At 39.3% G+C, this 138,009-nt stretch overlaps 3 protein-coding genes across 6 annotated transcripts; 1 reads left to right on the forward strand and 2 right to left on the reverse strand.

Moving 5' to 3' along the window:
* Positions 1-7,325: 7,325 nt before the first annotated feature.
* Positions 7,326-15,194, forward strand: PLGRKT (plasminogen receptor with a C-terminal lysine). 2 transcript variants are annotated; one of them, XM_032214269.1, is made up of 5 exons: positions 7,326-7,575; positions 8,319-8,405; positions 13,733-13,863; positions 14,611-14,720; positions 14,805-15,194. In XM_032214269.1, the coding sequence occupies exons 2-5, from the start codon at positions 8,325-8,327 to the stop codon at positions 14,924-14,926; spliced, it is 444 nt and encodes a 147-aa protein (XP_032070160.1). In that variant the 5' UTR covers positions 7,326-7,575; positions 8,319-8,324; the 3' UTR covers positions 14,927-15,194. The 2 variants fall into 2 exon arrangements, with proteins under 2 accessions (XP_032070160.1, XP_032070162.1); XM_032214271.1 differs by lacking the exon at positions 7,326-7,575 and adding an exon at positions 7,882-7,979.
* A 4,889-nt stretch (positions 15,195-20,083) lies between these two features.
* Positions 20,084-96,181, reverse strand: JAK2 (Janus kinase 2). 2 transcript variants are annotated; one of them, XM_032212938.1, is made up of 25 exons: positions 95,869-96,181; positions 72,759-72,903; positions 71,309-71,559; positions 63,295-63,418; positions 55,202-55,319; positions 54,830-54,975; positions 53,597-53,918; positions 52,509-52,628; positions 49,678-49,835; positions 47,663-47,774; positions 46,244-46,430; positions 43,871-43,998; positions 42,984-43,118; positions 41,413-41,500; positions 38,798-38,925; positions 37,043-37,181; positions 36,041-36,192; positions 34,695-34,845; positions 33,934-34,070; positions 31,723-31,912; positions 30,216-30,340; positions 27,837-28,009; positions 27,510-27,627; positions 25,849-25,962; positions 20,084-23,765 (listed from the first exon to the last, which is right to left on the reverse strand). In XM_032212938.1, the coding sequence occupies exons 3-25, from the start codon at positions 71,526-71,528 to the stop codon at positions 23,658-23,660; spliced, it is 3,393 nt and encodes a 1,130-aa protein (XP_032068829.1). In that variant the 5' UTR covers positions 71,529-71,559; positions 72,759-72,903; positions 95,869-96,181; the 3' UTR covers positions 20,084-23,657. The 2 variants fall into 2 exon arrangements, with proteins under 2 accessions (XP_032068829.1, XP_032068830.1); XM_032212939.1 differs by lacking the exon at positions 72,759-72,903.
* A 12,031-nt stretch (positions 96,182-108,212) lies between these two features.
* RCL1 (RNA terminal phosphate cyclase like 1) lies at positions 108,213-129,184 on the reverse strand. Of its 2 annotated transcripts, XM_032214415.1 has the most exons (9): positions 128,843-129,184; positions 120,898-120,969; positions 119,361-119,536; positions 117,294-117,368; positions 116,975-117,099; positions 115,296-115,421; positions 113,363-113,519; positions 111,337-111,440; positions 108,213-109,456 (listed from the first exon to the last, which is right to left on the reverse strand). In XM_032214415.1, exons 1-9 carry the CDS (start codon positions 128,976-128,978, stop codon positions 109,306-109,308), a joined length of 1,122 nt encoding a protein of 373 aa, XP_032070306.1. In that variant the 5' UTR covers positions 128,979-129,184; the 3' UTR covers positions 108,213-109,305. The 2 variants fall into 2 exon arrangements, with proteins under 2 accessions (XP_032070306.1, XP_032070308.1); XM_032214417.1 differs by lacking the exons at positions 120,898-120,969; positions 128,843-129,184 and having other exon boundaries at positions 119,390-119,475.
* Positions 129,185-138,009: the final 8,825 nt, after the last annotated feature.

A 138,009-nucleotide genomic window follows, 5' to 3' on the forward strand; every position in this document is an offset into this window, starting at 1 on the left:
TGAAACTAAGAACATGCCAATTGATCATCTGGCATTCTTAGAGCTCCACTATTGATTAGCTTAGCATGAGCAAGGAATAGCTAGCAGCAATTTCAATAAGCTCTCTCCATGCCAGAAGTCTTCAAACTTGGCAACTTTAAGATTTGTGGACTTCAAATCCCAGAATTCTCCAGCCAGCAGAACTGAATTCTGGGAGTTGGAGTCCATATGTTTTAAAGTTGTCACGTTTGCAGACCTCTGCTCCATGCACCTGGGGATCCCCAAACAGTGAGGATTTCTTTCTTTCTTTTTCCCTTGAAAAATGGCTGCCCCGCAGCCCATTTTTGCTCCTAGGGGGCTGCAGGGAGGCTTGCTAGTCATCCCCCGCACCCTATTTTGGGCCTGGCAGGCCTCCCTGAAGCCCCTGGAAGCAAAAATGGGCTTGGGGCCATCACCTCCATGCCCTGTTTTGGGACTAACAGGCCTCCCTGAAGCCCCCTGAGAGCCATAGTGGGGCTTGTGGGGACTCCTGGAAGGGGTGGAGGAAGGAAAGGTTGCAAGCCCGGTGGGGATGGGGGAGGGGGGTGCAGCAAGTTCCAGGGGAGGCTACCAAGACTTACCCATAGGCAGGAGGAGACAGCTCAGTTGGGGTGCAGGACAGGCACCATGTGGCAGCTTAGGCAGGCAAACCACCTGGGAAGTGAGGAATAACTGTATGAGTGACTGGGGAACTGGTTTGGGGGTGTGGCAGGCCTGGGTCGCTGCCAGTTCCAGTGACCCAGGCTGCCAACCCACTACCGGTTCATCCGAACTGGTCCAAACTGGTAGGAATCCATCACTGGGAAGGATACTGTAAAATCTCCATTCTCTCCCCACTCCAGGGGAAGGTTACTACAAAAATTTCCATTTCTTCCCAATCAGCTGGGACTCAGGAGGCAAATAATAGATGGGGGTAGTGCGAGTCAGAGGTGGTATTTACTGGTTCTCCAAGCTACTCAAAGTTTCCGCTACCGGTTCTTCAGAACTGATCAGAACCTGCTGAATACCACCTCTGTCCTGATCCAGTAGGGATCTCTCTTTGTTCCATAGTCTTAGGTAGTCACAAAGTCACTTGCTCTGATGGGGAAAGGAGAATGAAAGTTTCATACACAAGAATTAAAATTAAAGGTGTTAAAATGAGAAGCTGGTGCTTTTCTGATAGTCTGAATGTTTAGAGCAGAGTCTGTCAACCTTAGCAACTTTAAGAGGTGTGGATTTCAACTTCCAGAATTCCCCAGCGAATTGCTGTGTGCCAAGTCTGCACATCTTAAAATTGCCAAGGTTGAGAAACACTGACTTAGGGTCAAGGTTAGTACCTTGAACTGAATTAGGAAGCAAATTGATAGTTAGTGCAGATTGGCAAGTAAAAATTCTGAATCTGAATCATCTGCACTTCAGAACTACCTTAAAAGTAGCCCCATCTATAACAATAATCCTTCTTGCAAAGACTTAGGCTCAAAGTTTGCTTTCTTCTAGAATAGGACTATGATTGTGTGAGAGGATGGCCAAAGTCCACCTGTGTCCATTCCAGACTGAATGGTCTACATGCCATTGTTGAGCCTCATCATCTTCCAGACCAAGCCAATTGCCTTGATGGAAGGGTAACTACCAACTCAATGGAATTGGCTGGTGCTGGACCAATGGTGATGGTATTGCTAGATGAATAGTCTATGCCCGCTGCATTTCCATCAATACTACTGTTGTCTTAGTTCTGGAGCGATCAAGATATTTCTTCTTGAGTTGTAAGCAGCAGACAACCTTCTGAGGGGTTATTGACCTGACAGGAGATCGCTCTCCTCCTTCCTACTCAAGCAATAACTCCATGGGACAACGGGTCTCATTTCTCTCCTGACGTGGTGAGCTCTGGCAGGCTGGAAGCGAGGGCTTTGCTCAGTTGAAGGCTTTGTTCCTGCCCTCAAACAGTAGGGCCCACGCACATGAGTGAGCAGCAGCCCACCTGGGCCACAAACAGCATTGGTTCCTGCACCCTGCCCTTAGATATAACCCATCCTGGAGTCAGTGAGAGACACTGCCCTGCCACCTTGAGCCCACCCCCTGTGCAGGAAGCAGCAAGCATGCAAGCACTGGTATCCTGGGTGAATAGCACTCAGAATGCAGTCAGGCTGTGGGGCGAGATGGGGACATGAAGCCCCGCACGCACTGGCTGTCTCCTGTGAGTGTGCCCAGGGGGCAGGGCAAGGGTGTCCCCCTCACCAGCTCCAGAGTGGCACTGTGAATCTAAGGGTGACCACTTTCCGACCCAGATGGCCACCACCAGGTTGTAGATTGGCGCCCAGTTGGCCTGGGGCGGACTGAGGCGCCGCCGGGCAGTCCTTCACTATTTCCAGGGGAGCCCCATGGGCCAGATCTAAACATTTCATGGGTCGGATGTGGCCTGCGGGCCTTGAGTTTGACACCCCTTCACTAAACAATGTTCATCGAACAACAACTTAATGATGTGTAGACACAACCGGCTGGCGAATTCTGGGAGCTGATGTCCAAACATCTTAAGGTTGCCAAATTTGAAAAAACACTGTATTAAATATATATCTCTCTTACAAACTAGCAGCTATCTAGGTTTTCCAATTCAGTTACAGTAGTTTTGTTCTAGTTTATACAGGTATATAGCAATAGCAATAGTACTAAGACTTACATATTGCCTCTGGTGCTTTACAGATCTCTCTGGACAGTTTACAATGTCGACCTATTGCCCCATCAATCTGGGTTATCATTTTACTAACTTGGAAGGATGAGTCAACCATGAGCCTGTCAGGATCAAACTCCAGGCTGTGGGCAGAGTAAACCTCCAATACCACACTCTAACCACTGTGCCACCATTAATCTTAATTTTTTTTAAACAGGAAGCAGTCCTACTTTATTTTGCATTAAACAGGTCTTCAATCAAATTAGGATGTTTCCTGCTTATCTAAATTGCTGGTCCACAAAAGTTGGTCAAAGATGGATAATTTTCACAAAGCACCGATCCATTTGAGAGTTTCACACAATGTTGTTGCGCTACCCTGTGCTTTAGTATTATGACTAAGAGAAGAAATATGAATATAGGAGCAAAGGTAGGATATTTAACTGAGGCATGCCAGTAATTGCTGGATTAACAAACAGTGCAGGTATAACCACAACTATATGCAAACTTCAGCTGCCCTAATAGGTACAGGATGCTGTACTCTAGAAAAGCAATAGCGCCGCCTGGTGTGCAATAGATATAAAGCATCTCACAAAGGCCAATCAAAGTTGTCTTGCACAGATCATATTTACATAGAATCATGGGATTAAAAGGATCCCTGGAGGTCTTTTAGTCCTACCCTCAAATAATAATCTGTGAGGGGCTGCTAATCAATAGAGACAGGGCAAATGGTGAGTGGAGCTTGTTTTTCCTCCCCCTGTCTTCCTCCTTACCAACGATAGTTTCCTTGGGCTTTCTGCTTTGACATAATGTCACAATTTATGTCATAATTTGTAGAGGGAAACATTGCAATCTATGTACACCTTTGAACTCATTGTTATACCCTCTGGCCCAAACTTAAATGAAATTAGATGTATGAATAAATTTTGAATGTGGGCCAAATTAATGTGGGTCAATGAGATTTTTACTTAGATATCAATGTTGCCCTGGTTATCCAAAATTGTAAGAATCAGATCTCAGTTTTTAATATGTTATAACAGAGACAATATGGGTCTTTCTTGAATCGTCTGCTCTTTCAGACAGAAAACTGTTGTCCTACAATCTGGGGGACAAGGCTCTTTTTTGGGCCTGCAATTTAAATTGGCAAAAATAGAGCCAGTCAACTCTAAAACACAGCCAGCCAGACAACTGGATAGAGAGGCCCTTTGCTTAGTCACTCAGATCCTGGTCATCTTCTGTCTAGACTACTACAATGTGATCTACATAGGACTATCCTTGAAAAGTATCTGGAAGCTTCAGCTGATACAGAATGCAGCCATGCTAGCAATCTTGGGCGCCCCAAGGATAATGTATGTAACATCTCTACTGTATGAACTCATTGGGTGCCAATTTGCATCTGGATCCAATTCAAGATGTTGGTTATAACCTTTAAAACCTTACATGGTATGAGCTAGGCCTGAGATGGCGAACCTATGGCATGCGTGCCACAGGTGGCACGCGGAGCCATTTGTCAGTGTAAGCGAGGCATTGCCCTGTCAGCTGGCCAGCGCGCATGCACGCTCTGGCCAGTTGAGTCCAGCCTTTTTTAAAGCCATTTTTCACCCTCCCCAGGCTCCAGAGACTTTATAGGAGCCTGGGGAGGGCGAAAAGAGCCTCCCACGGAGGCCCTCTGGAAGCTTCAGGAGCTTCCCTAAAGCCTCCGGAGTGCAAAAAACCGGCTCTATGGGCAAACTAGAAGTTCGGAAATGAACTTCCGGTTTACTCTTACAGTCGGTTTAAGCTCTCTGGAGGTTTCAGAGACCTTCAGGAGGCTTCCCTGAAGCCTCAGGACTAAAAAGGACCTTACGAGCAAACCAAAAGTCACTGAAGCCTCCTGAAGGTCCTTGAAGCCTCCGGAGGGCTTAAGCCGACTCTACGAGCAAACCAGAAGTGATTTCCAGTTTGCTCGTAGGGTCATTTTTTGCCCTTCAGAGTCTTCAGGGAAGCCTCCTGAAGGTCCCTGAAGCCTCCGGAGGGCCTCCGTGGGGGTGGGTGGGAAGACTGTTTTCGCCCTCCCCAGGCTCCTATAAAGCCTCCAGAGCCTGGGGAAGGCGAAAAAACCAGGCAAAAAATGCGGGGATCACCTCTCATGCTCGCATGCGCACTGGGGGAGTCGCACATTGCATTATGGGTGGAGCACGCCTGGACAAGACCCCCCTGCACTTCCCCCTTATGACACGCAAGCCAAAAAAGGTTCGCTATCACTGAGCTAGGCTATCTAAGGAACTACCTTCATCCCATTATACTGGCCCATTCCAGGCAGGGAAAGTATGCTGTGGACACCATCAGCCAAATAATTCTGAGTGGCAGGGAGAGAGCGTTTTCTGCCATTGCCCCTACCCTGAAGAACATTTTTAAAATTAATTAATTAATTAATTCAGTCAGTCAGTCAGTCAGTCAGTCAGTCAGTTTGTCACTCATGTACACGATAAGAGGAATAAGAATAAACATGAATAAGAGCACAGGAAATGGGTACAAATAAATGGGGACAGTAGGACAGGGACGCTAGGCACCCTGGTACACTTATGCAAATTTCTATCTTACCATCAGCACACCCACACCCACTCTCCAAGCTGTTGTAAATGGTTAACAGCTTGGCTCTACCATCTTTCTTGGGGGTCTGAAACCTCTCCCCCACCTTAAATCATGAACTTAAATTATTTTATTCCTACATACATATACATAATATGTATGTACGCATGTTTTAATGTATATCTGTACACAGTCCAGTTTAACCTCACTGTCCCATCATAATTCTCAGCTTTAAGTAGACAGATCTGCTAATATCTAGAAGCAAGCAAAGTTATGACCAGAAGCTAACACAGGTTTGTCAAAAACAGATCATGCTAAACAAATCTTATTTCAGTCTATGGTAAAAGTGACTAAATTAGTGGACCAGCAAAATGCAGCAGGCGTAGTTTACTTGGATTTCAGTAAGGCATTTGACAAAGTAGACCACAACCTATTTCTTGGTTAGCTTAAAAAAATATGGGATAGAAAGTATTACCACCAGATGGATTTATAATTGAATGTGTAGTTCTTAACAGAACTACATCTACTTTGAGGAAGTATGATGTGGGCTATCCCCACGGTTCCGTTTTAGGCTACGTACTCCAACAACTTCATAAATGATTTAGATGAAGGAATAGGGGGGGGAAACTCATCAAATTTGTAGCTGACACTAAACTGACAGGAATAGCAACACCCCAGAAGCAAAACCCTACTCAAGATCTAGATGGATCTCTACAGACTTGAACGCTGGGCTCTATCTAACAAAATGAAATGAAATGCAGAAAAAAGTAAGGTTTTACACTTAGACAATTAAAAAAAAACAAATGTACAGGTACAGATTAGGTAAAAACTTGGCTCAATAGCAGTATCTCTGCGAGGGATCATAGAATCCTAGTGGACAATCATTTAAATTTGAGACAGCAGTCTGTGGCAGCAGCCAAAAAAGCCAATCCAATCCTAGATTGCGTTAACAGAGGGACTGGACTAGAAGATCTCCAAGACCCCTTCCAACTCTGTTAGACTTTGGTCACCTCTTACTATAGCAGTTTAAAGAAAATTCTGGGGCCAAGTGAGGAGACACAAAAGTCTTTTGCATATTGTTTTTCTGGGGAGCTGCTTCCACCTCTTGTTACAAGCCTGGCCGTGGCCGGAGATGACCTCGACACTTTCCCACAGGCTTTGGCCATAGACGCTGGTTTCTCTTCCAGCCCATTAAAAGAGGGCGAGGCTTCAACCGCAAGGGCCTCGCCGCGTCTTAATTTTGTTGTTAACCCTTCTCTGTGAGGCTCTGTGAAGATTCTCTCTCCCTGACCTTTTTAGCAGTTTAAAACTTCATTCATTTACGCCCCGCCTTTATTATTTTTTATAAACAACTGAAGGTAACAATAACCTGAGCGCAGATTGTTTGCGCATGTGTTAAGCTTGCAACTTTTGCTTCAGTTTGCATTTCTGAGCTACGAAGCCCCAATCGGCGTTTAGCCTATTTAGCGGACTGGCGTTGCAAAGTATGTGTCACCCACCCACTAAAGGCGTCTCAAAAGGGACTGGCGTTGCAAAGAGTTGGGTATACCACCAAATTTTCCTTTTTTTTTTTAAGGGTGTGTAGAAAAATGCAATGTTATCATCTGGTCACTATGCAGCCGGTTATGGAGCAAACAGATGTTGGCTGACATGAATACAATACAATAGAATTCTTTATTGCCAAGTGTGATTGGACACAAGAAATTTGCCTTTGGTGCAAATGCTCTCAGTATACGTAAAAAGACAAGATACTGTCGTCAAGAATCATAATATACAGCACTTAATGATAGTTATAGGGTACAATTAAGCAATCAGGAAACAATCTATGCCAATATCAATCGTAAGGATACAAGCAACAAATAATATATGAACCTCCAACCTCCTGCCCAAGGCCAAACGAGGAGATCTCGGTTGGCTCGCCCGCTAAGGTAATATTTGCAACCCCGATCCGAGATGCTTTACCCCAATTGACTCTCCCTGAGGATGCGTATGGTAACTATATCAACCCGACGGGTGATTCCCCCCCCCCCGGGTTGTTAGTTGCAACTCGTTAATTATTATTGAAAAGTGCATAACGTAGCAGCAGGGGATCCTCCTCTGAGCTGGATCTCCCCACCCACTCACTCACTCACTCACACACACAAACACACACCCGCGCCCTCCCTGCCTCGCTGGCGATTTCCACAACGGCAACGGCTTCTAATCTAATGCCTTCGCTCTTTTGAACGCCCAGAACAAAAGTCCGGGCAATCTGCTCGTCGGCCGCGCTGTGGGCGACTTGTGGCCGGAAGTGTTTTACGACCTAGGCCAAGTAGGTTCCAAGCGAGCGAAGATCACCTTGAAAGGTAAAATGTGGGAAAGTTTAGATTAAGACGAAGTATCCAACCTTGGCAACTTTTAAGACCTTAACTCTCAGAAACTCCCTGGGAATTGAAGTCCGCAGGTCTTAAAAGTTGTCAAGGTTGGATACCCCTGGACTAAGAAGGGAGGAAGTATGGTCTCTCTGCTCTGCTGGTGCACGATCGGGGCTTGGCAGAGCCGCGGTTGCTGGCACGGACTGGGCATCGGTAGATTCTGGGACTACAACTCCCATCATACTCCCGGCCGGCCCTCAAGAAGGCTGGGATCCTCGGGACGCGTGGGTGGCGCACGTGCGTCTCCCACGTGAGTTGTCTTGACTTGCGAACCGCTGCGCCCAGGCTGAGCCTCTCGGCGAAGGACCCCCTATTCACCCCTCTCGGCACTTGTGGTTGGTAAACGACGATTTGTCATTTTGAGTATGTAGGAAGTAGTAGGAGTACCATAGCTGGACTGCAGATGCCTCCACTGGCCACTAAGATAGCAAGAACCAAATTTATAGTTTTCGCTAGATTTTTATGATTCCTTTGTATCCTTTGACGTGGGATTTTTGCACCCCGGATCTTTATAACAAATTCAGCCTATTGTTGGCAGCCATAGTTAAAGGCACAGCGAAACTATCCACTCACACATTCTGGTTTCTTCCAGATATATGATAGGATTATCAGGGATAAAATGCTTGGGAGGTTGTGAACTAAGGTTGCAATGTATTCTTCTCTTTTTTTTTTAGATCAAAATGGGATTCATCTTTTCAAAGTCTATCAATGATAGCCTAAACAATCAGAAGGAATTCATGCTTATGAATTCTCGACTTCAGGTAGGTGGTTTTTTTTTTTTTTTTGCATTATAGAACTTTGTAAAAATGTGAAGATATTTAGAAATACTGTAGGATTCTGTTCTCTCTTCCATTAAAAAAATTATTTTTAGAGTTAGGCCAAGTCTTCAAAATACAGTAATAGAATAAATTCTTTATTGGACAAGTGTGATTGGACACACAAGAAATTTGTCTTCGGTGCAGAAGCTCTCAGTGTACATAAAAAGACAAGATACTGTTGGAAGAAATGTCCTTCTGGGTTCAGTTCCAAGAGGGGAAAAGACACTGGAAACATGGAGGCTACTTGGAAAGATGCTTTTAATGGTGGAAAGGACCACATGGTTTGAAGTCCTGGGGAAAAAGGTGATCACATGCTTCAAGATGTTGAGTGAAGAAAAAAAAAGATGAAAGTTCCTGGTTTTACGCCCTCTCTGGCCTTAATCTTGTATTCTGATTGGTTGTCAGACTCCCATGGGGCCATGCAGGGGCAACTCTCTAGGCTATGTTTTGTGTCCAAGTTTGGTTGAGCATTGCTTCTTCCCAGATGCTATGTGGGGAGTTTCTGTGGAAGGCTAATCCTATCTTTGTTATGTAGAGTAGACTAGCTTAGGGCCCCTAATAGCCCATTGAGAAAGAGTTGGGAGCTATAAAGAGTGAGTCTTGTTTCCTGCCTAAAAACATGTTTCTCTATTTCTTATCCAAGGAACTGTAATATTCTGTCTTTTCAAAATTTGCCAGGATATTTTATTTTTCTAGGAGGAGTGGGTGCTACCTTCCTACAATACATTCATCAATAATCATATTTGTACCCTATGAATATCACTTAATGATAGTCATAGGGTACAAATAAACAATCAGGAAACAATATCAATAGGAATCGTAAGGATGCAAGCAACAAAGTTACAGTCATGCAGTCATAATGGGAGGAGATGGATGATAGGAACAATGAGAAGACTAATAGTAATAGTAATGCAGTAATGCAGTCTTAGTGTATAGTTTAATAGTGGTGAGGGAATTATTTGTTTAGCAGAGTTCGGGGAAAAACTGTTCTTGTATCTAGAAAAATAAAAGATAAAATAAGGTGCCCATGTCATTTCATTTTGTCCAATTCTAAGGGGGAGATAGTTGATATATTTCATTTGGTAATAAGACTATATCTAATTGACAGCTACTATAATATATTTTTATTTATTTTATCATATTTAAGAACTGCCCATCTCCCTCACAGTGGGAGGCCTTTAATAACAATCTGTCTATTCATAAGTACGTTTCGTTGCGTTCAATTTATTTTTTATGCACTGCAGATTCATACTATATTGTTCTATTTAGAAATCAGTTGTTGATTTCAATGTAACTGTGCCCAGGTAAATAGATACTGTATTCTAACATTTGTTACCTATCTGTAACAATTTTACATGAGGACATGATTTTGTGTAGCTTGCCACCCACAATATAAACCATACATTTCTCTGTCAACAAAGAGATCCTAAACCTCAATTGTCTGCTTCCTAAGTACAAGGGAGGTGTGACTGAGGTGTAGGCTTAATTGGTCATCAGTGATCATGGCCGTAAGTAGAGTTGTGGTTTCCTCGTCTTCTGACACTAACCTTAGTCCTCCTTCTTCAAGTGTGCAAAATCTCCTATGCTTCCTTACTTGCTACCAAAAAGGTGGACTTGGGTGACCAATAGTGAGTCTTCGACTTACGACCATGAAATTTATGTTGCTAAGTGAGACAGTTGTTAAGTGAGTTTTGCCCCATTTTATGACCTCTCGCCACAGTTGTTAAGTGAATCTCTGCAGTTGTTAAATTAGTAGTAACTGTGAGAGGGATCTTGGAGTATTAGTGGACAACCATTTAAATATGAGCCAGCAGTGTGCAGCAGCTGCCACAAAAGCCAACACAATTCTAGGCTGCATAAACAGAGGGATAGAATCAAGATCACATGAAGTGTTAATACCACTTTATAATGCCTTGGTAAGGCCACACTTGGAATACTGCATTCAGTTTTAGTCGCCACGATGTAGAAAAGATGTGGAGACTCTAGAAAGAGTGCAGAGAAGAGCAACAAAGATGATTAGGCAACTGGAGACTAAAACATATGAAGAACAGTTGCAGGAACTGGGTATGTCTAGTTTAAGAGAAAGAAGGACTAGGGGAGACATGATAGCAGTGTTCGAATATCTCAGGGGATGCCACAAAGAAAAGGGAGTCAAACTATTCTCCAAGGCACCTGAGGGTAGAACAAGAAGCAATGGGTGGAAACTAATCAAGGAGAGAAGCAACTTAGAACTGAGGAGAAATTTCCTGACAGTTAGAACAATTAATCAGTGGAACAACTTGCCTCCAGAAGTGTGAATGCCCTAACACTGGAAGTCTTTAAGAAGATGTTGGAAATGGAAAGCCATTTGTCTGGAATGGTGTAGGGTTTCCTGCCTAGGTAGGGGTTGGACTAGAAGACCTCCAAGGTCCCGTCCAACTCTGCTATTGTATTGTATAGTAACACGGTTGTTAAGTGACTCTCTGCAGTTGTTAAATTAGTAACACGGTTGTTAAGTGAATCTGGATTCCCCAATGACTTTGCTTGTTAGAAAGTCACAAAAGGTGATCACAGGACCCCAGGGACACTGCAACCAAGTCAAAAATATGGGTTAGTTGCCAAGCATTTGAATTTAGACCATGTGACCTGCAATGCTGCAGTGGTCATAAGTGTGAAAAACAGCCATAAGTCACTTTTCTCAATGCAGTTGCAACTTTGAACGGTCACTGAATGAACCGTTGTAAGTCGAGGACTACTTGTGTTCAAAAGGGTTGGTAGGCATGTAGCCATGCTAGCAATCTTGGGCGCCCCATGGTTTTCAATAGCAGCCTCTATTCCGGCTTCCCAAAAGGCAGAGCAAAATTGCACATTTTTTATTGGCAGAAAAGAAAGAGAGCGGGGGTTCTGATGATTTGTTTTTATGGACCTCCACTTATATCTTTATATAAAGGCACAGCTTTCCCTCATTGTAGTTTTCCTGAATAATAATGAGGGATATTGAACTGGGCTTTGTGGCTTGTTTGCCAACTTCTCTCTTTTTGCCGCTTTCAATCACCCCCATCCCCAGGACAGAGAGGTGGTTCTTCCTTATTAGACTTTAGAGGAGTTAGATGGTTGCATAGTATGGCAATATTTGTTTATGTCTTCACTAGATCTATTACTGTCCACCAGGACGGCATTCAGGTGTCTAATAATAGGCTGTCCTGGTACCTATTATTATTGTTATGTATCATTGTGGGGAGGAAGGACAGACAAGTGAGTTGTGAAGTCAGACCTTCCATATCTGCTTAGTGACTTGATTTTTTTCTGCGCTGGCTGACGATGTGATAAAAGTGGGCTGTAAAAAGCCCAACAAGCCAGTCGCCTTGCTCATAATACTTAGCAGAGCACAAGACAGACCCAGCAGAGGCAGGGTGGGCACCAACAACAGGATCAACAAATGTATTCCAATTTTGTTTTTTTGCCAGGTTTCACGGACGAGTACATAGAAACTTTAACTCCATAGTGGGGTGAGGAAGAGGAAAAAAGACCAATAGAGAGGGACTGAGGCTTTTGAGGGCCATGTAGCACTTTATTGTGTATCTAGCTGGCTGGAGAATTCTGGGAGTTGAAGTCCACAAGTCTTAAGGTTGACAAGTTTGAAGACCTCTGATCTAGAATTTGTTGCTTTAGAGGTCTGTAGTAGGAGAGTTCCAGAGCATTCATATATACAAGTAGTCCTCGACGTACGACCAAAACAAAGCCAAAATTTCTGTCCTTAAGTTTGTTAAATGAGCTTTGCCCCATTTTACGACCTTTCCTAACCACAATTGTTAAGTGACTCACTGAAGTTGATAAGTTAGTAACCCAGTTGTTAAGTGAATCTGGCTTCCCCATTGACTTTGCTTGTTAAAAGGTCATAAAAGAAGGATCACATGACCCCAGGACACAGCAATGGTCATAAATATGAACCAGTTGCCAACCGTCTGAATTTTGGTCATATGACCAGAGGGATGCTAACGGTCGTGTGAAAAATGGTCATAAGTCCATTTTTAGTGCCATTGTAACTTTGAACTGTTTACTAAGTGCACTGTTGTAAGCTGAGAACTTACCTGTGTCTAATAAACTGAATTGTAACAGCAGGTGGCAGCATTGTAACTATCATTGCATGCTAAAGCACGATTTGAAACTATTTTGATATCCAGTATGGTGATATATGACCATAATTTGGATTATGATGCAAGACATAAAACATGTTGATAATATAATAGAAATAAAGATAGTCCTTGACTTAGCAGCCGAAATTGAATGAATGCATAATTACGGTTGTAAATCATGAGGGTTATTAAGCAGGTGATCACATGACCACACCCAGTTTTGTGACTTTCTTTGCAAGGGTTGTTAAGCAATTACTGTGGTCATTAAAAGAAGCCATTGTTTACTGTGGGCGTTGGTTTTTTTTTTTTTTTTTTTGCTGGAAACCAGGAATAAATGCAGTTTCCTAGCAAAAAGATTGCAAATTTTGATCATGGGACTATGGGATGAGAATGCCCAAAATGCAGTCACATGACCATGAGGATGGAGCAGTCATTGGACCTTTGAATCTGAGTTGCAGATTACTTTTTCAAGATTCACTGTAACTTTAAACAGTTGCCAAGGGATTGGTTATAAGTCAAAGAATACCTATACTTAATAGTCTCCTGTTTGGAGTATTTGAACCTTGTAGCGGTGACTTGACACCTAGCTGTTAACCTGATTTGACATCAGAAGGTGATACTGGTAATTTCAAATGATCGAGAATTATGATGTGGCACTTAATCATTTCCTGAGGAAATAACAGTATTAGATTTTCTGTTCATAAAATTTTGGAGCTGACTAACTGTTAAAAAATTAACAACATTGGAAAAAATTTGATTGCACAATAACTTTTCACTTTTCTTTACTGATTCATAAATTAAGAGATAACCAATTACACAGGATGAATCTATACTATATAATGAATCGTGTCTGGTTTTAAGGGCTATACTAAACATACCTTTCACTAGACCAAGTATTAGCAAATTTGTAAATATTTTTAAATAGTTTCATTCTAACAAATAGAAGTTGTCATAATATTGAGACCTTGCACGAATATTTATGCAGGATTTTGAACAAATGTATGATATGTTATAATCCAACAAGTAGTTTAAGATAACAATTCTTTACCCTTAAATTATGAAAATAGGCACCAAATATATACAGTGAAGGCTGAAAACATTGTTATTCTGTATTACTGAAATGTGTAAGTAATTTTTTTTCTTTTTTACATTCAGCTAGAAAGGCAACTTCTGATGCAAAATCAAATGCGTGAGAGACAGATGGCCATGCAGATTGCGGGCTCAAGGGAGTTTCTCAAGTATTTTGGATCATTTTATGGCCTTACAACTCTGGGTCTAACAATGGGGTATGCAGTTATTCCTCCCCCCCTTAAATAGCAAATGAGAAACAGATTTTATTGGTTTTACTCTCATTCTTTCAGTTTTTAAAGCAGTGGTTCCCAAACTTGGCAACTTTAAGACTTGTGGACTTCAAGCAGAGCTGGCTGGAGAATTCTGGGAGTTGAAGTCCACAAGTCTTAAAGTTGACAAGTTTGGGAACCACTGCTCTATATCACTCTGATATATCAAGCAATACAGGCTAGTAATTGCTTGTTTAGAGTAAACCACTGGAATGGGAGGAGAGAATTTTCTTATCAAGAAATGCCTTGCATTTCAGAGTGGAAAACATAACATTAGAACAAATATTTATCATAATTACCTTCAGTTAATATGGCCACAAACAAATTTACAATAAATGAGTAAAACAATGGAAGATCGTTCTGCTATATCTGGTGAACTGAAAAAGCCCTTACAATAATCAATTAAGCAAATGTGGGATTTACAGTTAGCACAACAAAATATGTTAGCATAATTGTTAGCAAAACTATATTAATAGCACATTAAAAGAACTGAATATGTGTGAGATAATATCCATATTATTTACATAATTATACCAAATGAAAATATAAACTAAAAGCTACACAGCTTTATTTATTGCCACAAAACAATTTCAGCATTAAGTAAACTTAATATTTTGCATTTAAAGCATTTTATCTGGATATTGATTATATTACTTTTTATTGCTTATTTATCTAGTTTTTTTTCCAATACAGAGCAATAAAAAATAAGAAACCTCAACTCTTTATTCCAGTTATACCTTTGAGCTTTATACTTGCCTATCAGTATGATATGGGGTATGGAACCTTACTACAAAGAATGAAAAGTAAGTACTGTATACAGAAAGTTACTGTTGGTGATTATCTCTGGTCTTACAAAATTGATGCAATATATTAATCTTTTTCTTCAGGTGAAGCCGAGAACATAATTGACACAGACTATGCTGTGCTAGAAATGCCAAAAGGACCTATCACTTTTGATGATCTTGAAAAAGCCAGAAGAGCACAAAGCAAATTTTTTATTGAGAAATAAAATAGGTATGTTTATAATCACATTGCTGATTAAACACTGCTTAAACGCCGATACAAGCATGGTATGTGGAGCCTTTTCTGAAACTTGAAAAGTTCATCATTTTCTCCATCAGAAAAGGAATATAAGGGTGCTAAAACCAGATCTTTATTCTCCGTCCCAAACAAAGAGAGGCATATTTTTAACTATTTTAATTAGGAGCAGGAACAGACAGTTTCTATTGATGATCAAATTGTATACGCTGACCAAATAAAGTGAAACTTTAAAAATAGTATTGCCTGTATATCACCTGCTTTATTAAATAAAACTATGTAATACAATATGAATTCTATTATTTTTTAATTATTTTTAAACTACTTTTATTTTTTATTCATTTTAGTATCTCATCCTTTTGTGCAGGCTGACCTCAACACCCTTTCATAATAGATCCTGAAATACATAGTACTGGCAGAGAATTGAACAGAATTGAACAGAATAAAGATACTATTATTAGAAAGGAATCCTGCTGACAACCTGTATGAATCCTCTGCTCAGAATCAAATCACCTTGTAGTACTATCATACAAGGGTGCAGTTGCTTTCTAAACTGATGTTTAGGTTTTCCTTACATGCTTTTCCAAGGCACAGGACAAACAATAGTTCAGAATAAGAACAGAGTTGTCTGAGAGCCATTCTATTGACCTTACGAGTTGATTTGGAGCATAGATATTTTCATCTGGGGGGAAAAAAAACCACCTTTTCATCTGAAAATTTTTTCACCAGTACATTGTTCTCTTTAAAAAAAAAGAACTTCAAGAACAATTAATTGAACTCTTAGGCATTTCGGTTCATGAGCATGCAGCCACGACCACAGCGTGTGTGTGTGAAACACTTGTAACTTTGAGAATGGGTTGTAACTGGACTTTTTAAAAGTCCATTGTAACTTAAAACGGTTGTTCAGCAAGTGGTCGCACATCAGAGACTGCTTGTACTTGCAGTAATAGACTGGGATATTATCTGGGGTGTCGTTGCTTCCACGGGTAACAACTAGTTTTCCAGTTTTGTTTGTGGTAGGTCACCAGGAGTCACTGATCGATGTGGCTGCTAGGAACAGGTATGCCATTTGCACAGTAGCAGCAGCAGGCCTGGCTATTAGGGGACAGGTTACCATTTTTCTCAGTTTTTCTCCAAGTGTGTTGTGCCTTATTTGATCCTGAGGACATCATATGTACCTATCTGAAGCTTTAGGAGTCAACAATTATTTTTTATAATGGTGCAATGGTTTTCATTTATATCTACCTAATATTTGGATAGGACCTGAATAATTAAATTTCCCATGGTTAGTGACAATATATTCATTTTCTTTCTAGGTACAATATTCAAATAGAAATGTCCCCGTATATTGGATTTCTTATAAGCCATACAATTATTTGGATTATTTATTTTCTATAACTGATCCATCATGCAGCATTCACTGAGTTGTGGTAAACCATTAATACACATTAGCTATCCAGCCGAAATAAGCCATTCAAAGTTTCTATGAATTCTGAGTGCATACAGGTGGCTGGATGAGTCACTGAAGCGATAGGCATGAGCTTAAATGGACTCGAGAATAATAGAGGACAGGAAGGCCTGAAGGAGCATTGTCCATGGGGTCGCAATAGATCGGACCCGAGTTTGCAAGTAACAACAACAGTGCAGCTATGTACTGTTGTTGTCAACTTGTGGTCAACTAATGACCACAATTGAGCCCCAGATTTCACTCACTAAGTGAGACGTGAGTTTTGCCCATTTTGTAATGTTTCTTGCCAGAGTTGTTAATTGAATCACTGCCATTAGTAACAGAGTTGTTAAGTGAGTCTGGCTTCTGTAACTGTCATAAATAAGAATTGCCAAACATCTGAATTTTGATTATATGACCATGGGAATGCTGTAATGATCGCAAGTGTGAAAAATGGTCATGAGTTACTGTTTTCAGTACACCAAGCTCACAGACTGCCAAGGACCCCACAGATGGCACAAAGTGTAGATGTTTGGCAGGGGTTCCCAAAACACAGAGAAAGTTTAACAATGGATATTCAAGAATGACTCCTTAAGATAGATTTCAGCACACGGACAGCAGCCATCCCTGTATGATCAAGTTCTGAAGAAATGAAAACTGTAAGAATGACATTTGAATTGTATTCAGAAACACTCATAAACAATTGGGGTGGGGGTGGGGGTGGGTGGGGCGTGGAATCTGAACGCCTGTGTTCAGATATTGTGACTACATGCATCAAGGAACATCAAGCATTCAGTGCAGTGTTCAGATTCAGAGGTAATCACATCTCAAGCTCAGTAATCCAATTTAGTGGTGATCAAAGACATAGGCGAAGTAAGCAGATGAAATCACTGCTGATAAGGTTACATCTAGGGTAACATTAAGGGAGGAATAGAACATTAGGATTCCCTGTAAATTAAAGCTCCTGGGATTGAATAAAATAAGTATTGTTATCTGAAATTTGGAATCACTACAGGATTGTAGTGTTCTTATTCTGAGCCAGGCAGCTGGGACAAGAGGTCAGTGACGGGATCTGTCAACCCCAACATAGCTGGCCAAGATCAAGGAAGAAAGCATAAAGTTCAGGAAGATATTTTTACTGTTCCTATGGAATCAAGATAGAATCTTGGAAACTGAAATAAGAATTTTGAAGTCTAATTTATACAGAACTAGTTGATAACCCAACGTTACCCAGGTATTTATAGGAGGAAAATGTCCAGACCAAATGTAATTTCTAATGTTGGATTTTCCCCCTTACCAGAGGGGGGGGGCTTGTGGAGTACTGTAAAGCTGTTACCATGGCAACTCCACTACGCTGTACAGTAGAAACCATTTTACAGCAGTACAGTAGAAACCATTTTAAGGCACAACAGGCTGTATCTTAACAGAACACCCACCCCCCAAGGGGTGTTAGTGGTGTCTTACTCCCACAGTATTTTTCTCCAGAGAGTTAAGTCATCTGTATACCAAGTTTGGTTAAAATTGCTGGAGGCATTCCAGAGTAATGCTAGAACACACACACACACACAGCCATTTTTTATATATAGATTAATGAAGCCAGAGTTTAAATACCTGGGATATTCATCCCAGATTTTTCTTCAGCTAGGCCCAACTTCCAGTTATAAGATAAGCTGTCAACTGACTCACCTGCTCCCTCTGAATTGCTTTCCTTTTTCTGCCTCTCTGAAACCGCCTACGGTGGCGGTTCTCAATCTTGACAAATTGAGAGGTTCTTCTTAAAACTGCCAAGGTTGAGAAACACTATAGCACCTGTGCAGTGTGTTTGCTTCAAAAAGTGTCAGAAAGGCTTAAGCACCTGTGAAAAGGCATCTATCACCTCAAGATTTAGCAGAATGTTTGACCAAAGTTTTGATGGATGGTCTGCGTGTTTTGCTTGGGCTCTGGGCTTTTTAGTTCTTTTGCTCAGGCACTGGAATTAGATACATTCCATTTATTTGCTAAATCTGATATTGTTAGTAGCCTAGCTGCAAAGCTTTTGTAGCACAAACTGTTTTCATGTAGTGTTCGACCTTTCCTTTAAATTTTACATTAAATAGGATAGGGATTAATTGGTCATACGGGTGCTTAAATCTCTGCAAATCATAAGCTTACTGGTAGTTCTTGATTTACGACCACAGTTAAGATTGAAATCTGTCATTGAGCCAAGTGATTAAGGGACTTATTCACTAAATACAATCCTTGCATCCCCAGTTGTAGTTGTTAAGTAATCTCTAGGGATGCTAACAGGAGTTCCAGGTAAGGAATGCAAGGTGCATCTGGAAGCCCTGGGAAGTGTCCACAGGGGGAGGGGGAGGGGAAATACATAATTGGGCTGTAGGAAATGGAGCCAAGATCTTCAGGACTAGCTCTGTTCCTGCAGCCTATCAATCCATCCACTGGTAGGAAATCCTTTGTCAGGTTGCAAGAATGGATTTTAATGCTCCTGAAACCCAATGAAGGATTTAAACTCCACACTCCACCCCAAAGGATGGAGAGGAAGCCCTCCCTGGGGTTGGAAATGTCAGAAACCACACAGAGCTGGTAGGAAGCCGTTTCACTCACGAAAGAGCTATCCTGCTGGCCAGGAATCTCAACACCACATGGTTAGCAGGTTTTTGAGATCGTTTTCAGAGATGAGGCAGAATACTCTAAGGAGGTGGCAGCAGCTTGCAACCTTTTGGGTTGGCTTCCCCAGTGGCTTTTTGGGGAAGCCGGCAAAGATTGTAAATGATGATCACATAATCATGCGGTTTGGTGGCAACCTGCCATTAAATGTGAACAGGTTGCCGATGACCCAGTTTGCAATCATGTGACTTGGAGGGTGGGGAAATGCTTTACAAGAGCCGGAAGTGGCTTATGGGCCATAAATTATCTTTTCTGAGAACATCGCAATTTCAAATGGGTGTTAAATGACTAGTTGTAAGTCTAGGATTACCAGTATTTTGACCCTTGAAATCATGCCCAAAGAACAGGTCAAAATATTCAGCCCAACAAACCATTGGGAGGCTAGATTCTGCAAATGGGAAGCAGGATATACATTGTTGAAATCTGTCATTTCCTCAAGTCTTTCTTTTTTCTTGCACTTCAAAGAACATCCATTTGTAGATGCTTTTATGATCGGTTGATTCTTCTATAAAATGCCTGGATAGGACTATACTCTTTCATAGCAAAGATCTGGTTCATCATCCTTCATTTCAGCAGTGAAATAGCTGTAGTTTTGCAAGGAAGGAGTGAGTCAAAATTATGTGGAAAATAAAGAGAAAATGTAGAGTTTTAAAAAATATTTAATACTCTGTTATCTTAGTATACATTTAAAGCAAATTATTCTGAATTCTATCGACTGGACCACAGACCAATTAGCAAATAAAAATACATAAATGTTTTACAAAATACAATCTATTTATATAAAATGGTATAGATTTTAAAAAAGCAGTAGTTGTATTAACACTTTACTCAATGGAGCAGTCTTATCTGTGCAGCATTTTTTTTTTCCTAAAGCAAGTCACCGCAGTTATTGGTATCATGGTAAACCATTATGATAAAGTGAATAGCGCTCTGGGAAAGGGAGAAAAACAGAAGATTTGTAGTACCCTTTTTATATTGACACACTTTACTAAAACACATTTGCTTTTGTAGGCTACGGCTCACTTCTATCAGAAGCATGGAGTGAGCTGTAGCTCAAAAAAGCTAATTGTTTTAATAAAATCTGGTAATCTGAAAGGTGCTACTAGATTCCTCCTGATTTTTGGCTATCATAGACTAACACAGTTTTCTTCCTATAGTGGAATAGGAAAATAACTGAGAACACTATTGATACGCAAATGGTACAATAATGTGATGTTTAAATGATATGTACAAAACTGTTATCACAGAATTACAGATTTTTTTATTTGATTGGTTATTATAGCTTTTGAGTTGTGTGAGCAACCAATATTATTCTGAAAGCACAAATGAAATCAAGACCTCGTGCATAAGGACAGGAGCCAGACAGATGCAAGAGCTCAGTAAACATAATTTTTTGAGGACCCTCATCTCTCGAAAGTCTCTTGTGTCTTTTAAAATCTTGAATCGGAATACTTTTAAAGTAGTCTCCAATCCAGCCTGAAAGACTGTATCCAGAAACTTCCTTGAATATGTGGAAATATTTGTGCCAAAAAACAGAACCTGCTTGAATTTCCATTGAAACAGATCCAAAGTGAAATGGATAAAATGAAAAGGAAATCTGGACAATGCTTTGCTTTTGACAGCACAATCCTATCATGCTCACTTAGAAATAAATCTAAGCTCAAGAAGTTTTACTTTGTGCAAGCATTTATATGGCTGCAACAATGGAAATTCAAAATGGAGATGGTTTCAAACAAAGCACTTCAATATTTTTGTTAAATATTTTAAATTCCTTATATCAGGAAAGTAGAATATCCCAATTCTATTAGATAAAAAAAAGTCACTTGAAAAAAATAATTTTGGAAGAACTTTTCTTTGCATTGCACAAAATTCCCTGAGTTTTCTTCCTTTATATGAAATATGAAATCCTCAATCAGACGAAGGCAGTTCCAAAACAAGAGTGATGCCGAACCTGATGGCTCGTGTTGCTTTCAACCTGATGCTACGATCATTTGGTTAACGGGGGAGAATCCCACCACCAAGCATTTACCGCAATATTCTACAAAATCAAAATGCAGTTTCTGTACAATAAATTTTATATCAATGTACAAATGTGCAATATATCATCCAAAGCCATTAAAAATATACAATAAAACTCTCTCTCTTAAAATGCTATTGGAAAAAAATTCAGCCATCAATAACAGGATAACAGACAAAATGTAACTATTTACAATTACAACCTCCCTGCCCCCCTTTGTTGCTTAACATAATTTCCTACTCTTTAAAATAAAATTAAGGTTTTACCTGAGCAAATTAGATATTGGGATGGCTCCTCTCATAAAGGGACTTCCCATCACCTCCCACCAATAGAACTATGGTTTGTGCATGGATTCTCCAAAATAGACGGGTCTTGTTCCCTTACCAGTGAGCCAGACTGAGGAATCTGGCATGTTTGGAAGGGGAGCCATGCCAGGCCTAGTCAGTCCACTTTGATATATATGCCAGTGCTCCTAGTGGCACAAACTATTTTAAACTGGCACTCACAGCCTGGACATCTGCATTTCGAGGTACTTGTTTAATCCCATACAAGATTCACATTGCTGTACCTTTTTCTATGCTTGAGGTAGGTAGGTAGGTAAATAAACTGACTATAGAGGCTTACAGAACATGGCCACCTACCCTACATTTTGCTATAAATACATTTCAAGTTTTAATTTGGCTTCTGTAGCAAAGAGCCACTGCTTCTTTGACCAAACTTACTCATCCGATATTGGGAATTTAATTGAGTTCAAATTTGCTTAAAAGAAACTTCACATTTCGAAAGCAAGACTTGGCGGTGAAACTATGGAAAAAGGAATTCAATTCATTTGCTTTCCTCTGAATTTTTATGGCCAATGCTTAAGTTAACACAGAGTTGGAAAGCACAAGAGTGCCAGAAACAGCGTACTATTTTGCAAACATGAAGTTGTGCCACTGATACTGCCAAGCATAAATCTGCAGGGACTAACCCTTATTTCACAATCTAGGCAGTGTAATCGCAACCAATTCCTATTACACGACTGAAGTCACATACAGCCAAATGATCCAATAACCCAAGAAAAGATGGGCTTCAATTATCCTGGTAACATCACAGACATACTTCTCTTTTCAGGTGAATGAACCATCCTATAAAAGTTAAGGAAATAACAAGACTAACAAGGATTAAGCTGCTACAATATGGTTTCAATCTTTGCACTTTTAAGGAGACATAGTCAAGCATTACAAGTCCACAAACACAAAGGTAGGAAAATAGACAACTATTTGCTTATTTAAAAAGGTAATTTTAACAAGTTTTCTTAAAAAAAAAATACTTATCTGTTCCTTTCCCGCCCGCACAAAAAATATATATACAGTGCATTATACTGCCTCAACAGGCATATCTGCTTCTTTTACCGACCCGCCACTGGCTCAGATAGGCATATAGTTGCTCAATCAAGTACTAACCCTATGATTTGTTCTCTTCACTGGAGCCATAACACCTCAACATGGTAAAAACTAGCTAAACTAGCATTTTAAAAAATGCAAGCCCTTGTGTAAGCCATGAAAAAGTACGCAAAACCATTTTGTTTCCTATAGAAAAGGCAAATAGGAATTCTCGAGGTGCTTTTTGGAATGTAATCCACAGGCCCTCAGAATTGCTTTACGAATTCTGGCAGGATAGAGATGTCTTCCACATTCTGCAAGTTTCCTTTTTTGGATGCCACACTGAAAGTCTGGGGATCTTCCACGATATAAAGGCAACTCCAAGAGTCAGTTGTGCTATTTTCTCCTCTTATCTTAAGAGCTCTTTGCTTCTCTACCATGTCTTTTTACATTGAATGCATATTCTCAACTGCATAATCATATATAAGAAATATGCAATGGGCAAATGAACAAATTAATCTCATCCACTTATAGGAAACACAATGGACAAATGGAGACTAAATAAAAAAGTGTAGAAATGATTTTTTTTCTAATCAGTACAAGTGATTGAGACCATAGCGTGGATCTGATGTCCATAGGCATTGCTAAGCTTCAATTCAAACATTTGTTCCTCTTCAAAGTGATGCCTTTAGGAATGTGCTTTTCTTTAACAGTTGTGCTGAAGCCAAACAGTATGCATTCTGCAGGTAATCATCTGTTTAAGAGCACAATTCTATCTGTTTTCTCAAGTCTCAAGAAATTAATAGGGTATACCCCATGGAATAGACGATATAAGATTGCAGCCTAAATTTTCTTCAGCTGAGAAAAGAAAACATTTGTAGACCAACTCTTCACCTTTCCATGACTTTTCTTCTTGATATTTTGATCTGTAAATCCATTTACAGGGGATACTATCTACTGTTTTATGCTTTTAAAAAGGGAACTCCTTTTTCTATCAAAGTGCTTTCCGTTGGTGCATTGTGGTAGCATTCCTGATGAAGAAGCTAAAGCAGAGATCTTCACCATTTGTACATTCTGATGGGATGTTTCCCCAAAGTCTTCAAGGATGGGAAGAAGATGCATGGGAAGGCTGATAATCTGCAACTGCTTAAGGAGCAAAGTACATTTGCTCTTCATGTTTGCATGTCCCCTTGAATCAAGTCCAGGATTTTCATCCACCCAGGCCTTCCCTTATGACATCCACTCTCAAAGCAAGGTCCCTAAAAGATGGCCGCTGACTTGTATTATTATTCCAGCACTCTGACATGATGGTATAAACCTTCAAAAGATAAAAACATCAGTATGAGATAACAATGACATCAATAATAACAATCCATTCAAAATCACAAGGGGCTACTTATTTTGTCTACTTATTATTAATAACCTTGGAACCAAAGACACTGAACACTTTGGTATACTATACATTAGCTCTTATAAAAATCTTCCTCTCTTAATATCTTAAGCTAAATACATCTAATTTAGTATCTTATACTAAATGCATCTAATTTGTAGGCATACAATTCCTTGATTAGGCAAGAACAACACTGAGAAACTAGTTTAGTCTACATCAGTGGTGTCAAACTCAAGGCCTCTGGGCTGGATCCGGCCTGTGGGGTGCTTAGATCTGGCCCACGGGGTCACCTTGGAAACAGGGAAGGACTGGCTCATGGTGCCTCTGCCAGCAAAAAGACGCTTGAGAGGGCCGCATACAGTTCTCCCAGTCTCCATTTTTGGCTGCGACGGCCTCCTGCAGCGCTTGCCAGCGAAAAACACCCAAGTTTCATTTTCACTGGCAGAGGACTACAGGAGCTGTCATGGCTGAAAACAGAGCCTGGGAGTCTGTTTTCGCAGAGTGCTTGGGCCACCACAGGCACCCTCGACAATGAGTGATGTCAAACTGGCCACTCCCATGCTGGCCACAACCACCTCAGGCCCCCAAGGTCAAACACAATCCTGATGTGGCCCTCAATGAAACTGAGTTCGACAGCTCTAGTCTACATAATATATAATTTTAAAGAAAGAGAATAAAATTTAAAGTATTCTGTGGGGAAAGCAGAAATAGATTACTATATCTTCATCTCCATCTTACCTATTAAATTACTTCTATTGCCAATGAGGCAAATAATCATAATTCTAAATTACTGAGAAAAAAATTATCATTCCATTAAGCCATGAGGTTGTATCCCTCAAGTAAATTCAGGGATGCTGTCTTATACACTGGAGATCATTTCCTATTTTCAAAAGGAACATCTATATTTTCATTTTAGAATACCTTTATGGTATTTTACATTGGGAAGTGAAAATCTTATTAAAGTCAAGTAGAAAAAAAACCATGATTTGCCTGCTTTGTTATTATGGTACAATAAGAAAACATTTATGACCATAATAAATGTCCATTGAATTCAAAATCCACTGAATTCATTTTAGGAATGACTCTTGTTCAATGTAGCTGGTGGTATTAGATTTTAAACAAAATATAGGAGGACCTCTAACAGTCAGGAAACTGAAAACAGCGTCAATTCTAGTGGGGATCATTGATTTCACCAACAATTATCACATTTTTAGGTTGCAACTTTATTTCTAATTGAAACTGTTAATCAGAAATTAAATTACTTTCGATTTTGTAACACACCTACTGAGAGGTAGATGCTGATCACAAAGCATCAGGTAATCTTCGCTTAGCAACCACTCATACAGTGGCTGTTTGAAGTTACAACAGCACCAAAAAAGTAGGACTTTTGGCTATTCCCTGAAGCTGTTGTTGCAGCATCCTTATGGTCAAGTGACTGCAATTCAGGTGCCTGGCAACCAGCTTACAATTACAATTGTTGCAGCTTCCCGCAATCACACAATCATCATTTGCAACCCTCCCCTGTTGGCTTCTCACAAGCAAAGTCAATGGGGAAGCTTGGCAGGAGTTTGCAAGTGCTCACCCACAGCACTGCCCATAGCTCTTGCACAGTGGGCCGCTTTGCTAGGATGTGGTTTCAGTGGTGTTAGGAAATGTTTCTGGATTCCTACTTCTTGCCATGTTGCAGTCCTCCGGGATTGGGTGGCCTATAAATCTAATAAATGAATGAATGAATGTAAGGTCCCTTGCCTAATGACTTATGCAGTCCTAGCTTAACAAACAGCAAGGTTGCATGGATTGCAGTCACTAAGTGATGCGGTCATGTGACGATGCACTTCATGACTGCATCATTTAATAAGGGAAAGCCCAGTCACAACTGCCATTGTAACCTAAGGACTACCTGTAGTCTGATGACAAGTAAATACAAGTAATCTTTCTCAAATGGCACCATCTCTACTAACTGCAGAAACAATTTAGGCCTTCTCGTTACATGCAAGTTACAACCCAATACCTCATCAGGGCATCCGTCGGGTCTCGGCAGCCTCGCGCTATTCTTCAAAAGCTCTATCAAATGGAACACAATCATCTGGTTTTGCTTATCGTTTCCAATCATGCGCATGAACTCCTGAAATAAAAATCCAAAACTGAATTGTTGCAACAATGATGATAGGGTTCTAGGATTATTTACGGTATCTTTAAAAAAAAAAATCAAATTTAGATTATCAGGGCAAGTAATAAACACAAAGCAACAATAAACTTCAGTTGGTGAAAGTTGCAATCACACCATCTAAAGACACGGTAACCATCATAAATACATACTGATTGCCAAGTGCTTAAATTTCAATCACATGGCTATGGAGATGCTACAACAGTTTTAAGTGTGAGGATTGGCTGCATGTCACTTTTTTCAGTGACATTGTAACTTTGAACGGTTGCCAAACAAATTGTTGTACCTATAATTGCATCTAGCAGCCGCTAATGTGTCTGATAAAGAAAGCAGAATCATTACACTGGTTACACTGAGAAATAAACTCCATTTGGTTCTTCCCAGAGTTTGAAATTTTTTCCATTCAATGTGGTAATTTTATACATAATTGTAATTTTAAGTGTTTGTGTTTTACAACCCTTGCCTTCCTTTTCTCTCATATTCTCTTTTTTTCTTGCAATCTTGTCTTGAAACATAAGCTAAAACACATTTCCGGCAAGCTGTTTTAGAGATTTTTTTTCAACTGAAGATTGAGGGAAAAGTGTGTCAAATAAAAAAATAGTAATTTTTCACTATGTGCTGCAGGTGTGATGCTTCAGTGAGTCTCCTGTTATTACTATATTTGATTCAAGCTACTTTTGGTGGTATGCCAGAAACATATACTAGCAAGAGCACTTAAGACTTATATACCACTTCACAGTGCTTTTACAGCCCTCTCTAAGCAGTTTACAGAGTCAGCATATTGTCCCCAATAATCTGGGTCCTCATTTTACCCACTCGGAAGGATGGAAGGCAGAGACCACCTTGAGCCGCTGAGATTTGAACTGCTGAACTGCAGCTAGCAATCATCTGAAATAGCCTGCAGTACTGCACTCTAACCACTGCACCACCTAGGCAATAGAGCATGCTATCAAGAAACTAATCTTTTAAGCCAGGAGGATAACCACAACACTATACTTCAGTGGTGGGTTTCAATTTTTTTAGAACCTATTCTGTAGGTGTGGCCTGCTTTGTGGGAGTGGCTTGCTGGCCCTATGACGGGTGGGAGTGGCTTGACAGCCATGTGACTGGGTGGGCATGGCCAACTTGTAAAATGTGGTAAAACTCACTTAACAACGCTCTTGCTTAGCAACCAAAATGTTGGCTCAGAAACTCTGGCATTTGAAGCACGCAAGTCTTAAAGCTGTCAAGATGCAAGACCCTTGCACCCCTAACTCTTTAAAAAAAAAACTCAGGGGTGTTCAAACTTGACAGCTTTAAGACTTGTGGACTTCACCTCCCAGAATTCCTCCTCTCGCTCTTCATCTTGATGATGTGCGGATCAGCGGGGGGAGGGAGCTGGAGCCAGTTCTAAACAGCACTGTAGATTTGTGGAACCTCTTCTATAGAAGAGGTTAGAACTGGTAGGAACCCACCCCTGCTATACTTCCACATATAAAATGTAGGCATATATACACATTACTTACCGCCGGAGGGCTTTTATTCTTGTCTATGTAAGTGAAGAGTTCATACAAGACCACACCAAAGCTCCACATATCTGAGGCCACAGAAAACCTGTTGTCTGTCAAGGATTCCAGAGCATACCTGGCATATAAATTTAATAAATAAACAGATAAAAACACCTGCAGGATAAAATGAGAGGACTCAGAAATCTGCAAATGCAAATATTACTGAGCATAACCAGGTTAAGTGACTTTTTATTGAGAAATTCATGGTAGTTAAAAGCCAGAAGTCTTATGAAATAATCTACTGTATCCTTCTAGTTTAGAATTTATCACCAATCGGAAACATACCAAAATATAGGACTCTCTCCTGGTTCCTTTACTTTGTAATATTCCTTATCCTGTGGCAAAACTTTTGTCAAGCCAAAGTCTCCAATTTTCACTCTGTTTTCATTCTCCACCAAGATATTTCGTGTTGCCAGATCTCTGTGTACATATCTTTTTGAACCCAGGTACTCCATGCCCTATATATAGATGGAATGATGAAATCAAAATTAATTGGTTTAGTGAGTGCCAGAGTCTTGGTGGAAGACTTTATGAGTCATGTAGCTTATTTCTGAACATTGCACATTGTTTGCAATAACATCCCATTAAGCTGATCAGGAACAAGACATTATAAAACATCAAAAATAATCCTGCACCCTCAGGAGAAAACTATTTTTTTTACAAGACATGTTGAACAGGAAGTTTCCTGAAGCTGATTACAACTCATCATTTTCTGTTAATTTCCACTAGATGTCACCTTTGTCTTGTTAGGCCAGAAGAATGAAATGATCAACTGTTTAGTTCCTTAAATTGTTTCATCATGCCTTGACATGTATGCATTACAACTGACTTTTACTATTCTTCACCTTCCATGGCAGAGTGAGACTTAGGGGATCTCTAATCCAAAGTTGTTTTTCTTTCGTTTAGTTTCTATGACTGTTTTTAGCCAACTAGGAAGCTGATGTTAAATATTGGTAAGCATTATTTATGTGATTCAGATAAGAGCAGAAAGAATTACCATATTTTTCAGAGTATAAGACGCACCTTTTTTCCTCAAAAAAGAGGGTGAAAATCTGGATGCGTCTTATACACTGAATACAGCATTTTTGACCTCCTGAACCCCCACCTCCTTTGCAAAAATGGCCGTGCATTTAGGAAGCTTGTAATGTGCTCCTGGGGGCTGGGAAGGGCTCGTTTCCTCCTCCCCCCCCCCCCCCGCAGCCCTCAGGAGCACTATAAGCCTCCTAAAGGCTATGCATGCCCTTTGCAAAAAAAAAAAGGGCTGTTTTGGGGAGGTCTGCAGAGTGCAAAACCTTTTTTTTTAATTTGCCCCTTCAAAATCTTGGTGCATCTTATACTCTGGTGTGTCTTATACTCCAAAAATACGGTATATCTATTGCAGGATATATTTTGGTGGAAACAATCCAAGTAAGAGTTTGGATCCTGTATGTAATTGTGACTGCAATACTGCTAAAATTAAATGAGTATGGGCTTTATGGTTCCTGGGGGGAAAAAAACTCTGTGTTTGTGTGTATTTGTGTAAGATATAGCTGCCCATCTTCCAACCAACTGTGGGTGGCTCCCAAACAAAGTAAGTGACTTACAACTATTCCGTTAGTGACTGTTAAGTTAGGGCGGCACTGAAAAAGTGATTTATGGCTGTTTTTGCAGCAACTTCTAACCAGTGCTGTATCCTCATAGTTGTGTGAGCCAAATTAAGGCACTTGGCACGTACTGAAAGTTGCAGTGTATTGGGATCATGTGATCACAATTTGTGACTTCCCCAGCTGGCTTCTGAAAAGTAAAGTCAACGGGGGAGTTAGATTTGCTTAATGATTGCATGATTCACTTAACAACTGCAGTGATTCACTAAACAAATTTGGCAAGGTCATAAAATGGGGCATAACTCACTTAACAACCTGCTTAGCAATGGAAAGTTTTGGCCTCCATTGTGGTCATAAGGACTACCTGCATTAAAAAGCTACTTCAGGAATAAATGAAGTAAAAGTATCAAGGACAGAAAAAAATTGGTTGATGCCTAGAACAATCCTACTCTATAACTATAATCAGATTAAAAACAGCTTTCATTATTATTACATTATCGAACATTCTCTGGCAGCTACATAAATGCCTTTCCTCTCCCCTCCCCCACACCCAATCAGTCAAATGAAGAGGAAACTAGTGCATTCAACTGCTTTTCACTATTAGAAACTAGTGTGAGTTAAGAAACAAGATGTAAAGAACATTTTAAAAAAATAAGCAAGCAAGAGGAGTCACGACTGTGTTATGAAAAAAAAAGATTGATTATAGAAAGGGAATAATGGATTGATTTTGTGTCATTGATGAGGGGAAGAAAACCATTTCCCTACAAGAATATTTCATGACTAGAATTTATGGAAAACAATGAAGACTGTATATGGAGATTCTCAGCCATCCAGGTCATAGTTGTTCCAAAGGGGCTTTTTCAAGAGGCAACTGGACTTACTTGTTTTCCTTTGAAGATGTTTCGCTTCTCAGCTAAGAAGCTCTTTGGTGAAGAAGAAGTTTCTTGGATGAGAAACGAAATGTCTTCAAAGAAAAACCAAAAAGTCCAGTTGCCTCTTGAAAAAAACACCTCTGGGACAATGAAGACGGTAATTCAGTTTAACCCCTTAGTAGGTTTAGTAGGATTAGTTAATGTATTACCTTACATATCTGAGAAGCATACTGTAGGAGTTTCTTATGGTCCATCCTGTCCTTGTGTTTCTGGAGATAATCCCGTAAACTGCCATAGGGTAAATATTCCATTATCAACTTCAGATTTCTCCGACCTTTTCAAACAAACATAAATATTTAGAACTATAGTTTAAAGTGATTTCTCCGTATATAGTACTGAAATTTTCTGACATTATGGCCAGCAAACATGTTTCTAAAAAAAGAAGGGAAGAATCACAATAATGAGGCTTGTGGTAATTTAAAACACCAATGCTGAATGATCCTTAATATATATTAAAGCTTCAGGACATTATGCTTAAAACTCTAACTCTATCCAACTACTCTATGCCAACAAAAGAGAAAACAGCAATTAATTGAACTCTGGTTCAATAACTAAAGGCATTATATTATCTTGTGCTTATCATTCCAAATATTTCTTTCAACTCTGAGCCAGCCAAGGGAGTATGTCAAGATTGGTATTGGTAACGATCCAAGATGCTACCATGTTTTCCCGAAAATAAGACAGGGTCTTATTTCCCCCCCCCCCCCAAATAAGCGCTTGGCCTTATTTTCGGTGAGATTTTATTATTTTTGAGGTGCAGGAGGTCGCAAACTTGGTCACCTCATCGCTGCTGCTGTGTTGCGCATTGCTGGACCTGCCACTCTTTTTACAGTGGCCATTAGCGTAACAGAAGGGGTGCAGCAGGAGAAGTGCTTATACACAGCAGGAGGGAATATAACCTTTTCTCCTGAACTGGCAACAGGACACACATCTGAGAAAATAAAAGCTACAACTTCTGCTGTTCCCTGGCCAATGAACAAGAAAAAAAATTGCATTGTGAGCATTACACAATGAAACAAGAATCTTAAATAAAATTACACCTTTCTCAGGCAGTGAATAGAGAGGAACACGTAGGACCTACACATTGTTGAATTATAACTCCCAATGGCCTCAGACAGCCTGACTAATATGAGCAATAGTGTTTTCCAGTAACATGGGAATGGGCTCAAGCTCACCAGTTTGATACATAGCAGCCTCTGTGACTATTAGGTAGATTTGTGATTAAGATATGAAAGAGAGGCCAGTATTATCTAGTTTGGTTTTGAAATACCATTACTTTGCTTCTAGCATCAATCAGCAGATTTAAAAGTAAAGCAAAACAAGTTTTAGGTCTGATAATATGAATATGTAAAAGAGATAATCTTTAGAAGTTGCAAAGAAATAATTTTGCAATCATTTAAAAGCCACCACTAAACAAAGTCTATTTCATGCAACATCAACATCAACAAAAATAAAAACCAACAAAAATCTCCTCATTGTGGAAAAAACAAGCTTTCAAATTTTACGTGCAGCAGAAGCTAATCAGAAATATTAAGACAAAACAAAGAAAGTAGCAGTTCATAAAAATGCTTTAACAAATTAACAGCAAATATTATCCCAGGTCACCAGCATGTTGCTCAAGTAAGTAATGAATAATGTGATTAAACATGCAGGTACCTGCACTATAGCACACTCCTTTGTACTTGACAATGTTGTCATGTTGCAGAGATTTGAGAATTTCGATCTCTCTTTCGAAATCTCGTAAGTATTCTTCTGTGCTGTGCTGCAGTTTCTTCACAGCTACCACCTCCCCTGTATTATCCTGCAGTGGATCATATCGACACATTTCCACACTTCCAAAATTACCCTGGGAAATAAAGAAATAGAAGCATTTTGAAAAAAGTGTGCGTGTGGAGAGAGCAGCCAGAAAAGCAGGTAGTCCTCACTTAGTGACCATTACAACAGACCCCCCCCAAGGCTACTTATGACCTAGTTTCCAAATACCAATAGCTGCACAATCTCCCATGGTCATGTGATTGCATTTTGGGCACTTGGCAACCGGCTCTCCTTTATGGCCATTTGCAGTGTCTCACAGTTACACGAGCATAATTTTTGGTATTTTTTGCCAGTTCCCACTGTTTACTTTCTGTTTCTGGCAAAAAAAACAAAACCCTCAACCATTGAAGAACAACAGATTCACTTAACAACTGTGGTGTTCGTGTAACAACCATTGCAAAAAAGGTTATAAAATCAGGAATGGTTACGTGGTGCCCGACAACCATCACAACTTAAAGCCATAATTCTGGGCTCAATTATGATCAAAAGTTGAGTAATACCTGTACTACAAATTTTTCTTTCAGCCTAATGCAAGGATTGAGGCTGATATATGACGTGATGTGCAATATTCCAGGCATTAACTGCATCTATCAGCAATTCAATACAAATAACTGTCCTAGGTTTGCATTAATTCACAGGGTGTTCAAATGAAGGAAAACCAAATTATATAAACCAAAGAAGAAAATAATAGATTATGGCCAAGATAAATACACTCCCAGGGATCGGCAATTATTTTCTCAAGGGGCTACATGAGAAACTGAGACTCTCATGGAGAGCTGAACCTGATCTGGATTAGGCTTCCCAAGAGCATGAAGCCAACTCCTTGTTCTGACAAAAAGCCCTTTTATTAATTTACTATGAATTCTGCTCATTCACATCCAGCAAAATCTTTCAAGGGAAGATTTACAGTCACAGACCTTATCTGGCTTGGAAAGCTGCTGGGCTGATATCTAAAAAACTTGGCAAGGAGTCTCGCAGAATCAAGAACTAATTAAGCGAACTAATTGTCTCCTGCAAACTCCATTCCCCTTTTGCTCCTTTTTTATTTCCTCTGGGAGGGGCCATTCATCGTCCACCTGTGGCCTTACTCCCAAGACCCTGGCCCATGTTCCTCCCCAACCTGTCCAAATCTGCTGCCAGCTCCACTTTGCAAGCCACAACAGAACCAAAAGGGCTGTGGAGGTGCGTATGCATGCGCATATATAAATTGGTAAAAAAAATAGCAACCACCTTCAAATTAAAAGCAATCCATGTGGGCTGGAAAAGGACTGAATGTAGCCTGGAGGCTATAAAATGCCAGTGGCATAGAAATCTATTCATTTAAAAAAATTCCATTCATGAAAGGTAAAATAAAAGTTTCTCCTGTCCAGTTGTCTCCGACTCTAGGGACAGTGCTCATCTCTATTTCTTAGTGGGGGGAGCCAGCCTTGTCTGAAGACATTTCTGTGTTCATGTAGCAGCATAACTATAGGCTGAAGCACACGGAACATTGTTACCTTCCCAACAAAGTCTCAACAACCTGGATCTTGAATACGGGCTGCCAGTTTTCCAGCTAAAGGCTCTGAGTACTTAACCGCTGAGCCATTGCACCCCCCCCCCAATTCATGAAAATGCATATGCAATATGAATTATACTGGTTTATGGACACCTAACATGTTCCAGGGACGCGGTGGCTCAGTGGTTAAGATGCTGAGCTTGTCAATCAGAAAGGTCGCCAGTTCGAATCCCTAGTGCTGCGTAATGGAGTGAGTTCCCATTACTTGTCCCAGCTTCTGCCAACCTAACAGTTCAAAAGCAGGCAAAAATGCTTTTGAACCACCTTTGGTGGGAAGATAACAGCGTTCCAGGCGCCTTTGGCGTTTAATCATGCTGGTCACATGACCATCAAGACAGTGCTGGCTTTTTGGCTTTGAAATGGAGATGAGCACCAGAACGACTAGCACATATGTGAGATGGGAAACTTTACCTTTTAACATGTTCCAATTCATATAAAGTAGTGCATAAGTCTGAAAAAAAGGCATATCTTTGCAATAAGCTATCCCAGCTTCTTACCTTGCCAAGTTGCTGCAAGAATTTGAGGTGTCTCTCTTCAAAGTAAGTTGGGTCCCGTCCTTCAAAAGCTTCAGAAAATCCAAGACCACCAATTCTCATATTTGGTAACATATCATTTTCTGTCAATAATTCATAATCTTGAAAAAGGGAAAAAAATCCCAATTATTTAAATTGGTAATACAGGTTTTACATATATTACCTTGCTATATATAATACTTACAACAAACACTCTATCCTTGTGATGGTGAACCTATGATGTGCATGGAGCCATATCTCAGTGTGCATGCGCACACTGGCCAGCTGATTTTCGGGCTTCCGGAGGGCGGAGGAAGGCTGTTTTCACCCTCCCCAGGCTTCAGGAAAGCCTCCAGAGCCTGTGGATGGTGACAAACAGGCCCAACGGGCATACCAGAAGTTTATTTAGTTCCGGTAGGTTCATTGGGCCTGTTGTTCACCATCCATAGGCTCCGGAGGCTCTCCTGAAGCCTGGGAAGGGCAAAAAATGGCCCAACGGCTCTACTGGAAGTCTGGAAGCTTCAGCGATGCCTGCGCGCATGCACAGATGGGAATGGGGGGGTTGTGCATGCATGCACAGGAGGGGAGGGCACTGAATTATGGGTAAGGGTAACCCTTTTGGCACATGAGCAGAAAAACGTTCACCATCACTGCTCTATCCAGTTACTATATCCAAGTTCTACAGACAGGATGAAATTCTAAGAGAACGGGAGAAAACGGAGAGCTCTTTCCTCCATTTTTCCTACCTGGCGTAAATAAGCTGTTCAGATCCCGTATAATTGCTCTGAAAGAGGGCCGGAAATCTGCATCATATTCCATACAATTGTTTATCAAATTTGCCAATTCTGTCCAATTGGGAGCAGGAAGCTGATGCCTGTCTTCATAAAATTGTAGCTTCTAGACATTAAGACATTATATGGATTATTCATATAATTTTAGATTGATTTTAAAATGCTTTCTTCAGCAAGAGACAATTGTTTACGTTTCTTAGCATGCAACACAAGTACAACACAAAAGTTGTATCCAGGATCTTACACTCATTGTATCTTGGATTTTACACTCAAAGCTCAATTTAAATGGAGAGTAGGATTTTGTTGTTGTTAATTTCATACTAATTATATCTATTTAAACTTCTTTCTACAAGATTGTAAAACAGAAGTATTTACTCCCCGTTTTCTGTTACGCATTTCCCTCAAAATCCTTTCCCGCCCAAAAAAGCCAATCATTTCAAATAAATCAATAAAAACAAATCTGAATAATGGGTGAATCATCATAAATTAACTAATTAAAAGATGCTTCATAGAGCATTTATTGGAAGAGTTGGGATGTTTTCCCTGAATCAGTGATATCACAAATGAACTGTTTAAGCCTTTTGATTCCAGACAAGATCTAGGAGCACCCCCTTTTCTTCTTCTGAACAGAAAATCACTTTAAAATTATTTAATAAGTCACACTGAATTTTCTTAATAATATTATTTTAAACCTTAACCAATATCAAAAAGCTAAGACAAGTTCAACTTAATTCATATTTGAATGGAGAGCCACAGGAAATCCATGGACTGAAGACTGGACTGAAACTTAAGAAAAGCTCAGGTGGAAAGCAAACCACTTCCAAACTGTCACCAAGAAAACACTAAAGGTGCAAGTAACAGAGTTTAATCCAAGGAAGCTTACTTAAAACAAAGGACAATGTCCTTAATACTTCTCCTACTTAATGCAATCTAACCCTCCTCTATAAAAAATAGTGGTGGGAGTGGTGATGGGAGGCTCCACCCACCTGCCCAGATATTATCATGTCCCATTTTTGATGCTCTGCGCATGTGCGGAAGGTCCTGCACATGCACGGGCGCTCACATTTGGGAACGAGTAGCGAAGGTAAGTTGATTTCACCCCTGCTATGGGGATAAAGGTTCTGTCTAATAGACCAGAAAGGCAGGCATGGAAATCATACCTGCCAATATACCAAAACTATTTTCTAGACATTAATGTAAGAGGGAACCGCAGGAAGAAACTGCACTTAAATATGCGAACAACCGGTGTACATCTAGCAAGATTCATTGTAGAGGGACAGAGATTGCTCAATGTGTCTTACCCTTTGAGAATCCAGTGCATTGAGGGGTTTGTCTCCTCCACTGCAGATTTCCCACAGAGTTGTCCCAAAACTCCACTTGTCTGCTGCCTGGTTCAACTGTTTGGGACTTTCAATGCATTCTGGGGCCACCCATGGAATCCTCTCCAGAAGAACTGACCATGACAAAGAAAAAAGAGTGAACTTTTACTGGGAAGGGATTAGAAAAACTTTAGACTAAAGATTCCTGGAGTATTTTAATTGCTTTCCAATTTTATAAGCTCTTGAAGGGAAGTTAATAAGTTAGTAATGAATTCTAGTCCCGCCTTGGACATGAAGCTGCCTGGGTGAACTTGAGCCAGTCACTTTCTCTTAGCCCTAGGAAGGAGACAATGGCAAACCACTTCTGAAAAGCTTTGCCAAAACTGCAGGGACTTGTCCTAGTGATCTATGAGAATTAGACTGAAAGGAAGAAAAAAAAAAAAAACAAAGCAAAATAAAGATCAGTTTAGTAGAAATTTTGTTAAGAAAGCAAATGCCTTTGGATAAAAATGACATGATTGTTGTATATATGTTGTTTATGCACTGAATTCTTTGCTATAAAATATACTTGCTTCTATATATTAGACACTACTAGTTACAAAGCAAGAACAGCTGTGTAATTTGCTGGATTTGTACCAACAGATTATCAGCATTTTGACCCTGCAGAAAGTAACTGCAGCATACTGCAAATAAATATTTTGAGCTTACACGCTATGATATTTTTATACTTTTTTCAGCATCATATTGCGGTATGCAAAATCATCTCATAAGAAAGACATATTTACAAATGCAAGCAATTTTAAACAGTACAATTTGGTAGCAGTGTGATGATTAAAATATGTCCCACAATTGTAGAAAGTTCATCTTGAAAATACAAAGGAAAACAGGAATTCGCTGGAATAAAATAATCAGTGAAATTGGAGAAAGAGAGCCATGCACATGACATTTCCATAAGGTGTTCAAATTGGGGAGTCAGAGACTTACTGTCTTTTGGCAAAACTGTAATGCTGATACCAGGATCACTAAGTTTGATAAAGGGAAGGTTCCCAGACTTCCTATCTTCCTCTCTGACAAGCAAGATATTTTTTGCACATACATTTCCATGCATGAGGTTTTTATCCTCCTGAAAAAGATAAAGGTGAAAATTTGATTATTCTACTAAATGATTATGCAGTGGTCTGCATTTCGCTAAAATTTCAGAGTCAAGCTGTGTTTACTTCAAAATACTATTTAAAAATATTAATCGTAAGGAGATTTAAAAACTGTAATACAATGTACAGTTCTTCTCTAATCCTAATTCAGAGATATACCACTGTGTTATGCTTGATGGTCACATATGCCACTACACAATATTTAGGATATTGAGATAGGTGGCATAAAAAGGGAAGGGAGGTTAAAACTTTTTCTAACCTTCAATTTATCTATCCTCTTTTAATATATTAATGCCCCAGCAACTGCAAGGCTCCTATTCTGAGAGTGTCAAACCTCTGGATTCAATCCAGACAGCTCCCAACCAATATAGCAGGGATCTCCAAACCTGGGAACTTCAACACTTCTACACTTCAATTCCCAGAATTCCTCAGCTGGACATATTTGGAGAGCTCTGCACTATAGGAACACGGTGGTTTTAGAACAGCCTTTTTCCAATGATTATAATATCAATACAGAAACCAGAGAACAAGACATTCTGTAAGTGGTTCCTAAACCTTGCCAAAATGGGAATGGCATCATCTAATTTAGCAGGAAGCATGGAAGGTATTTAGGAGACAACTGGTTGCACTTTGTGTTGGGAGTACTGGGAATTGTGTTTAGGAGACAACTGTGTCAGTGCATGAGAGTTTATGATTTGGAAGACATGGTAACAAGGTCAGCCAATGAATAGGCATAGCAACTAAGTCAGCCAATGAGGGCTGTTGGAAACTGAAACAGTATTTGCTGTGTGAGCAACAAGGAGACAGCAAGGAGCCTGGATGTGGCTTAGTTCAACTGTTCTGTACTAAAGCTCTGAGTCTGTGCTGAGCTCTAAACTATTCTGCTGCTCTGAACTGAAACTGTTTTCTCCTCTGTCTGTGTTTGCTTGTATTTGCTACCACGTTGGAAAATCTGCTTATGGTATTGTATATTTACTTAATGTGTTATATTATATATAATGAATCCTGATGAATCAATTACCTGTGTATGCTTTCTGGATATGGTTGCTGCTGCAAAATCTGACAAACTGGCTGCATTTTGTGTTGCACTGCCTGATTAATATGCACTATATCTAAAAAAGCTGTGATTTATTTCCAAATCTCAGTTGGCCCCTTCTTGCTATATGGGCTAAAAGAAAGATTTCAATCCAAGCTTTATATAGTGCATTTATGTAGTGCGCTGACGTGAAAATCCTTCACCTGGATATGGTAGAAAACATGACCCTAAAAGTCAGAGCTTGGTGAAGTTGGCCCAATATACAATTTGCCCTAAAACAAACTAATGCATAATTTCCAAAAGAGAAATTAACACCATTATTCAGTAGCTGGTAGGCCTGCATAACTCATGATTTCTCATCCTAGAAAAAGCAGTTTCCTATATTTATCAGCAATATCCAAGTTATGAAAAAAATACAAACTCAAATTCCAAATAACTAAATAATATTCCAACAATGAGAAGTTTATGAAACTGAATTATAATTAAAAGCCTGAAATATCGTGAATAAACTTAAAATAATTTTTGCCAATACAAATAAAAATGAAAACTTACCAAAAAATGCATTGCCATTGCCAGCTGTTTTGCAACTTCTAATTTCCACAAAATATTCATAGAAGTTTTATTTTTCTTCAAGTAAGTATCCAATGATCCAAATTTTACATACTCCTGAACCAGAATATCTGATAAGAAATATATAATAACACAATGGAATTCAAACAGTAACTTTTAATTACCACACTAGTTAATCTTTTTTGCACTGTAATTTACACTGTAAATTACTTAAATTGAAGCTCTCACTTACTCACTTTAGTAATTAATACTAAATGATTCTTGGAAATGGAAGAGATTATAAAAAGCTACTTTATAAAAATATGGAACACAACTTCTTCTAGGTAGCCAGACAAAACAACTGTACTCAGGCGCATTCTCAAATACAAGTACAGGTAATCCTCAACTTGAAACTAAAATCGGGGTCAGAATTTCCATTGCTAAGTAAGGCGGTTCTTAAGTGAGTCATGCCCAATTTTAAAAGCTTTATGCACCATTGTTAAGCAAATCACTGCACTTGTTAAAATACACCAAGCAGTTGTTAAGTGAATAACCTTGTTGGACGCTGGCAGGGAAGGTCACAAATGGTGATTACATGACATAAATGCTTGTCGGTTGCCAATCACCCAAATTGTGATCATATGAATGTGGGAATGCTGCAATGGTCATAAATGTGAGGACCAGTCATAAGCCACTTTTTGCAATGCCGTTATAACTTTGAACGGCTGCTAAATTAATGGCTGTAAGTTGAGAACTGCCTGCATTTAATATGACTGTATGTTATATAATACATAAAGCACAGTCTTTCATTAATTTCTCAAACTCCATCCTGCCTCTAAAAAGTTGGGGACAGTATTATTAACAACACAAGCTGATGCCAAATGTGTGCAAGATTAAATTCAGGTCAGCACAAATTACATTTTTATCGGTTTAGGGTGGTAATCAAATCTTTTCTAGTACTTTGCCAGCTAAACCACCTGAATTATAGCAAAACGACCTCATCTCCCTGTAGTTATTACACATTACTGGAAGATGTGAATTTCCTTTTGCTGACTCATAGAACTAAGCAGAATTTTTTCCCCACAATACCAAAAACAAAGTAGATGAACCAAAAAGTGTTTAACCAATACCTTTGCTTACCCTAGATAAGCAAAGGTGAATTACGACTTCAGACCAATTTAGCCACAAGCTTCTACTTGCTTATCACATCTTGACATGATAAACGAATGTGTTAACTGACAAGAACCCACCAGATTTTCCCAGATCTTGACTTGGCATGGTTTCACTAAGCTGGTGTTAGCTCAAGGTTCTCCAACATATAGGCTATAGAAGACTCTTTATTCCATACTCAGCAGAAACAACCACAACAGGTGTATGAGTTCTGCCCACATGAATTTGTAATTTCCTCTTAATGTTCACTTTGGGTCAGTTTTTGGTGCTTCTTTCTACCCTTCCTACAATTTAATGAATTTTTTATCCAATATCCTTTCACCTTGAAGGCAGGTGATTCTTCATGGCCTATTGGGCCTGTTTTTCACCCTCCCCAAGCCTCCGGAGGCTTTCCTGAAGCCTGGGGAGGACAAAAACGGCCTTGCCTGGAGGGGCTTCGGAAGCCAGAAATGGATCATTTCCGAACTTCTGGTTGGCCCATTGGGGCTGTTTTTTGCCCTCCCCAGCCTCCAGTGTCTTTCCTGAAGCCTGGGGGCTTCCAGAGGGCCTCCAGGGGGCCGGCGGGGTCGATTTTGCCCTCCCCAGGATTCATGAAAGCCTCCGGACCTGGGAAGGGGTTGTGTGTGCATGCATGGGGAAGGAATCACACGCACATGCGTAGGGCACAGGGAGGATTGAATTGGTGTGGGCACGCGATAGCACGCATGCGCACAATTTTGGCACGCCATAAGAAGGTTAGCCATCACTCTCTTAGACTGTTCAATTTTTTAATGAAGCAAAAATGAACGCCAACATGAAGCAAAAAGGCATTAAGAAAGCACTTAATCAAAAATAGCTTACACACACATATGCACACTTTCAAAATACACAATAGTCATTATATTAGAATTCATTGTTATTTGTTATAATGAGGACCACTAATTTTAAAAGTTTTAAAAGGAGATTGGGCAACTAAAGAGAGAAGCTATCAATGATTACCGATCACAGGTTGTATTCTTTGAAACCCAACTGCTATAGAGAAGGGCTGTTACCAACTTACACTTGTGATTGTCTTGAAATATTTTATTTTGTTCTGTTGCTAAAGTAAGTGAATGGTTGGTCTGATCCAGCAGGATTCCTATGTACCAATAGAACCTTTGCAGCTCAGCCTGATTATTTTCTTGCAGAGGTTTCATTACTAAATTAGATAACATAATCAATGCTAGCATTGAGATGTTGCCCACTTTGGTATTGGAACATCTGCACGAAAGCAATCAAACTCTGAGAGCACCAAGGACTTAACAGCATTTTTCCGTTTTCAAAACAAGGCATAATTGTTTTGCACAAATGTGGTTAGTGTAAAACCTTTACATTTCATGTTTTTGCCCTTATTCATTATTTAAATATTGTTATCTCTACTATAGAAAGAACTCTAATTAGAGCACAAACCATTAACTGGATTTACTCACTTTCTTCTCCACAGACACAAACTCCATAATTTAATACTAAATGTTTGTGAGAAAGCTGACTCATCATGCTTGCTGCTTCAAAGAAAGACTACAAGAAAAACATAGCAATTAGAAAGTGAGTCAAAGTAAGAACTGGTTGGAATTAATTCAATTATATTGCCACACCACTTCATTCCTCATCTTCTGCTACTTCTACTTGTTGCACAATTAATTCTGCAGAACTGGTCTCAGAATTTTTGTTTCAGGACTTCATTGCCACCATGAACAAGTACTTTAATAATAGATGTAGTGGAATGTGTCAATGGGCTTGGGAAATGAAAGGATGAGATGCTATCCAGGAAATTACCAGATAAGAGAGGTAGAAATCTCAAAGGGCTTAATAGTTAGAGAAAGAAAGGACCCACCCAGTGGTGGGATTCAACCGGTGTAATAACCGGTTCGCTGACTATTGGAGCAAACCAATTCGCTCTCAGCTGATGGTTGGAGCTACTGGTTTGCCCAAACCCGTCCAAACTGGCTGAATCCCACCCATGGACACACTGTTCAAGTGGCAGTAGAAACTCTGTACTTTCAGACTTGCAAAATTCTGTTAATTAAAATAGAATCAGTTCATCTTCTTGTATTTCCTGTCTGGTTTTATCAGCAAAGGGCTGACAACAGTGTCATTCACTGGCAAGAGGTAAATTTGTGATGAGCATCTGAATGCTCTTCATATTGGGTCATCATACTGTAGATGGCTTACTGTTATATAGAAATAAGATTCAACGAAACAAAGATGGGAACAATTAACACATCAGTCATTAGAAAATTGCTTTTGAATTCCAAGGTACAGAATATTTTTATAGTCAGACAAAATTTCACAGATAACTTTTATCAGCTGTGTTGTATTATCAAATTCAACACATTTGCTTTCAGAAGGCATGGAAAAAGCTGACACAGTTTATCTTCTAACTGTTGATGGTTCAGAATCATCTTAATTCCTATTTGGTATAGACATTGAATCAGTATTTCTTAAACATTTTCATGGAATAATCAACTTCGTAACAGTAGAATTTATCAGAATTCTTAGCCGGGAACAACTAGCACATCTGTGTGAGGGGAACCTTTACCTTTATTTAGAGTAGGTGTAATATTTTAGTACAATCTCTAAACCAACCCCAATTCAGTACTGAAAAGCTGAAATTCTGCAACTTCAGGAAATGGAAGTGTATATTTTGTATAAATTATTTCATTTAAACCATTCATGGGAGAAGAAGAAAGAAGAAAAGCTGCCACCCAGATCTATTTTTGTCTCTTGGATATTCAAAATCCTACTGTATATCTAAAATGTGAGTAACTTTGCATACTTCTCAATAAAGGAAAATTCATCAGGTTTATTCAACTAAGAATGGCTATCAACAAATATATTTGACTAGCATCTTGGTTGTTCTTTTCAATTGTGATACTTTTTAATGCTTTTATTGTTTCACTGTATATCATTTCAAACCATTATCATAGCCAGTTCTTAAAAAGTAGCTTTTTAAAATTAATATTAATTATGATAGAAGGACTTTTTAAATGAATATACAAACCTCGGAGTAATGTCTGTGTGTTTTATCCAGAACTTTTAGCAAGACTTCAGTCTCATGCAATTTACCATAGTCTCCTACTTCTTTCCTTACTCCTTTGAAAATTTTAGTGAAGGTGCCCTGTCCAAGGCTTTCATTCTACAAGAAACAAAAAAGCCAAAATTTGAGATTAAAGGAAAAGATTAGTCAAGCATTTCAGGCCATTTGAAAAACAATCAAACGTGTAAAAATTAAAAAAAAAAACACTAATACAAGGTTGCTTTGGAGCAAGGTACTACTGGGCCTTGAACTGTTTGGAACCAGGCTGCGGAGTGGGTGAGCATGCGTGCAATCTATTTGCATGAGTGGCGGGCGCATGTGCCTGCTACTCATGCCAATGGAGTGTGTGCTCCTCCTCTGCTTATGCCCACTCATGCAAGTGGGGATGCATGCATAAGCGCACTCACCCACCACTTCTGGAACCATCCCCTGCCCTGTCCCCACTAGCCTGCAAAGTTGGAAAGGTTGGGAAACTCTGCTTTGGAGCATAGAAATATTTTTAGACACCAAATTAAATAGCCTCATTTTTTAACACCAAAGAACTATAAACGGAGGGTGGGAAGGGCTGTAATAATAACAGCTCAAGAACTCATCTTTAGCTTAACAAAAGCACAAATCTATCTTAAAAAGGAAATGATAACACATTCTTAATCAATGTACTTACATAGTAAATGAAATTCAATTTTCATCTTATATTTATATGCTTTTATCATAATAAACATCCAGCTTTCGGTAAATGCAATAGTGTAGAAATTATTTCCAGTACTACATACCACTGAAGAAAAGTCCAAGGATATTTAAATTAATTCTAAGGTGCTGATAAAACAAGAATACTAATGTATTAATCTTACAAAGATAAGATCTTCATTCCGAATTTTGTGAAAAACCATCTGATTGACATTATTATGTCTCTGCAAAGTAGGAGATGTTGGCATATCAGAATCTCCATTGCTCCTGAAGACAAGAAGGTTCGACTTATCTGCAAGAAGAAGTCAGTGGAGTGTTAAGTTCACACAACCATATTTTACTCGCTTGTCTTCTAGCCCAATATATAAATGGTCTCCATTGATAGAGAATGTTAAGAAGGGTCTATGGGAGATGGCTTATTTACAAATAAAAAATGAAAAACAACATGCAAATACAAACCCCTGCATTTTAGTTACATTTTTGTAACAAAAAACGTTAGATAATATATTGCTTTGTTTCACTTTTAAGCAAAGCAAAAACTGATAATTACTACATACAATATTCTGCACTCAGCCTATGTAAATGTCTATGAAAATTTACATAGCTTCCTATTTAAATTTTGATTAATAAAACTGGGTAATTGTGGGGTCCTCATTGCAACTCTCTACCTAACTTCCCCTCCGACCTAACAAAACTTCCGACCTAACAAAAATGGGGAAAGAAGCAGCCATAAAATAAAAATACAATTACGTATCTCCTAAAGGTGCTTTTTTTCCAGAGGCAACTGGCCTTTCTTTGAAGATGTTCCACTTCTCATCCAAGAAGCATTTTCAAAGTGCCCAGAGCACAGCAGCACCAAGCTTATATAACAGTGCACAGAATCCAAACAGATTTTACAATCCTCTAGCGGAGAATGGAACGACTTAAACATTTCCTATATTTTAGGGTTAGCAACTTACATTCTTCTTTTACTAAGGTAAAGGTAAAAGTTCCCCTCGCCCATATGTGCTAGTCATTCCCAACTCTAGGGGGCAGTGCTCATTGCCGTTTCAAAACCAAACAGCCACTGCTGTCCAAAGACGCGTCCGTGGTCATGTGGCCGGCATGACTAAATGCTAAAGCTGCACCAAACATTGCTCCCTTCCCTCCAAAGGTGGTCCCTATTTTTCTACTTGCATTTTACATGCTTTTGAACTGCTAGGTTGGCAGAAGCTGGGACAAGTAATGGGAGCTCATTCCATTATGCGGCACTAGGGATTCAAACCGCTGAACTGCCGACCTTTCTGATCTACAAGCTCAGCGTCTTAGTCATTGAGGCACCATGTCCCTGTTCTTTTATTACTTTCCTCCTTATCCTAATCCCAATGTATCACAAATACACAAATAAGTGTACACAAATATCACTTGTGCCATGCATTCTGGACACTGAGTGGAACATATAACTTTTATTGCAGGAATGTGGAACTTAATCTGGACTCCCAAACTCCAAAGTATCTAATTATATCGGTCAGTGGAGAGTGGGGGTTGTGAAATGGAGCTTCAGTATTTTGTATTGTATTAGAAGTAGCATCCTTCTGCATGGCAAAATGTTCTCTGCAGTGAAGGAGGAAGACAGCAACTGCTCCTCAACCCTTCTTTCCTCTTTATCCAAATCTTATCTCATCTATCTAATCTTGTCTATTAATCCTAGTGTGTGCACATCTCTCTCTCTCTTTTTTTCTTTCTTTTTTCTGTCTGTCTGCCTCTATCTATCTATCTATCTATCTATCTATCTATCTATCTATCTATCTATCTATCTATTTTGGAGAGTGTGCTTATGAATACGTGTGTGTGTGTGTATGTGTGTGTGTGTGTGTGTGTGTGTGTTGTATTTGTGCTGATAAATAAATAAAGGGAGACTAGTATAGATCTATTTTAAGCTATTTAGCTCTCATCAGCTAGCCATACCCTTACTGGGATTCGAACCTGGGCTGTATTACATATTAGGCAGATGTATTAACCACTAAGCCACAGGCTGTCCTCCGTTATCAGCTGAGCCAGGGAGAAAGGTATATATTTAAAGTCACAACCCCTGGTATGCCCAAATATGGGAGGAAGTTCACTACTTCCATTCTCTGTCCATCGGCTCGTCATAAGAGTCCATCCAGACAGAAACCCAATATTTTTACTGTTGCCTTTGTTATATTTGTGTTGTATTTGTGCTGATAAATAAATAAAGGGAGACTAGTATAGATCTATTTCAAGCTATTTAGCTCTTATATATATATATACATACATATATATATATATATATATATATATATATATATATATTCAACACAAATGCAACATATGTATGTATGTATGTATGTATGTATGTATTGTGTCAAGACAAATGCAACATATTCTATATCTATATCATATATATAGTTTTCATAGATTTTCATATATATATATATATATAGGTTGCTGTATTTTTCTCAAATGACAGCTATTTCTCTAGTTCAGTTAGCCACACAATACTATCATCCTCAATAAACAACATTCAAATTGCTTACCTTTTGGCTTTGGAGGGCAGCATCTGGTAAATTGGAAAATCATACTATCCGATCTGACAGTTTCTGTACGGTAACAATTCAACAAATCCACAAGGTTGGTAAAACTTTTTCTAGTTCCAGTGAGATTATATTCTCCATTTTCATTTTTTGTTATCAAGCAATGTTTATAATCAATTATGCCATCTTGCTGCAAAATGTAAAGAAAGTTTTAAAATGATACTTCAATTCAACGCTTTTATTTGTAACTTTGTAAATTTAATTGAATGCCATGCATAATTCTACTTTGGCAATCAGGACTAGGAATATATCTTGCAGCCATATTGGATGGGCAAGTGAAATAAAAAAATTGAGAGACTAGAAAAGAAAAGATTTTATGGCAAAGGAATGGCTGGGTAAGACATGACTCATGGTAGTTCATTACTAGTCCCTTTGCAGCTTTTTAAACTTTCACTCATCACACAAACTCCATTACAAACAATGGAATATGTTGGTGGAGGGAACAAAATTATGTTTTATTTTTACTCTGAATATCCAGCTACCGTGACATTAATATTTATAGATGCAAAGTGTAAAATCTGGTCGGTTTTACTTGCTCTATAAAAGCCATTTAATGCAAGCCTAATTTTGTTTTAATCTACAACAAAGCTTGCTGGAACAAAGGATTGACACAGCTCAACATTCAGCCTTGTTTAATACAAAGGAAGTGAACTATGCTGCTAAGAGTTGCTTTAGCATATTAAAAAAAAAGTTTGTATAGAAAACATTTTGGTTTTTTATAAAGCAAGCTCTGAACATGAATCATTTTAATTGCTTTGCACTCTGCTTAGAAATATCACAATAACAATACACAAACATTGGCAACTTAAGAGGCTAAATATATGAAAAGATCAGCAGCATGTTCTTCAACATTTATAACTTTTAAAGTAAATTGCAGATACTTATGAATAATATACTTTTTTAACAAATGAAGAAGCCTATCACTTTTTGATAAGTTACTCTTGAATAATAAATATTGTGCTCTGTTTTTTGAAGGAAAAACTGAGGCTAATAATCTTTATAAACCATTTCAGAAGTTCCTCTAAGAAGTTCCTGAGACTTCCTGTATCTCTTTCTAAGATACTGTTCTATTGGCAAATTCACACAAATGGGTATAAATCACAACCAAACTCTAAAAATTTAAATATTATTTGGTGCTTGAATTAACAGTGAGAGTGAATGGGAAAAAATAATAAAATATTGGTCCAATTTGCTGCCAATTTTCATAACTACATATACGTGTGTGTGTATATGTATATGTGTGTGTGTGTATGTACACACACACACACACACACATACACACAGTTATCCAAAATAAAAGAAACTAAAATCTTGTCTTAAGCATAAGCAAAGCAGTTAGAAATCTGATTCCTTAATACTAACCTGCACAGCAAAGGTAAGAAAGTACTTATTAAACTCTTTTGGACTGCAACGAAGAACATAATAGCCAGTCTGATTGCCAGCTTTTTTTAGTTTGCTGATTGCAAAGTCCATGCTGTTGAAAAAAAAAAGAGGAAGAAAAGTATTAAAAAAAGCCAACACTTCTAAATTACAGAAAATATTGGGATATAGCAGATTTTTCACAAAAAGAATCTGTCAGTGAAATGGCAATTCCTCTTTTCTCTTAATTGATCTTTGACTATTCTTTCCACATTACTTTTATTTTAGTAAATAAAAAATTGCTAAAATCATTTCCCATTTCCTTGATCTGTTCTTTTAGCAACAGAATGCCAGCAAATAAAATTTACAATTAGCTACAATGGCAATTGGGACCAGAATATCCACCACTAAGCAATGTGGTTGTAGTGTAATGTCACATTAACTCATTGCTTAACAACAGCAATCCAGCTGTGTTCCCCTGGCCTTGCTGGACCCATGTGAAGCTCCAAAATATCTCAAGAAGTTTACAAATGATCTGGACAAAGGGCAGGTACAGCCTTGGGAACATGGTTTAGCATAGCTATCAGCTGCCTCATAAATGGCCAGACCAGGCGTGTCTCAGAAGCAGTTGCAGGAAGAAGGAGGTGGTGAAGCTGTGGACTGCACAGTCGGCAAGGCCAGTGAATGCAGCATGACAAGGATGGCAACCACAGTACAGTAAGGCTGACGGGGCCAGCAAGTACAGAGTTGCAAGAGCAACGGGCTGGCTAAAAGGCAGGGATGAGAGATAGAGTAGGCAGTTCAAGGGAATTAAGCATCCCTATGGTTTTAAGTACGGGCAGGTTGCCAACTGCCCAAATTCTGATCACGTTATGGTGGGGGTGCTACAGTGCCAATTGTTTTGGGGACCGTGACGTAACCTTAAACCATTGCTGAACAAATGTTTGTCCTTTGAGGGCTATCTTTAATTGAATAGGGCAAAATGTGATGGACGCAACAGATACTAAAATAATTAAACATATTTTAAAATAAAATGGAGCTTCAGAAGAGGTTTGAAGAAATTTGGCAGGCTATAAATTAGGACACAAATCAGAGAATTATTTCTCCTCCAGTTACACAAAAAAGAAATTCTGTCTTCCATCAAGATAATGCGATTTCCTAAAGATGGAGACTAACATCTGACTTTCTCTGAGTAACATTGTTATGGTGAACTTTTTCCTATGCAATACTCATTTGATTTTATAATTCATCATTACCTTAACTGGAATATGCTAATATATTAAATTGCTCAGAACCGGGACATATTATACAGAATCACATACATATCTACTCTGATATATTCTTTTCCTCGCCTTTATGAAAGGAACAGGAAGATGTAGTCTGTACCAAGAGTAATTTCTTTTGTTAGCAATTTTCCATATTCCACAACAATCATTCAAACTAGTGCGGGTGTTCAAAGATAAAAACTTATAAAATCTGAGAGTCTGGATGGACATATGTATCAATTCAAACAAGTTAAAAGGGATCCAAATAACTGTTACTAATGCTTTGTTCATAGGCACAAACAAGGGTTAGTTAGTTGATACAAATGAACATCTATCTCCCTTCCTTCTTATCTGCAGCACTCAGGATCCCTAGTATTCCAATTCCCATCTGCATGACTCCCTGCTAACTACACTGGTCCCAGACATTTGCTGACTGGCAGCTGCAGGAAAATGTCTTTTGCTTTTGAACCTCCCCTACTGCTAGCAGTAACAACAAAAGCAAGAACAAAGCTATTTTAGTCTGCTTTCTTGGGTAGAAAGAAGTTTCTTCCTCAATATGGTTGCATCTATAATATAATATAAATGCATCCAAGTTGCATCTATAACCATGGAGGCAAGGTGTGTGTACAAGTGAGAGGGTTAATGTAAACCGTGATTACTGTGTTCCCAAATGCCTAGCCTAGTATCTGATGTGCCTCTAGTTCAAAAGGTTATCCATTCCCAAGATAGATGTTAGAACAAAGTATTACTTACGAAATTGGCCCATGGCAATTGCTCTGGATATTTTCAAGAACTGAAGGAGGTGCCACCTCTTTACAAAGGTAATGATGAGCATCCGCTGTTAATCTATAATATCCATCGATTAATGATACAAAAGAAAGAGCTTCTTTTAATGAATGAAATTCCGCTTCCTGTAAAAGTCAAAGAGAAAAAATATGGTTGAGAATGTGAAGTAATAAAATGCAAATTACAAAAAAAGCATGGTCAATGTTATGCGCTCAGATGAATAAGCATGAGTTTTCTATCTTAACATGTTTTTGAATAATGCTATTTAATGTATTTATTCACTTTGAGTGCTGCTCATTCCTGAATACTGTGGGAAACAATGCACCATAAATGTAATGTAGATTTAAAAGAGTACCAATTAAGGGTAATATTTGTAACTCAGGGTTGTAGCTCCTTGCTCATCCTTAAACAACAGAAAAAAGGAAAGAGCATCTATATAACATATTCAAACAAAATGGATAGCCACACAACTTTATCAAAAAGTGCTTGACCAGTCAAACCCAATACAGCACAACAACCAACACAAGCCCTAAAAAGCATAACACCGCCATACATCAAGAATAGCTCAGAAAAAACCAACAAACTACTACAACTACCTGGAATTAGCATAGCATAAAAGCCAACTAAAGCCCTTCAAAACATCCTAAGTAAACCAAAAGACCCAGCAGCCCCAGAAAAAAACCCCAGAAATCATCTGCAACATACAGTGTAATGACTGCAACAGCCACTACATAAAACAAACAGGCAGAAGACTGGCAGAATGTATCAATGAACAGCAACTAGAAGTCCGAAGACATGATGAAAACTCTAATTTCACAACATATGGACAGACTTAACCATAGTTTCAGTTGGGAAACTGACCATTTCCCAAGCCAAGTCCAAAACCAAGCCCAGTCCAAAAATGCTATGAAATTTCTAGAAGACTGCCACTCTGACAAATTAGCCATCAATGGACACATAGACATAAACAACATCTATATACTACGCTAAAAGGCAATTAACAAAATTTGAGTAATCATAGCATATTGCCTCTTAGCTGGGTTTTGAATTTCTGATTTTATCAGGTGCAAACAATCAAAGTGGCTCCAGGATTTGGGTCAAGAGGTTCTTTTATTGCCTTTATTATTGACTTCACTGTACACAAGAATCTTGCCAAACTATCTGTTTTCCCGTGAGAAAACCAGATAAAAATCTAAGACTTTGCGTTCATATGCTTCCTCCCATCTATAAAGTCCAGGTTTTTAATTTCTCTTAACTCTCCCCAGTAGGCCTGCCTTTCTTTCAACCATTGATTTCACCACAGGTTTCAAGTTAATGGTAAGGTCATACACACAAGGAGGAAGCAATTAAGTTCTTGCCTCCTCCCTGAAAACCTTAGCAAGCTCTGCATGCTCTTTTTTTTCTTGCAAGGAACAGCATTCAAGGAGAGGAAGAAGTGTTAAAGTGGAAAACTTACAAATGGTGCTTCTAGACATTTCTGAGATGGGGAAAAAGTTAGTTGCAGTGAGCATTTGGATCATGTGTTTGCAGTCAATCAATGCCCATCACAACTTCAGTTGTAAGGAAGCTATGAAACAGAGTTGCAAGAATTCTTTGAAACGGCCAAGTCTCATGTATTGTGAGCTAATTATATTGTACTGTAGCGTATTTCAGAAACTGGGGTTCAATGAAGTGGGATAGTAAGATGCACTTGCCTGTTGCCAGTTGCTTGAGCCTCCCTTGAGGCCCTCTGATATTTTTGGAGTGTGTGCCTTTCTTACCTTTCTTAAGTGGTAGAGATTTTAAGCAGGTCACAGAGTTCAATCTGATGATCACTACCAAGAATACGCAAACTGAATATACCTTGAGTCAGATCTAAAAACCACAGAATGTGGCCTTTGAGCTGCTATAAAATTAGTTGAAATTTTAATTTTAAGTATTATTGGCATCTATTACAGTCTAGCCAGTCAAGAAGCAAATAGAGATTATGTTTTTCAAAAGCAAACTGAAAGGTATACCTTTCAAAAAGCCACAAAGTAGTAATGAGGGGGAAATTTAATTATCCTGACATCTGTTGGGATATAAACTCTGCAAACATTGTTTTTTACTTTGAATGACTTTAAATCACTAGGTCACAAGAACTGCATGCTTCTTTCACCAAGCAGGAGGTTGAATTAGATGTTTATGATTCTAATAAGACATTATTCAATAGCAAGGAACTATTCAAATTAACTATACTTGGTTTAAATATGCTTGAAATCAAGTTTTATTTTGATTTAGCGCCCTTCTTTTTTTTAAAATACAGCGTTCGATCTATCACTCAGAGGACACATGCTATATAATAGGTGTGGAAAATAGTTATGGGCCCTGATTTAGGCCCAGGCGGTTCAGGATTTTAAAATCCACATCAGCGTGTATTAGATCTCATACATATACAAGAAGTTTTAGTATACAAGTCATTCCCCATAGTTATCTATAGACAAAAATATGTGTTCTGTACATGCAATTAATATCTAGAGTACATATTGATTATTATGTCAAAACCAACTTTCAGAACAAAACATAATTCAAGTCCTACAATTACAAGGGCATCAGCAAACAATTTTACACAAGCCTGGAAAACATTTCATTTATCAAAAGAGTTATCCAACTGAGATGGAGCGAAAATTTGCACACTATCATTTAAAAAAATCATTTCTATGATTGCTTTCTACGGCTGCATTAGATACCAAAGTAATGCTAAAATGCAAAGCATATTATCCAATCTATTTGACCAATTAATACTCATAATACAAAGTCACCAAAGTTAGTTACAGTACCAGATTCTTGTTGTCTTGCTTGTGAATGGTTACAATTCTACTTTCTCCAGAACTTTCTTGATTTGCTTGCTTAATAGTGACATCTATAATATCAGGAAAATCACAGTAGGTTTGTATGCCCTGCAAAAAACAAGACCAAAAAACAATGTTGCTTTGGAAGATAAACATTTTAAATATTTAGATCAAGATTTTAAATTCCAATTTAATGTTTATAGATCTGACCTGCCAAATACTTTAGAGGGCCCACTGCTAATAAATACCGTATACGTGAGACCTTTAGGACAGGAGAACACCCCTCCTCCACCTTCCCCCTTACAACATCTGCAGCCTAGCAGAAATAGGGATTGGAACATTGCCGTATGATAAAAAATAAAAATAAATCTTTGGAAAGATTTCCAAAGGTCAACAAGTAGAAGGAATCCATCTGAATAAACTGTTGAAAGATTACTCCATCCTCAAGCAGCAACTGCAAATTGTGGTGAAACAATTTCCAAACATTTCTCTTCTGTAGTTATATAAGGAAAACCTCATGAAATACAAAGTTGTAGTGTTGCCGTTAAGAGACTGAACATTAAAGGGAAATTTATATACCAACACCACAGTGAAAAGTTGAAAATGCCATTTTCAGTTTTATAATAATTTCTATTGCTAAACCAGTTTTCTCTCTAGTAACAATACTGGTAACCTTAAGTAGTCCAAGTTTACAATTCTGCTGGTTTTCAGCACAAATTAAGAAAAATTACATATGCATTAGCGTGGGTAAGCCTATAGTGTGCATAGGCCTATATGGAGATTAGGAAGCAACATATAGCTCGAACTCCACAAGATTAATCAAGCTTCTGCATCACTGAGATTGTGGAGAAAAAGCAGATGCCGACTAAGATTTATAAAGCTTTCAATCTTCCTTCTGCCCATTATCTTCTGGGAAATTATCTACTTAGCTACTGCGTAATTTTTAATCACTGTACAACGTTGTTTCTAATTAGTTACTATGCATTCTCATGACAAAGCAAAGTCATTCTGTCATCCAGGTACATCTTAATAGATTTCTCCTGAAGTAAGCATGAAAGAACATGATCAAATATTACCTCATCTGTAAGCATCTCACTGGAATTCTGTTTTCCTCTGGAATACTGTATCCCACCATTTCCACTTATAATGATGGTTGCAAAAGATTCTGTATTTGAAGGTTCTCTTCCAGGATCCTTCACTTTAAACACTTCCGAGTAAAGGGCAGACTGGAGGATTTCCAAATTAATGAGATATTTCAGTTTCAGATTTCTGCCAGTTGCTTTGCACTGGCTGAATTGCTGAATAAATTTCCGGAACCTGTACCTTATTCTTTTTCGTGTTAAAATATGATAATCTTGGATTTTTTCTCTGATGCATTTTGGCAAAAACATTTTGTAGCTGTGAATATAAGAACTACCAAATGAGCAATCAAACATCACTAATAGCAATTCAAAAACAGTTATTTTTCTACAGAAAAAAATCAAGGAGTTTACAACTAAGCAATTGTTTCACCAAATATTCTATCTACAGCCAACAAAACTAAGAACTTAAGGAGGGGGGGGGAAGAAATATACTATATTCAAATATAGATAAAAAACAATTTAAGACGCTTGCAATAAAATCAATATCTGTTTTCTGCAATCCAAAGTAGTATAATGGACAATATGTACATTTTAGAACTGTGCAGATGAAACTGATAACATACTGTAGGTCAGTCACATCTTTCAGAGTTGTACATACTGAAAGCTTTAGGGAAAAGTACAGCAGTGTGTATTAATTTTAATCTTCAATGTGTGAACAAAATAGAGCTCCCACCCATCCTTCCTTCTGCATTTTTGAGGACTCTCTAAGACAGATGACTATGCAATGCTGGGATGGGTGGTGTGTGTGTGTATGTGCGTGCGTGCATGCGCATGCGCAAAAGGAAGAAAGAATTGTCATTTCTGTTTGCACAATTACAGTTTGGGGTTTCTGCCAACAGATCTGAAAACCTCAACTACCAGTTGCGACAAACAGGTTCAGACAAATAGGTTCAGAAACAGTTATTGTTCTAAACCTAATGGATATGCATATTTTTTGTTAAAAAAAGATCATGATAGAAAGGAGAAAAAATTCCCCTTGATACAACTCTTTGTCATCACTCCTTTAACTTTACTGTCATCTATAGCAGAGGCATTAACCTTTGCCACCTAATACCAATACTTAGATATGAATTGCAGTGCTCTATCTAGATAACATATATGAGAATGAGAATGTACTTTTACATATGATGTATAGGCGATTCATGTGCCATTTCAAAAAATAATTACCTTACAGAATTGTAAATGGCTAATGGAGTTTGGTCCTTTTCTTTGGCCGTTCTCATCATATCCAGGACAGCCATTCCAAGACATTCTTCCTGTGTTTCATGAGTCACAGCCATTTTTACCCACCCATGGACAAAATCTTCTCGCCACTGAATCAAAAACAAGAGTGAGAACTCAGGATCAGTGTTTCATTGTGGGTTACTTTTACTGTAACTTGAAAAATCTTTCATAAGATTCAGCAGTATTTTGATGCTACTCCCAATTTTGCTATACTGAAAGCTAGAACATTTCAAGTGTTTTTAGATAAGCAATATAAGCATAATCAATCTAGGAGTAAATAGCTATAGACATATCTAACAAGTTAACAATTTTTACCTGAGCAAATAGGTAACACATGACAATATCATCAAGGATGGGACTCTCTGCACTTCGAGAAACGCCATACCGATATGCTCGTATATTACTGCTACAATACCAATGTGGGAAATAAAATCTGTATGGAAACAGTTTGGAACATATTAAAGTTTTTACTTTTTTGCAGAATACAGTTACTAAGCTCTAAATGAGATGAAATTTGGGTTTTGAGTATGTATGTTATTCTGTCAGTCAATCAAAATGGTTTTATATTTTTAAATTGTTACCTCTAAAATTTTTTAAGTAAACTTCATAAATGTGGGTGCTCCTCAAAACTCATGAGAACAATATTCACACCACAATTTTAACATTTTTTTTACTAAACCAAGCAGTAATTTAATATCGATATGTGTCAAATTACTTTTCAGTTTGAAATAACTATTTTGCTTAAATTGGCATTTAGCTAGTAACTTCGTCAACTGACAAATAATTGTCAATCAAGCCACTAAGATAAAGACTGATAATTAATGGGAGGAAATCTGATTCAGAGTGAAGCCTCTGGTAAGAATTTTAATTTATACACACACACACACTATGCAACCAACTATAATATAAATTCTTATGCTAAATGTAGTCAACTCTGAAGATCAGACTTTTGAAATACACTATGGTCACTGCATATAGCTTTTGAGAAGAGATGGCAGAAGTACCAGCAGTTTTCTAGATAAAGCTATTAAGCATGGTACAACTGCTGATGTACATCAATTTAATTCTAGAGTTTAGAATTGGAGAATAAAATTTCATCACAACTGCTATTGGGTTATATTATAAAGCTGTGAAGAAAAAGTATATTGTTTCCATATCAGCTATTTGATAAGGAACAGAATAATTTCACTTATGCATGAGACCAAAGACCAATCATCATGCAGGCACTATGATGTGGGAATGTCCAATAACCACTCTTGTAGTTTGTGGCAACTACTTGCATTACCTCAAAATTATTTTTTTGGAGGAAGCTAGTTACCTTGACCCTTTTCAGTCCGGCTTCAGACCTGGTTACAGCACAGAAACCGCTTTGGTCGCATTGACTGATGATCTCTGGAGAGCCAGGGATGGAGGCCATGCATCCATCCTGGTTCTCCTTGACCTCTCGGCGGCTTTCGATACCATCGACCATGGTATCCTTCTGCGACGACTGCGGGAGGTGGGGGTGGGAGGCACTGTTTTGCAGTGGTTCTCCTCCTACCTCCCGGACAGGTCGCAGTCGGTGTTGGTTGGGGGGCAGAGATCGACCCCTAGGCCCCTAACATATGGGGTGCCGCAGGGTTCGGTCTTATCCCCCCTACTATTTTTTTTTTTAAATATATATTTTTATTCATTTTCACATTCCATTTTACAGTCACTTATATACTGGATATTTGCTATAAGAAAAGAAATAAAATAAAAAAGAAAACACAACTCATCATCATTCACAACCCCACCTGACACTTCCATCCTCCATACACCCCATCTTTCCCCTCCAACTTCCTTTCCTCCCTCTAACACTCCCCTTCCCTACTTCCCTTTCCCCTCGAACCTTCCTTTCTCCCCTTCCTCCTAGCATTCCCCTTACGCCCTCCTTACATTCCCCTTACTCCTTCCTTACTCCTCCCTCTTCTTTCCCTCTACCTCTCCCCTTGGTGTATTCCTTTATTCAACTCTTATTGAACTATAATATGATAAAAAATAAAAAAATAAAAAATAAAATAAACCAAGGAAAAAAATATAAAGAAAGAAAAGAAAAAAAGAAAGAACAACCGTATACAAGTGCATTCTTCTTCTTATTGAAACTATATGAGCACCCACCCACCCACCCCCCGTAGATCCCCATCCCTAGTCCCCCCGACTTCCCAGGGCCCACACCTGGCACTGCCCTCTGTCAAACCCCTTCTAAAGTATCTTATGATCGTATGAATTCAAAATAAAAGTAATATAAAAAAATAGATAAAAAGAAATTACAAATTATAAAAAGGAAAAGAAAAGAAAAAAAAGGGAAAAAAAAGAAAAAAAGAACTCTTTGTATTAGGCTCAGCCCCCCATCTTTATTTATATTTAAACAGTATAAATCATTCTATATGTATTTTATTCTCGTCTCTTGCTTCTTTGTTATTTACCCCAACCTCCTGTAGACTCTCCAGTTCATCTTCCTTAACCTTATATTCAAATAAAAATTTATACAAATTTGTGCAGACATCAGTTTACAATCTAGCTCAAAATAATCTCACCAAACTTTCCCTTCTAGTAAGATTTAAGCAGCGTGAATCATTCCACATATTCAAATAATACTTTACACAAGAATCAGTTTGCATTCTATCTTAAAATAATCTCATCAAGCTTTCCCTTCTAATAGAATTTAAACAACGTAAATCATTCCGCATGCATTTTACCCTCGTCCCTTGCTTCTCTGATATTTACCACTATTTCCCATAGTCCCTCCAAATAATCTTTCTTAACCTTATTTTCGAACAATAATTCACACAAGAGTCAGTTTACCTTTTAACTCGAAATACTCTGATCAAGCTTTCGCTCCCCCTCCACCTATCCCGCGTTACCCGGCTCCCTCCTCCCAAACCAAAGTTCAGTAAAGTTACCATCTCCACTCTCTTCACTTTAGAGTCCTGGACAGTTTAAATTAAAGTTCAGACATACAAGTCCCGTGAAATATGCATTCAGCATCCACATAATTCAGTCCCAATATCACACCACCAATATCCAGTTCCGCTTTTTCTACCGGAGAGAGATCGCAAACCCCCATTCAATCCACAACTTTGACGAATATTTTGGAATGTCTAAATCCTCGATCTCCGCTCTTCTGCTTCTCCGAGAGAGGGAGAGCTACCCCCTCCATCTTGCAGCCATGTGGTCTGCTGCTTGCCTTCTCCTTCGGCTTGTCTTTCCTCTTTTCCAGGTGAATCAGGAAGTCCCGCCTTCAAAGTCTTATAGTAGAAATCTCGAGCCTCCGAAACAGAATTAAGACGAAATCTTTGATTCTCAAATGTGACCGTAATGCCGGCTGGTGCTTCCCATTTATACTGTATCTGGTGGTTTCTAAGCTCTTTAGTTAAGAAAGTATAGTCTCTTCTTGCTTTTAACATCTGGGATGGTATTTCTTTGAAGACAATCAAATCCTGCCCATCAACGCGCAACCTGTTATTGTAAAACTTTTGTATGATCGCATTTCTGGATTCTTTTGTGGAGAAATATATAATTATGTCCCTCGGGAGCTGTCGCTGTTCCGCTACCAACGAATTCTGACGATAGATTTTCCGAATCTGCCAATCAAAATTAAATCCCGGGCTTCCCACCGCATGGCTGAAGGCCTCAACAAAGGTCTGTTTCAAATTCTCTCACTCCTTTTCGCGCAATCCTCTGACTCTTATTGCAAATGCCTTCTTGTTAAAATTTATCATAACGAGCTGTTCTTGAGTATCTCTAATTTTTTGTTGTAATGTTTGGATATTAGTAGTCAAATTAGAATTAGCCTCCTCCAAACTTTCCAATTTATTCTCCATTTCAGCGGTACAATCTGTCAGAGCAGACACGGCTACAAACGTATTCGCCTTCATTTGGGCAATCTTAGTCTCTAAATTATCATATAGCTCCAATACAAATTCTTTAATTTCCTGTTTAAAGTCATTAAGCATTTGAAAGAGAAATTCCTGTGTTAAGAATTCTCCAGTAGATGGCGTAGGAGACAAGGGCAGCGATTTCCTAGCAGGTTCTTTAAGCACATTCGTAGAGAAACGCTTCGGCTTTGACCTGGGAGCCATTATAAATAAACAAATAAACAGCGCTCTCGCTCCCCTCTGTTTCCAAAAAAAAAATATTTTGTTTATAGATTTTGGGTAGTTAATAAGGAATAGTCTGCAGGAAGGTAGAGCCGGCTAAGTAGATCCCCTATCAGTCACCAACAGAAAAAAAATCGCCATTTTGAAGTGCGTTTAAACAAAGAAGCCTCTAGGACTAATGAGGCTGGTGTTTAAGATAGTAATAAAAGCAAAAATCTCTCAGGGGTGGGACCCGCTCGTATTAATCATAGCTTCAAACAACTTTGCTTTGTCCTGAGGGGGGAGTCACCTGTCTAGGGCTGCAAAAAAAGCAGCTGAGAAGAACTGGCTGGAGATAAGAGCTCAGCTTACGCTGGATCTAATCTCCGTCCACAGCCAAAAAAAAGAAAAAGGCTGTGAACTACGAATAGACCCTAGCCACTGAGCTACTCCCTGCCCCTTTCTAGCCAAAAAGGGGTGATATCTATGATCTTATTTAGATATACAGACCAGATCTCTGAGAGGAGCTCCGTTGAGCCCTCTTCGGCGACAGGCTCCGCCCCCCTCCCCCCTACTATTTAACATCTACATGAAACCGCTGGGCGAGATCATTCGGAGGCACGGGATAAGATACCACCAATACGCGGACGATACTCAGCTGTATCTGTCCGCCCTGTGCCAACTCAATGAAGCGGTGGACGTGATGAACCGGGATCTCGAAGCTGTTAGGGACTGGATGAGAGCTAACAAACTGGTACTCAACCCGGACAAGACCGAGTAGCTGTTGTGTTTCCCTCCCAATAATTTGGCTAGTGTTCCATCACTCAGGCTGGGGGGCCAAATTTTATACCCCTCAGACAGGGTTCGCAACTTGGGAGTCCTCCTGGACCCACAGCTGACCTTTGACCACCACCTGTCGGCTGTGACCAGGGGGGCATTTGCCCAGGTTCGCCTGGTGCGCCAGTTGCGACCCTACCTGAACCGGGAGGCTCTCACAACGGTCACTCGGGCCCTTGTGACCTCTAGGCTGGAATACTGCAACGTGCTCTACATGGGGCTGCCCTTGAAGAGCATCCGGCGACTTCAGCTAGTCCAGAATGCGGCCGCGCGAGTGATTGTGGGCGCACCGCGGTTCGCCCACATAACACCTATCCTCCGTGAGCTGCGCTGGCTACCTGTTGATCTCCGGGTGCGCTTCAAGGTGCTACTTACCACCCATAAAGCCCTCCATGGTAGTGGATCTGAGTACTTGAGAGACCGCCTCCTGCCAATTACCTCCCTACGACCTATTAGATCACACAGATTAGGCCTCCTCCGAGTTCCATCCGCCAGTCAGTGTCGACTGGCAACTACGCGGAGGAGAGCCTTTTCAGTAGTAGCTCCGACCCTTTGGAACGATCTCCCCGTGGAGATTCGCACCCTCACCACCGTCCAGACCTTCCGCACAGCCCTCAAGACCTGGCTATCCCGTCAGGCCTAGGGATAAAGATTCTAATCCGTCCCCACCCGAATGATGAATGAATGTTGTGTTCTATTTTTACTTATGTATTGTCTCATGTCTTGTCTTGTATTCCCCTCCCCACAAATTGTAAGCCGCCCTGAGTCCCCTCAGGGAAAAGGGCGGCCTATAAATAATAAACAAAAAAATATATGAATAATAATAAAAGCGGGGTACAAATAAATAAATATATCTGCAGTGTGACTCTTCAATCTGCACTTTGTTTGCTCAGAGGCTAGTTCTACAGTATAATGATGGAAATTCTAACATACTAAAAGAACTGCCGTTTTTGACAATGAACAAGTGCCTCTTCACATTCTGTACGTCATCCTTCTTGTATCACAACCTGAATTACGTTGTGGCACGATTCAATGTTCTAGGCTAAGTTTCTTAAAATGTGGTCCTAGGACTCCTGGAGATCCTCCAGGATCCTCTCAGAGGTACTCAAAATCAGAATTATTTGCAGTCTATGATGAAAAACAGTATAATATCAAAATCTTATTAAATAATCATGAAAAGCGGTGAAGCAAATTTACAGTAAATATAATTTTAAAAAACTAAAAGGGATGCTGAGGGAATTTTTTTTAAAGAAACACTGTTATAGACATAGTACGTTATTTTTTCCCCTCTTCTACATTTCACTCATTACAGTTTGCCTATTGGAAGTACCGCTCTATAGATGATGCATTTTTCTATGCTTCATCTTAGCTGGTCACACCTGGAGGAGAATACTCATGTATGAATTCTGTTTATTGATTTTAGTTAGGCGTTCAACACAATTATTCCTCAGCATTTGGTGAACAAACTGGACCTATTAGGCTTTAATTCTCCCTTATGTAATTGGATACTGGATTTCCTTATTGATAGACCTCAGTTTGTGCGAGTTGGAAGAAAAGTCTCCAACTCCATCTCGTTGAGTCCCCATAGGGCTGTGTCTCGAGTCTGCTACTGTTCACCTTGATGACCCATGACTGCTATGCCAAATCCGCTACAAATCATATTGTGAAGTATGCAGATGACATGGCAGTGATGGGTCTTATTCAGGACAAAAATGAAGATGCATATAGGGAAGATGTAAAGGTTCTGTTGAATTGGTGAAATAAAAGTAACCTGGTTCTAAATGTTAATAAAGCAAAGGAGATTGTAGATTTTAGAAAGAGCTTGCATGGTCATACTCCACTCAGTATCAAGGATGCAGCTGTAGAGGTGGCCAACAGTATTAAGTATCTGGGGGTGCAGATAACTAACAATCTGAACTGGTCTCTCTACATATCATCCTTAGTGAAGCATGCAAACCAGTATCTGCACTTCCTGCATCAGATGAAGAGAGCACGTCTTTCTCCTTCTAGCCTGGCCACTTTTATAGTGGCACAATTGAGAGTGTTTTAACAAACTGTATCACTGGTTTGGTGACAGCAGTGCCTCAAAGTCCATTCAGAGAGTGGTAAGGACAGCTGAGAAGATTATAGGAAGCTGGCTTCCTGTTATTCAGGATACTGCTTATAAGCGCTATGTGCTTAGAGCTCAAAGCACTGTTAGAGACCCCACACACCCATTTCATGGTCTGTTTCTGTTGCTCCCCACTGGGAGGAGGTTTCAAAGTATTTCTAGCAGGACTTGCAGATTCTGTAATAGCTTTGTTCCCTATGCCATCCATGTGGTAAACTCGCAAGTTTTGTTTCTATCGCCATGTATATGTATACTTCCGAACTAGACTGTGTTGTTTCTCCATGTCATATAGTATATGTGGGTACATGCATGATTTTGTATGTATTTATTTATCTTGTCATGTTTATGTAGTGCATATTAGAGGTGGAGACCCTTTGAGAGCTGCTTGCAATGAAATTTCATTTTAATGTATGCCGATTAGTGTACATTCAAAGTGACAATAATGTTATTCTAAGTTATTCTAAGATAGAAGGCTGAGACAATCTTGAGCTACTCAGAATTGAACTCCTGGAGCGAGCAGTGAATTAGCTTGCAGTACTGCACTCTAACTACTGTGCTACCAAAGCAAATCCTCTATTTCAGGAGTGTCAGCCCTGGGCCAGATGCATCACATGCAGGCCGCGCCCAACCCAGCTCCGCAAAAACATGTGGCAAGTTTTACACCCGTGCTCTATATCCTTCAACTTAGGAAAAGGCTTGCATTGGGCACTGATCCTGACACTCTTAAACTATTTCAAGGTGGATGAAATTAAGTTCCCAGGGTTTCACAGAATCTTTATCAGCCATGCTGCTGTAAAATCTATGAGTGATTCTGTTGTTCAAGATTGTCAGTAAAGGGCTAAAAAAAAATACTGCTCGCTGTATGAAATACTCTTATTTATCAGATCGAATTTGGGCCAATCACTGGGACCAGAGATTTACTCTTCCGAGCTTTCAGACTTGTGCTGGAGCCCATCTTCAGGGAATTTCTCTCTACTGAAATACATGTTTTGGGCTGTTCTGCGAGTCTTCCTATAGGTTGATTGGTGTGTTAATGGCTAGCAATTGGCTGTTGTTTCCTTGTGGAGCCAAGCTCTCAGCTCCTAAGTATTTGATAAACTGGTGACAATTCAGCATTCCTGTTAATTCTTATTTATGCCGACATATTAGAAACTCAGATTAAAGAAACCATTAACTGACATCTGTGATTCTCTGATTAAAGTTCTTTCTTTACATATGACTGAAAAAAGTCCTTTAAGATGATACATAAGTAAAATCAAATTCTGACTCAAACCTTTTCCAGAAATATTAGCTTTGTTTTCAGGAACAAAACACTACAATTTCACTCCATTTACTTCCAATTAAACCACAATTAGCATTACCTTATTCGGTAGAGTACAGTGACAGTAGTTGATCCATCTATTTGGAAGGTGTAATTTGGAGGATACCAACATCGGTCAACCTCATTCATTAGTGCAAACATGTTGTGGTACACAGGCAGGATCCCTATAAGGCAAAAGAGAAAGACAGACCTCACTTAATTTGGATTGGAATTTCCATAGCTAAGCAATGCGGTCCTATGATTGTTCCACAGCAAGAGAAACTTTGGCACTTCCAGTTGTCATCATTAAGCAAATGACTGTGTGTTGTTAAGTGATGATGCCACATGATCACCATTTGTAACCTTCCACTTGTTTCCTCGTTGATTTGGTAACAGGAAGCCATTAAAGAAGGTTGCAAATGATGATTACATAACTGTGGCGATGCTGTGATCAATGTAAGTATGAGGACCAGTCATAAGTTTGAACAATTGCTGAATGAGTGGCAGTTGAATGAGCCTGATCTGTAAAGTCTTTATTACACAGAATTTGGTATTAAAAGATGCTTATCTGGCAGCACCCACAAGGTTTCACTCTTTCTTTGGATTTTAAATCTCAAAAGATTATCAATAATTTTTTTTTAAAAGCAAATATCTAGACAGATAGTATTATATCTCAGTAATTATTTTCAGCAATTTTTAAATACAAACACAAGAGGTATAAACAAACATTATACAGAAAGGAATAGGACTGGGTGTCCCTTTAACAGCAGTCACTGTATAACCTCCCTTAACTACTGGCTTTGATTTCACAAGTTGGATATATATTCACATGCTAAAAATAGAGAAGATAAACTAAATGGAAACTGTTAATGGTGTCTCTCTGCAAAGAAAAGGCTCTTTGGCCAGTAGATGATCAGAATAAAAGTAGATTTCCAGAAATTTTATAGTCAACACATCAGTGGTGGGTTGCAGTACACCCCAGTATAAGGGTACCGGAGCCTGCGTGGAGCACTAGGTAGCGTTCCGTTCCGGTGCTCCGGGGGGGCCCACTCGCCCACCTGAGCTCCTTACTTGTCCTTTAAAGCCTTCTGCGCTTCTGCACATGCACATGGCACATACAGCGCCTGCACGATACTCTGACGAGCAGCTCAAGTGTCACGGAGGCTTGCAGAAGCATCACTGGCAGCTACAGTGCATGCGCGTGCCATGCACATGTACGCATGCACCGTACAGATCCATATGGGCGACGCCGGGCCTGTTCTGGGATCTGTAACCCACTATTGCAACACAAGCATGCAAATATGCGCATGCACACATGCATACACACAGACACCATGCCATGCCAATCTGTCCCAGAAAGCAGGAGAATCCTTGTAACACTATGGGACAGTTCAATGTGAACAAGAAAATTACAAAAACCAGCTACCTCCTTGAATTTGGAAATCTTAATACATGTAATTGGATAGCAAAACTTTTTTTTCCCAAATTCTCAAATCCTTGTCAACATTTTTCCTTACATAGAGAGTACATAGTTTGAATGGCTTTATTCCTTTAAACCCAATTGCTCAAATTGTTATCAATGACCTATCAATACCTTGGAAATAAAAATCCATTTTAGAAAAAAATATGTGTATTTATAGTCATATTTGAATTTTTTCTGCTTGTTTTTTTGCACCTGCAGAATTTTCTTCTCAAAAGCCTATTATTGCGAAAAACACAAAGAATAAATTAGACTGACCTTGTCTTTAGGAATTGAGAAAAGGTGGTTTGAAATATCAATCCTGTAGACAGATCAAGACGTATCAATCTGCCACCTCAAATTTGAAAATTCTTTTATTCTACCTCTACCTACAAAGCTAGGTTGTAATGCTAACATAATAACTAAGAATAATAAAATTATCTGAGGCAGCCCTTGAATTCAGCTGCAGATCCTTCCATCTGTTCTATGTGAAGGCCCTTGAATCAAGATGAAGTCAGCTACTTCTAGGATTAAAAAACATAACTATATATTTTATGATGGAGATATGTATCTTTTTGTATATTTTAATTGCAAGCTGCTTTGGAAACCAGTTCTAACTGGTTTAATAGATTATAGATATAATTAATTCATGAAAAATAATGAACCTTCTCATTCCTTGCAAAGGAGTCCAAGTAGCAACAAATTATGCTCCTAATTACATATTTTTTCACTGTTCTGCTCTTTCAGTTTCATTATTCCTCCAGGATAGTTCACCATCTTGTCTTACAAGATGGAATAATGAAGAGGACTTATCATCACATTTTATTGGGGAGCTGGTAAAAGTGTGCTAAATATTCTTCCAAAAATGCTTTTTCACAAGACATTGGGACTTTCTTCTTCTTTTGAAGATGTTTTGCTTCTCATCCAAGAAGCTTCTTCAGCTCTGGCAGGATAGTGGGGAATGGAAGGATGTACATTCCTTGCAGAAAGCTGGTCATTTGTATCCTTGTAGAGTGTCATTGAAGCACTTGGAGGTTTATCTGTATCCTCAGGGTCACCTGAGTAGTTCTATTGGTTCCTGTAGTCTGCAATTTTTCCTCTGGAAATCCATTCCTACTCCCAAAGAGTGTTCACCCCAAGTTGTATAGCGTAACGTCTTCAAAAGAAAAAAAAACAAGAAAGTCCAGTGGCCACCTTTGAGACAACCATGACCTGGACGACTGAGAATCTCTACAAACTTAGTTCTGAGCTTGAAATATGCTGACTTCAAAACAGCTATTTCCTTAGTGTTTTGAACAAAAGTCAAAATATGTGTGTTCTGAGAGTTTTGTACACCCACAATACAGCTGCATGTACTTTGTTTTGTTTGAGAATAAGTGCTTTGCTGCTTGTGGGAAACGCAGACTACATATTGCTGCCAGCAGTTTGCAGAACAGTTTTGTGGTGATAAGCAGGTGCTTTAGTATCCCTATGTAAAAATATATTTATATTCAATATTTCTTTCTCTACTGATGTAAGCATGAATCTTCAAGCTTAAGGGTACGCAAGACACTTGACTTGGATGTGTTGGGTTGACTTTTGGTTTTCTAGGTTGTTGTCACCCTCACAGCTGTGAACCCCTATTCAAGACAGGCATCTTCATCTTCTGACCCTCCCGACAGCCTCCGGATTTCTAACAAAATAACAAGCTAACTAGGGGAGCAGTCAGTGCAGCTTCCTTCTCCATCTGTGCTGAAAGAAGAATCCTTCTCCCCCCCCCCCCAAAATGACTAATGCCGCTGTAAGAACACTTACCTTGAAAACTGTATGCCCATGTGTCACCACTGCTACATGACTGTATCAGTTGGTTTCCAAGGGCAATTCAAGATTCCCTTTGTTAAGCACTGACATATTGTGAGACTAAGGGATTACTGGTATAAAGAGGTAGTGCACTACACCCTAACATAGGCATGCAGTACATTGCATATATTAGGTTCAAAACAAAAAGAAGCATAAATATCTTACCTCTCTCACACAACTAATGATAAGGATCAGTCATGAGATCTGTCCTGTGCATGTTTAGCCAGTTTAATCTTATGTTTCCAGGTGTGCATATCACATTTTGATCTCTACAATTATTTCAAAACTTAAACAGAGAACTCATTAGTGCTTTTAAAGTGCCTTTATTCTTTTCCCTTAGCTGTTTTCTCCACTTCAAGCTAAATTTCTGCTGTTCTAGAAGCAAACTTCTAATCAGTGATGAGTCAGCAGAGATCAGGTCCATATTTATAATGTTGAATTTATACATTACAATAATTAAAACGATGCAATAATGTATCATCTTTAATTATTTAAATATCCAGGTACTGAACTCAAAGAGACTGAACAATTTGGTTACATATGTTGGGCTTTTCACTTGAGCAGGAATTATGTCTTCTAATTGCTTTTCTAGACATAGGTTGTTAGTGTGTTGTTGTTCACCAAATGTTCTGTTTAATCATTATACATCAGCCCATAGGGTCACAATTTTAACATAAATGTAATTATTGCTCCTTACCTATTAAGAAGTGAATGCTAGTGGAGCTTCAAGAAGGAATATAGGAATGACCATGTTGGGCAAGAAGCGTTTGGCAATACAGATTATTTTTTTAAAAATCATATAATGGATATTAAAAGAAAGACATGAAATGAAATAGTATTTCCTGGACAAATAATGCCAAAAACTACGGTGTTTTCCCCAAAATATGACAGGGTCTTATTTTCTTACCACCTACAAAATATGGCTCGGGCTTTATTATGGGGACAGGGTTTATTGTTTTGGGGTTGCCGGGCGGCTGCTCTCTTGCAAGCAGGCTCCCAAAGAGCCGGGCACAGCCTCATGGGTGAATGGCTGTGTTGTGCTATCGCAGCAGCACAACACAACAGCCATGAAGCAATCACGCTCATGAGCAGCCACCTGGCAAACCTCCTTTGCAGCCGGGCACAGCGCCATTCACTGACCATGGGGTATTGCCAAGCCGCGTGAGTGCCTGTTCACCGTCTCCCGGCTCCCGCGGCTTGGTGACTTCCAAATGCCAGTGAACCATAGAGTGTGTGCCCAGAGTGGCCATTGCCGAAAGACTCGGGTTGGAACCCGCGGAAAAAGCCAGGCTGGGATGGCGGGGGTGATGGAGCTGGGCCATGCATCATGAGGTTGGGAGGCGGGTGAGCGAGAGCAGCTTTATAAATTATTTAATATATTGTATTAATGAATACTAATGAATGAATGCATAGATATTAAATAATTCTCAGCATGTAATTGTTTATTTTTATTTTGCATTCAATTCTTTTTAAATAAAATCTATCATAACCCTGTGAAAGCTGATCTATAAGATGATGATATAAAGACCAATTCTAATGTAACTGACATAGCATTTTTTTTTTAAAAAACCACCTTGTTCTTATTTGGTTATTCGGTAATTATTTCCTATTGAGAAAATTTACCCTACTTGAATGAAAAAGAACAGAATGCTTACTACCAATAAAAAGAAAATTACAAATACTGAATTTTTACTAATCCTAGAATTTTTTGAATATTAGTCAATGGATATATTCTGTAGCTATGCAACCTGCCCCCGCGTCAGGAGCAAAAGAATAGGTCCATGCAGGAAGGTTCAATTAAACTGATTTATGGTTAAAAGCCCACCCACAGGAATCTTAATTAATGGTTAGCACCTGTATAGACTTAGATAAGGGTCAATGGCACTCAAGGAGGGTTGTAATTAGTTCTCTTATGGCTACACAGGGATTCTGGGTGGATCCCTCTTTTCACTCTGCCCTCGGGTTCCACTATCCCTTTTCCTACTCCCCTCCATGACTCTGCAGAAATTTTAATATGGAAATGAAGTATCAATTCAGACTCAGAAAAGCATTCTGGCACTATGATTATGTATCTGGGATGAAAACCAAGTCAGACAGAGGATTAAGAATACGTCTATGACCTTTAGCATTCTTGCCATCACACTGATCATAGCCAAATACTTTCACTTACTGCTTTCTGTAGCAACTGCCAAAATTAGCAAATCTTGTTTTTACAATGCAAACAATGCTATCTTGTTAATTTTTTTAGTCTAGTCAATTACCTGCTGCCAACATGTTTAAATCAGGGCCCCTCCTTTAAAACAAACGAGTGAAATTTCCAAATACAACTTGACTTGAAAAAAATAGCTCCATGCAAGCATTTATAGGCATCTCCCTGCATATCTTACCATTTTAAATGTGGAATGTATGTATGTACATACGAATTATGTCCCCTAGCTCTCTACTTAATCATCAGGAAGGTGGTCACAAAAGTTATCTACAATAAGAAACCTGGATAAGTTGGGACTGTAAATGTATGAAGTTAAACAAAAACCACTTGTAGAACTTCTCAGAAAATATGTGAAATACACTGTGCAGGAATATTGGGGATTGGGCTTGCCTGTACCCCCTATCTTTTCAATACTTTTAACTCTTGTACATGGAAATCAGCCCTACTGTCATACCTCTATTGCTCTTCTTGTGCAAGGAAAACACACACTGCAAGACAAAAACAAGGATATTCTTCCGGTATGAAGTCGATTTCTCCTGAGAGAAATTGATATTACATGCCAATAGGAGGCAGGGTCAAAGGAGGCATATTCAATCACACATTCAGTCATATGCCTGAAAACAGCCTACCATAAAAGTGACTTATACGCCTTTGCATTGTGTAGTATATAATATAACCATGCTAAAGCAATATCCATCAAAACATATGGCTTATTGCAATCTATGAAAAAAATCAATGACATAAGACAGGAAGAGATTAATTCAGGTGCCATGCCATACCATGTCTTGCAAAAAAATTCTTTAAGGACCCAAATTGCTTTGGAGGTCCCTACAGGCAAAATATTATTTGTTTATCTATATAAATTCATTCCTGACACTAGAGTAAAGTGGCCAAATTATTAATTTCAGATAATTTGAGGCATGGTCCAAATTGAAGTGCAAGAGCTGTGGTGGCCCAGTGGTTAGAATGCAGTACTGAAGGATACTTCTGTTGACTGCTGGATGTCTGCCGTTTGGCAGTTTCGAGTCTCACCAGCTCAAGGTTGACTCAGCCTTGCATCCTTCTGAGGTTGATAAAATGAGGACCCAGATTGTTGGGGGCAATAGGCTGACTCTGTAAACTGCTTAGAGAGGGCTGTAAAGCACTGTGAAGCGTTATATAAGTCTAAATGTTGTTGCTAGTTTCAGAGTTAAGTGGTAAATAAATGGTGCAGTAATATGACTTACAAGTAAGTCCGCCATGAAGTTATTTCTTGTATATATTGATATGGGCTTTTTAATTGTGGAATCTTTGCCAAATTAAAGTAATCAATGCCTCATATCAATTCTGCAAGAGGTCCTTCAGAAGACAGAAGTGTGAACATAGCATCTGTCTGCCACTCGAAAAGTCATTTATCTGTCTCCAGGACGACAAAACTATAATGGAAAACTCCATACAACAGTTGCATAATCTTAGCAGCGTGCACACACACACACACACACACCTATCCAAACGTTGCTTTAACAAATTGCCAACAAGCAGTGCATCCATGGTCTCATGTGTTCCAAAAACTGCTATCAAATTACTCACTGGATAACAAAGATTCCTGGCACTGTTCTCAAAAATGATTTTGGAAGTAACTGGTCACTTACTTCCACAGCATGAGTTAAATTACTTTTTAATCTCTTTGACATATACCGTAAACTAAAGATACGGATTTGTGCCATGACATACAACAGCAGCGAAGCTCTAAGTAATATAATGGCCTTACCCTCAATCCTTTAACAAGATTCACTTAATCCATTAAATATAAAATGTAATCAATAAAAGATATGTAATATGTATCTCTAAATTATAGTTCAGTGATACATAAATCAGCTCCTATTTCCTCCTTTGGCATGGTCAATATAACTAGCTATTTTATTTTAGCACTGTACATAAACTTTCATTAGTCTTACTTTTTATATATTTTATTTATTTATTATTTCTTTGCCTCCCATCTTGCATTTAATGACTGGGTGGCTTGCAACAAAAAACCATTACATTTTTTAAAAAACCATCTATTATAAAATAGCACAGCAGATAAACTCATTAACACAACATGGAAAAGGAGGGAGTCGGATACATGGGGTGGGTGGGGTGGGATTAGGTATTAATTAGTCTACCACTTCCAGTGTGAAGCTCCCCCATTGGGTCCTGAAAATCATCTGGCAGTTGTTATCCATGAAAGCACAATTTCTGTAGCTGTACTATGTAATACATTTTAAATGTGAATTTGCGACTGAATAATGGATAAATTAGAAACAGACTTTTTCTGCTGACTATACCAGAGAAAGGGAGTGGGAAGGAATGGGAGACTTTGGAGGTGTTAGGTGGCGTACAAACTGAAGAGAAAGAAGAAGAGAGAGAAAGAAAGAAAATAATTATAAAACTTGTCTAAACAAGACTAATATGACGAGCTACCGTTGCATACTGAAAGGGGGAGGAGTTGAACAGACCCATTCATTTGATCCAAAGAAATTCTTACTAAATCCTAACAAAGGAAGACAATATTTGTGCATTTAAAAAAAAAAAAAGTTATGTTCTTACCGCAAGCCTTACAGCAGGCCACACAAATTTCTTCTGTGACATACTCTCCAGCTGGAAACAGTAGATAGTCACCTTCTGTCCTTCCTGGGGAATTATAAAGGTAAATTCGAAACAGCTGTTCTGACGGTCGAGAAATGGTAGAATTTCCAACAATGCCACCATTTTGATGAATAGAGGATGATACTGTTCCTTCCATATCTGTCACTGTAAGTAAGGCCATGATATCTTTACATTCTGTTCAGCATATCTTCCTGCAAGATATTAAAATTAAAATTTGTAAACACTTTATATATATAGAATATTTTGCATTAATTTAAATTTGGTTTATAGATTTGGTTTATTCAGACCAGTCCAGCATTCCAAAAATGAATGCATTCTCTCTCTCCTAAACTCTTAAGAATTTATCATAAGCCGATGATAGAGTTTTATAGACTCACTGACTCTCAATTGACCTTCTAAGTAATCTGAAGCAAATAATGTTTCTTATAGTTCAGCACCAACTTCTCAAAAAAACTAAATCCAGCAAAATGTAGATATGTATTCTCTGATACTACGTGGTAACTGAGAAAAGAGATGACTGAGAATTTCAAAAATCCAACCATATTTAACATTTCGTCAACACCAGAAATCATTTGCAGCACCAAAATCATTTCAAATAAAATCAAGGCCAGACAGGACTTTGAGGACAGAACCCTAGTTAGTTATGCTTGAGGGGAAGGGCGTTGGACTTTGCTGTCCCAGGATCTTGTAAATGACTGCCCTTATTGCTTCATCTCTTGCAGGCATATTGAGCAACTTTCCCAAAGGCATAAACCGAAGACAAAAATCTGGCACCCCATACAAGTGGTGGTGCACTCAACTAACACCTGATGTTGCCTTATATGAACATGTGTGCAGGATTCTGTTTTTTTAACGCTTCCCAGTAATAACACATTTTATTCCTTTCAGTTCTAATCCTCATTAATCTACTTTGCTTTGAGAGGCAGAAGGCTCATTTTTCAGAACTTAAACAAGTCACAATACCTTCTTCACATGTAGTTGATGACATAATCCAGAGTTAATACAATAATAATGTGACTGCTTTTAAAGTGCCACAAGGTAGTTGCTGCAAGAGATCCCTTCAATACAGCATTGTGAAATGCAGCTCTATTGTAGCCCACTGCAAAACACAGGCTCACAAAATGGGTATCGGGCAGTTTTTATATGACAAATAAAGAGCTGAAAGGCAGCGAGTCCAGCCACATTGAACTGCTACATGAAAAACTTTTCTATCTGACCCTTTTATTAGCTTTAGTTATGTATACTGAATTATCTAATGTGTAATGATTCAGAAAAGAATAGGTAGGCTCCTGCAAAATATATGCATTTCTTAAAGATAAATGCTACATCAGTTAATGAGTTTACAGTATGTTGGATACATTTGATCTTAAGGAGAACTTTTGGATCTCACCTCCAACATGCAAAACATAGCCGTCCTGGCTGAGATAGGATTTTGGATTATATTTTTAGCTTCAGAATACCTTAGCCCAAATAAGCAAGGCTCTTTAATCTTGCACAAGCGTCGATTGATACTGATTTCTGTGACAGGTGAAATTCTAGAGGAAAAAATGATATTATGTCAGACTGTCCAATTTTTCACCATAGACAGACCAGGTTTATGTTAATATAGTTTCTATTTTTATTCTTAAGGAAGGTATTTAATAATACTTCATAAATGGCAAGTGGCCTCAATGACAGAAGTCAGCAATTGAGTGAGGTGCTATGCCTGGACACAATGGCAAAATATGTCAGGAAGGCAATCCAGGAAAAAAATAAAGCTGGCAGACTATGAATAGAATTTAGAAATAGCATCCTATAGAGCAGCGCTTTTGAGAGTTTTAAACATTTGCATCCCTTTATACAATTCATCTCTGTAATGATCAAATGACACTTGAGATAAAGATAGTATCAGAGTTATTAAATATAGTTGAAAGTTGAGAATGTAAAAAAATAAATTACTGCCCAACTATCAGTAATTTTCCCTTTTACTTTAAACTAATAAATGTAATACTTTATTTATACCTAAGTGTATTTTAAGTGAAATAAACTTTTAATGACCTAATTTTACTCATGGACATCAAAAACACAATTGGATATTTTTCAAGAATCCACAACAGAAAAATCCTTCTTGCATAAGAATAAAGGGTGGGAAAGTTTCCAAGATTTAGAGACACAACTCTAATCCTCTAAAGAGTCACTGATGATTTGAGGGTATTCTTGGAATGAAAATGTTTGGTGGGCTTTAATGGTGAGTAGTGTGTATGAATCAAGCTACTTTCTGTCTCAACCTAATTTTGAAAAATAGATTGAAATTATTACAGTAAAATTTGGCAGCAAGAGAAAGAAAGGTTGGAAATTGAGAAAAGTGGGGGAATATTTTGACCCCTTGAGGCCTTCTACTCTTATTCCTATACTCATTTTTGAAAGGAAAAAAATGAAATACTAAAATTCAGCATGGTTTTATAAGGCTATAAGGAAGCCAGTTTGATGTACTGTATTTTTTCGGACTATAAGACGCACTGGTGTATAAGACGCACCAAGATTTTGAAGAAGTAAGTAAGAAAAATATTGTCCTCCCTGGCCCCCACGAGCACTCTGCAGGCTTCAGCAGAGCTGGGGGAAGGCAAAAATGGCCCAATTTTCAACAAAATGGGACCTTTTTTCCCTTCCCTCAGCCCTGCTGAAGCCTGCAGAGTGCTTCTTGGGGGTGAGGGAAGGCAAAAATTCCCCCATTTTTGCATAAAACAGCCCATTTTTTGCCCGCTTTTCACCAAAATAGAATGTGTGGGTGGGGCTTTGGGAGACCAAAAATGGCTGTATTCGGTGTATAAGACGCACCAACATTTCCACGTTCTTTTAGGGGGGGAAGGTGTCTCTTGTACTCCAAAAAATATGGTAGTGGTCAAAGCCCCAGGCTAGAAACAGGGAGACCTTAAATTCTGCCTTAGACAACTGAATGATATCAAGCTAGATATTGTCTCTTAGTTTTAGGAAGAAGGCAATGGTAAGCCTATATACAACACACAGTTTTTAGAAATCTGTGATAATTTATTCCAAAAGATTCAACAACTCACAACTCAAAAGGGGGTATTCTAGCATCAAGATATATTAACACAGTTATAAAGAGGTTTGGAAAACAGTGATCATATACTATGTAATCATCAGTCTGTTAATCATGAACTCATCTGTTGTGAACTATGATTCTACTATTCAATAAATCCGTGATGGCGAACTTGTGGCACACAGAGCCATATTTGGTGGCATACCAGCCATCAGCTCTGGCGTGCATGTGTGTGCCAGCCAGCTGATTTTTTGCCCCTCCGGAGGGCCAGGGGACGCCATTTTCACCTTCTCCAGTCTTCAGAAAAACCTCCAGAGGCTGGGGAGGGTGAAAAACGGCCCCAACGGGCCAACCAGAAGTTCGTTTCCAAACTTCCAGTTGGGGCGTTAGGGCTGTTTTTTTGCCTTCCAGGGGCTTCAGGAAAGCCTCTGGAGCCTGGGGAAGGGTCAAGTGTGCATGTTCTTGGGGGGGGGGAGTTATGCATGCATGCACAGATGGGCGGGGAGATTGAATGGCCATGTGCATGCAATTTTGGCACGCAGTGCGCACAATTTTGGCACGCAGTATGAAAAAGGTTTGCCATCCCTGCAATAAATGTTTTAGCAGATGGTAACTATCCTGAAAACAAGTGCTGCCATAAACTAAACAATGTGTATGCTTCATGTATTCAGAGTACAAATACTCATGGATCAAAAACATGGAAACACTGTTCTCATTACAAAAAAAAAGTACTGCAAAAACAAACGCCATTCTCAGAAAGTAGAAAAGTTGGGAAATAATTAAATTCTTCCTTTGATGTACCGTATTTTTCGGACTATAAGACGCACCAGTGTATAAGACGCACAAAGATTTCAAAGAGATTAAGTAAGAGAAAAAAAGTTTTTGCCTTTCCTCAGCCCCTGCTGAAGCCTGCAGAGTGCTGCTGGGGGCTGAGGGAAGGCAAAAAAGCATCTGTTTTTGTAAAAACTGTCCATTTTTTGCAAAAATGGGGGCATTTTTGCCTTGTCCCAGCTCTGCTGAAGCCTGCAGAGTTCTGCTGCGGACTGAGGGAGGGCAAAAAAGCCTCTGTTTTCAAACAATGATAGTTCCCGTAGGGAATGCATCATGAGCAAAACTTCATGTTCACTCATCTTTGAATATAATTAAAAAAAACTAATGTTCATGGACACCCAGGAGGCAACCGTGACTTTAACCCAGTGATGACAAACCTTTTATATGCCCAAACTGTGCATGCGCAGCAAAGACCCGAAGACTAGCTGGACTGTGGGAGGCGTGGCATCCCAACACCAGGAGCGCAATAAAAGGTAAATTCTTTTCTTTCATGAGCTTCTATTTCATCGTTGGCAGGGAAATAGAAGCTCATGAAAGAAATGCCATGGAAATCTGACCTGAGGCGATGGCGCATGTGCCAGCAGAGAAGGCTCTTCGTGCCACCTCTGGCACGTGTGCCATAGGTTCGCAATCACCGCTCTAACCTCTACCAAAAGCTCTGATGCCTACAAATGTCCATCTACTTAACCTTTTGGGATGTTCCTGAAAGACGTATGAATGCCCATGTTGTAGCAACAGAGCAGAGTATTCATTTGTCTATACAGCTACATGTTGGTAAAAATAGAAGCAAAGAGACTGGCTAACATAAAGCAGTTGCTGAAAAAATTAGCTTCATAACTGCTCACTGAGGTCATAAGTAGGTAGATAAATAAGAGGATAAAGTTCAATGGTTGGACAAAAAATAACTAAAATTTGTGGTGGGATAAACTAACTGAAGAATCATGTCAAATTCCTGACTGCAGTTATTCAATTTTTAGTAATGGATAACCAAATTGTTCTTGTAAACTTTCTTTCACAAAGATTATGAAACAACAACAGTACAGTCTGTGGCCAACCTCTGGTATTCAGTTATTCTGCCTCTGGATATGGATGTTCTGCTTAATTAAGAGAACTCACTGCAGAGGTTTCCTAAAGGCAGAGCTAGAACTAAACTTTGGAGAGACAGCCTGAGAGTTCTGAATGCTCCTTCGAAAATTGCTGTTAAAATATTTTTAATTTACAAAAAAGAAAATGTATTTATGCCTGAGACAGCTTCGCGTAAGTTTAAATTTAATACAGTTCCCCTACATTAAATTGAATCCCACTTTAAATAAAATTACATTTCTGGAAGCATTGAAATATTAATTTCATTTCCTTGCCCCCCCCCAAGCTAATGATAAGTTATATAAAAGATATCATATATAGCATACACCATATATTCTCTTAAGACTTCGTTCAAGCCTTATGTGAAATGAAGCACATCAAGTGTTAAGTAACAAATTAATAAACAGATAGAACATAGTGTTTTAACAACTGTTTATTTAACATAGTATTTTGTCCAATGTCTATGTATTTGCCACATATCTGAAAAGACAACTAGCCTGTAATCTAGATATAAGTCAACATGCATAATGAAGATTACACTTATCTCTGCCAACACAGCTTGACAGAAAGCAGAAAACCACAAAAACAGACCATGGCTTTGAAAGTAAACATCACTTGTAAAATGAAAAAAAATATGCACACACACACAAAAAAAACCCGCTGGCGGTAAAACACTTGTGTTATACTATATGAAGTTTAAGATCTACAAAAGCTTTGTATGTTCTCCTCTCCATCTCATAGCATAACAATCTTTCTTGATTCAGTTGTTTTGGAAATAGAAATCAATTTGGACTGAAAAGATTTACATAATTCTTGGCCAATTTGAGAATTTGGAAAAAGAGCGATCATCCAATTTTGAGTTCACACATTCTATAATGGGTTATGGTTTGCTTAACCTTCATTTGCTTAATCACCTACAATTGATTTTATTTATATTAATCTATAAATCACCATTTACACACTATGTTTGCTAAATATGTTTAAGGCACAAAGCTAAAGTCATGCAAACTTGATTCTGTCTTAGCATGAGTTAATCTTTGCACTAAAGAGTTTGGTCTGTTAGCATTGTTGTTTTTAAAAAAATCATCTTTATTGTTGCAAACAAATCCCAGAAACTATGTGCTGTAAAAGGCTTTTATAGGAAAATATGAAATACAGGTAATCCTAGACTTACAACCACACTTAAGTAAGGTGGCTAAGTAAGTAACACCTGATATTATGACCCTTTTTTGGCATTTTTAAGTGAATACTGCAGCCATTAAGGGAATCTGGCTTCTTCCATTGACCTTGTTTATCAGAAGCCAGCTGGGAAGTCGGCAAATGGCAACCACATTGTTCCTGGAATGCTACAACTGTTGTAAATACATGCTGTTTGCCAAGCACATGAATTTTGAGCATGTGACTGTAGGATGTTGCAACAGTTGTAAGTGCGAGGACTGGTTGTAAGTCACTTCTCTCAATGTCATTGTAAGTTCAAACAGTCACAATGTTGTAACAAATGGTTGTTAAGTGGAGGGATTACCTGTACTATCTCACAAAGACTTTGGCCAGTGATGTAAAATAGTCTACACCTTCAAAACAAACATTCATATATTTACTCCTTTATCATCAGGTTATAATTTTGCAGTAGTTTATTTTGCAAAAGCAAACAATGTCAGAATACCCTTAATGTTTGTTCTTGATGCTTCTCGGCAACAAACAGAACAGTTAGGAAGTTAATGATTTGGGGTCTTTTTCTAGTAGGCTGAAGTACATTTATAAGTATTTATACAAGTAAAATACTTCATTTAATCATACATATAATGCCCAAAATATCATAACTAATATTTCAAAAGGGACAATTAAAAATTACAATTGATTCTGCTCATTGGTTTTAGATTAGTTCTTTAGTTACTATTCAGGTCCACATTTTACGATATGACATAAATTTCCATTTCAATTTTTCATAGATATTGATGGTAATCAAAAATTTGTAGACAATGTTTCTGCAATGTCATCCACCCCCTTAAAGTCCTCCTCACTCACCTCAGCTTTTAGAAGTAATTAAGCACTAGGTACTATTCCTCAATTCAACCTTTAAAAGAAGATTCTTAAGTTGTATGGGAGAACAGAGTTATAGAACTCTATGCAGATAGTGGCTGGTTAACAACTACTTTGTATAGTAACCATTTGAAGTTCCGATGGCACTGAAAAAGTAAGTTCATTATTGGTCCTCAATCTTAAAATGGTCATATGATTGCTGTTTGGATGCTTCAAAACCGACACACATTTACTACATTCACAGGATATCTTAGACACTTGAAAAACATTTGTGAGCTTCAAAACTGGCTCCAACAAGAAAAATCAATGGAGAAATTAGTAGGTTGCAAGTTGTGATCATGTGATATCACACTAAACAATCACCAATTATTTGCTTAATGACTGCACTGGACATTAAGCAAATATCTGATATACTTATGTGTTTCTTAACTAATGTGTTGCTAGCAATGGAGTTGCAGAGCCCAAAGGCGCGAGTAATCAGGACCCTGGTCTCCGGCTGTTGTCGCTAAATGCCAGGTCTGTAGTTCACAAGGCTCCCCTCGTCCGGGACTTAATTTTAGACGAGGGGGCGGACCTGGCATGTATTACTGAAACCTGGCTGGGCCCAGAGGGAGGAGTCCCCCTCGTAGAGATGTGCCCAGAAGGATTTCAGGTGCTTCATCAGCCGAGAGCTCAGGGAAGGGGTGGGGGTGTGGCTATTGTTATCCGGGAGTCTTTAGCACCTCGTAGGATCCCTGCTCCGGAGCTTGTCGGGTGTGAGTCCCTGCTGGTGAAGTTGGACCTCAAGGGTCAAGTGGGTTTGCTGTTAACGTACCTGCCTCCCAACAGCGTTGCAGCAGCCCTCCCCTCGCTCCTCGAGTCAGTAGCCGAGCTGGCAATTGAGTTCCCCAGGCTTATGGTCCTGGGGGATTTCAATTTGCCGTCGCTCGGTGAACACTCTGATGGGGCGCAGGAGTTCATGGCTTCCATGACAGCCATGGGCTTGACCCAGGTAATTCGGGGCCCAACCCACTCTGCGGGTCACATGCTCGACCTCGTATTCCTCTCGGAGCAGTGGACTTGTGATCTTGGTCTGAGGGGTAACGAGATCATACCCCTGTCGTGGTCAGACCACTGCCTACTGAGGCTCGACTTCCGGAGACCAAACCCCCACTGTAGGGAGGAGGAACCGACCAGGTGGTTCCGCCCCAGGCGACTGATGGACCCTGTGAGGTTCCAGACGGAGCTTGGGGTTATTCCTGATACTCTCGCCCACAGTCCGGTGGAGACTCTGGTTGCTGCCTGGCACTTGGCAGCATCGGAGTCCCTTGACCGGATTGCGCCACTACGGCCACTCCGAGGTGGCGGATCCCGGAGGCCTCCTTGGTTCACCGAGGAGCTCCGGGAGAGGAAGCGCTGGAGGAGACGCCTAGAGCACCTATGGAGGTCCGATAAATCCGATTCGAACCGAGCACTCTTAACAACCTGCACCAAGGAATACATCAGGGCACTTAGGGCAGCAAAAAGATCTTATATTGCCACCTTGGTTGCGTCCGCTGAGTCCCGTTCCATCACTCAGGCTGGGGGGTCAAATATTACACCCCTCAGACAGGGTTCGCAACTTGGGAGTCCTTCTGGATCCACAGCTGACCTTTGACTACCACCTGTCGGCTGTGACCAGGGGGGCATTTGCCCAGGTTCGCCTGGTGCGCCAGTTGCGACCCTACCTGAACCGGGAGGCTCTCACAACAGTCACTCGGGCCCTTGTGACCTCTAGGCTGGAATACTGCAACGTGCTCTACATGGGGCTGCCCTTGAAGAGCATCCGGCGACTTCAGCTAGTCCAGAATGCGGCCGCGCGAGTGATTGTGGGTGCACCTCGGTTCGCCCACATAACACCTATCCTCCGCGAGCTGCGCTGGCTACCTGTTGATCTCCGGGTGCGCTTCAAGGTGCTACTTACCACCTACAAAGCCCTTCATGGTAGTGGATCTGGGTACTTGAGAGACCGCCTCCTGCCAATTACCTCCTCGCGACCCATTAGATCGCATAGATTGGGCCTCCTCCGAGTTCCATCTGCCAGTCAGTGTCGACTGGCAACTACGCGGAGGAGAGCCTTTTCAATAGCAGCTCCGACCCTTTGGAACGATCTCCCCGTGGAGATTCGTACCCTCACCACCCTCCAGACCTTCCGCACAGCCCTCAAGACCTGGCTATCCCGTCAGACCTGGGGTTAAAGATTATAATCCATCCCCGCCCAAATGATGAATGTTGCTCTATTCTTTTAATTATGTATTGTCCTATATGTCATTGTATGTTTCCCCTTCCTACATAAGTTGTAAGCCGCCCTGAGTCCCCTCAGGGAAAAGGGCGGCCTATAAATAAACTTAACCATAACCATAACCATAACCATAACCAAAGGTGGTAGTTAAGTGAAGACTACCTGTATTTATACTACCTAACACAAATAATCACACACAACAAATACAGGGGTGACACACTTTTTATTATTTATAAAATGTAATCACATTCCATGCTAAGTGAAATGATAACTCAAGTGTTAATGACGGATATTTTGAACTACCCCAAATGCTGAAGAGAAAATATTTGCAACAACAAAAAACACTAAGACTCTAAGATTCTTCTGTTGCCACAAATGTCTTAAAACCAGCTTTCTAATTTATTAATCTGTTATACATGTATTATAATGAAGCAAAATAAGAAAGACATTTTGTTACAATATTCCATTGTACCTCTTTATCTGATCCAGTTCTGAAAAATATATAATTAATGCTTAACAGTGATTTCTTTTTTAAAAAAAAATCAGATTGTATAAATTGCCACAGTCTGACCATTTTCAAACTCTATTTTGGCAGCAGAAAATGGATTTAAAAGAAGGCTATGAACAGTGATAAGGTAAGACTACTTCAGTTGCTTTAATAAATAAGCTACCTTAGAAACTAGAAGAGGAAATATAAAAACTGTAATACTTCTGAATCATTCGGCAGCTTTGGATGGTATCAGTTATAGCATCATTCCCTGCTGCCCTTGTGTTGGGATTTTTCCTGTTGGCACATGTTCAGAAAATGGTCCTGGGAGTTACCTTCAAAGTATATTTACAGACAGGGCTAATGCCTTTGACAGTAAATCTAACTTAACTCCTCTCTCAGGATCAGGTAAATATAAAAGGGATTTTAGAACTACAACATGAAACTAGTTTAATGATTCTTCTATGCCTCATAGTCTTCCAGGACTATGAGGCTTAAATATGATTTTAAAAATTAATCACCTGAAAAATTATTTCTTCAGGGAGCTAGACATTTTTGTTCTGAATACAGAGCTAACTATTTTTCTTCTAGCATTAATCACTTAAAATTCTTACAATATGAGATGCTAATTTTTCATTTTCCTCCAATGGAAAAATATTTTAGAGAAATATATTTACCAAAGCAAGACTTTAAAAAACATCAATATTTGTCAATCCCAGGTCCTTGGAAAGGACTTCATAAATTGATAAAAATGCCAAATCCAGTTTAAACATCTGGCTGATTGTGTGATGAATCAGTAATAAAAAAAAGTAAATCCAATCATTCCCGAGATTGTAAACATTTTTTAAACCTTGCATAAACTATTTTTTTAACTATGGAAACTGCTTTGAGTGTTTCTAAAAAATATAAATTCTGTCAGTAACATTAAAATTTAAACAAAGAAGTCAAAACAATGCAATTAAAAGACAGAAGATTGAGAAAATGCTAATCCAATTTGCAGGAACAAAAACAGGGTGGAATAAAAACCCAGCAACAAAATTCAGAATAACTTGGTAGGTTAAAGAACTGAGAGGGAAATAATAGTTAAATTTATCACAGATAAACCCAAAGTTCTTTAATTAGGAAACAAGAATAAAACTCACATGTACAGAATGGAAGATGCCTGGTTAGGTAGTATTTTTTTTTTTTAAAGACTTAGAACATGAAAAACAACAAAGTAATCCTCAGCAGAAGACTATGTCCTGGTGTGGTATTTTAAAGAGACAAATTGTAACACTTTATGTGTTGCAAGCAGAAACTAAGCAGGGGAAAGGTAGGTTGGAATTCTTGTGGGATATAATTATAATTCTGCTACATACATACAGAAGTATCCTGTGTCCAGGTAAGTTCCTGCTTAAGAGCTCTCTTTAATGTACAAGCCATCTTACTTGTAAAGTGAGTGTAGGTATATTTGCAGCAGGTAGTTTATAGCAAACAGTGATTTTAATGCTTGTGGCTTTGTTCTTTTACAAGATGCATTTGTTCTTTGTACAAATATGAATTTTATTATCCTTTTCCTCCCTGTGTAGTAAGAAAGTTACCTTGAACATATGAATGAAAGCCAGTTTTAAAATTAGCATCGAATTGTATTGCTTAAGCAACACATACAGCACCCAGAGGCCTAGGTATACAAAAGAGACAGGCATATCTATTCATAACTTGTGGGCTACAAATGATATTTCTATCATTTTCCATCTCCTCTAAAATCTCAGAGTTTTCAAGGCTTAGGTGAACTTAGAATAACATAATAAAAGTCAATGAATAAAATCATATGCAAAGTGGAATAGAATAATTTTTAAAGCTTCTGGAAAGAATTTCAATTGACATAAACACGTGAAACTTCATATGAGCCTCCTCTTGACAGGAACAAGTCCAAATCAAGAGTTTAACTACCAAATCACCACCATGAACCAGGATGGGTCTGAAGATGATCTGAATATAGAGTGTTAATATGCAAGCAGGGGGGCTTTTAGATACTGTACATGACTCCAAATTGGAAACAGACCAGGAATTAGTGGAACTGTTTGCATAAGTGGAATTAGTGGAATTGTTTCACAAGTGACAAGAAAGATTTCTGAGACTTGGTCTTAATTAAGTAACCAGCGTGCAATATTCTTGATTTCACTTGCTTTCTGAGTCCTGTTGTACTTTTTATACAAACTAGGCAAGTTGCTGCAGCAACATAATTGACACTTTTGTGAAGAAACCAAATCCTTTAATGAGCTAAATAAAATCCATCTGTTAGTGTGGTTGGTGTACTCTACATTACAGACTCAAGTCAAGGGCCATTTATGTGTGAAGTAATTGTATAACAATTTCAGTGAACTAACTTTAAAGAGAGAAGGCAAAAAAAATGATCTAATGTTTCAGGCACTATGTTAGAAAGCAGGAGGCCATGAATTCAAGTCTCACCTTAGTCATGAAAGTCAGAGGGATGACCTTGGGCTAACCACTTTCTTTCAGCCTACCTACCTCTCAGGTTGCTGTGGGGAAAAGAGGAATTATGTTTGCGGGATACAAATAAATTAAATAAATTAAACCAATCCAATGCTGTAGCAGCTACTTGATTAGCCATGGGAAGAAGGCAGGGAGGAGCAGCAAACATTTAAATGTCTAATAATTGCTATCACAGACGATTTCTAAAGCTGAGAAGCCAGACAAAGGTAAATACAGGCATAGATAACACAGGTCTGCAGAGTATTGCTCTAGCTTAAAAAGAAAGAGCACTGAACTTATTTTAAAGAGATATGCCTTTTCTACATTACGAAAGATACAGCATTTAAAACTGCAACTGGGTATGTAACTATCAGCCAAACTTACTTCACTGAGTTGTCATTATATATAAAATAGAAGGCAAGACTATTATATATGTTTGACACCTTGATTAATAAAAAAAATACTTCGAATAAAAACCTAATAATAAACAGTACACTCCATGTCTAATTTATAAACTTTACATTAAAAAAAAAACATTCTGCAGCACTTTCCAGAATTCAAAATATCCCAAGGAAAAGATCATTTGGATGAGATGCATATATTTTAAAACACAGTTGAATTTCAAGTCTTTTTACACATGCTGTCTGTAGGTTTTATTAATTTTAAATTGAATCTGATCATCAAATTTATCAGACTTCTCTTTTTTGGTGCAATCTGTACTTGTGTGAGATGAAATTACTACAAATTAACATCTTAGGCATCAGCAAGTTTCACTATGTTGATTACGCTCCAAGTTCCTACTGCAATTCTGTCTTTGCAACGTCGGCTTTTCTTTTCCCGTATGGCAACAGTGACAACTAGACATCCCCAAAGCATTCATCAAAAATCCCATTAGTACTCCAAAAGATCCCCAGTTTCTCCTCAGTGGCACATTGAGTGGCATATGACCTGATGGCTTTATAATTGGGCAATATATCATCAATAATTTCATGTTTTATCCATATGGTTTTCTTGGTAAAAAATATAGGAACAGTTTACATCAAGGGTGTCAAACTCATGTCGTCACTGCATCTTCTTATATTGCTGCTGCTTTATATAGGTGTCTGTCTGTTTGCTTGGATGAACTTCATTCTTTTAGGTGACCTAGCTGGGAATATATATTCTTGGCATACATTCTTGTCATTCTTTACTGATCCTTCCAGGAATGTCCCCTTGCCACAACAGAATATTATCTAAAGTAAAAGGTAAAGGCCTCTCTCGCACATATGTGCTAGTAATTCCCGATGCTAGGGGGTAGGGCTCATCTCCGTTTCAAAGCTGAAGAGCCAGCACTGTCCGAAGACAACTCCGTGGTCATGTGGCCAGCATGACTAAATGCCAAAGGCGCACAGAATACTGTTACCTTGCCACTAAGATGGTCCCTATTTTTCTACTTGCATTTTTACATGCTTTCAAACTGCTAGGTTGGCAGAAGCTGGGACAAGTAATGGGAGCTTGCTCCAACATGTGGTGCTAGGGATTCGAACCGCTGAACTGCCGACCTTTCTCATTGTCTTAGCCACTGAGACACTGTTATATTGCCTATAACAGTGGTTCCCAAACTTGGCAACTTTAAGACTTGTGGACTTCAACTCCCAGAATTCTCCAGCTAGCTCTTCTGGCTGGAGAACTCTGGGAGTTGAAGTCTACAAGTCTTAAAGTTGCCAAGTTTGGGAACCACTGGCCTATAACATTGCAAAAAGGCTAAGAACAAGAATCATGAAAACAATCAAAATCTTTCCAGCCACAAAGGTAAATATGAAGATACTTAATGAAATATAAAGGTTACTATACAAGGTGGTGTTATGGAGTTAGATACTATCTCATTAAATTAATGCTGAATTTTAGTCTTTCAGCCAAATATTACATAAGTCTTAAAGTAGTTAAAGCAGCAAAGCACTCAACACTGTTCTGGCAAGAGATGTCATTAGTTTTCAGATTCATAAAATTTATCCATCTTACCCAGATTATTTTGCAGATGCTCAGTTTACTTTTAAAGTTTAAAAATAGGCAATATTAAACACAGAGTTTCTTTGTTCAGATTTTACACAGAAGGGACACACTATAACCTATTATTCAAAATAATATGTTGCAGTCTCCCTTCAAATACTAACATAGCACCTCAAAATTTAAGCCACAAAGTTACAAGTTAAAGAGAAATTCCAAAAGTAAACTATGTGTCTTACTTTTAAAGGAAATTCTGTAGCTGACAGTAATGTCTGATTTGGTCATCTATTAGATTACACTGAAAATATCAAGACAGCACCATAAATTCTCACTGACTGTACATCGTTCTACAAAAGCATCACGGCATATCAGATATACATATGTGGAAGGTGTATGTGTGTGGGAGGGACTTTCACTGTATACATCTGATTCTGGATTACCCTATTTTTTTCTTGGTTAAAATATTATATAGTGTAATTTTTGTAATTGCTTAGAAGTTAAGTAGTCAAAATTATATAGAGAGACTGTTCTATTTGTAAGGAATATTTTTAATGTGCATTGTTACATGGAAAAGTCCTCAATAAATCTGAAAATAATTAGGTCAAAACAAGTAATATCACAACTCAAATTTTTCCTAAATCAACTCTTAACTGAATAGTCTACAGATACAGATTAATTTTTTACTTAAGGGAAAAATTATGTTGTCATTAATTTTATCATCATCATCATCATCATCCCTCAGGCTGCTGAGCAAGATTAAAGGAGCAAAACCTATACAAATGTCGGTGCAGTCACTTTAATACCGGTCTGGGGTAACACAGAATCTTGGAATCTATAAGAGGAATTTCACAGCTTCATTTAAAATAAGTTATTTAAAACTGAATCTCTCTGACTGGTTTGAATTTTTTTAATGAATGTACATTGAAGTATGATTACTGAACGACCATAATAAACTGTACAATTATCAAAATCCATTAAATAACTCAGTGCCTTTAAATTTTTGTAACAAACATGCTTCAAATACATAGTTCCCTTTTCTAAAATAAAACCAATTATCTTCTTCGGTACTCTTGTCCCTCATCAATTCTAAGAAAAAATATATTCAGAAATGAAAACTTATGAGTCATAGATTCTCCATTAATTTTACCGTAACTCTGTTAAAACACATGTATTTCTGGAACCAAAGCTTATATGGCCAGGTCATGTAGACCTGCCTATTTGTAGTCATTACAACCATACCACTTATTCAGAATATGGCAAGCTCTTTAGAGAGCTTTACAATTGTGTACAAATTGGTCAGAGTTCCTGTCTAAAGTTTGTCCACCACTCAATTTATAACAGAATGTTTACAATGTATTAACAGCTAGCACCAGCTCAGAAAACTGCACAATGGATATCAGCATAAAAAATGGCAGATTACACAGTCTGAGAATTTAATGCCAATGATGTCACAAGACAACTGATGCATTTACAAAGCTAAGGCATAATGCTGCATAATTCTAGCTTATAATTCATAGTGAAAACTGTTCCTATTACTAACCTCTCCCATTCAGCATTAAGGGGAAGCAATTAGATATAAAAATATTAATGGACCAATAAAAATTGTATGCTTAGAATTTTTAGAATTGTCTCTGACTTGAAATCAAAACTTGTTAGAAAAAGAAAGAAGAAAGAGAAGTTAAGATTCTATTCCAACATAATTTCTGTTTTAATTTGTTAGCCAAACTCACTTTCAATAGAAATAACAAGATACATCTGTGAATAATAACCCAGAATTTTAGCTTAGAACAAAGAAGCTAGAATTGAAGAGCCAGAGCAATGATTCTGATTAAGTGACATGCACTTTTATGAAAATAGCTGACTTGAAACCCAATAACTGAACTACAACATTAATTAATTCTTTAAATGCACACTTTTTTGCTGTATTCTATTATTAAATAGCTCTTCTTTATTTTTCTTGTTTACTATAGAAAATAAAAAGTATGTTGCATTCTATTTCAACTTTCTATAATTGTATAGGTTCAATGTAGACCATATAGTCCAAAATTAAAGTTTCAAAATCTAAGGGAAATCCAATAAAAGCAAAAGCAAAATCTCAAATGTTATCTTAAAAGATAAATACTGTTCAGCTACTGAACAGTTCAGAAGAGAAGTGTACTTTACTGAGAGGATAAGATAAATTAATTGGACTCAATTACACATGAGATACTGGACAGGAAAAAATGGATTTAGCTGTGTACTGGACATTCAACATAACTTTGATAGTATTGAACAAAACAGTATTTCATTCAACAACAAAAAATACTGTTGTTGCACTAAAATCTCTAAAAGCAGCTTAGAAATATGCCTGCATGTGGCAAGTCCAAATAATGTAACAAAATTATCTGAAAACAACTCAATAATCAGCTTTAAATATGCATTGAGTCTATTAACAATTCAAAAAATATTTTAACTTACTTTGTGGGTATATTTATGTCACAAGAATAGAAAAATCTTTTTCCATAACAGAATTACTTTTTATTTCATCCCTCCCAAGAGCTAATGTTTTAAAATATTTTGTCAATCATAAAAGACCCCTCAGCTACAGAACCTTTTAAAGTAACATTTGCAATTAACTGGTACTGAAGTGTAAACATTGCACAGAAGATATTTCAGCAACCTTAGCCATTTTAATAGCTTTACAAGTGCCAAACTCTTTAGAAAGTATTCCACTCAAGATCAGACTTTAACTCTTGTGTTACTGATATTAGAAACTCTAGAGAGCAAATATAATGTAGCATCCTGTATTATATCAGTTTTTCAATTGATAGTTTGTAAGCCTGGATAGTGAGATAGGCAGCATACATATTTAATAAGTAAATTTAGTAAATAAATAAACTCTTGAAGTTTTCTTTACCATCTCAGTAAAACCAAAATCAGTCCTTCCTGTTCTTTGGAAAGCTTAATATTTAATACAAAAACTGCACCATTTGCATCACAGGGGCTACAAGTACCCACCGGCGTCAGGTAAATTACCCTTACAAAGGCCAGGTCCCCTTATCCCCACCAGCCAATTTCTACATATATATTCCCTCTGAATCACCCTGCTGCTTTCTTTATATACATTGTCTTCAGATTATGACCACTCATTTAGTAACAAGTCAAAATGTGATGGTGCTGAGAGGGGAATATGACAGTTCTCAGAATTTTGGTCATCATGAAATGCCCACAGTCACAGTGATCACAATTTCCAATTTCCCCAGAAGCAAAGTCAATGGTGAAGCTAGCAGGAAGTTGGAGGTTGTGTTCACATGAGGTTCTCATTTACTGACATTAACCAGGATTGCCAGAATTCATTCATTTATTTATTAAACCATTTTTATGGCCACCAAACTGACACACTGTAACTCTGGATAAAAATTTAAAAATATCAAAGATTAAAAACATTAAAAAACAAAACACCCTACCCCACCCCACCCCCAAGCAACAATACAATACAATCATATCAAGCACTTGATTGGCTCCATATCTGCTTGAAGTCCTCAGCCTGCAGACAGAACCTTCCTGAAAAGTAACAAAGTAGAAGCCAATTTTATCTTTGGGGATATTTTCCATAGGGAGGAAGCTACCACTGAGAAGGCCCTTTTTCTTGGTCCCACCAGGTGCATTTCTTGCATAGATGGGACCTACAACATGCCCTGCCTTCCTGGTAGGTTGGGTAGATATAACTGGAGAAAGGCAGTCCTTGCCATTACGATTTCAGTCCCAATTACCACTGTAACCCACAGACTACCTGTAGGTGGGATGGAAATAAGAGAAGGCATATGATCCTCCCCTTTATTACCATATTTAAAAGAATATGGGAAAAAATAAAAGAGAATTTAATTATTATGATCCACTCTCTTGCACTTGATCTGCATTTTAATTAACACCTGGAAGAAAGACTACTCAAAGAAACTAGCTCTTTCTATTTGTTCTTGCAAAAGAATCACTCTGAAACTTTCAGCTTTAACCTCAATCAGATAATTATTTCTCTTTTTTGTCATAGCTGGTTCTCAGTATCTGCTAGACACTAATCCTCATTAATATCTGACCTTCCTTTACTGATGCTGAAGCAGCTCTGGGGGTGGCAAAGGAAAGAAAAGGTTGCAGGCCTGTAAAACTTGCCCAGCAAAGCGAACATCATACAGTCCTCACTACTGTGACAGATGGAGGAGGGGTTCCTGGTGCTGTGAGTAATTAATAGGAACAATTTAAATAAACACAGTGCTGTTTTATTATAGTCCTGGTATCTCTTTTCACATTCTCTTGCTTCAGTATCCACCCTGCAAATTCCAAATTAGCCAGCATTACAAGAATTTTTTCTACAATGGAAGTGTTTCTTGCACATATCCTTTCTTTTTTAATGTTTATTTAGGGGTGGGATTTTTTTGTCAGAAATCTCATCCCTGCCTTGCCTTAGATTTATGCTGGACGTTGGAGATATCTGTTGGGGTTCATCTTGCCCCCTCAGTATGGTTTCTGTTGAATAAAAAGGAAACAGTATCTAAGACAGCATTTGGCAGTTTCTCCATGGACAGGTATGGCCTATCTGAAATCAAAAGAAAAGTCTTTTTAATAGGAAATAATACAGGCACAGAATGTCCTGCGCCAATGTATACATTTTCCTTTTTCCAGCTTTGGAAGTGCTCATTTTGGGAATGGAACTAAATTATTAGGAACTAAATAAAATCCTTTGGGTTGAAGTATATAATATTTTTATCTAATCAGGAATGCAATGAACAACCCAAGGGCTACTTTTATCTTCCAGAGCATGAAACAAATTGGGAGCAGAAAGGTTTTGGCCATATCGAAAGTCTAGGTAAGGGGAAGAGCAAAACAAATGAAAGCTTCAGAAATATTAGACCTTACTGAGTGGAACACTTCACATGTCTTAATGAAGAGAGAGTTTCCTGTATTTGTGGGTTATGCTTGTCTTCATTAGGCACAAGGCCTTCATGCTGGCAGAAATGAAAATGTACATGCTTCCTACCAGCTATGCTAAGCTGTGATGATATGGCAATTTACTGAACTTTGGCATCTGAAAGAGCCAATCAACAAGTTTACCATGACTACATATATGACCTCATCACTGGATTATTATTCTGCTACATGAAACAGTATAATGGTCATTGCCTATGAACATCATAACATCACATTATGATGTCTTGCAAAGAGAACAGAACTATCTGCTCTTCAAAAGGAAGGTGGGATGTGTTTCCTATGTGTCCTCTTAATGCAACAAGACTATTTTTACATCCTGACCAAAAGTGCCTTATTAAAAAAAGTGTCTTTATGTATAAAGCAGACATATGTTGCTTAGACACTTAATCCTCATTTATATCTAACCTTCCTTTGCTGATACCTAAAATAAGCAACTTTGGGCGTGGAGTTGCAGGGCTATACAACTGCCCAATGAAAGCAACCTCTTCATTACTGGAACTCATCCTGGCAGATAAGTTTCGAACACTGTAATTAATGGGGACAATTCAAATAAACATGCTGCTTTATTTCAGTTCTGGCACCTCTTTTAATATTCTTCTGCTTTGGTATGTATACTAAAATTTCTAAAGTAGCCAGCAAGAGAGGAATTTCAGGGAAAAAATCGGTTCTTCTTTTAAAATCATTTTTTGTGGATTCACCTCCTTTTGCGCTGCCTCTTCTGCCATACCAAAGGGTGGTACCAATTATGTCCAACAAAGAATATAAATCTGTTCTACACTAATTATGCCTTCTATGAATTCACTACTATCTATCTCTGTCCATCACTGGGTGCCCTTCAACTGTGTTGGACACATTCATTTTCTTTACTCCCAACTCTTGTTACAAAAAATGCCCAGGTTCGGTTTATGGTCACTCATACATTCACAGTCTATTATGACAAATGGCTCTTGTAAACCCCCCCCCCTTTGCTTTCTAGCTGGGGTTCCCAGATAAGTACAGCTAAAGCAGATGAGACATATAATTCTGATCAACAGCCAGGAAATAATTAGCAACACATATAAATCATTTTCAACCAAGGCACAGAGACACAGAAACACAGAGACAATGAATTTTAAAGTAGCAGCAAAACTTTACTGGTTACAATGTACATTTCCTCCCATATACTCATCTCCACTTATTTGACTATTCCTTTAGCCTGGTATTGGGAATTGTAAGTATTCTACATAAACAGCTTACTTTCTTAAAGTCCTTTCCTCCTCAACCTTTCCACTATGTAGAGGGAGGGGGGAAAGTGCTTTTTGTAAGTAACCTCTCCTTTGCCAGATTTTTTCCAGCTGGCTGGTGCATTGTTTTCATTATGTAGAAGAGCAAACCCTTCTAATCCCTTTCTCCCCAATCTCTCTGCTCTATGGGGAGGAGAAAAAGTCAGGCAAAGGAGAGATTGCCTAAAGAAATAGCTTATTGGCCCCTCAAGAATGGAAAGATTGGAGAGAAAGGAATTTCAAGAGGGTACTGAAAGCTATTTGCATAGTGCATCTGCAGCTCCCAGGCCAGGCATGAATACATTGCTTTTGATGTGTAGAAGAGTTAATTCTCCTGCAAACCCTTCCTCTCCAATCTCTATACTCTGCAAGAGAGGGGGGGAAAGTGACAAGTCAGGTATAAAATATGTACTGACTGTAATGCCGATTATATGAGTAATACTATGAAGGTGATAAATTGCCTGTAATGTTGAAGGTCATAAATAAGAACTACCTGTAATTATATATGGGATTGAGTGTTTCTGTCAAGTTGGGTCTTTTTGTCTTCTTCAGATGACCTTTCTTCTTTGATTTCCTCCTTATGTTTCTCTCCAAGAAAACTTTTTGAGGAGATTGACTTAGTCCTCTCTGCTTAAGTGCTTCATCTTTAGGTTATGGCTGCTTCACCTAGTCTCACACTCCAATGATCTTTGCCAGGCATTTGCATGTATAAATATGTAAATATGTATGTACATATGTACACAGTCAAAGTCCTAAACAGTGTGCTTGATATAGATATGAAAAAATATGCTCATCTGAATATTTTACATTGTTTCCTATAAACCCACTTTCATTTAGTTGTAGTCTGGAGACACATTCTTCTCCCCAGGTGAACTTTAAATGTCCAGGATGTAATATAACTATTATTTATTTAAATCTCATATCATTCCATAATCATTTGAAAAGTCATGAAGATATAAAACATGTTTTTTTTGTGTTTCCTTATTTTTCAAGAGTAGTGTCATTCTGATTTTCTTCTCTAATACATATACATATATACATATACATATACATATACACACAAACATATATATTGCATTTGTGCTGATAAATAAAGGGAGACTAGTATAGATCTATTTCAAACTATTTAGCTCTCATCAGCTAGCCATACCCTTACTAGGAATCGAACCTAGGCTAGCTGATGAGAGCTAAATAGCTTGAAATAGATCTATACTAGTTGCCCTTTATTTATTTATCAGCACAAATGCAACACAAATGTAACAAAGGCAAGATAAAAAAAATGGATTTCTGCCTGGATGGCTCCTAGGGTGAGCCGAAAGACAGAAAAAGGGAAGCAGTATGCTCCCTCCCATATTTGGGAATACCAGGGGTTGTGACACCATACACACACACACACAGACACACACACAGACACATATTGTACTGATAAAACTTATGGAGGATAGCAACTTACAACATAGTGGACAGCCAATCTGATAATCATGAATCTGGATCATGGTTAGACAGGTAAGCTAGGTAAGACAGCTACTTCTGTGTCCTTCCCAACTTAAAATCATATATGCAAAACTGTGGAAAGATTGCATTTTTCTCTCTCCACAGCTATAAACAGGCCTGAGGGGACTGTTGTCTTGTCAGAGACCCCTCTATCTTGATTTTAATTTTTGTTTAAATATAGAGTTACACCACAGATCATTCATTACACCCATTCACAATTCATGTTGTTGTTTGTGAACCAGCAGTTCCTCTGTAGATTTATAATCCTTAAAAAAAACCTGTACTACTAAATCTCCAACATTATAATGTGTGATCATTCCCTACAAAGTACTCATATCTTCCTAGAGTTGCAATTCAACTTTTGAAAAGGAGAAGAGTAGATGAAGTAGTCTATCAGATCGAGCAAAAAGAAGCAGTTATAAATACCATATTTTTTGGAGTATAAGATGCACCTTTTTTCCTCAAAAAAGAGGCTGAAAATCTGGGTGTGTCTTATACATCAAATACAGCATTTTTTGCCTCCCAAACCCTGCCCCCTTCACCAAAATGGCTGTGCATACCCTTATGGAGGCTTTCAGAGAGCTCCTGAGGGTGGGGGAGGGCAGAAATAAGCAAAAAACAGGCCGTTGTTTGCCCCCCAGCCCTCAGCAGCACTCTATAAGCCTCCATAAGGCTATGCATGCATTTTTTTGACAAAAAACGGGCCATTTTTTGCTCATTTTTGCCCCCCTCCAGGAGCAGTCTGCAAGCCCCCACAAGGCTATTCATGCCCTTTTAAAAAAAAACGGGGCCATTTTCACGAAAAACGGACCGTTTTTGGGAGGTTTGCAGAGTGCAAAAACCTTTTGGAAAGCTCTTTAACTGATTGATGAGAATTACATTGATCAAGTGCTGTGTCAACAGAAACAAAGTTAGGTGCTGCAGATAGTCAGCAATTTCCTTCTCCAGCACATGGAGAAATACACCTGGAAACATCTACCTACCTACCTACTCTCCCTCCCTCCCTTCCTACCTACTGTATTTCTCTCTATATATATCCCTCTACCTACCTACTCTCTCTCTCTCCCTACCTATCTACTGTATTTCTCTATCTCTCTTTCTATTTCTCTCGCTATCCCTCTACCTACCTACCTACTCTCTCCCTACCTATCTACTGTATTTCTCTCTCTCTATCCCTCTACTTACCTACCTATCCTCGCTCTCTCTCTTCCCCTACCTACCTACTGTATTTCTCTCTCTCTTTCTATTTCTCTCTCTATCCCTCTACCTACCTACCTACCCTCGCTCTCTCTTCCCCTACCCACCTACTGTATTTCTCTCTCTCTCTCTCTCTCCCCCTCCCTTTATCTAATTACCTAACTACTCTCTCTCTCTCCCCCTACCTACCTGCTGTATTTCTCTCTCTTTCTCTCCCTCTCCATCCCTCTAGCCACCTACCTACTTTTTTTTTTTTTAAATGCCTCTTTAAAACCTTGGTGCGTCTTATACTCCGGTGCATCTTATACTCAGAAAAATATGGTACATCAGTTTCCTAAAGTTGATGTACAGAAAATGTTGATTCTGGCTAGATTCTCATATGCCAAATCGTGGTTTTGTCACTTGTGCCAAAAGCATGTTATGGTGCAAGCACAGCCAGATTGGCTGCAAACCACAACTTCTTCCAATCACTCTGAGCAAAGACGTTCGCCACCCCCTCTTTTTCTTCCCCCACTGACAAGCCACAGGACCTTTGTCTCCTTTTAAGACTCATTTCTAGAATGTCAGTTTTATAAGCAGGGGTGGGGGGTAGAGGCCAAAATCAAGTCACACAAGCTATCTTTCAAAAAAAGAATCTCCCTAAGGTCTGGGACAGGTCACCTCAAAGTTTTAAATATTTAAAAATGCATGCTATATCTTAGGAGGGTGCTATTTTTTTAAAAACCACATCCTTTTGGTTAAAAAGAAAAAAGAAAAATATGAAAGAGAGGAATTAAGAGGCCACCGCGGCCAACTTCGTCTTGCCTAAATAGCCTCAAATAAGAAAATGGTCGGCTTTAAAAAAAAAATGAAAGAAAAGGACACCCCCGGAGCTTCTATCAAATTTGTCCCCCGGCTTATTCTGACACATTAGGGGCCGTCTTTCAGTTTCGCTTTTTTACCCAGAGGCGAGGGGGATTTTTGAGGGGTAGGCGGTTCGATGAATTAAAAAAAAAAATACCCCAAGCTGATCTTTCTCTGCCCTTAGAATAAATGTCAACGACAAGCACGAATGACCTGCAACTTCCCCGCCCTTTTCCTTAAAAATAAATTTAAAAAATTAAAATAAAAAAACACCATGCACGCACAACCTGATTATTACCCGGTTAGTTAACAAAACCTCGGAGAGCACCAAAAACTCCCAACAGCTCAATCCTGGAGAGGTTTATTTTCCAATGGAGTGGGATGGGGAAAAAAAACCTAAAAAAACCCCAAACTTTTTTGCCTTTTGCAAAAGTGACATCTTAAAACCGGCCGCCCCGCACCCGCTGCTCCTGCAATTAATTGCGGGCGAGTCCCCACGGATACTCGGACCAAAACGGGCGCCCGGGGAAGTTAACTCACCCGGGTTTCGGTGGTGTCGGCGGAGAGCTTCCTTCCCAAGCTCTCCGAGGAACGGCTGCAAGTTTCCCTCGGCCGGGAGGAGGAAGAGGAGCTGCTGCTGTTGCTGCAATTGCTGCTGCTCCTCGGCCGCCTGCCAGCCACTGCCGAGCTCGGCCTTCAGCGGCGGTTTGCAGGCTCCGTTTCTTTTGCTCGTCGGGTCCGCCTTTCCTGCTTGCTGGTCTTCCGGAGGGAGGAGAGAGAGAGAAAAAGAACAGCCGCCGCCACCGCTTCCGCACAGCGCTCCGGAGGCCCCGCGCGCGCACTCGCGCCGGGCCTACGTTAGAGCGCGCGACCTACGTCGCCAAAGAGAGCGAGGAGGCGCGGGCAGGTTCCTCCTCCTCCCCCCCACCGGCGGGAGGAGTCATATAGCCTGCTTTCTCAAGTTGCTTCAGAAGAAAGCGGGGCTTTAGTCCAAGGATCTCCAACCTTGGCAACTTTAAGCCTGTGGCGGATATCAATTCCCAGAATTTCCCAGTTGAAGTCTGGGAGTTGAAGTCCAGCAGGCTTAAAGTTGCCAAGGTTGGAAACTCCTGCTTTTGTCGATATCGGAAGAAGGGCTGGGTGCTTAAATCTTTTTAAGAAGGGGAGCAGTCTCGATATGCCAAAGATCACCTAAATCAAGTGTCTCCAAATTTGGGAACTTTAAGACTTGTGGACTTTGACTCCCAGAATTCACCAGCCAGCATAGCTCCAGCCAGCATAACAGCATAGCTGGCTGAAGAATTCTGGGAGCTGAAGTCCACAAGTCTTAAAAGTTCCCAAGTTTGAAGATCTCTGGCTTAAAATGGACAGAAGCAAGGCTTTACTTGGCCATGAGCTCCTCACCCCCAAGCTTCTCCAAACACGGAACCGTACAAGAACTAATCAGCCTTGTGATCCTGGGTGTTGCAAAAGATGCCTTTGATTAGGTGTGTAAGGATAACTCTCAAGAGAATTAGATTTGGTAGTTTGAGGAATTGCTATACTGAAGGAATCAGCTATGTAAATAAATCTGTAAATAAATAGTTGAATTTATATCCTATGTCCGATTCCGAACATGGCAAGTGATAAATACATGACTGATTGGTTGTAGAGTCAAACTAATGATTCAATGACCAACATGGAAAAATTGGGGGATTTTGAAATCAAATTGAATATCCATGCTTTTTTAAAAAAAATATTAAAAGCCATTGCTTTCTCAAGCCTGAGTGAACTCTATAAGTTTCTAGAAGCACAATTGCAAACAGCTGTAATGATGAAGACAAAAAGGACCTATACTGGAGTAAGTAATGGACTAAGTCCCCATGTATCCTGGAAATGTATCATTTCCAGTGACGTGCGGTGAGGTTGATACCTGGTGAGGCTCAGCAGGGCAGCGGTCGGCCTCGGCAGGGGGGGGGGAATTTGCATTGTGGGAGCAACCAAGCGCCCGGGTCTGCAGCAAAGAGGCAGCCTCCTCCTTCTCACCCACTCCTCTCTCCTCTGAAGCACGCCCCGCCCAACGTAAGCGTGCTCAAGAAGACACGATTGGCTGCTTCCAAATCAGGAGGCGGGAGAATTAGTGTCTCTTTTCCATCTGAACTTCTTTGCCTTTTAACTCTTTATTAACTTTTAGAAGGCGAAAAATTCCTTATGGAAAAGAGGCCCCGAGTTCTCTCGCCTCCTGCTTTGGTTAACACTAAGCAGACACCAAGCCACTGTGAGCTGGAATCTGGTAGCAACTATCTTGGCTTTAATTATTTAAAAAAATATATTTAAATTTCTTTCTTTTTCCTGAGGAGACTGGTGAGGCTCCGCCTCCCTTGCCTCTAGTGACTGCATGTCCCTGATCATTTCCCATGTATCCTGGAAAAGTAAAATCATTTCCCATGTATCCTGGAAAAGTATCCTGGAAAAGTATCCTGGAAAAGTATCCTGGAAATGTAGAAATGGAAAGTTGAAACTCGGAATGAGCTCAAGTTGATAGGAGGCTAGCTGGGATACTTGCCAGACAGGAAACGCTGGATGGGGAGGATATGACTAATAACTGTAACAAACAATGAGTATAATTGATCAATGGAACACCTTGCTTCAACAGTTGTAGGTGCTCCAATACTTTAAAAAACAAACAAACAAACAAACAAACAAAAAAAGACTGGACAACCATTTGGTATATGTTATAAGTTCTCTTGCTTCAAACAAGGTTTCTTCCAATCCGATGATTCTATGTTCTATGACTTCTGTTACAAAGCCAAGGAAGATTACCTAGGCCAGTGATGGCAAACCTTTTTCACCTCGGGTGCTAAAAGCTATCGTGTGCACTCGTGTGCCCACCCTCATAATTGAATGCCCCCTGTGCCGTGCCCCCTGCACATGCACGAATGATCCCCCCTGCTGCCCCGTGCATGCATGCATGGCTTTCTTGGAGCCCCGGGAGGGTTAAAATGGCTGCCCCCCATGACAGCCCGTTTTCCGATTTCTGGTGGGCCCGATAGATCCGTTTTTCACCCTTCCCAGGTTCCAGAGGCTTTCTAGGAGCCTGGGGAAGGTGAAAAATGACCCAATGCGCAAACCAGAAGTCCGTTTCCAAACTTCAGGTTTGTGTATTGGGCAGTTTATGGCCCTCCAGAGGCTTCTGGGAAGCCTCCGGAGGGCAAAAAACGGTTGAAAATCAAGCCCAAAAATTAGCTGGCCAGTGCATGCCTACGCGCTGGAGCTGACAGGACAACGCCTTGCGTGCCCTCAGAAATGGCTCCGCATGCCAAAGGTTCGCCATCACGGTCCTAAGCTGTGAAAAAGTAGGAAGTACTTTTCCCCAACAGAAAATAACAACTGCAATTATCTCAAGTTCAGGTAAATCCAGGGAAAAGAAGTTTAAGGACTTCACTTTAGGATTCCGATTAAGAAAAAGTAAATGTTTTAGGCAGAAGCTATTTAATTTTATTTAGTCTGGAGGTGCTTTGTTGTTGTTGTGAAGTCATGTTCAACCCATCGCGACTCCATGGACAACATTCATCAAGTCTTCTTATCTTCTATCATCTTCTGGAGTCCATTTAAGCTCACACCTACTGCTTCGGTGACGCCATCCAGCCACCTCATTCTCTCTCATCCCTTTCTTTCCCAGCATTAGGCTCTTCTCCAGTGAGTCCTTCCTGGAGGCGCTTAAGTCCAATCTTTTATATATCTATGTAAGATCAGTGATTGAGACCACCAGTGTACCATCTTATGAGCTCGGCCCTGCTTACCAGAAGGATACTAAGAACAATAAAGAGGACTTATTTACATGTGTTCAGTATTAATGGAAAATTATCAATGTGGCTAATGCTTGATGAAAAAAGCTAGAGTTGCTTAATTTTTAATTTTCTGCCCAAAAGAGATAACCTTGGGATTCATATAAACGTAAAGAAACCCCTATTTACTTGGTGTTTAAATGTCCAGGGTCAGATGAACTGAATATCAAGGATATTGTCAGCTCATGCAGGTAAACCAGACAGGAAGCAGGACTAGAGGAGCTAGTCCTACTTTTTTTTTTTTTTGGGGGGGGGGGGGCTACATTAACAGAATCTTGCAAGCCTGGAAGGACAACCACTTTTAACTGCTTTATCCATTAGGTGGGTCCTTTCTTAAGTTTCTATGGGAGTTCCTGCCTCTCTTCTCTGATTATCTCCTAGGCAGCAGTGGTGAAATTCATTTTTTTTAGTACCGGTTCTGTGGGTGTGGCTTGGTGGGCGTGGCAGGGGAAGGATACTGCAAAATCTTCATTCCCACCATACTCTGGGGCCAGCCAGAGATGGCATTTTCCAGTTCTCTGAACTACTCAAAATTTCCGCTATCGGTTCTCCAGAACCCGTCAGAACTTGCTGAATTTCACCCCTGCTAGGCAGCATCTCTTCCTTTCTCTCCCGAAGGTCATCCACCCATTCCATTACAGATATGAAAGCTGTATCCAATCCTTTATGTTTTCTTTGATACTGGTGACAAAGTAACGTGTTAGTCAATGGTCCGCAAAATCAAAAGGGGCCTGGTGGCAACCTTTGTAGAAAAAAAATATATGGAAAGGCATAAGCTTTCATTCGTAAGAAAGAACAAGTAAATTAGCAAATATATTGATCCCATTGCAGAAAAAAAAACTTTCTTCTGTGACGTTTAGTCTTCCACTTCAAGTATGGCATTCAATCATGGACACTAGTGGTGGGATCCTGCAGTTTAACAACCAGTTCGGTGATCGCGTGTTTCGGGCACATGCTCTGCGCACACCTGCACCTGACGCACACTGCGTGGGTGTACACTTTTAACAGAACTTCCACATTACTTCTGGGGAATAACACAGCTGAGGCCAGCAATCCGCTCTGCTGCGTTAATCAGCTGAGAGGATATAGGTAAGTAAAGTGCAGGGAGCGGGGGGCGGGCCCACCAGATTGTCGGAGCAAACCAGTTCACTCAAAGCGGTCCAAAGCAGCTGAATCCCCTGATGGACACCAAATTTTAGTATTTAGAGAAAGTGGAACAGAAAAGGCAATAAGGATGATCAGTAGGGTAGAAACTGAATCCCATGAACAGAGATAGGAGCTGGTCATATTTAGCTTTAAGAAGACTAAAGAGGTTTGAGCGATATTGATGAAATACTAGAAAAGATGTCACATAGAACTTCCTATTATTAAAACAGGAGGACATGAAATAATGGATTTAAGTTATAGAAAGACACATTCTAATTAAACGTTATAAAAGTGTCCCTGTTACATGAGCAGCTTGTCAGTGGAACCAGTTGCCAAGAGAACTGGTGGGGACTGCTTCAGCCAATAACTTAATGTAAGAAATAGACAATCATCCACTGGGGTGCTTTAATAAATTGGATTTCTGCACTGAGCACTGGATATGACTTGATGGCTTAAATAGACTTGTATGATTCCATGCAACAACAAAAATTAACTAATTTTTCTTTAGGAACAAATCTGCAAATTGTTTAAAAATGTGTTTTTCTGATAAAAATGATGAGTAATCATTCTTAAATTTATTGGGGAACTTGGAGGAGAAAACAGTTATTTCCTGGCCTGAAATGAGAAAAGTTCACACATTTCCCTAAACAGAATGTGCAAACTGTTCTAGCACATATCCTACTTTCTCACAAATTTGAAAGCCACGATGCTTCAACATCTTTGAAACATCTGAATCAGCCTGAGATTTCATGCATCAAGGCCACGTCTCTCAAAGCTGTACCTTTTCTACGGTAGTCCTTGTGTATTAACAGATGTTTTTCTTTATTCGGAACAGAATGGAAAGATACAGTACTTGGATGTCTTCTGTTTGCATTCAGTGTAGTACAAAATCCAGCATAAGCTTCAACAGAGGGAAAATAAGATGTTCTGAGCAGATGGATATTGTTGGCAAGGGGATGAGAAGTTGTGTTGCCTGTGCAGGTTAAATCAAATGCATTCGGAAGAAATTACTGTGTGTACCTTTAGTGCCAGGGAAATTGTATCAACTGTACTAAGAGGTACAGCTAAAATACATTTTCTCTGTATACAAAAAAACAAACAAAAAAAAAAACTCTGGGTAAAATATCAGCACAAGATAGATACATATTAAATGTGCTGGAGTAGGACAGAAATGAACATTGGGGAGGGTTAACTATATTATAGCAAGAGTCATTCATCAAGATTTTTCCTCCCCCCCCCCTTTATTATAAAGACATAGCCTTTTTGTGCCTTCCCATTCTTTCTGTTTTATTATACATTCTTTGTAATATGCTGCAACAAAAACCAACAAATCCAAGAATTTCAAGGTTTGAAATTTTCTCACCCTGCCTGAGGAATTTATCCTCAGAGTTAGCTTAGCATTTAAATGGAAGGAGTTGCTTACCTTGCAACATATATTTATTATTTTCATTTATTACATTTATATGCTGCCCATCTCACAAACCAAAGCAACTCTGGGCAGCTTTATCGTTCCGAGATACTCCTTGGATTGGCCCATCCTTTAGTACACAGTGGGGGTAGGCAACTACAGATAATCCTTGATTTACGACCTTAATTGAGCTCAAAATTTCCACTGCTAGGCAAGACAGCTAAGTGAGTTGTGCCACACTTTATGTCTCAGAAGGTCACAAAAGGTGATCACATCAGCCATGAGCATGGCAACCATCATAAATACATGCCAGCTGCCAAGCAAATTTTGATCATGTGACCATGGGGATATTGCAAGGATCATGTGAAAAATGATTATTACTGACTTTTTTTTAGTGTTGTCGTATCTTTGAACTGTTTGTAGATAAATGGTTGTAAGTTGAGGACTACCTGTATAGCAACTTTATAGCCTGTTGGACTTCAACTCCAAAAATTCCTGAGCCACCATGCTGGAGGTCGTTCAAAGATACAAAAACCTGATAAGTCCTTACACTTACAACTGTTGCAATATTCCCACAGTCACTTAATAAAAATTAAAGCCCTTGACAAGTGGAATGTATTTATAAGGGTTGCAGTGTCCCCAGGTCACAAAATCATCATCCCAACTAATATTTGATAAGCAAAGTTAATGGGGGAGCTGGATTCATTTAATGGCTGCATGATGCACTTAACACTTAATTGCAAAAAGGTAAAAAAAATCAGGTTTGACCCATGTAACAACTGCCTTGCTTAGCAATGGAAATTTTGGTCCCAATTATGGTTGTAAAATCAAGTACCAATTTAATCTCAGTCTCTCTCTCTCTCTCTTTGCACAAGATATGATTAATCTCTTTTCTCCTCATAATCACAGTCATAGGATTCATGTGATTCTAAATCGTAACATGATTTACTTCACTTTGACTTACCTGTTGAATGATCTTAAATATTGTAGCTTATTCAATTAACTGTGAATTAGAGGCAGGGGTAGACTGCTGGGGGTTTGGGAGAACCTTAGCTAAGATTCTTTGCAGTTCGGAGAACTCCCAAATCCCACTCCTGGCTGGCCCCACCCACCCCACTCTCCCAGGAGTCCCCATTGTTTTGGGGCCTGTTTTGGATGCAGGAAAGTGCAGGGCGTACATGGAGGCTCAGGGAGGGTGAAAAACATGCCTACCAGAAGTTTGGGAAGTCCAGAAACAGGCCTGTTTCCGGTCTTCAAAGGGCCTCCAGAGCCTGGGGAGACCATTTTTGCCCTCCCGGAGGCTTGACAAAAGCCTTTGGAGCCCGGGGAGGGCAAAAAGCCCCTCCCCCTAGTGCAGGATGGCCGACTAGGCCACGCCCACCCAGCAACCGGACAGAGAACCCCTTGTTAAAATTTTTGAAGCCCACCCTTATTTAGAGCAACTTATGAATGATATACTTTTGTCAAATTATTACTTGTTCTTGTACAAAGCTATGTATTTTGTCAGTATTTAAGCAAAGAGAATAAATTGTAGCTGGGCTGTTAATCAGCAAATGATACTGGGGAAAAAGTGTCCTCATTCATGTCATTGTCCCAATTGGAATTAGTTTCATATGGCTGGAAGAATTGACTAAACCAAATTGGGCTGTGTTTGCACAACACATAAATGTAGCCATAGAGAAGGCAATTGTTGGCAATTGTGACTGCCAGCCCTGTATTTGCATCTTCCAAAACACTCTCCCCAAATGGGAAGCAAAGCACTGTTTAAGAAAATGTGATTCCCCCCCATTTTTGGGGTGAATATTAGGTCCAAGCCTATTGTCAACAGTCTGAAAAATTGACTTTAGTCCAATGTTGGATTCAAAAATCTAAAATTAAACAACTTACTTTATGGCTCGGCACACTGAGAGATGAGGCACTGTTTATTCAGAGGCCTTTCTTTGGTCATTAGAGCAGTTGCTCCATATTTAGCAAAGGGAACAGCGACCAGGAGAAAAAGTCAAGTATCAGAACTTGAGAAAAGAAAGATTAGATCCCTGTTGCTTCTGCCTCAATTGAGACAGAAAAGTTGTGGCTGTCTAATGTCTACCATACCGAAGTCAGCCAACCACACATTTTAGCCTAGTATATTGTACAAACCCAGCCCTTGGTGGCTATTTTAGGCTTCCGAATGCCATGCAAACCAAGGAAACTGGGTTGAGTAATTAAAATTAAGGTGACCATGAGTGAGGCCATCATGTGAATCCAGTTAAATATTTAAAAAGTGCCTCATTCTTTGGTTGAATCTCAGGCAACCAACAACTTTGTTCCAAATAGTTATCCAAGATAACTATTGTGGTGTAGTAACTGAAGTGTTAAATTAGTTCTGTGGAGACCCAGGTGCAGGTCTTTTTTCAGTTGTGGAAATGCACCACAAACCTTTGAGCCAAACAAGCATTTTCACTTAGGTTTACTCACGTGATAAAATTAGAAGAGACCTTCACATGAGGCACCTTGAGCTTTTGGAGAAAGGATAGGGGATAAATCTAATAATATCAGCATCCACAGGGGGAAGTAAAAAAAGACAAGAGGGCAAACATGATAATGCAGCCAAAACACTGCCACTTTGTATATACATGACATTGTCTAATAAATAAATTGGAAGAAACAAACTGATAAATTGGGAGGAATTACAAGATATAGCTTGACCATGAAGCAATTATTTTTAGATTTTTATTCTGCCTTTATTATTTTATAAGTTAAGTCAAGGCAGCAAGCATACCTACTCCTTCCCCCTCCTATTTTCTCACAGCAACAACCCTAGTTGAGATTGATTGGCCCAAGGTCACCCAGCTGGCTTTCAGGGACTAGAACTCACAACTCAACAGTTTCTAGGCCCAAACCTTAACTACTGCATCAAGTATCATGCTAGGCCGTGTGTTTATGTGCTATTCAGTGTTTACCCTAACCTCACAAGCGAGTAAAACCTAGTCACACTTGAGTAATCTGTAAAAAAGTCACCAGTAGCCATTCTGATGGAGGTCAATAAAGAACATTAAGCTACCAGCTCAAGATCCATCTCTTTTGGCTTAAATGGTAAGGCAATTCAAGGGCTTTATTCTTAATTGCACCACTGTCCTGGATTAATTCCCTTGTTATTCTCTTTTATTTAGAGGGCTGAAGGAACTCATCCAACTCAGTGGCTATTCTAAGGGCCACTGAGAATAGCTGCCTCATTATTGCTTTGGGTTGTACTGTGTTAATTTCACTCATGAAATTGTTTTTTAATTGAAAAAAGAAACAACTTCGTGGTATTAATAGTGTATCCCTCTACTTGCACTCAATTAATTTACTGTATATATGTAAATGAATGTTAAAAATGCATGTCCCTTTCAATTCCAAAGCAATCTAGGTATAATACCTGTACATTCTGAACTATTGTGATGTTGAGCCTGAGGGTGGTTTAAGAAAGTTAAAAATAGCCTGACGAAAGTATTACTCTTCACCACATATGTGCTAATTTATCTTGTCTCGGTTATTTCCTGTTAAACTGGATTATTAATGAGTAAACCTGTACAATATGCAGATACCATATGTCAATTTTGTATTACCTTGAATTGTCTTGCTAAAATAATCTGCCTTGTATCACCAGTGGACACCATAAAGTGAATTAAAACATACTCAGGAACTGAGTCTGCGGAGAAGACAGGAAGAAAGACTTGTTCTATCTCTCTAAAGCAGGGACCTCCAACCTTGGCAACTTTAAGACTTGTGGACTTCAACTCCTAGAGCAAAACTGGCTGACGAATTCTGGGAGTTGAAGTCTACAAGTCTTAAAGTTGCCAAGGTTGGAGGTCCCTGTTCTAAAGGATGCATTTGACAGCCCATCATGTACAAGTAGTTCTCAAATTCAACCATTCGGTTAGGGACCATGAGAAAGTTACAACAGCACTGAAAAAAGTGACATGATTGCTGTTTTCCACTTTTTTTTTTGAAAAGAATTTTTTTACTTTTGGTTAAGCAGACAAACACAACACACAAACAAAATCTTTCATTACATATTGTAGAAGTGTGTCAATTGGTTACAAATAACTTTTGTGCATCTCTTCCACAGTCATTACTTATAGTTCATATCACATTGTATATTTTAAATAAAAAATATTTATATATCTTACTATCAACATCCCACAATTCTCATTTAACTATAATTGTTTTAATTATAGTTAAAATTGTTCTTTTGCATGAAATAGTCCAAAATTAAAAACACAACCACATAATGACATTTCATTTTCTAATATCATCCAATAACATTGCACCTGTATAACATGTTCTAAGAATTAATTATGTTTGATAACAAAATTTCTAATCCTCTTTTCCAAGTCGCTGTTTACTATTTGTATCCCAATTCCTTTTATTGAGCCAGTACATATATATATTGTTAACTATATCCCTTGTCATTTCATTGTTATTGTTAGTTATTACTTATTAACAGAAATTCATTCTCCAATTATATCAAATTTCCTCTCATCAAACCAACACATGTATGTACCTTATTATCCTTATCAATTATTTATTTAACATAGCACTCTAGAGATTACTAAATTACTAATCATTAATTACTAAAATTAACTAATTTTTTATTATCAACTTTCATATATCAGCCTGTATCCTTCCAGTAATAATACAGTCTTATTTCTTTTGTCATTTCTGGAATTGATCTATTTATTTCCTTCATAAAAATTTTGAGGACTTCTCTCCGCACCTTGTTGCTTGTAGCATCACTTAAGTAATCTTGATGCCCTCCATCTGCTATTTTAATCAGCTTATCTTTGGTTGTCAATTGTGCTTCTGAGAAGTTTTCTCTCCTTAAATCCATTGTTTTTTCTCTTTTTTATTCTTCCATGCCTTGAAATCCGGGGTAAAGTTCCTGTCAATCTAATTCCCTTTTCCATACTCCCCTTTTCCCATTTTCAACCACGTTCACTCCATTGGTAAAGTAATCAGTTGTCTTGTCTTTGTAATGATTTTCCCCTTCAATTTTTGGGACTCTGACCCCATCATTTTTTGCTGTTATAAACTCTATTTTTTCCATCTTCTTCTCAATTCTCTCTGTTATTTCTAATAAATTTTGAATTCCGGCCAGGATGTTTTGCAAAGTTAATGTTTCTTTTGAATATTGTGCCATTTTGGCAAGCTGGTTGATACTGCCACTCTGGCTTTCAAGGCTTCTTATATTAAATTAGCTTAAATGCAAATTCATTTATGATCTTCAAAAAAGAAGGTTCTGTTTCTTTTTCTCCCTCACTGCCAGTAAGACTCTCAAAGTGCACCTGTATAAACAGTTCGTGCCCTTGCTTCTTATCCCTTTCTATAAACAAGTTGCAAAGCCTCAAGATACAAAGTCAGTGAGATCAAAAGGAAAAGTGCATTGTTTCAAAAACTCAAGCCTCCAGCCTCCACGTGGCAGTATTGTTTCCCTCTCTCTAATGTTATTTCAAACTTAAAAGAAACAAAGTTCTTAAATGGAATTAATAGCAAGAAATAAAAGTCCTTGTTGAAATAAAGATTTTAATCCATAGAGTAAAAAATAAAAATAATAGAAGAAAAACTGATCTGTTCTCTTTAAAAAGAAAAAAAAAGTTGTGAGCACTTCAATCCACAAAAAAGAATTACAAAGAAAACACACTATCCAAAGCAATCCAATATAGGTTAATTTCACCGCTTGTTTTCTTCTGCTTTTAGATTTAATTTAACTTAAAAAAATTGGGCAATCTTTCTCAAAACAGTAAAGTTTCCTTACCAGATGGACACACTTTCTTTTTCCGCTTTCGTTCCGGAGCTGTCCCACCTTCATCAGCCTGAGGCTGGACTTTTCGTCGCTGGCTTGAAGAACTTCTCTTGGATCGATCAGGGACTTTGCGGTGTCCCTGAGATCAGCAAGACATATTCTTCCTGTTCACCATCTCTACGGGACAGTTTAGGTCCGATTGGGCCATCCAGTGGCAAAAATATCGGCAGCGGTCTCGGGGCACCGAGACCACACATCCGTATCGTTCAAGACCGCATGTCCATATCGTTGCGATGTTGGTTCCTCCCTCACTTTTTTCCACTTTTAACTGCTGAAGCATCCTCATGGATTCAGACACTTGGCAACTAATGGTTGCAGTATCCCAAGGTCATGTGATCAGCTTTTGTGACTGACAAGCAGAGTCAATGAGGAAGTTGGATTCCCTTAACAATTGCAGTGATTCACTTAATTGTGGCAAGAAAGATTGTAAAATGGGCAAAACTCACTTAACAGCTATCTTAGTTAGCAATGGAAATGTTGATATTAATTGTGGATCTGGGTTGAGGACTACCTATCCGCACCCAACCCCTCCCTTTGCTGACTGAAAAGTTTTACTTTTTTTCAAAAAGAAGATAGAATTAGAAGCTCAAGGAATATGGTTTGTTGCGAGTGCGAGTTTTCCATCTCCCTGAATTTTCTAGAAACTGGAAAAGTCCAAGTCATTAAGAGAAGAACATTTAATTTAGAAAACTTTTATTCCTGTAGAAACAGTAAAAAAACATAGCAAAGGACGTGTATTAAATTTGTTATTCCCATTTTTTATTTTGTCTTAGTCTCAAGTTCTTTATTTTTGTACATGTGAGGGATATGGATGTAATTTCAGCTTTTATTCATACTTCAGGATATGTAGAGTATAAGAAAATAACTTTTCTTTAGAAAGATAATCTCCAGGGTGGGAGATTGTAGGAAGGATGAAAAGGAATAAAAGAGAGCTGATATAAACAATTAAAAAGAATACACGAATCAGTTGATAAATTATCTTCCAGGTAGAAAACAGGTTTCAAATCATTCAGAGATACAGAAGAATTTTGCTTGACATTCAGCAGAAAAACAGCCATCCTTTGGGTAAGATTTCCATGAACCAATTGCTGGTTCAGAATTACTTCCAGATACAGAAAATTGAAGTTGCTATACCATGAAATCAATAAGCTATCACTCTATCTGACTAAGAAAAAACATGGGACAAGTAATTTTAGCATCCATTTACTCAGAATAAAAGGCTAAATCTCTGTTCAGACTTCACCCTAAGGTCAAGAAAAAAGATTTATAGAAAAGAGTTCTTCCTTCTCCATGGAGTGCTGCTTTGCAGTCTATCATCTTTAAAACTTTCTTTTTTGAAAAAAGCCTGATAACAAAACATCCAGCATAATTTAATGCATACTAAAGAGCTTCCTTGGAAAAATTCAATTGCAGTTTTAAGACTGTATGGCACAAATTTGTTTATCATTGCATCTGATTTTAAACAAGATTTTAGCACATGCTCTTTCTACAATAAAAGGAAAAAGGGAGATTTAGATTGTATTTCCAACTCATCATAAATGTCTAGAAGTATCTTCAATAAATAATCTTCAATGTATATACTTTAAGTACATAATGGAGTCTCAAACTTGTCTTTCAAAGGGTTTAAAATGGCGATAACTACTACTTTAGTAAGTGACAGTCAGTCGCACAAAATCCACATACTCTTCCTGAGTAAAACATGTGCATGAAAGTATATCAATAGAAACGTTAATTTTTGTCCCTTTTAATTGAAATTCATGAGCAAAGGATCATCTTACTGTTTTGCTAAGATTAGAAAACCCAATGCCAACACAGGTCATTAAGACTTTTTCACCTCCCTTTCGTTCTTCTTCAAACGGTTTGGTTTCAATTTTAAACATAACCTGGAAATAATTTCTCAAATGTCGCAGGAATTCAATTCTAAAAGAAAAGGAAAAAACAAGTATAAGTATACATCTCTTTCTAAACTGTAGTCAACACAAACAACATCTGCATTTCAAAAGTAAGTACCTGTTCATGAAAAATGTCTACCGATTATTTGAAAAATACCTTATTTTTCCATTGTCAAGTGTTATAAAAAGTTTAGAAAAAACATAGCTGAGCAAAACTGCATATCTACGAAGTAATGTTTCCAATTAATTCAGATAAAAGACAGATGAAGCTAAAAAGCATTTATGAATAATATTTGGAGATTTTTAAAAAGAAAAATCTGCATGGAATTTTAACATTTCCAAAATATTACTCAGTAATAGTTGGCTTATTACCAGTTTAAAAAAATTTTTTAATGACTAAGCCATGTAGAATGTTTGCACATTCCTATATTACTAATAGACTATTATCCATCAATGAGGCATACAAGTTCCTCCTCTCCTTGTTTTACCTCAAAAACTTCTACTTGACTCTCCAAAGCATATAATAATGCACGGCAGTAATATCATAGTATAACCCATCTCATTGTGATGGCACTATCATTCTTCAGTTATCACAGTACTGTACCTTTCATACATACAGCACCGGTACCATGATAACCGAAAAAGGACAGTTCACAGTCTAGTACACTGAAATATGATAGTCACACTGCAGTAAGAAGAAAAACTGGATCCATATGAAGGCCAACACCAGCTAAAGAACTGGCAGCCATATTTTCATATTATTGTGCTGCTCATAACTACCCTGCTTTTATTTTATACAATTCAAGGCATATTTAATTTTTATCCTGCCTTTATTATTTATTTTACAAATAAAAGTCAGCTTATACATATACATACTACTCCTACCACCTTATTTTCCCTTTAGCTAAATTCCTGTGAGGTGAGCTGAGCTATGAGGGAAATGACTGGCTCAAAGTCACCCAGCTGGTTTCTATGCCCAAGGAAGGACTAAAACTCACAGGGTCCCTGGTTCTATCTAGTCCAGTGTCCTTACCACTACACCAAACTGGCTCTCGGATCCACCAGAATGGATCTCAAGTTTCTCCTGAATACAGGTAGTCCTCAACTTAAGACCACAATTGAGCCCAAAATTTCTACTGTTAAGTGAGACATTTGTTAAATGAGTTTCGCCCCATTTTAGGACCTTTCTTGCAGTTGTTTTTCAAGTGAATCACTGCAGTTGATAAGTTAGTAACCTGGTTGTTAAATGAACCTGGCTTCTCCATTGATTTGTTTGTGAGAAGTGATCACATGACCCTAAGACATTGCAATTGTTATACATATGAACCAATTGCCCAGCATCTGAATTTTGATCACATGATAATGGGTATAACTGCAAAGGTAGTAAAAATGTAAAAACTGTGAAAAATGGTCATAAGTCACATTTTTCAGTGCCATTGTAACTTTGAATGCTCACTAAATGAACTGCTGGAGGTTGAAGTCTACCTGTACTGACTAGAACATGCTGTAACCTGTGACGTGAACATCTGCTGTTTCAAAATACTTCCTACTCAATGTTATTGCTATCAAAATTGCAAGCCAGGGAGTTACTCCTGGTAAGACACTTTACAAAAGAAGACGTTACCATACATATATAATTCATGTTGGTCTGCGTCTATATGAGCAAATGCAATCTGCCTCTGCAAGCTTCATTAGCTTGATTCAGTGAACTGATAAGAAATTGATTGGATGGCATTATACATATAAACAGTAATAACATACTGTATGGCGTGTTCTAAACATTAGCATAAATGGTTCTTTTGGTAGCCATTAACTGTTCCAAGTAGCAGCCATTAAATGGCTTCCTGTCACGTCAGTTAATAAACTGAGCAAGAATAATTAGTCGTGGATGTGGATGAGAAAACTTACGTGTAAGGTGATAATGGTCCTAGAAGGACTTTGGAGACATCTTGCTGCCCAAGAGTCATAAGAAGTAAAATGAGGCTTTGGTTTATGGAGTCCACGCAGCCTCCCTGCAAAGGAAACGCTTTAATCATTAAGCTTTGTGGTAGCCACAAACTATAGATAAAAGGGGAAAAGGAAATTGGGAGACAGCACAGGGAAACTCTGCTCTTACATTTCAAAAGTCAAAAGATAAACACATTATTTTCACAAATCCAATGGCACAACAGTATATTCAAAATTATATCAGATATCTGTATATCTTTAAATAATCCTACAACTGCTTCCCAAAATTGAAATTGTGACACACTGTTATCTCACAGTGCTGTGCAATGGTGCAACAGGAGACACATGGCAATCTGTTTCAGAAGGACAGCTTGTCCCATGGAGCCTATCTCAGTCTGGGTGCATGTGAAATACAAAACAAACAAAAATCAGAAACTGAAGTGTCCTCACAGTCACACGATCAAAACTCCGGTGCTTGGCAGCCAGCCCACACTTAACTGCAGGGGAACTTTGACACTCTCTCCCCCCTCCCCCCCCAACTTCCATCTCTGCCCATTTGGCCATCTTGGATCATGCACTCCCTTGGTGGCAGTGGCAGCATCAGAAGCGTTAGGCCTGAAGTAGAGGCCTGGGGTCTTCAGCAGTCTCATTTGTCTGCTGCCCCACCTATCTGGGGGCCCTACCCAAGTTCCAGTGCCGCCACCTCAAGCCCCACACTGTGGCTAGACTTCCTAGCTGCCGCCACCACCTGTGCTCCATAGGCCCCGTCACCTCCACCTAACCTCCACCATCTTCTGCTATTGAGAAGGCATACTCGGCCTGGCCCCTTGCAAGGCAGGTGCTGGCCATACTGGGCCTTCTTCCTGAGACTGCATGAGCCTTCTCCAAATCACACATGGCCTTCTTGCAATGCTTCTGAGGACTGTCAAAACATCCTGAAGATATACACAATTTGGAGAGAGATGGGCTTGGCTAGCAGCTGCTTTGCATAGGGTCAGGCTGGGCATGTCTTTTCAGAAGTGCGAGGAAACAGGGAAAGTCAGCTGGGCATAGCATAGCCCACTGCAGACAGGGCAGTGGCAGTTGAGGCCTTGCACATTGTGGTGGCTGCTCACGGCACAGGACTTGAGGTGGTACTCCTTGGGCTGAAATAGAGGCCTGGGGTAGGAATGGCTGGCTGAGAAAGCTGAAGACTTCAGTGTTGCTGGTGCCACTGCTGCCGGAGTGCCACTGTGCTAGGTAGCCAAAGAAGCAGATTTTGAGGGAAGGAGTGGAATAAGCAAGTTGGAGGAATTCAAGAGGAGCAGTTCCTTATCTTACCAGGGCTCAGAATTGGGAGGGGCCAAGCTAGGAATGACTTTGATAGAGTGGATCCTTGCCCAATGACTGGTGGAACTTGGTTAATCGGGACTCCAGGGGCTTCCTTCACTAGTGATGAATTCATGTGACATCACTATTTACAATTGCCTCGCTTAGCAATGGAAATTCTTCTCCCAATTACTATTGTAACCCGAGGACCATCTTTATAGACCTCTTCCAGTTGCTAACCAAAACAAAGGTGCATTTTATTTGTTGTATTTGGAAAAAACACCTTTATATTCAACTCTGCTGCTGCCGCCGCCTAGAAAATATAAAGCTTATATTACTTATAAGCTTAAAATATGGGAAGAATTAAGGAGTTAAAATGATATAACTAAAATTACATAAGCGTAAATATGCCCAGAACTAAAATGCATAGGATGATGAGGGAGGCATTAGCACAGGCTTCCCCAGTTTGGTGTCAGACTTTCTAACCAGCATGGAAGAACTCATGAAAGAATGTGAGCTTATAAAATAGTCTTCCCATCTCTGGTGCCTTCCAGATATTTGGGGATCACCACGTGCGGATGGCCAGAATTCTGGAAGCTCAAATTTCAACATATATGGAGGGCACCAGGTGTGAGGATGGGTTAGCAATTATTCTAGAGCCCTAGAATCAGCCACTTACTCGGTAGATCTCTTCAAGGAGTAACTTTGCACAGTTCACACCAAGGTCTTCTGGAAGTACAGCAGCACCCTGGCCCTGGGGATTAGAGGCCAGTTCAGCACTAATGAAAGTCCCATTTGTAGTCTCAGCCACGAGAGACAGACCAAAGCCAGGAGACCTGAAAGAAAGATGGGTGCAGAGGAAAAACTGAAAGGAAAGTGGTATTTTTTTAAAATGTATTTACTTTTAAGTCTTTGACATAAGTGTCCAAACCTTGACAGACAAGGTGGTTTCTTAATCAGGCACAAGTATTTAAAAATACACGATAGCCAATGCAAACACCGACCATAAATTTGATGTCATTCATTTTTCTTATTATCGAGGAATATAACAAACAGCCTACCACTGGGTCAAGCAATTGGCTAAGCCAGCAATTTCTACTCTGACCAGCAACAGTTTTCCAAGAAGTCTAAGAAGGGCATCTATCAGTCCCTGCTGCTAACCTCAACCCTTTAAAACCAGGATCAAATCAAAGACTTCTGTGGGCATTGCACCTGCTCAACCACCCAATGGTTGACATGCAAATGAGGAGTCAAAGGAAATCCTTTCCTAGAAGTTTTGAAAATAGGTGGGGGCCAGCAGCTCTAATCAGAAGGTTTCTAAGATGTCAGAAAGATGGGAGATAGCTTGCCAGGAGGTTCAAGAAAGAGAGGGCAAGCTCTTTCTCCAAAGAGGTTATCCTAGTGTCAGGTTCCGAAGGGTTAATGAAAACAGCCAAACACAGAGACGGCTAGAAAATGCAGTTTATCTTCTTCCTCCAGCATGAACTGACTAACAAAGCACTAAGGCAATGAATAAATTGTCAGAGCAGCCACCCGGTGCTCCCCACCACCTTTTACAGTTACTTGGTAATTAGGATAAACCGTGGGCACACCCATCACCTTGTGACACAGAATGAAAATCACCCAGCAATTAATCATGGAATGTTTTCAGTCAGTTATCAAGAGCTTTGTAGATGTCTCAGCTGGACTGCTTGTGGAGGAGGAAAATCTGGTGAGTCTTGGCAGCTGGCCCGATTTTCTCCCCTGAATGGCAGCTCCGGGCCTCTGGGCTGGCCAGAGCTAACACCTAGATAGTTATTCCAAAATGAGGCTATATGACCTAATGGGTAAGTGTTGTGGCCCAGCAGGAGCCGTTGGAGCTGCAACCAGACTCCGACAGTGAGGGACCTTATGAGTCAGCTCTGGAAGAGGTGGAGGACCCTGGACAGGGTTCCGACTCCGAGCAGGGCGCAGAGAGGCTGGTTAGCCACCAGGAGGCGCCTGAGGCATGGAGCAGCGGTGAGAGCAGAAGGGAGTGTGCTCACAACGTCAGGCCTTGGAGTAGTGACGAGGAGACAAGGGAGGTGGTTCTGGATGCCCGGCAACACCAGGCAGATTGACAGAGAAAACAGCTACGCAGTTACAAAAGATAATTGGACTCAGCTGGTTGTAATTAGGCTCCTCTCAAGATTGTATTTAAGGAGGGACTCGGGGAGGAGTCTGATTTGCAGGATTCAACTCCATTCATAACGCTGGAGAAGCTGTTATCTGTCTATGTCGAAGTCTGAGTTGCTGCCAAGGTTCTTATCTGTTTGTTTATGCTTGGGCTTTCAGCCACCGAAGTTTATGTTTCATGTTAATTAAAGTGCTGTGAAATTCCAGTTAAGCTTGTCTCGGCATTTGTTACTGGACAGATGAGGGGGTCAGAACAGGTAAGTAATTAAAAATTGACTACAATAGGAATAAGCCACCTGTGGCCTACATTAAGATCCCCTTTGGCATCCACAAAGAATTCCTAGATTGTACTGCTGATAGCCCTTAATAGCAATAGATACTATTAGATGGTATTGTGATTGCAAGAAAATCTCTGAAGCCATAATATATACCTTCAAAAGAATTATCTGAAAACTTACTTTCCAGAGCTGGTCCCTTTCATATGATCTGTATGAATGTAGATATCTGGCAGGAATTTGTTCAAGATGCTCCTTGCAGAATCCACCATTCGGTTTGCTATCTGGGGGGACACCCTAACCGAATAGCTGGTTTAGGAAGGTAAGGAAATATTTCTGAATACATTCGAAAACAAAAAAAGGGTAAAGTACCAGAAGAGGGCTTCTGGTGCATTTCCTTCATGAATACATGCACATTTATGCACAGTACACATTTGAATATTTTGCAACCAGGAAAAGCCAAACAGAGAATGCAAATTGTAAACTAAACTATGCATGTACTAGTTATACCAATGCTTTTTCTGGTTCCAAAGTTCATACCAAATCCATTGACTATGATATTAACCCTGTGGAGTGATGTAATACTGAACTCCAGACAAATTATCAACTTCAAAGCAGCCAACTCAACATGGAAAAAGTGGTGGCAACTTCTCACCTGGATTTAATGTTGTGACCTAATGTTAACCAATAATTTAATGTTAACAACAACCACCAAAAATCAGAAACCACCCCATCCCCTGCAAATAATACTTGAACTTAGCTCCAGTATAGTCATTATTTGTGAGAGATAAAGTTGGAAGAATGAAGATCACACAGGAATCTACTGTATATAACTAATAAAGTACTGTACTCTATCATCATGCATTCTTCTCTGGTGAGTTCATAACTGGATTATCCCTTTATTATTTTGTCATGCTCTCTCATTGTTTTTTATTAGTAACGGATACCAGTAAAATAGCTCAGCCATAGTTAATTTACTGATATCAATCCAATTAAACAAGGGATTTAGATATGAATGGACTCAAGAGGAATTAAATGCTTACATGGTCTAGCACTGTTTTAGGACTTTGTTCCACAGCTGAGGAAAAATATTGTAACTGACCCATCTGAATTCCACCTGCTCACTGTATGTTGTGAAAGTGAATGCTAGTAAGTTCAGGCTATTTATTCACAGCTCAGTTATTGATGTTCCTGTACTTCACATCCATCATGCGCAGAGTCATATCTAATACTGCAAAGCATTCTGCTCTAACTTATCATTTGCTTAATTGTATAAACTACAATTGGTTGAACCTGCATAATATGCTAAGCCATAAATCATGGCTCTTACAAAGCATAGGTTGGGCTCATATAACACAATAAGCTAAAACAGAGCGAATCACATTATATCAATTGTGTTTTTATTCCATCTTTTCTGGGAAGCTTAATTCCTTCCCTAAGTCTATTCCCCCATATCAGCAACCCAAAGAGAAGATTGACCCAAACTCAGCCAGTGAGTTCCAGGGTAACACCTTAACCGATCACACTATATTGACCCAATGTGACATGTGAACTCAGTAATTGATCTTAACAAGGATTACTTACATGTTAAGTCAGGCATTCCAACTTTTGGGCTGCCTAGGTCACACTGAGTGAGTAGGAATTGTCTTGGGCCACATATAAAATATATAATATAGTTAATATATATAAATAATGAACTTCTCTTTTTTTTGTATTTTTATTACAATATTGTAGGGTTGCATCCTAGCCATGGGCCGCAGGTTAGACATGTCTGCATTAAGTGGATATAGAACTAAAAACTCAATCTTTGAAATGAAGAGCACGGTCTAGAATTCTATTCAGATACGTTCAAAGAAGGATACGCCATACCTCTGATACGCTTAATTTTTCCAGGGTCAATGTATTGAATAGGTTTTAATACTTTCTTCACAGGACAAGCGAAGATCACTTCCCCTCCTCCTTTGGGGGGCATACCCCGCCTTATTATCTGAAAACAATAAAAAAAGAACCTTGGTTATCTGTCAAAAATCCAAGGTTTGATAAGATTCTAATGAATTAATGCAGCTGCCAAAATGAAGAAGAAGATGGGGCCACCAATAATATGGACAAATATGAACTCATAAATTTATTTTATAAGGGCGTTTAAGTGCAGTGACATTCTGACCAATAGCAAATTATTACCTTCAATTCTAATTCTTCACCATCAATTCCAAATCTTTTCAACAAAGGTAGAGCAGTTGCCTTCAGAACATCCACCTGAAAGATTCATTACAAAACTTTTTTTTATTAAATGAGAACACTTTTAATATTGAAGCAACAAGAAATTAAAAGTCCATTATGAAAAAAAAGTTTGCATATTAACTGACAATTTAAAAAAGACAAGATCACATGTTAGCAACCTATAAATCCTGATGCATAAATTAGCTACTAATCCATTCTTGTTTCACAGGCACTGAATGCCACCCATAGTCCACTGTTTCTAGGAAAGCAGTTCTATGAAAGAAAGTAAAGTTATTCTTGCAGCACATTCATATAATGTATAGTCTTTGCTGCTCCCTGAGCTTGGTAGTTTTCTTGCAGGCATTTCATTACCCAGTTAGGTAACATCATCAGTGCTAAGAGGGAGTGGGGTTTGCTAACTGTTTATATAGTAGTGGCTTGCCCTGCCATGTTGTTAGGAGCACTGTTTTGTCCTGAGCAGTTCCTTGGACAATTCTTCCCACCAACACTGAAAGGGCAAGTCAGTGGGGATAATATTTTAGCATTAAGTTACAGTCATTAAGTTACATGTCATCCAACAACACTGAGCACTCCACTCTGCACAAACAGCTAACCAAGCCAATATTGGAAAGGGGAGCCAACTGGCCAAAAAGGAAAATGTATGGTAGTTGGTCCTCATCCACTTTTATAAACGGTTTAAAAGGAGAGGGATATAGTTCGCACCGCTTCTCTCCTTCTCATCTGTTTTATCCGAAATGTAAGAAAGGATAAAAGTGCAGATACTATTCAGATGGTTCTGGAGAGTCTCAGAACCTGTACATGTCTTTCCCTGGCTTGCATTTGTAGACTTGTAGATTCATTAAGCTATTGGTGAATAGTTATCCAAATACATACATGGAATCCTGAAAATGGATTGCCTTTTCAGTTATGTTTCTGTTGGTCAAGATCAACTTATAAGGACCAATGCGGAGTATACGTGAGCTGACTAGGGCAAGCAAAGTACTCAGGGAGTCTCCTTAAAATGCTGTTTTTCCTCAAGACTTACTGCCATTCACCTTTAAAAGGAGAGCCACATAATATTGCATCCTGACCCCAAGGCCACCCGTGTGCAGACTTTTTCTATATAAGTTACATTATAAGGGAAGACAAAAAAATAATCTGCAATAATTAAAACATAAATAAGTCCGAGCAGGTGAAGAAATCTCACTTTGTTCTTGGGAGCCATCACATAAAAAAATCCCACATGGCTCCTTATCTATGGCTTATCTGTCTTTCTTCTATGGGCTTCTCTATGCCTTGGATGGAGCACTGTAGCAGTTTATAGTATGCTTCCTCTCTTTCTTTAATGCCCAAATCCTCATTTGCAGGTAGGGATTTCATAAGGGAATTCCACAGGGGAACAACATATTCAAGAAGTTTGTCTCTGTGGAATCAATGAAGTCAATTTTTCTATGTGGGTCACATTGCATGTAAAATGAGATGGGACTTCAGTGCAAGTAGTCCTTGATTTATGATTACCATTGGGACCATCATTTCCACTAGTTGTTTAGTGATTCATGCCTGAGTTATGGCTTTTTTTTGGTCATGATTGTGAAGCAAATCACCGCAGTTATTAAGTGAATCATGAATTCATTAAGCAAATCCAGCTTCCCCCATTGGCTTTGTTTGTCTTCAGAAGCTGGCTGGGAAGATCACAAATTGTGATCACAAGATCCAAGGATGATGCAATCATCAAGCAGACTGTCAAGTGTCTGAATTCTGATCACATGAGAGTGGGGGCGCTGCGCCAGTCGTAAATGTGAGGATCAATTATAAATCACTTTTTTCAGGCCCAGTGTAACTTTGAATGGCTGCTAAACAAATGGTTGTAAGTTGAAAACTACCTATAGTGTGGATGCATGGTACTTTGACACACACACAAAGACACTCCTACAGGATACCCCTGACTCTATCCCATCCCCTTTCACAATTCTGTGAAAGCACTGTGTTAGGAATAGGAAAAGATGAATTGGTAGACCTTCAACTTACTGATGGATCTATCTGATCATTGGTTATACCTCTGAGGACAATTCTTAGTGCATGTTTCATGAATGGGGCTAAGCAGAGAAGACTCTCTAGATAATATCCAATACTACGATTTTCGCTGCAATCATGTTCTAGTGAACCTCCGTGGAGCAGACCAGGCTGGTAGTACAAAGTTGTACCTGTTAAAAAAAAAACCAACAGAAATGTTATTGTAAAAACTGTTCATTAGAGACAAAAAGCAACACATATACCTTGCCTGTCAATTAATCTCTATCATACGCACAAATGATTCTACGAACCTACAGAAGAGCTTTGTGATAGTTAATTCTCACTATGCAACCATGACTATAGCAATGGGTGGGAAAGAAAATAAAGGTCAGGAATGGGAAAATGCACAGAAAGGAAGTGTTAGGGGTCTCTCTCTCCCCGCCCCCTTCTCTCCCTCCCTCTCCCTCTCTCTTTCTCACTCACACAAAATCACATCCACAACTTGCACTGTCCTGTAAGTGAATCTACACATAATTACAAATAAAAGAAAGCCTTAGAAAACAAGAAAATACATACTCTCTCAGTAGATGTAATTTACAGAAATGGCAAAATTGATTTGCTTCATTAGGAAAAAGATAATAACTATATTTGTTAGTGACTGGAAACATTTTATGGACCTTTTGCTGACAGTACAAAAAAATAAACTTTTGATTTAGGGGCTCGGTTATTACAAAGGGTAGAACGTGGAAAGAAGGGAGTCACAATGTAACCCTAGAGAGAGAGTATGAAGTACAAATGCATTTCTAAGTGCTGCAAAGAAGATTGGAAGTCACTTCTTTACATTTTTCTTTGTTTCCCCTTTCTCTTTTGTTTCTTTTCTATTTACTTTTCATTTTTTAACTTTACTTTTGCTTTTCCTTAATTTTGTATTGTTTTTACTTTGCAAATGTTATATATAATTGTTATATAAATATAACAAAAATGAATAATAATAATAAAAAAAGAAAATACCCATTCCCTTTCCCAGATCTCTAAATCCACAAACTTAATCACTTGCAACTGACATACTCACTATTTTTTCATCCACTGTATCAATTCTATATTTCCTCCCATATCTACTTTGTTATTGAAAAGTGTAACTTTTCATGTGTGCTCTGCAAAGTTAGGCTCCCAGCGTGGTACATGATGACACAAATATGACTATGGGCACCTCCCTTAGCAGCCACCAAGTTCCATGAGCCATCTCTCATTATGTTGCTTTAATTTTTTAAAAAAATGGAAGCTAGCCTAAGTGGACCCTTTTAATGATGGGCAGTTGCAATATAATGCTTAGTCTGGCCACAGATCCAATTGCCTAGAAAAAGGACATAGTTGAGAAGTAGAAGGAAGTAAGATGCCCATCAAAACAGGGGTAGGATAAAAGGAAGGACAGATAACATATTAGTAAAATAGTGCTTTTAACTGATTATCTTCTCTGAAGTTCCAAATATATCACCAGCTCCAAAGACTGGAGCTTCATTCATGCCAATAGCACTAAACATAAAATAATTACCTGTTTGGTTTATTTCAATCCTAGAACCATTGGTTATCTTGTCAATCAGTCTGAGAAAGTTTGCCTCAAAATCTGTCAAGAGAAGCACACATCAGATTAGATTGCTAGTATTCATCAGCAATTCCAAGAATCTTTAGAGCAATCTTCACAAATCAAACAGCATGTCATTGTGGTCATATTACAGTTAAAATAGTTAAAATTGTTAATCATGTGATTAAAATAGACAAAATGAGTAAAAACTACTCTGATTTTATGATAGAAATAATCAGTAAGAAAGATTATTTTCCCTCCAAAAATCTCCTATTTGCCATTCTATGCATACAGTCGCACAACAAACCTTTTCTCCAAGCAAGTATTCAAAGGTTTCAGTTGGACTGCACTTCCCAATGTTGCAAAATAAAATATGCACTATTGTTCTAACCCAGTTTCATTTTTCTATTTAGCCAATTTCCGGCTTTTTTTTTTTAAAAGAAGAAGATGAAATTAAAGAATGAAATAAAAGTAATTTATCTATCAGACACCTCTAACTCTTGTTCCTTATTTTGGGAAAAAGGGGGAAAAATAATGTCAGTGAAATCTATCACTTTTGTAATGAAACGTCAGAAGGTTCTGGAAGGAAAGGGTCAGTCAGTGCAGTGATGGACAATCATCATGCTTTTGTGCTTGGGTTTACTTAGAAAGATAATGTAAAGAGACCCATGAAACCATTGTAACCGAAAATATTGGAACAACATAAGACCACCAAATAAGCAAAATTTGTTAATTGCTTATATTCTAGTTCCAAATCTTTTCGCTTTCATTCCTGCTGTCCTCATTTTTTCTCACCTGTTAAGATTTGGATTTATACCTTACAGTAGTGAAAAAGCAAACTCACCATCTTCCTTTAAGAAATAAATTTGAGAAGCCGATATCAATGCAGTTCTAATAGCCCGAAACTGGATATACAATATCCAATACAATTTGGTACTCCTCTCATTCCATTATCTACACTATATTGCCAAAAGTATTCGCTCACCCATTCACATAATCAGATTCAATTGTGAGCAAATACTTTTGGCACTATAGTGTATTTCGTGACTTATTCAATCATAAATTAATTGAACTCAGTGTGATCAATCATATTGACTTTCAAATGGACTCAGGACTTTGGTGTTAACCTCTTAAGGCAGAAGAGTGAAGCTTTAGTGATTGAAGCGCTAAAGTCTTCGCAGGGCATGTCAAGTCAAGGGCCTTTTTAAATACATGGTTTCAAAAAGGCTTCGCTCATTAAAATCCCCTTATAATAGGGGTCTCCAAAGTGTGAGTCTCAATGTTACAATGCAGGGGTCTCCAACCTTGGCAACTTTAAGACTTGTGGACTTCAACTCCCAGAATTCCTCAAAGCTGGCTGAAGAATTCTGGGAGTTAAAGCCCACAAGTCTTAAAGTTGCCAAGGTTGGAGATCCCTGCATTATAACATTGAGACTCACATTTTGGAGTCCACTCATTCCAGGAAAGGCACTGGGTCCTAGAATGGGTATGCCTCTCTTTCTACAATCCTGTTTTTGCAACAAGAAAAAACACCAGAGAACAAGTACCCAGAATGCAGTCTCGGTCTTACATTTGATTGTTTGCCATTGTAAAATTGTAGAATGGCAATACTTCATTTAAAACATCCTTTAACTACTCTACATCTGCACATACGCCAATAAAAAGTAATTGTTCTGTAGGCCACTAATCTGTTTCTTTAGAGAATAATAGAGTGAGTTTAGTTATTTATCGGTAAAGGTAAAGGTTCCCCTCGCACATATGTGCTAGTCGTTCCTGACTCTAGTGGGCAATGCTCATCTCTGTTTCAAAGCCAAAGAGCCAGCTCTGTCCGAAGACGTCTCCATGGTCACGTGGCTGGCATGACTAAACACTGAATGCGCACGGAACACTATTACCTTCTCACCAAAGGTGGTCCCTATTTTTCTACTTGCATTTTTACATGCTTTCAAACTGCTAGGTTGGCAGAAGCTGGGACAAGTAATGGGAGCTCACCCCGTTACATGGCACTAGGGATTCGAACCGCTGACCTTTCGATTGACAAGCTCAGCATCTTAGTCACTAAGCTACTGTATCACTCTTAATTATTGGTATTGATATATTATATATTTTATATGTGGCCCAAGACAAATGCTAAAATGCAACATCACTTCCTATGATGTGGGTCATGCACTATACAGGTTTTGGGGAAGGGAAGATAAAGGTTATTATATATAAATTATTTTGGAAAATTCATTGCTGTTGTAAATGCTCATGTTCTTTTGATTTATTTTCTGAAGGTTTAGAAATTGACCACCAGATAACAGGAGAGAGATGACAGGCTTTTATAAATAGTCCGAAAACCCAATCTATCTCTCTCTCTCTACATCTAAATGGGCTTTCTACTGCTGAGTCTTATTTTGAAGAATATTCATAAATTTGGAGTGTGCATATATCGACACCCTTAATTTTCTTTCTTTCCAGTAAGTCACTTGGCTTAATAGTAATTAAAATTTCTGCTAATAAAGAAGTTGTGTGGAAGAAATAGTAACTTATTTAAAAAAAGAAATGGTACATTTTGGTGATAAACAGTTGTTACACAATTGATTTCCATAATTAGCTGCTCTGGAATGGCTGATGGTTAATTTGCATCAGATTCTTGGGTAATTATAATTTGTAGTTTATATTGCCATAGTTATGCCCTGTTTTGTTATCTGGAGTACTGGTAGGAGAAAAAATGTTCTCTCTTATTCCACAATTAGGAATATGGAGGGGAAAAAAACACTTTGAATTTCAGGTTTTATACTCAGCTGGTAAAGAAGCAAGTCTGAGTCATCTTCCATCCAGCCGGAGGACTCATTAAGTGTTAAGTGATTTCCTTTCCACAGAATAAGGGCAATAAGTTTTCCCAGTTGTAGGAGGGATGTCTGCATGTGCAAATATCTAGGGATTACAGCTCTTTCACCCTTCTGTTGGCATTAGAAAAGCCGTCAAAGAGCCCATCTGAAATATCCCCACTGCTCTTCCACTGACTTGAAGGTCCCTAGTGGCGTTGTCACCAGTTTTCAGACGCTGCTGTCAGCTTCAGTGCCATCCCAGGTGCTCCCAGGATAGGAAAATGAAAGTAGCATGATTGGAGTACGACCACCCCCAAAACGGAGAGGGCAAGCAGGATTTCTGATTGTATTGAATCATGAATTTAAGGAAGAAAAAAATATCAGGGGAACATGTAAGAGAATGCAATGAGACTATCAGAGAGGACAAGAGGAAAAAAGGGAGGAACGAAAGAAATGCCAGTAGTCATTATGGGATGGAAAAGAATACAGGTAGTCCTTGATTTACAACCATTTGTTTCGTGACAGTTCAAAGTTACAACAGAATTGGAAAAAAGGGACTTAAGACTGTTTTTCACGCTTACAATCGCTGCAGTATCCCCCACTGCCACGTGATCAAAATTTGGACCCCTGATAATCGGCTCACATTTATGAAGGTTGCAATGTTCTGGGCTCAGGTGATCATCTTTTGCAACCTTCTGACAAGCAAAGTCAGAGGGAGAAGCCAGATTCACTTTACAACCGTACTATTAACTTAACAACCACAGTGTTTCACTTAACCACTATGGCAAGAAAAGTGGTAAAATGGGGCAAAATTCACTTCACAACTGTATTCTTCATTTCAGAACAGCTGGACTCAATTCTTATCATAAGTAAAGAACTATATGGATATCTCCTCTAAAGGAAAAAATGGTGGCTGTGCAGGGGTGGGGGGCAGGATAACAGAATAAGGGAGCTGTGGTTGCAAAAACAGGGGATTAAAAGAAAGACATTTGGGCCAGGAAAAAGGCTGAATTAACAGAAAGCAATACAGGTAGTATTGACTTATGACCACAACTGAGACCAAAATTTATGTTGTCAAGTGAGACTTTTTAAGTGGGTTTTGCTCCATTTTATGACCTTTCTTGTCATAGTTGTTAAGTGACTCACTGCAGTTGATAAGTTAGTCATCCGGTTGTTAAGTGAATCTGGCTTCTCCATTGACTTTGCTTGTCAGAAGGTCGCAAAAGATAACTGCATTATCCTTGGACAGAACGACGGTCATAAATATCAACCATTTGCCAAGCATCTGAATTTTGATCATGTGACCATGGGAATGCTGCAAAGGTCATAACTGTGAAAAATGGTCATAACTCACATTTTTCAGTCCCATTGTAACTTTGAATGGCCACTAAACAAACTGTTGTAAGTCGAGGATTACCTGTATTCAGAGAAACGTTCGTGAGAACAAAGACTGAAGAGAAAGCATGCTGCAATGGAAAACAAAGAAGCAGAGAATTGTCAATAAAGGATTAATAAGGAAATGCAGTTAAAATGTTTTCCCAGTTTGATTTGGGATGGAAAAACTAGGCCAGACACATGGGGGACAGAGGTATCACACAGCAAGCAAAAGTCAGGCACAGTAGGAATTTCCCTATTTGCTTCTATCCATTTTCTTCCAAACATCAGGAGGCTATATATTTTCAAACAGTCAATGTTTTCTAAATTGGCTCCCACAAACACTTCATGTAGCTTGTGAGTAGATTTTGAGTGCCAACGTCTTAGCTCACACTTTGCACTAGCTGTTTTGGGGTCCCTGATAATTTATTCCACAGGCATGCAAGCAGAAAATGTTTTACAGAAATGGTGAATGACAACTACTAACATAAAGCCAATAAAGAAAGAAAAATAGGATGCTAATAGGGAAAGGGTTGGGAGGGAAAGGTGTGGAATTTGGGAGTTCCAGGCCAACAAGGCTCATCAAAAGAGGTTTGGGTGCGATTAGCTGCTGTCCAAATACTGTCAAATTGCAATGGAAATATGATAGAAGGGGCACAATTGTTAAATAATTGAGTATAATATTAGTTGCAGTTAATACCCTGATTTCTCTTCAAATGACACAAATTTTATCATTTAAATCTTTTGCTGACTGCCGTCTAACTTCAATTTGGCAGTTCAACTCTCACCAGGCTCGAAATTGACTCAGCCTTCCATCTTTCTGAGGTGGGTAAAATGAGGATCCAGATTGTTGGGGGCAATATGCTGACTCTGTAAAGAACTTAAGAGAGGACTGAAAAGCACTGTAAAACGGTATATAAGTCTAAGTGCTATTGCTATTGAATATAAATGAGATCCAAATCCTTTTCCTTAGTCTCATCCACCTTTTCTCTTGAACCCACTTAATTCCAGGACTGTGACTCAGGCACAAAAAAGATGAAATGCAACCCTCAGACAGAATAAGTTTTTGTATTTTTCTATTAAAATGTGTTTATGTTTATATTCCTGCTTTCCACTAGGAAGTTCTGCCTGAACGGATTCATTTCATTCCCAAGTCCAGTCGGTAGGTTAGATTTAAGACGTATCAACTTGCCAAAGTGTCACTTCTTATAAATTTGAATTCAGAGGTCTCCCATTCGTCATGCCAAGCACTGGGCAGCCCCAGGTAATCTCTATCATTTACTCCTCCTGGCAATTTGACAATCAATCGTTAGTCTACTCTAGTTGTAAATCTCAATTAGGTTAGAAAAGCTATCACTGCCAATGTTGGATATTCTCCAGCCCAATAAAAGCTCTTACTTTCTTAATAAACAATAGTAACAGGAAGAATGCAAATCTGGAGAATGATCAGCGGAAGAAAAGATGAATCATCCTCTTTTTTCCAGTAGTTAAGGCAGTTATGTTTGCATGCACACACAACTCCTGATCCAGCAGCAGATGTGGGCTTTTAGGCTGATAAAGTTGCCTACCAGTGTTACAAAGTAGTGATGTAAAAAGGGAGATAACTAAAGAGCAAGGAAATACATTTCAGAACTAACTAACTGCTATGTATTCAGAACATAGTACTGGAGTGTTTGGACCTCCATCAATTAACCAAGTCACTGAGAACTATATTCTTCAGATCATGACAAAGCAATCAACCAACAAAGTGATTGTAGAAGCAACTGATGAAGTAAAATATCAGCCTATCTAATAGGTGCAAAATTTAGAAGGACACTGCAACAGTGATTGTGAACCTTTTCAGCACTAATGCCCAAACCAGAATGCGTGCACGCATGTCAAAGAAACCTGAAGACCAGCTGGCCGGTGCTCATGCATGCGCCAGCCACCTAGTCTTCAGGTTTCCAGTGCTCTGGCACGTGTGAAGACCACCCGGATGATATGCATACGTCTTCCAGAAACCAGAAGAGCAGCTGGCAACAGCACACGTGCCCACCAAGGGCTCTGCGTGCCACCTCTGGCACGTGTGCCATAGGTTCACCATCACGGTTCTAGAAAATTATGTAACCAAGCTTTTAAAAATATAACATCAGGAATGGATTCCTACCAAAACATTTTAAAATTGGTCTAGCTCTAACCTTAGGAATTAACTGGTTTACAATTTAATAAGAAACATTTGCAAGTGGAACAAATTTTGGCTGCAACACCACACATAATAACAAAGGAATAATTCCCAATAGAATGGAACTAATGTCCAAGAACGCAAGTATAATTGCACTGAATATCTTATGCAAAAAAATTATATGCCATATTTTTCATCGCATGAGGCAATGTAGAGAATGATTAATTAATGGAAGAGTTCCAGTCATTTGTGGAATAATTCTTTTTGAATTCTGAATGTCTGAGCTGTATGCCCTAACCAGCTGGATAGAAAAACCTCTTTTATGAAATCCTGCAACCCCGTGTTCTTAACCCAAATACCACAATGTGCCCAACAGATTCAGTCACACTATCACACTAAGTTATGGTTTATGTATGGTTTGGTAATATGTGTGACTTTAACATTACAGCTTAGTTAACAAAGCACGGTTTGAGAGTATTTGGTTTAGCATTAAATACGGACAGTAAAAAACAGCATTCTGAGAACAAGTAATATTACCTTCTATTCTTAGGGAGGAATGGAGCAGGGGAAAGTTACAGCTCCTTTAAGTGACTGTGTATTGTATCTATTACCAAAGGATTTCCTTAATTAGCTTGTCTGATTCAGTGTATTAATTTTGAGCAAGTTGTTGTCTTAGGAACATCTCACTCAGATATGGCCTGCTGCTGCACAGATGGTTCAAGGAAGGGTTGAAAGAGCCATTGCCATATTCTACAGGTGGTCCTCATCATACAACAATAATTTCTCAGTGAGAGATTTGTTAAGTGAGTTTTGGACCATTTTAGCACCTTTCTTGTTGCAGTTGAACTTGTCGATCAGAAAGGTCGGCAGTTCGAATCCCTAGCGCCACGTAACGGAGTGAGCTCCCGTTACTTGTCCCAGCTTCTGCCAACCTAGCAGTTCGAAAATATGTAAAAAATGCAAGTAGAAAACTAGGGACCACCTCTGGTGGGAAGATAACAGTGTTCCATGTGCTTTCAGTGTTTAGTTATGTCAGCCACATGACCACGTCTTAGGACAGCGCTGGCACTTCAGCTTTGAAAGGGAGATGAGCTCCCTCTAGAGTTGGGAATGACTAGCACATATGTGCGAGTGGGACCTTTACCTTTTTATCTTTAAAAGCTGGTGCATGAACCGAGACATGGTGCCTAAGCATTGGTAGGGTGGGACTAGCACATCCCGCTCCATGGTCTTTTAAGCAGATCGCTAACCCAGTGGATCGAACCGAGCTTTTTTTTTCAAACCAGCACACAATCTTGCGGATTCCACAGACTCTTCCATCCACAGCCTGATTAACCCGGGCTCTTCTCCCAGGCTACCGCGGGTAAAAACCAAAGAGTCACGGCTCCGTCTTTTGCGCATCTAGCCACCTTCGCCTCCACGGGAATTCAATCCACCCGCCAGTCTCCTTTCAGCGGGCGAGCCTCCAACAGGCACTCGCAGCAACCCGGCCGCCTCCTTCCCACCAGGCTCAACCCTCCCAAATTATCCCCAGGGATTGGCCTCGCAGCTCCCCGCACTAACCAACCTCTGAGGCCGGGGTTGTCATCTTTGGCCCTGATCTTGCGGATTTTCACCGGCCGGCCGCTCAGCGTGGAGAGCACGAGCCTCTGCCGCAAAAAGTTGCTCCCGACGTAGCTGAGCGAAGGAGCCTGGCTCGCCATTGTTAACTGCCCGGGTGCCGCTGGCCGAAACACCACCACCCCTCCCACCCAACGGCCAACGGTTCTGGCTGCCGTCCAAGTCAACGGACGCCGAAGCTCGCCCCGTGCTTAGGATCCCAGCGCCGCCACGGTTTTTGCCCCGCAGTGCCCAGCGTGCGTCCACGTGGTTTGGAACAGGAAGATGGAACGCGGAGACAGTGGCGGGGTCAAAGGAGAGGGGGGCGGGATCTGCGGGAGCGCCGCCCAGGCGATTGGCTCGGCAGGAGAGGGAGGAGCTACGGGAGAAAGAGAGGGCGGCTTGGCGAGGGGACTGACGGCGGGAGGGTTTGGAGCAGCGGTCTCCAACCTTGGCAGCTTTAGCCTGGAGGACTTCAACTCCCAGCATTCCCTAGCCAGCTTTGGGGAGTTGAAGCTTTAAATCCTCCAGGCTTAAAGCTGCCAATGGTGACCCCTGGTTTGGAGCGCTTTCTACCCAAGGACTGCACGGCCGCCAGCAGCATCTTTTCGTCGAGTGGGAGGAGGCTGTATGCACAGGAGACGGCCAAGCACCAGTCAGCCAGCTGATAAATGATTGGTTCTATGTCCGGTCTAGATAGGTGACATGATAGCGGTATTCCAGTATTTGAGGGGCTGCCACAAAGAAGAGGGGGGTCAACTTATTTTCCAAAGCACCAGAAGGCAGGACAATGGAGGGAAACGAATCAAGGCGAGAAGCAACCTGGAATTAAGGAGAAACTTTCTAACAGTGAGGGCCATTAACCAGTGGAGAAGCTTGCCTTCAAGAAGTGATGGGGGCTTCATCACTGGAGATTTTTAAAGAAAACACTGTCTGAAATGGTATAGGGCTGTGATGGTGAACCTATGGCACGTTTGCCATAGGTAGCACGCAGAGCCATTTGTTAGGGCACGCAAGGCGTTGCCCTGTCTACTCCAGGGCGCATGTGCGCGCTGGCCAGCTGACTTCAGCCTTCATTTTTGGCTATTCTCCGTCCTCTGGAGGATGCCTCTTGAAAAAGCACCTGTGTAGCAAGAAAGATTGTCAAATGGGGCAGCAGAATACACTTAACAAACTCTCACTTAGCAGCAATGAAATTTTGGACTCAATTGGGGTCATACGTTGAGCACTATCTGTATGCATTTTATAGAAGTTTGCATGCGTAGAATAGTATGCAAACTTTTAAAACATAGTATGCAAATTTTTAAGTATGCAAACTGGAAGTTTTTAGGAAAAGACTGGACAGCCACCTATCTGAAATGGCATGGTTGGCTCCTGCTTGAGCAAGGAGCTGGACTAGAAGAACTTGCACCTCTATTCTGATTATATCCCATTGAGAGCTTCTCTGGTATTGCGCAGCCCTCTTTCCCCATTGCATCCTTTTTCAGGTGCTGCATTATAGGTAGCCCTCAATTTACAACCACAATGAAGCCCTAAATATATGTTGCTAAGCGAGACAGTTTAACTGAGTTTTGTGGCTCATTTAATCACCTTTTGCCATAGTTGTTAAGCAAACCACTGTAGTTGCTAAGTGAATCATGCTGTTGTTATGTGAGTCTGGCTTCCCCCATTGACTTTGCTTGTCGGAAACTGGCTGGCAAGGTTACAAACAGTGATCATATAACCAGCACATTGCATCTGTCAAAAATACATGTTATTTTCCATGTGTTCGGATTTTGGTCATGTGACCATGGAGATGCTGCAACAGTTGTAAATGTTAAAACTGGTCATAATTCACTTTGTTCAATGCCATTATAACTTTGGACAGCCCCTAAGCAAATGGCTGTAAGTTGAGGACTACCCATATATGAGGAAGGCTCAGGCTCAGCTTGCTGTTCCGTTTTAGATTATGTGCTATCCAGTTGATGTTAACAGCAACCATCTGGCCAGACCTTCTCAGGAATTATCTGTTCCAAGTATGGCCATTCGGGTTGGGTTCTTTTTCATGTTTATTCTTAAGATCTTTGATTTCATTTTACCATTTCTCTGCTTCTCTTATCAATTAGATTCTTATTAGCAACGTCCACCAAATTTCCATTATGTTGTCTTTCTTGGTCTTTGGCAGCCTCTTTTCAAGTTCCTCCTTAATAAGTTATTAGATTTTATTCCACAGTTCCATTTGATTGATTATGTGCTATCAAATACCTTTCTCTTTTATAGTAATTATATTTGAAGATTGCCCAGAAACTTCAATTGATCTAGATAGCAATGGCCTGGGTGTTGATGGGTGCTTACCAGACTCAGCATTGCATTGGCTTCAGATCAGCTTCCCTGTGCAAGGCAAACTTTTAACATAGTAGATTTGCAGTTTATGTCTGTGGGAACTTACTATGGATTAGTAAATATGGTTAGAATTGTAGTCTGAACATTGGGAGCCTTAAAGTTTTATTCTCACAGTTCTTATAGGATTGAATTTAGTTCTGTACATTCTGTGTATTTGGAAGAAATTGATGCTGTTAAGAGAGTGGATGTTGGTCAGGAATATCCATTTCTGTTCAGCAAAATTTCATTTAATTTTTTTTAAAGAAAGCAAATTACTAATGGCAAAATTGTAAGGTAAATAAGACAGTCATGTATTAACTTAGTGCATTGTATTGTCCCAAAGAAATGTGATTGAGTAAATCCAGATGAGCTAGCTATTAATGTGCCCTGCAGAAATAAGCAGTATATTTCAAATTTCTGCTCTTTTTCCCCGTTAAAAAGACAATATTGTTCCTTCAGTTTTGGAAGAATCACAGCAGGTAAGTGTATGCTGTGTGCTCCAAAGAAACCAATCATATTATGGCTAAGTGTAATCATCTATTTTGGAAAGGAATTACAGATAATTGGAGCACACTCCTTGCCATCCAGATGCCAGGCTCTCTCTCTGATCTTTCTAGACATTATAGCACTCTGGGGGCCTCTGATTCTATTATATAAATAGAATTATATCATTATTAAATCATCATAATCTTCCACTTATAATACAACCTTCTCCCTTAGTCTCTTCTATTTTGTTTCCATTAAAAATCGTTTGAATGGGAAAAGACTAACATTTTCCACATAATACTAAGGCAGGGTCTCCAACCTTGGCCACTTGAAGACTTGTGGACTTCAATTCCCAGAAATCCTCAGCCAGCAAAGCTGGGAATTGAAGTCCACTAGTCTTCAAGTGGCTAAAGTTGGAGACCCCGGTGCTAAGGCATGGTTTGTTTATTCCTATTTACAGGTAGTCCTCAACTTACAACCATTTATTTAGTGACCGTGCGTAGTTACACTGGCACTGAAAAAAGTTATTTATGACCATTTTTTAAAATTATAACCATTGCAGCATCTCTATGGTCATATGATCAAAATTTGGGCTCTTGGCAACTGGCATGAATTTATGGCAGTTCCCGGGGTCATGCGATCACCATTTGAAACTTTCCCAGCCAGCTTTTGAACAGTCACTAAATGAAGTGAATTACCTGTACCACTTTTCCAGATTGAGTCACCCTGTGGTCCACTTTATTATCATTTATTGATTTGCAAATACCTTTTATATTCTCAGTGGTTGTTATTTCCATTGCTATGTAGAATATTTTAAAATATTTTAATATTCAATTAAATAGTTTTATTTTCATGTCTTTGCTGGTTGTTTTGATTTACAGACATTTCAAAGTTTTAAAATTGATCTTACCGTCTTGGCTTTTGACTTTATTTAAATATTACCTTAAAACTGTCCTTTCTTGATTAATAATAATAATTATATTTATTATACTTGTATGCCTTTCCATTCTAACTAACATCAGATTTTAATCCATAGAATTAGGACAGGACAATTTTAATCTATAGAATTTTAATAGGATACTATAGAAAAATTGCTGGAGTTAAGTTGTTCATTCCAAAATTAGTGACACCCATTGGTCAGTGATGGTATTAACAATGAGATTTTTTAAAATTTAGCTTTATTCACTTTATCAACTCAGAAGTGCAAATGCATGAAATGGGTATACTCAGGTGAACTTGATGGCACAGCTAAACCTCCAGGTGACCTTAATGACACAGTAAAAGAATGCAAATGACCAGCTGTCTGCAAGGAGTATAAATCCTTCTATTTCCCACCATCCAGTCAGAGCTGAAGAAGCTTCTTGGATGAGAAGCGAAATGTCTTCAAAGAAAAACTCTTGAAATAACACTTTTGGGACAACCATGACCTGGATGACTGAGAAACTCTATGGACAACTAGCAGTCCGGTCTTAATGCAAAATTTAACAAGCCTAAGATAATTGGGACAGGACTTAATTAAGTCTTAATCTATAAAGCAGATAATTTAGGTAAAAGTTAGGATATTGTATCCCCAAATATGCATCTGTGTATATTTGCAAAACATTCTGAGATTTATAAAAAGGCTAAGTCTGATTTTACAATACATTGACATCAATGTATAATAAATATTCAAATTTAATAGAGCAAGACGAAAATGTTTATGAACTCTAGTTGAAATATTAGTGTCCCAACAAGCCCTTAAGTAATACTTGAAATCAGTTATTGTACTACTTTTTAGAAGTAGTTTGATGTCGCTTTTCTCTTTCATACTTTGATTTTTCATGGTGAATTTTCAGCTATACAGAGGTACCGTAGTCCGTGACTTATGACCACAGTTGAGCCCAAAATTTATGTTGCTAAGCAAGACGGAGGGTGAGTTTTGCCCCATGTTATGATAATTCTTGCCACAGTTTTTAAGTGAATCACTACAGTTAAGTTATTAACACGGTTAAGTGACTCTGGCTTCCCCATTGACTTTGCTAGTCAGAAGGTCACAAAAGGTGATCACATGACCTCTGCACACTGCAACTATCATAAATAAATGCCAGTTGCCAAACATCTGAATTTTGATCATGTGAAAAATGGTCATAAGTCACATTTTTCAGTGCCATTGTAACTTCAAACTATCACTAGATAAATCATCGAGAGTAAGGTTCTACATTTAGGCAAGAAAAACAAAATGCACAGGTACAGTATAGGTGGCACCTTGCTCAGTATTAGTAACTGTGAGCGGGATCTTGGAGTCCTAGTGAACAACCATTTAAATATGAGCCAGCAAAAGCCAACATAGTTCTAGGCTACATAAACAGAGAGATAGAATCGAGATCATGTAAAGTGTTAATACCACTTTATAATGCCTTGGTAAGGCCACACTTGGAATACTGCATTCAGTTTTGGTTGCCACAATGTAGAAAAGATGTGGAGACTCCAGAAAGAGTACAGAGAAGAGCAACAAAGATGATTATGGGACTGGAGACTAAAACATATGAACAAAGGTTGCAGGGACTATGTATGTCTAGTTTAATGAAAAGAAGGACGAGGGGAGACATGATAGCAATGTTCCAATATCTATGGGGTTGCCACAAAGAAGAAAGAGAGAAACTATTCTCTAAGGCACCTGAGTGTAGAACAAGAAGTAATGGGTGGAAACTAATCAAGGAGAGAAGCAACTTAGAACTGAGGAGAAATTTCCTGACGGTTAGAACAATTAATCAGTGGAACAGCTTGCCTCCAGAAGTTGTGAATGCCCCAACACTGGAAGTCTTTAAGAAGATGTTGGATAACCATTTGTCTGAAACGGTATAAGGTTTCCTGCCTAGGCAGGGGGTTGGACTAGAAGACCTCCAAGGTCCCCTCCAACTCTGCTATTGTATTGTATCATAACTCAAAGACTACCTGTATTTGAAATTTGTAACATTGAATGGTTATGATGTGGTCAAACATATTTAATGATGATCAAAGATGTTTGGATAAGAGCAATTACTTTTTAACTACTCACTATACCTTTAGCAATCTGCATAAGCTCAGGACATCCTTTAAAAAGAGTTCACCATACATGAGAAGGTGACAGACATCTCTTCTCCACATTATTTTAAATGTTATATGTCTATGTAACACCAGTTTACACTAATGTAATAATAAAGGTAACGCATGCACATACCTTAATGAAGGACTGTTTACAGCTACATATTATTAGAGTTGCATATAATGGTGAAATGTGATTTCTCTCACTAAAATGAGAAGAAACTTCATCAATGTGGAATAAAAAGAAGAGCATGGAGGAAAATTTAAAAATCAGTACGGTTTTTAAAAAGTTTGATAGCAGTGGAAATGTTTGTAGTGCATTAAGTATTTGGAAAAAAATATATCAAAATATGGCTATATGAGTAATGGTATAATTAATTATTTCTGCTTATCTTCCTGCCAAGGGTCTTATTTTATCAAAACCCATCCATTTTTAAACTACCCTAGTCCTTTGTTAAAATCTATCAGAAACTGAGTGTAGGGCTGCTATGCATTAGAAAACAAGTACAAAACTCAAGCAGTCTCAGTACTTGAGGTAGCTTGGTGGAAACATATAGGAGGTTTAAAATAAGTTATTTGATCAAAAGAAGAAATGTATAGCACAGTGTGTGTTGGACAGTGACACTAAAAGGTTGCTTAATTTGCCATGTGCATTACCGTGTTTCCCCGAAAATAAGACAGGGTCTTATTTTCTTTTTACCCACAAAATATGGCTTGGGCCTTATTATGAGGGGTGGGTTTATTGTTTTGGGGTTGCCGGGCGGCTGCTCTCTTCTGAGCAGGCTCCCAAAGAGCCGGGCCCAGCCTCAGGGGCGAAGGGCTGTGTTGCACTGTCGCAGCAGCGCAACACAGCAGCCATGAAGCGACCACACTCACGAGCAACCACCCAGCAAACCCCCTTTCCAGCTGGGCACAGTGCCATTCACTGACCTAGAGGTATTGCCATGCCGTGTGAGCACCTGTTTGCCACTGCCCAGCTCCCGCGGCTTGGCACCTTCGAAGTGCCAGTGAAAGGTGCTCTGCACGGCTGGAGAGGGGAGTTGCATGAGTGGCTATTCCACTCCAGCTCACGCGCCTCCCAGTCTCACGATGCCCTGGCCCAGCTCTCTCTGCAGAGGAAGAGCACTTCCGCTGCCGCCGCTGCCACATGGCTTTTTCGGTGGCTTCCAAACCGAGTCTTCCGGCAGTGGCCGCTCTGGGCATATGCTCTATGGTTGTACGCTCTGCCGGCAGCTGGCCCACAACCATAGAGTGTACGCCCAGTGCAGCCACTACTGGAAGTCTTGGTTTGGAAACCGCCAAAAAAGACATGCGGCAGCAGAAGTGCCCTGGCTCTGCAGAGAGAGCTGAGCCAGGGCATCGTGAGGCTGGGAGGAGTGCGAGCAGGAGTGAAACAGCCGCTCACCCAACCTCCCTCTCCAGCCGTGCAGAGCACCTTTCACTGGCATTTCGAAGGTGCCAAGCCGCTGGAGCGTGGCGGCGGCGAACAAGCACTCACGCAGCTTGCCGATGCCCCTAGATTAATGAATGGCGCTGTGCCCGGCTGGAAAGGGGACTGCCATGTGGCTGCTCGTGAACGTGGCCACTTCATGGCTGTTGTGTTGTGCTGCTGCGACAGTGCAACACAGCCATTAGCCCCTGAGGCTGTGCCCGGCTCTTTGGGAGCCCACTCACAAGAGAGCAGCTGCCCGGCAACCACCCTCTTCAGCTGGGCACAGTGCTGCTCACCAGCCTAGCGGTATCCCAAAGGTGCCAAGCAATGTGATCACCTTTGCCTCCCCCCCCCCCCGGTTCCCGTGGCTTGGCACCTTTGGGATATCACTAGGTTGGTGAGCAGCACTCTGCCTGGCCGGAGGTGGGGGGTTATCCAGGGGGCTTATTTGTGGGGGAGGGCTTATATTTTTGCCCACCAGAAAAATTGCCATGGCCTTATTATCAGGACATGTCATATTTTCGGGAAAACATGTTAGATCCCTGATTAGAAGCATTGTCAAAAATAGAAACATGGGAAGACTGCCAATTTCCCAGTGTCAGATGGAGCTTTGCTACAAGTTTGCTTGGCTTCAAATAATTGTAAAGTAAGACAGTAAAATGTATATTACACAAATTGTTTTCCATTGTAAAGAATGTCTTAGCTTATCCTTGGGAATTCCACTTTTTCTCCCTTAACCTTTCTTTCTTTTTTACAAAATGGGGGAAAATGTAGTTTGTTCTTCTACATCTGCTCCCTCACAGCCTGGAGACTTCCAACCCAGAACACCCAGTGGAGTGCAACTGTTATCTGCACACTGATGACAATTGCTCCAAATTTATGCAAAATGGCTTCTTAAGTAAGCAGAGGCTCCATGCAGAAGTTAAAAACACAGGAAACAACTTTGATAGTACATTGTCTCATTCTAGATCAAGGGTGTTCAACCTTGGCAACTTTAAGTTTTTTGGACTTCAATTCCCAAAATTCCCCAGCCAACATGGCTGGTTGTGGAATTCTGAGAGTTGAAGTCCACAGGTCTTAAACAGCAATAGCACTTAGACTTATTTACCGCTTCATAATGATTTATAGCACTAAAGTTGCCAAGGGTGGACAAACCTGCTACAGATAATTGTAGAGCAATGTTTTTGTTTTCCAACTTTGGGCAACTTTAAGAAGCAAGCACTTTAACTCCCAGAATTCCCTAACTAGCATCTTAAAGTTGCCAAGGATCTGGTTCTACCAGTAACAATCGGAGAGATAGGAAACAGGAAATTATAGATGTTGTGTTGCATAAAAAAATATTTACAGCACTGAAATACATTATTTTGTAGACAAACTTTACAGGTGAGATACTCAAAGTGCTCACGCAAAGTTTATGCTTTTAGTTATAAGGTGGCATGGCTTATATTTAATTGCCTTATTTCCACAACAAGCTGACATATATTGTGAATGGAGGTTACTGGAGGCAGGCATTCCCAAAGTGACCAACAGTACTGACTTCAAAGTTCAATCAAATTCCTGGAGAGTTAATAAGTTAGAGGTAAGTGAGCAGAGAGAGTAAATCTCAGGCTCCAATAATGTGCAGCCAAATAAATACTGTTTCAAACATTCTGGATTATATTTATCTATTTACTATATATTTTTCAACTAACTAGCCCCCTTTGCCATTCATTCTGGGTTGGCTAGAATGGACCCAATGCAATAAAATAAACTACTTGCTGCCCTATTGGTTGTCCTGATTTTTTGCAGATCTG

Source organism: Thamnophis elegans, chromosome 3 (genome assembly GCF_009769535.1).
Source record: "Thamnophis elegans isolate rThaEle1 chromosome 3, rThaEle1.pri, whole genome shotgun sequence".
Lineage (NCBI taxonomy): Eukaryota > Metazoa > Chordata > Lepidosauria > Squamata > Colubridae > Thamnophis > Thamnophis elegans.

Coding starts and splice junctions, on each gene's coding strand:
- RCL1 (XM_032214415.1), bottom strand. CDS start 128,978: ATGGCGAGCCAGGCTCCTTCGCTCAGCTACGTCGGGAGCAACTTTTTG. Junction 120,970..128,842: donor TGACAACCCCGGCCTCAGAG/GTTGGTTAGTGC, acceptor TTCTCTTGACAG/ATTTTGAGGCAAACTTTCTC. Junction 111,441..113,362: donor TCCTTGAAGAGATCTACCGA/GTAAGTGGCTGA, acceptor TTTCCTTTGCAG/GGAGGCTGCGTGGACTCCAT.
- JAK2 (XM_032212939.1), bottom strand. CDS start 71,528: ATGGCCTTACTTACAGTGACAGATATGGAAGGAACAGTATCATCCTCT. Junction 54,976..55,201: donor TGTGTTACCTATTTGCTCAG/GTAAAAATTGTT, acceptor TTTTTGATTCAG/TGGCGAGAAGATTTTGTCCA. Junction 43,119..43,870: donor GGAATGAAGATCTTATCTTT/GTAAGATTAATA, acceptor TGTTTCTTGTAG/AATGAAAGCCTTGGACAGGG.
- PLGRKT (XM_032214269.1), top strand. CDS start 8,325: ATGGGATTCATCTTTTCAAAGTCTATCAATGATAGCCTAAACAATCAG. Junction 8,406..13,732: donor TTATGAATTCTCGACTTCAG/GTAGGTGGTTTT, acceptor TTTTACATTCAG/CTAGAAAGGCAACTTCTGAT. Junction 14,721..14,804: donor CTTACTACAAAGAATGAAAA/GTAAGTACTGTA, acceptor CTTTTTCTTCAG/GTGAAGCCGAGAACATAATT.